The sequence below is a fragment of the Phaethon aethereus genome (assembly GCF_964289735.1).
Source record: "Phaethon aethereus genome assembly, chromosome: 17".
NCBI lineage: Eukaryota > Metazoa > Chordata > Aves > Phaethontiformes > Phaethontidae > Phaethon > Phaethon aethereus.
In genome coordinates, this window is record NC_138593.1 from 11732889 (window position 1) to 11875180 (window position 142292).

Genomic DNA, 142292 nt, shown 5'->3' on the forward strand with positions numbered 1-142292 from the left:
TGTTGGTGGGCAGATACTTTGAAGACATTAGTAACTATAGCAGTAAATCTTCAGTATCTTAATCAAAGTTTGCATTTGGCTGTGGTTTTTTTGTGTGTTTTTTATATGACTCTACTTCAGATGAGTCCCTTGGAAATACAGCAAGCTGCATTAGAGGGACTAGCATTACCACATGAATTAGCCATACAGGCAGCAAACTTCTATCAGCATGGCTTTGGTAAACCACAAATGGACAAAAGCAGAGATGGCTACAGAAACAGGTAAGTATCTGACTGCAAAATTTAAAGGGTACCACTGTAAACTGATTTTTAGCATGAGTATTGTCTTCTGCTAGATATTAGTACTAGTCACTCAAGCTTGTATTGGTTCTTGGCAGTCCTGCCTTTCTTTCTGTGCTGAGAGTAGAGCTGCTTCTTCCTAACTGCCTCTCTGTTAACAGGCAGCAGCGAGTGACTAAATCACCTGCGCCAGGACACAGAGGGAATGCATCTTCTCCAGCCCCTACAGCATCCATTACTAGCATGGTCAGTACCTAACATATAATGATTGTAGGAAAATCTGTAAAAGTGTCTGCAGTAACTAGATTATAGCAGTTGTAATCGATGGGCAGAAGGGAGGCCATAGGAGTTGATCACATTCACGTTGTATTGGTGATCATGTGATACAAGAATGAATTACACTTCATACTTAGCTGAATGTCTTCACTTTGGAAAACAGCCTTTTCTGACCACTATCTTATCTAAAACTGAAGAAGCACTGTTAATACTACCTTGACCTGGTCTTCTGAAACCAAAGGAAGAGAACTATGAAAACTCGGGCCCTCATATTTTGGTACATAAGTTTTCAGAAGACAAGTGCTGAAAGCCATTAGCTGCTTCAGAGAATGCTGGTCTTTGGGTATGAAGTGACTGACCTAAGAGTCTGTAGGTTGAATACTACCTAGGAGCTTCAGGGTCACTTTGAAATAAAATCTTAAAGCCAAGCTGTTGCCTCACTGCCTTGAGTACTGTGTAGAATATTGCTTTGATCTAAATTTTCCAATTAATCAGTCAAGTACTTGCAGCTCAGGACTAGACTATCAGCTGATAAATCAAACAAGGACTTTTGTTTGTGTACCAAATGAGCGGCTTCCACAGGTGCTATGTAACTTTGGGGGAAAAAATATGAATGAGGTAATAGTCTTTTGCAGATCCGTCAGCCCTGAGTTAATAGAGATAAGGTAGCTCTGTAGGAACTCCTGCTGAGCTGTTCTTCCGAACCAGTAGCAAAGAGGAAAGAGCTATAATTTAAAATACAGCTCAGGTATTTTGTTTCAAGCTAATTAAGGTACACTTAACTTTGAGAATGTCTGCTGGTTTTAATAAAGGTACCAGACTTTCACAAAAGCTAAAGAGAAGTGCTTAAACTATAGAATAAAGCTATGAAATGAGAAAGTAAACCCATAGGCACACAGTGGCTGACTGAAAAGAGCTTTAAATGGAAAGGATGTGCTAGAATTGGTGTCCACCCACAACTAAAGATGGTTTGGCCTAGATAATCAGCACTGAGTAAGGCTCTGCTGCTTACTATGTTCTCTGCAGCTGTCTCCTTCCTTTACGCCTACCTCGGTGATTCGCAAGATGTATGAGAGCAAGGAAAAAAGCAAAGAGGAGCCAGTTCCTGGGAAAGTGAAAGTCCATGATGGTAAAGATGAAAATCAGAGGCCAAATGAAGGTACTGTAATGGCTTTAAAATAACACACACACAAGAGATTTGGAATAGAATCAAAGTTCTTCAGCACATAATAAGCCTAGGCTAACTTTAGACATTCCTGATTTGCAGAAACAAGGAGGGTGTAGAAATAAATGAGCCTGTAATAAAAGGAAGGATTAGAACTATGGAGGGGATATGCTTTCAAGTGTGGTCTTCCAGCAGTGCTGGGTTTAGATCTGTTTTTTTCCTTACCTGTCAGTTTGTGAGCAATAGTGATGCTAAGAGGCCTGGACCAAAACTGTTTCTTCACAAGTGGTCTTGATGAACAAGCATATTAACAATAATGCTTCTGTATCTCTCTATACCAGTAATTGAATACAAGCAACTTACAGCCCTCTCGAGACACCTTAACTGAACTATCAAAGCTGAGACCAGTTAAGCTCTTTTTAAATGTAGCAGATCAAGGAAGCATTTTGTCACTCGAACTGATTTAAGTGGCTATTAAAAGGAAATGCTTGCTACCAACTGCCTGACCCAATAAGACTAACATGCTGAATTGCCATGACACTGTACCTTGGTACTGGTAACTACAGAGGTAGCTTGTGGTTCCTATTACACAGTTGACTCTCTTCCTTTTAGCACTCCAACTATTACTGCTACCTCAGCTGCAAAGATATTTTAGGCCTTGTCTAAGTGATCTAGATGGTCTGTGGAAGTAGCTTCTTGAGGTGCTTTGGTGTTCCAAATCTTGCTAAGCGGATGTCAGACATAGAAGGCTGCTGCTAACCCCCAGACACATCTAAACTGAAAAACCACTTCAGGCTAGATTTCTGGCACAACTCCAAATCATGATCTTGTCTAGGGAGGATCCCTGGTACCTCCTGTCTCCTTTGGGACTGATTCATCCATGCTGCCAGTTGAAAATTTCTAAGAAAAAATAAGAATTAAAGGTGGAGTTACTGCTGATTGTGACCTAATTTGAGCTTGCTGTGAAGGGATTTCTGTGGAATATATTTCTTCTTACTGCTGTTTCAAAGTAATTTGGCCAAAAGCATACAGGAAAGACAGAGGCTTACTATGAAATATGTATGACTAAAGTTCAGCTAGTCCTGGAACCTGGCTATCAAATCCAGTTACTAGCTTTAATTTTCATTAGTGTAATCTCTAGCTGTGGTCGATAATAGTTGTATTCAATTCTAGCTACAGATAACCTACTGTCTAGTTCTGTGGAGAATGCAGATCAAGAAACTTTGCCCACCTTAGGTACCAAACTACCTGCACTGCAACGCTCTGCATGTTCCACACCTCTTGCCCAAGCAAATCGTTGCACCAAAGAGCAAGACTACAGGCCTAAATCAACTGGTAGAAAGACTCCTACAATGGCCTCCCCAGTACCAGGAGGCCCTTTTCTTCGTCCTGTTCATCAAGTACCCCTTGTTCCCCATGTACCAATTGTACGACCTGCTCATCAACTGCATCCAGGATTGGTCCAGAGAATGCTGGCACAGGGGGTTCATCCACAACATCTTCCTCTACTGCAAGCAGGTAATCCATACTGTTTTCCCTTAAGTTAATGCATGTTCTCTGTAAGACTGACTTTGTTAAGACCAGCATGAACTGATACTCATTACTGGTAATGTTTATTGCATCAAAACTTACCTTTTAAAACCAAGCAATAAATTCCAAACCATCTAAATACATAAACGTTTGTTTTGCTTTAAGTTCCTTTATGCTTATTAGGTAAGAAGTTTCCTCACTCTTGTTCAACAGGTATGCTTCCTCCTGGAGTGGACCTGTCTCACTTGCAGGGAATATCTGCTCCCATCCTTGGCCAACCTTTTTATCCACTCCCAACAGCCAGCCATCACATCTTAAACCCACGGTCTGGAACACCTTTGCAGCTAGCAATGATGCAACAGCAACTACAGCGATCAGGTAGGCTAAAAATTAAAACAGGAGCGTGAGTTTTGGGACATTGACTAGCCTGTTCCAGGTACCGTACTTGTTGGCCTGTTTCGCAGGTAGCTACTTTGCTGAATATCTAAATTACCATTGCTAATCTTGTGTGGACATCGGGGCAGTTTTGGCCCCTGCAGGCTCTTATGCCAGAAGGAAGTCCAAGTGAAGCGTTCAGTTTCAGGATATATGTTGCTACTGAAGGATCCTGTCCCTTGCAGCATGTGTGCAGTCTTTGCTTCCTTGCTGGGTCAGAGAGGCCACCCACCTGTCTGACATAAAATTCTATTTGATGCTGGCCTGCCAGATAAAACCTACATGCTGTTGTGTCCAGAGCTGGCAGAGTCAGGCAGTTTATGGGAGTGCTAACAAGAGAATAAACATGTGGGGTCTGATTTCCCAGGGCTAGTAAAATGGGTGGGCTCGTAAAATGGGTAAAAGCCACATTCAGCTCATGTACCTTATCAGGTGATTGCTCTAGGGCGCATCTCTGTGTTGGGTGAATGTATTACTCCACCTCTAATAGCTTTACATTTCACAGGCACTGGAGCACAGGGATCACCTGCTGGTGCACAAACAACCCCTCAAAATGTGCTGTCTCGGACTGGATTATCGCACGGGCACACACAGCTTGACCATCGCCCCAGCCAGAGAAGTGGCTCTCCCATTGGCCTTGCAAAATGGTTTGGTTCAGATGTCTTGCAGCAGCCTCTCCCTTCCATGCCATCCAAAGTCATCAGTGTAGATGAACTGGAATACCGGCAGTGAACAGTGACCACTGGGTGGGACACTTGTGATTCTTTAGACTGGATAAAAATGTCCATAGTCAGGACTTCACCTCTGTTTGTTTTTTGGGGCTTTTATTTTTAGCACTCTGTGCAAAATTTCTTTTTGAGAGACTAAAGCACATGGCACCTGTCCTGGTCTCATGTCTGCATCAAGATTAAAGGATCCATTATGGCTTGAATAGTGAAGCCTGAAGAAATTTAGATGCAAGACAAAGCCAGTTTAATCCTGGAAGTGTCTATTTTTTGTTTTTGTAAGATATGTGAATGAAGTGCTGATATACTCTAGTGTAGAGGTAGCAGCTATGGATTCCTCCTGCAGAAAACTAAATGTATAGACCCTTGTGTACAGACTTTTGTGTATAAACAATCTTTTGTATATATACACATAGAATAGCCTTTTTGAATCTATACAGCTGTACATAAGAGTAGCTGGTAACAGTTGAGCTTTAGTTGTGCCTATGGTTTGGATCTTTCTCCATTGTACATGTGGGACTTTCTTTAAGATTAAAGTTGCATATCCTAAGTGTGAGTGAACAGGATAAAGTTGCTTTGCCTTTTCTTGCTGCTCATCTCCTAGGTCTCCCCCTCATTCTTCTGTCACGTACTGTGTACTCAGTGTAGCTAAAGTGTCGAAGTGGAAAGCCCACATCTTGCTACCTGTATAAGAAAGGTCCGATTCCCTGTGTGTATGACTCTTGCCATCAAATGAGAATTGCTTAGTCTTCAGCCTTGAGGATGAGACCTGGTACAGCAATGATAAAGCCAGATCTTCACTCTGCGATAAGCAAAGAGACTGTAGGTACCTACTGGTCATAGTTCTTTCAAGAGGGCTGGTGCTGGTCCTTGTTTAGCAGCAGTATTTTCCTTGTTTTAATCTTTCAAACCAGTTACTAAAGGTCATCAAAATGGAGCCTTTAAATCCTCACCCTTCAACTCCTCAGTCATAGCTGTGGTATGTTCTATACTGCCTTTAGTTCTATTTATAGAAGGGAGTCCCAAGAACTGTCCTAAATCTAGTGTATGTCTACCGATGCTATTACTGTGAAACTTGCCTTTGGTCTTGTTCTGTGGCTTGAAAGGGGGAGGATGGGGGAGTTTTGTGATCTTACTATGTATATTTGGTTTTAAAATACTATGTTCCTTTTAAGCCTGTTTCACTTTCCTGAACAGTGTTCTCTTCCATCCTTCTACTGCATGGCTCCTCACTTCACTTTCTCACTTGTGTTGAGACTTGTACTGCTGTCATGTCCTCTAGCTAGCTTAGGCCATTGTGCTCTTTTAAAAAAGGTGAAAGCAAAACCAGAATTCTCTTGGACTTGCTCTTTCTTAGGTCTCACTGGATGCAAAACCAGCAGCAGAAAAAAAAAAAAAATCACTTGACTGTATTATAACAATTGCCAGCATGCTGTGGTGGGTTTGTTTCAGTCCAGCAGAGACGTTGTTGTACAGAAATAGCAAGCTGAAATCTCCAGTGTGGAATCTGGGGGGTCACGCATACTTCCAGTGGTTGTTCCTAAAACAATCTGTGTAAAACATGCAATCACCAGCTTGTCCTTGTAAGATTGTTTTCATACTTTTTTAACTTGACACTTTCCCAGTAACATTCTGTAAATAAAGTTGATTCTACCAGCTCTCTGTATCAACTGCTCTTGACCTAAACTATAATGTCAGTATACTGGTTAATTTTTAGTATTGTTCTTGTGTGTAAGCTAGAACCTCACTTTGAGCTGAATCTGCAGAAAATTTAAACTATCTTCCATCTAGGAGAGAAGAACGGTTGGTTTTGATGAAGGTAACTGGCCTCAGCAAAGATGTGCAGTGGAATAGCTGCATTTAAATGATACCCGTCTTGGCTGATAATGTAACAGCAGTAGCCTTTTTAAAGTTGGGTTTGAGCAGCCATGGTTAAGTGCAAGGAATGAGATTCCAGTGTACTAAAAGCACTCATAAAACTAACCAGCTCTCAGGAAAGGGTGAACGAGGTTCACTGCTTGTAGCTTTGCCTCTGCCCCCTTCCAGTCAAGGCTGATAACCCCAGCACAGCTGGAGTCATTAGTTCACTTATACAGGAATCTACTTAGAAGCTTAGGAAAAATATTAGGGAAAGTGCTGAAGAATAGAATTGAGGCTTGAATGCTTTCTTACCAAGCAGAGTAGTAACTACTGGTGTGAGGATTTAGTGCTTGAACAGGTGTCTGAAATCACTGTACTTCTCTTTTTATATGCATAATGACACAAGAAGGTACAGTTCTGACACTTCAGGAAACACCTCTACTGCTTTGCTGCAGAAAAGCAAGTGCTAGAGGCTAACATTTGATAAGCTTTTTGCTCATCTTAGGCCTCTTAACTTTATTCATATATACTAAAAAGCAACAGAACCACTGCTTTTAGAGCAACCTACTTCTCTTGTGGCTTACTTGACTTTTCTAAACTAAGCAGGAACTTCTTTTATTAAAACTTAAAGGCTTCCAGTCACACAGTAGAACACAAGCATCTAGTTTACTTTCACCAGTATAAACAACTGAAAAAGTGACTGCTCATGAGCAGAACCTACCATGTTCAACTGCAGGACTATTAATAGCCTTGAAGCATTCACATTTTAGATAAAGGCAACCAGAGCTAGAACTCTGTATCCTCTAGCACAGATTCATAAGATGCTGTTCTCCAGCCTCTGGTTTTCATGTTTTGTTCTAATCCAGCATAAAATAATTCCTGATGCATGAACTTTTTTTACAATTTGGAAAGACAAAGTATGTGTAGGAGAAAATCATCCCAGGCATCAAAGCTTCCTTGTAAGACTTTGCCCTTGTGAAAGTCACTTAACAGGAGTTTCTCATCTGCAAGCTCTGCCAGAATGGGATGTAGCAGTACAAGTTGGCCAGAAACTGGTTTTACCATGCAGTTAGTTACTACCATAAAAAAAACAATACCCATTTGCTATAGATTTGATAGAAAAGGCCTGTCCTTTGTCACTTACAACTAATGACAAATTTTAGGCACAGTGGCAAACCATGTGAGAACAACTTTATTTCTTCACAATCTGAATAACATCTTCATCTTCAAGAGTATGGTCTTTACCAACTTTTTGAGGGTTGTGTTTAACAGATGAACCCCAGACCAATGCACTGAAGGGAGAAGAAAAATCAAATTTAAAATGCTGAGAAGTATAATGTGCAAACAGTATAACAGCAGCTATTTCTGTCACAAAGCTAATACACACAGCAATGCTTAAGAGCTATTTTTATGCTCCTGCAAGTACCTGGATGAGTGGTCTGTGTGAACCAGAGTACAAGCAGATCAAAACAAAGTATGAAGTCATCCAAAATACTTGTGCATACAGGACAATGGCCCATAATGCTGCATCAAGTGCTACTTTCAAATATAAAGAAAAACATTTTCCCCAGAGAGGAAATTTATCCAGGAAAGAGCATAGGAACATCAAATACAGTAATTTAAGTATTAGGCTTAATTGTCATAGGGAGATCTATTCTATTCAACATCCCCCCCCCAAAAAAAAAATCCTGTTTTCCCTTCTAGTTTACAAGAGAATGGAAGAGTATGCCAGGAGGCAGGTTATTTTCTATTCTCTATATTCTTTTACAATCATACTTACTATTTAAAGTCTTTAATGAGATTTTTGTGAATCTTCATGCAAAAATCCTCCACTGTGGTCTTGCAGTAAGGTAGTACCACAGGAGAGGTGTAGTCTGGGAGCTGCCCTTTAGGTTTGGTGTAGCTGCAACACAGATGGAACAGCTGGTCAGTACCAAAACTTCCCCATCTCTTTTAACCCATCGTGAAAATTCATAGGGTATTCGCACTGCCATCCTACCCGCTTGTGCCCAGTTCCACTATTTCAGTGGCAACAATAGATACTCTGCAAATAGTCTGGTGTTCCTAAGCTGAAAATGCATCTGGGTAGCCAATGGCTGCAGCAGGTTCTCCCTTGTAACTGCCACCATTTATCACTAGTGAACTTTCTGTAGTTGCTTAAAAGAAGATGGAACAGGAATAGTTGATGGAAAAGAACATCTGCAGTATTACGGTTCTGATCTGTGATTTTTTTCCTGGGAAAAACTCAATGTATATTAGGAAAAAAACTGACAAAGTCTATAGCCCACATACCTAGGCATACTAAATCCCTTTTTACAATAGACTGTATATTGTCACAAAAAGATACACTTTTAAAAGACGACATTTACTGCATTATGAGTATTAATAATTCATTTATAAATTAATCCAAAGAAATGCATTAGTAGTATGAGGTGAACCTGTAATAATTTATAGTAAAAATATCTGGAAGGCTAGATGAAGGACTAAATTCTGTTCTGTTAAGGGAGCTGAATGCATGTCACTCATGACAGACTGAAAAGAGGTACCTCTGAAATTCATAACTTTGCACTATATTTGACCAGAAGTCCATTTTCAGGAATTTTTAAAACCTTTTTGTGAACTTGATCTCACACGGTTCCCATTTAATTCCCCTACAAGAAGTTCAAAACACAGCACTTGTGACTATTAGGAAACTGTCCATCACACACCAGACAAGAGAAGAACAATCTCTGATTTACAGCGTAAACTTATTTCAGTGACAAGAGACATCATCATTTGAAAGCTAGGGTTCTATGCTAGTAGAAAACCATTATAAAATAATCATCATTCATCCACTCTTGAGACATTCTTCAGTCTCAGCCTTACACTTAACTCCACAGAAGGCAGCAATTGTGACTCACATTCGTACTAGCTTCAAGTAGTCCCAAATTTTCTCCAGCAGATCATCAAAGTTCCAGCGGTGATGAGCAGATATTGGAACACAGTGGGGTACTTTGTAAATAATATCTAGTTCCTCAATGGAAATCTGGTCAATTTTATTTAGGACATAAATGCATGGGATGTAAACCCTGCAAAGAGAAGGAAATACCATTACAGCAGCCTAGCAGCAATACACTGCTACCTTCAAAAAAGCTTCATTTTTTAAAAGGACACCAAGGTGCTAAACAGCACTTGCTGATACCACACCGCTAGCTTCTGTGGGAAGAAAACCTCAGAGACAATTCTTTTATTTTGAATATAAATATAAATCGCAAGTATGCCAAAGCCAGGGTCCCAACAGTACCTGTTCCCTTCAACAACGTCAATTAGGTCATCAGCAGTGGCATCGCTGCGCAGTGTGACATCAGCATTGTGAATTTTATACTCTGCTAAGATGCTCTTCACTGTTTCGGTATCCAGCTCGCTCTGGGGACACTGAATGTAGACACAGTATTAAGGAATGGAAGAGTTTACAGTCAAATCAAGTATTACAATTAATATTGCTATCACCTAGCAATCGCTGCATACAGGTTACTAAAAATAATAGCTGCATTGGTAAGTTATTGGCTATGATTTTACCATAGTTAGCCCCAGGAGAGGAAAAAAAAAGATCTAAATCATGACAGCTTTATTTATACTAATGCCACTGATAGCTGCAATCAGACATTTCAAAAGTAATGTTTCCTGTCCATCTAGGCCCAGTTTCACCACAAACCTGCATATCTACTGGTTCAGTGCCTAGACAGCAGAAAGCTACATGTTAGGTCCCTAGATCCCAGAGCACAGTTCTAATTTGGTATCTCTGGCTATTTCTATGTTTTTAAAGATTCAGTGGTAAATGGAAAATGAGTAGTAGTCCAGGATGCAAGGCCTAGAACTCTGAACTTTCTTCTCCAGAAGAATGCTGTAGTCACCAAGCAGGGGGCAGTTTTTGCAAACTCTCCTTTGGGCATCAGAACCTGTAATAGTTGGAAAGCAACCAAGCCTCTGATTTGGGGGTGGGGAGGTGGTCAGGCTCCTAGAGCAGGCACGGATGGCCTCCAAGAAAACTGACTACGACACAGTAGAGCAGTTCAGCTTCTAAAGAACTCATAGCACAGGAATGGTCCCAGGCATACCATTAATTGCAAATGCCTCTTTCTTCAAGCAATTTTTTTTTTAATTTTAAGAAAACTTCCAACTTACTGTGGCTGTAAGGTTAATGCCTCCTTTATCCTTTTTTTTAAAGCCAATATTGGGGGGCTTACTATTCAGACGAATTCCAAATCCTTCCAGTTCATTCTCAATGATTTTCTTGTGACCAAGGGGTTTCAGCACATCCAGAACAATCAGAATGAGATTACAGGTTCGAGCAACTAACGATTGGAAAAAGAAAATCATCCCTCAAAAAAGTATGCTTACACATCTGAGACAAAACAACACAAAACATGGCTCAGTGGACCGATGACAATATTAAACCCCTGAAGGCCAGTACATCGTTTGTTTTTAAATTCCAATAGAAGACTGAAGTTTGTAGTGCTGGCCAAGCATCACTGATAGACGGATCCTTACATGTTATAAGAATCACAGAGGCTGGAAAAATCTTCCTTCCTGTGTACTTTCAGACCCCAGAATGACAATAAGCTACGTAAAGAAAACAGCAGCCTTGTTTAATATGGGATCACATATTAAATCTGGAGGCTGGAAAAATCTTCCTTCCTGTGTACCTTCAGACCCCAGAATGACAATAAGCTAGGTAAAGAAAACAGCAGCCTTGTTTAATATGGGATCACATCTGCCTTCGAAATCAGTAATATACTTTTGCTGCAGTATCAATGCAGAGCCCAAACTCAGCAAAAGCATAAAGCCAGAACTGAAAACACAACGAAATTAAAATGGCTACTGCTTCACATCAGGCAGCTCAATTCCAGCATACAATTCAGCTTTTTAAAGACATCAGAAACAGTGATTCAACCCTACACTCTCGTAAGTGGTACAAACTGAACCAGTGATAGGACGCTGCCTCCAGCTCTAATATACTTACCTGCAATGACCTGCCGTCCTCTGCCTTTACCGTCCTTAGCACCTTCAATAATTCCTGGGAGATCAAGGAGCTATTTGTTCAAAGGAAGGAAAGTAACTCATGAGAAAAATACTTTTCTTCATGGAGAAAATAAATCCTACTTTTACCTTTCTCCTAAACCAGCTGACTCTACTGCAAATCTGAATAGAATATGGCAAAATTGTTTCCCCTTTGATTCTTACATATTGTATTATCTCTGTTGCTCTACTGGTACAATGGAACCGATCGTCTCATACAGAATATGAGAATTACCCCAGGAACCTCAGAGCAAAGTGAAAAGCATGGTAAAATCAGTACTTCACTGTAACATTTCCTATGTATTCTCAAGCACTTCTACATGTCACTTCTAACCTGCTAATGTCAGGCTAGACCATTCAGCCGTAACATCATTGCATCTATATATATCATCTTGTCCTCACAGACAGAAAAAGATCTCACCTGTATCTTTGCCCCTTTGTATCTAATGACTCCAGGCACAGTAGTTAGTGTAGTGAACTCATATGCTGCCACTTCAGAGTATACACCAGCAAGATTACTTAGAAGAGTAGATTTCCCCACTGATGGAAAACCCACAAACCCAATTCGGGCATCACCCGTCTTTGCAACGTCAAAGCCTGCAAATAAGGAGCAAAAATATTCATTTAAACGTGGACATTTTTTATCTTCAAAGGTTCTGGACAGCAGTCACACTTTTACTTTTAATATTGCCTGAGTAAAAGCTAGGTAAGCTTCCCTACAAAGAGGATGAGAGTATGAAACAGAGTTCACAATGCGTATTGCCTTGTATCACTTTGTCTGTATAACACTCCATGGCATGTACCTGTCAATAAAGTGTAGGCTGCAAGGCTTCCCAATGAGCTATACTTGGCTTGGGTGTAGGTGGAGCATTCCCTCTAAGCACTACAGCTCACAAAATTCACACCTTTATATATAAAAATAGGGGTCTGCTGTAAGATGCTTCTTCACTTAAAAGCCCTAAGACTTCTGCAAAGATAAGATTATGTTAGCCAAAACACAGAAGTCCCTTCACTTGCGATTCAGCAAAGGCTCCACGCCAAAGCCCTAGAAAATGCCACAAACCACGGCTAAGGGCCTGTACTGGGAAGGACAAAAGGGAGAGGAAAAGGTTGCTCCGATTTATTCAGCAGACAGTCTGACACGATTTAAGCGGACAAGAGCCACCTCCGCTAGACCGATTTCCGTCACACACCCCGCACTTCAGCAGGGAGGAGCGGCCACTTCTGCAGAAGCCGCCGAGGCGGCCGGAGCCTTCCCGCAGAACAACGCACCTTCCCCGGGGCCGCCGCCGCCGCCTCCCTTGGGGGTGATGAGCTCCCGGCGTAGCTTGGCCAAGCGGGCCTTCAGCAGCCCCAGGTGGTGAGCCGTGGCCTTGTTCTTCTGCGTCCGGGCCATCTGCAAGAGCACGGAACCGAGGACTCACCACCGGGAAAGGCTGTGCCGGGCCCCACCACTCCTCGGCTCCCGCGCGACGCCTCACGACCCCAACAGCGCCGGCAGGGCCCCAGCACCCCCTCACGGAGCGACCCCGCGGCCGTCCGGTCTAGTACTTCGTGCCTAGCCCAGCCCCGACAGGGGAGAGGCCGACGCGTTACCTCCGCCTCGATCTCCGCGATCTTCGCCAGCGTGCCGCTCATCTTGACGGCAGGTCTCGGCCCCGGCCAGCAGCCACCACAGCAAGCGCCCCTCCTCAGGCTCGGCCCAGCAGCGCGCAGGCGCAAGGCGGAGCTCTCGCGGGAGCGAGGCCAGCGCTCGCGAGAAGCCAGCGGGCGCGCGCCTGAGCGGCAGGCGGGAAAGAGTCTGCGGCGCGCGCCGTCCCCTCCGCGCGCCTGCAGTCCGCGCGCTGACCTGGCCGGAGGCGCCGCAGCGCCCCCCTGCGCGGTCGCCGCTTACAGCCGCCCTCGCGCCGCCTCACAGCAGCGGGCATCGGTGTGAGGGGAAGGGCGCGGCGGGCTGCGGCGCCAGGAAAAGCGCGAGAGAGTGATGGGCGGTGTGTGTATGTATGAGAGAGCGAGGCTGAGGCAGCCGTGGGGGTGTATGAATCGGCATGAGCCTCCGATGCTGGGTGTGTGAGAGCTGATGAGAGACCTCGAGGGGAGGGGGGAGGAGGAAAACGGCCGTTGTGAGGCTGAAGTGCTCATTTGTGAGGGGGGCACTGGCGTTGTGGTGCTGGGAGTGAGTGTGGCAGCAGGTGTGACGCTGAGGGCTTTCTTCTGTGAGAGACCTGCGCGAGGTGTGGTGAGAGCCTGTGGCGATGAGAGGGAAAACGGCTGTGTGTTGAGGCAGGGCGGCTCGCAGGTGTGTGCGGAGGCCTGCTGCCTGTGGAGCCGGGCGCACTCGCTGCCTGTGAGAAGAGGTGGCGTGTGCCTTTCCATGTGGTTAAACTGGACCTGGTGCTTCGACGTACGCGGAGATCTGCCTCTGCCTGGTCTGCCTTGTAGTCCACTTGCAGTACTGCTCATCACCAGGTGTGTAGATGTGCATATGTATTCCACAGCCCTGCTGATCGGGTAGAGCTGCTACACTGCTCGTAAGACAGCCTTCTTTAGCTGATGCTTATCAAAACAGGACTTCATACTGAAGCTTTCTCACGGCTCCTTTCAGCTGAGCCGAGGCCGTAGCACTTTGCCCCAGGGACATCTGTAACTGTCCATAGAATGCTGGTTAATTAAATAGAGAAAGGATTTTTTTCAGTGGCCCCTTCAAGCCGACTATCTCCAGCTTTTGACAGTATCATAAGAAGCCAATCAGTTGGATTTGGAATAAAAAGTATTTTTATGATATAAGGAAATAAATTTTTGTGAGTTTTCAGGATTTTGGAGTGTCCAAGTTTGTTCCCGTCACATGTCTGAATTGGAATCATGTATAGAAACCTTTTTCTCCATATTGAGTAGCCTTTCCAGAAAGGCTCTTCTGTCTCAATTTATTAAAAAGTCTGTTTTTATATGATGTATCTAAATGTAAAATGAACATGTTTTTTTAAACAAAAATATACTCTTCTGGGCCCATACTGTAGAAGTGTTTATAATTACACTCTTGCAGAACGACCTGCCCCATCTTCAGATAGGATTCTGAGTATTGCAGGATTGACAAAATTTAACTAATCCTATAACAGTTTTGGTAATAGAATTGTTAGGGATCATTAAGTTGTCTTTAACTTACAATAAAAAGAAAAAAAAAAGCGCTAGCTCAATGTAAACCACACTGCTATTTGCTATCCCTTTCTGACATTGCATATCCCCTGCTCGTCTCATCTTAATCAAAAAAAAGCCTTTAATGTCATAAACTCTTTATAGTAGAAACTCTCATTCATATAAGCTTATACAGAGCTTACTAAAATAGAATCTCAAATAAAAAGGGACTACTAGACTGGAGCTCCTGTTATTGTGGAGGGACATCTGGGAACATAACCGTCTCTGCTCTGAAAAGTAAAGGGCTGGAAAAGTAGGAGATGGACATTTTGCATTTCCTATGCACTGTCCATGGTTGGACTTGATGATCTTAAAGGTCTCTTATAACCTAATGATTCTGTGATACTATTTCTGGTAATGTTAACTCAGCTAAGCTAGGGTAAATACAAATGCACCTTCTACTGTATACTTGTTCATGGTTTTCTAATTATTCCTTGTGAACAATATCTGTTTTCAGCATAGGACATAGTAGATTCGGTCCTGGTATAAATTTTATCCTACGTCTTCAGGTGGATTGGACTTGTTTATGCTTCAGCTGAATTCAGCCATACGATCAGTCCATGTTTGTAGTCCTTTTTAGTAACAGGAAAAACACTGAGAAAAATGCAAATTCTGAAGGCTTAATCAGAGTTTAAGACCACCTCTATTTTTGCAGTAGGTGCTAGCTCACTTCAGAACTTGATGCTAGCAACAGTAGTAGTTGTTCTTACAAACTCACTCCAAATCCCATATATTGAGTCTAACTAAAAATTACATTTCTAAGTGTGGGCTGAATGAACAAAGATGTCAATAACATAGATGGTTTGAAAATTTAGTTACTGTGTGGGTTTTGTTTTCCTGGTTTAGGTATTCATAGAGTTCTTAATGCACAACTGCTCAGTATATGCTCTTAAATCCATTTTTTTCCAGAGGGTTACTCAAGCAAAGATCCTATAAGGAATTCAGGCACCTAAAAAATTCTTTCGGTGTTGAGTATTGTCCTTAACGACCTGAAGGGAATAAGAGTTTACTTAATAAAGATAATTGGTCTGATTTTTTCTTTCTAGCCAAATTAACACTTTCTAATTGTTTAGAGTATATAAAGTAATTCATAGTAGTTTATAACAGCACCCTCTTTTAAGCTTCAGAAAAAGGCTTGTTCAATAGAGATTGGTTCCAGATTGTGGATAAGGTGTAATTATATTTATTTACTGTGATTATTGTGAATTTTTTAATATAAAGGTGTTTTGTTTTATGTGGTGCATAGGGAGAACAGGGTGCTTATGACCGTGAGAAGTTAGGTGTGACAACTGAGAAAGTGACTGAAAGGTTGGTAATTGGGAATGGATAAATTACGTCCTCTAAGAACAGCAGTCAAAACTAGAAAATGGGGTGCAAATGATAAAAGTTTATTACAAACAACAAAACAAAAAAAGATTAGTAAAGGAATGTCAGATGAGGAAGAAGCCCCCAGTGGAACCTGAGGGAAAATGAAAGGAGATGCAAGAGACAGATCTAAGTGAAAGGTTAATGGACCTTTATAGTGGGCACTGATGGAAGATGGAGTACGTGAATTGCCATTCTTTTTTCTTAAAATGTCTATGTATGGTTTTTAAATTGAGAGAATTCCATTTAGGAAATGTAGATGAAGTGAAAAAGGGGGTATATTTCCAAAGGTTGTAAGTTGCACAACAGTTGCAGAGCCAACCTCTCAGGTGGCTAACTTCTCACTACAGACAACACAGAATAAAGATTCAAGTATGGAGTAAAGAAAACCAAATGATCAAGTAGTTATATGAATTACTAACTGATAGACTGAAAGTATATAACATAAGCACTTTTGTAATAAAAATTTTACTAAGGTAAGGAAAGCAATGTATTACAGGGTGTTAGAAAATGCAGGAAGACTGCATCTGAAGTAAAGGCTGTCTCATCAAACAATTAAGAAACGTGACACAGTATGGAATCGGTGATCGGGATAAAACACGAGTTTGTGTTTCATCAAGCTATGATGACAGGAATGTGACTGAAATGGTGCATACTTCATTAGCAAGATCTGTATGATGGAGGGCTATAGCAAAACTGGGTTTCAGATATTCATGTTATACGCACTCCAGTCCTGCTGGCTCATTGATTTTGAGCGAGTCATTTCCTTTACTTGTGCTTCAGTTTTATTTTTGCACAACAGGAATGTGCAGTTGCTGCAGAATGATTGAAACTTTCATGTTTCCATAGCGCTGCCCTGCGAGTATGATAACTGTAGATCACTTCAATAGGAGAGCTAAGTAGCTAATGCATTTAGTGCATTTTCTGTCAAACTACTAATTTTCAATAAGCTCCTTCATTATTGACCAAATTCTGAAACAGCAATTTATTTTAGCTTGAGTAAGAGTTTTACCTACATGAGGTGCAAACTAAGTATGTTGAGAAGAGGCTTGCAAGTCTGTTGGATAACCATGTAAAATTTACCATTCTAAAATAAATGGTAAAAACTGTGAGTGTGAAATTAATCATGATAACTTGTGTAGTGTATGCTTCATTAAAATCACATAAAGACCCTTCTTAAAAATAAGCAGTGCATACTCAGTGAGTTGTTTTTATATTACTATTTTCTTCTTTTCCTCCTTTTTATTCTAATAACTTCAATGGCAAAATACTTGTGGATATCACATCTATTCACAGTGCACTGAGAAAGTCATTTTAGCTTAAGAGCCACTCTGATACTACAGCACTTGTGATTTTGGTAATTCACCTTATGACAGAAGCTGTAGAATATACTGGCAAACAACTGTGCTAATGCTACCTCTGTGTTTGTAGACTTGCTAGGGACTACATTTCTAGCTTAGTGGTGGGGATTTCTGCAGGATTTAAAAAAGTGTGAGGGAAGTGGCAGGGCAGAAATCAAATCATGATTGCAGGTGAAACAAGGCTCTTGAAATTTCATATCCTCTCAGAAAGTATCACCAGCCCAGTGAAAATTAATCCATATCAAATGATAACCTCAACCTCAGTACTTAACGATTTTAGGAGCTATGGGTATAGGACTATAACCAACCTGCCATAGTTTCCTCATGAAAAAAGAGTAGCTGCAAGTTGAGGCATATAGAGAGTCTGTTAATTTTAAGGTGATTTTTCTGGGTTTTTTTCTTTTGCAGTTTTATGTTTTCTTTCCCATGAATTGCACTTTGATTTGAGAACTGGCTGCTAATTACTCCTATTATTTGTACTTCAGGAAAGAACTGCTCATGCTGAAGAGGAGACAAACCTTTTCAAGGTGGTTATAATGAGCTGACTACGGGCCAGCCTCATACCTGTTTGGAGAAAAGAGATTTTGACACCCGCTATCAAAAGGTAAGATTTATAGATCCTTACTACTGAGTCTTCAGTGGAACCATAATACTGATTGCCTGAGGTGAAGTGACGCTGGAAGTTGATGCAGTTCACATCTTAATTGATTTTTGAGGCAATAGACAGAAAGTTGTGTGTCTTTTGAATGTTGTAAGAAATACAGATGTATCCATTCTTAATTGTCTTCCTGGATTAACTTTGTTATGCCAGTTTACTTGGTATTTATGGAGAAGTTGTCCTTCTCAGGCCAGCACAGTAGTGCAGCTATTAATCTGTGAATACCAAACATTCACTGCTTGCATTGCTTATTTAGGATTGTATTGTAATGTATGCTTTACATGAGAAAGTTGTCTGTCAGGTTTACTTAGCTTGGCATGGATGCCTAATTCATGGGGAGCCGATTAGGTGGAATCCTAGATTGTATTCCCATTTTGACCAGATCCTTAATGTGGCAATCTTGTTTTGAATAGCTCAGGTTGCTTTGGTTCCAGGCAGTCTAGAAGAAGTTAAACTGGGCAGAGTGAGGAAATGAGGGGAACAAAAGGGAGATGAAGTATCAAAGGTTGGCTTCCAAGACTGTGTTAGATTGGTTGAACAACAAAAAGTTCTGTAAATTTGGCCTGAGCTCCCCAGACTTTGTTGTGGACTGCCATGCAACGGATGGACTACACAGCACATGAGTGCACTGAGGAGAGTGATCGAAAAGAAGAAAAGCACAGTGCAGTTTTCCATTTTTAAAGTAACTCTTTTTGCATACTTTTCATAGCATCATATACCTCCCTATTAGCAGTTGCTGTTGTTTTTGTGAGAATGCTAGGTATTTTTAAACAAGAGAGTTGTTCGTCTGCTTCTAAAGGAGAAAGCTGACAAATCACTAACCCACGTCTGGATTACAGAGGAAACTGTGCAATCTCCAAGTCTAAGAATCCTTGCTGCTAGGGTCAGCATTCTCGTGGGATGATTCCCAATAAAAAATTGAGCAAGCTTTAAAAAATAAATTTAAGTAATAATCAACCTGACAAGTAATGAATGCTGAATTAATTGCTTGTTAGATCGGTCACAGTTAATTAAAATTCCAGTGAAAGCTCAGAAAAACTGACAGCTACTCACTGAAATTGCAAGTGTGCTATGAAACACGCAGTGTGATATGTTTCTGTGGAACACACATAAAAAGGAGATGGTTCATATGACTGAAGTAGCTGGCACAAGTGTTTTGCAGAAATGTCTCTGCTAGTGTTACACGTACAACAGCAACTAACCAACCTTCTTAAAGAGAATGAGACTATTCTGAAAAATTTCAGTAGCCTCAAGACATACACAGATTGATGAGTTCAAAATGTTCAACAAATAGGTATGACTCAAGTCTAATTAACATATACTCAAATACATTCGAATAGATTTGACTTTAACAGTCTTTTGTTACCTCCTATATTTGCAGACCAATTTAAGGTCTGCACTTCTGAGTAAGGTCAGTAGCAATTGGTCTGCAGTGAAGTGAGCGATGCACAGTGTACAGTCCCAAATGGTACGCATATGTTCAGAGCAAAAGAGGATTTTTAATACTATTGAAATACCAATCAAAGTGCTTCGGCAGGGACGAGACAGCTGCAAAACATTTAGGGACAGCCCAGGAATTCCCATGAGCAGAAGTGAAACAGGAAATAGTGAGAAGCTGAATAAAGTAGCTGAGGAAAATGCCTTTATTTAAAAGAGATTAATTCAAAAGAAGTTCAGCAGATCACAGTGCAGAAGGTGTCAGGGAAAATAGATTAGGAATCATCTGAAAAGAGGAGGAAATTCTGTCTACTGAACATGTAAACTTTTAAGTTTAAATTTAAAGCTCGCTTTCACATCACTTGGAACTTTGTCTTCAAGACAGTAACTTGCTAGTTGTGATGATAAATGAGTTCAAAAGTAATCATATCTGTATGCTTACATAGTTAAGCATGGGGAAATGACACTTAGTCATCGCATTAAATTTAGGGAACTTCATCTTCCAAGGCTGTTCATGCTGATGAGCCAAATTTTGTCTCAGTATGGCACAAACTGCTTATTTGAAAATAGAAGAAATTTGGCTACACGGTAACAAATGCTAGTGGAGTGACGACTTTAATAGTCTCATATTCTGAGACAGGGTAGGTTTGGGACCAGAAAATGTTATAAGAAGTGGTCCTTTAAGTGAGTTGGTGAAGCCGTAAGGTGGGGGAGGCCAGTGTAGCAAGAGTGGAGTACTAACAGGAGAGATCCAGCCTTTACCATGTCAGAGTGCTGAGGAGCTATGGCGAACGGCTGTGTTGGTCTCCTTGTGATTTCCTTGGGAGTGCAACATGCTGGTGGTCATCTTTAACAAGCATCCAGCAACGTACTCAGAATATGAGCTCCCAGCATGCTGATCTGGTGTCCTTGTGGCAAGTGTGAACGTGTCACTTGCCAAGAAACAGCCATGCTTTGGGGTGAATACTTAGGTTTTACCTAAAGCAGCAGCCAGGGTGTGTTGCATGGTGCCTTTTAAACAGGAGGGCTGGAAGCTGAAACCAGAACATTCCATGGCAACTGGAGAAAGTTCTGAGGAAAGTGCAGTGAGAGCAGCAGGACCCCCCCCTCCCCCTGCCTAGAGGAGAGACAAAGAGCAGGCAAGGAGGGAACTGAAATAGGAAGCAGGAACAACCATGTCAGGAGGCTGGGGACTAAGAGAAAGCAAATTAGTAACCACTGTGGGGAAAAGGCGCACAACTGACCAAAGCCACTAGGAAAGATAAGCAAATTCCAGATTCTTTAACTGCTCTGTGTGTGTATATATGAGTGTGCATGCAGCCTGCTTAGTATGTTTAAATACAGTCATTTTCCTCGCTGTAGCAAGTACAACTCTGGTGTCTGTGGCACACACACAGACTTACAGAATGCAAGCACTGTATTATCTGTATAATATGATGTATTTGAGCTGGGTTTGTCAGCATTGCTACTGCTCAAACAACCTCAGATTTCTAAAAATACCTGTTCGTATCAGGGTGTGTGTATACATAATGCAGCAATAAAAAGCTACTGGCAACATTCTGCCTGCAGTGTAGACAAATAGTTCCTGTCAAAAGCAGGAGAAATCCGGTATACAGGCTGTGGGCACTGTCTGGCCTTAAAGTGTTAATGTAATATTGCATTTTGGAAGTTGGAAGCTTGGTGCGCTCATTTGCACATGAGTACCCAGAATGCTTTTTCAGTTCCACCACTATGTAATTCAAGTGCTGGGTTCGAGCTCTTGGAAGGCTCTGTAGTTGGTGATGCCCTCACACGCGCTAAGTTCAGTATTTTCCACAGAATAGTTTAAGCCACGATATTGGATCGTGACTAGGTCACCCAAGGATTCTTAATTAGGCTTGATGTTACAAATGCACAAAAGTGCCCTTGCACACTTTAAGAAGTATTGTCTTTAACAAAACAAAGAAGTCTCTTTTGAGAGTGCATGTGTGTGTTGGAGGGGGGCAACTCATTCAAAAGTAGCAAAAAATTCTTCTCAGAGACAGAAAGCAAGTTTCAGCTGAAAATGAGTAATGAAGTAGAAGCTCTTCATCGAGAGACCTCGAGCACACAGGGAAGATTCAGCACTAGGACAGTCCAGGCACCCCCCGCCGGTGCATTCAGCAGCGCGTTCGGCGGTGTTTAAGCTAGGGCCGGGGGAAGGGTGACCTCGGGGGAGTGGGGGCCTGGGTGTGCTGGGTCCTGGGGTGTGCCGGGTGCCGCGGGAAACCCCGGGCAGCACGCGGCTCCGCGGGGCAGCAGAGTTTCCCCAACATGGAGGCAGGCACTCGGGGCTGTGCAGTTGCCCGTGCCTCCCGCAACCCCCCGCCCGCGGGTACCGTTTCTCCCCACGGCTCCCGAGAGGGCGTTTTTGCACGGCAAGAATTCCCGCTGTACCCCTTCCCTCCCCCACAACGCCGGCGCGTCGCATTTTTAGTCAGGCTAAGAGTTGATCCTAGCGCGGGGGGTGGGGGTGAGAAAGGCAATGAAGGAGTGGGGGGAGGCTGGTCCGCCTTGCAGCCCCTGGCCCCGCTGGGATCGGCGCTCCTCAGGCGAGGCGAGGAGGTGGGGGCCGCTCTGCGCCTCTGCAGCTCTGGGAGGGTTTGCATTGGACGGTTTGCTCCCGGGGAGGGGGGGGGGGAGGTTGCCTGCAGCCCCCCCCCCGGCCCCTCCTCCTCTCTCCAGCGGGAGGGGGGCCTGGGGGGCGAGCGGCAGCCCGGATATTTGGGGGAGGGGGGCGAGCGCAGCTCCGCCACCCCCGTGTGCCGCGGGCGGGGGCCCCGCTGCCGGCTCGGCATTGGCGGATCGGTGCTGGGGAAGGGGGAGACCGCAGCCCCCAGCCCCCGCGGGCGGGCGGGGTGGGGGCCGGCCTGCTGGCTCTGGCTGCTCTTGCATTGGCGGATGCGGGGAGGGAGGGGGGCAGGAAGCGGGGGGGCAGGGGGGAGCCCGAGTGGTTGAAGGGGGGGGTCTCTATGAATAGGGTGGGGGTCTTCTCGGCCGAAGAAGAGAGGAAAGTTTGCGGCGCTGGTGGTGCGGGTGCAGCGAGGCGGGCGGGGCCCGGAGCAGAGCCGGCGGCGGCGGCGCTTGGTCGGGGAGCAGCAGCCGGGGGGCCCCCGCTGGATTTTTGTAGGGGGGGTGGTATCGCCCCCTCCTTCTCCTCCCCCCAGGGGTGAAAGTGCAAGAGGAAGTGCAGCCGCTGCCATCTTTCCTCCGCTCCAAACACACAGGGACGGACGGAGCCGGCAGCCCGGAGCCGCAGCCGCCGGAGCCCCCTCCCTCCCGGCTCGCTGCAGCCGCGCCGCGCACGCCCCTTCCCGCGGCGGCCTCCGCGGCCGCAGCGCCTCGTGGCGGCCGGGCCCGGGCGGAGCTCGCGCGCCGGCGGCCGCGGCGGCCCCGCGCGGCGCGCGCCCCTCCGCCGCCCGAGCCTTTTGTCTCGCCCCCCCCTTCAATCCCCTCGCGCTGTGCAGGGAGCGCAGCGCGCGCCGCCGCCGTCGGCCCGGACAGGGGCGGGGAGGAGGAGGCGGCGCGCGCCGCCGGGCGGCCTGAGAGCGCGCGCCCCCTGCGGGCGCCAGCGGGGCGGCGCAGCCCCATGGAGCGGGTGAGCGAGGCCGCCGCCTGCGGCCCCTCGTCGGGCTGCTACACGTACCAGGTGAGCCGGCACAGCGCCGACATGCTGCACAGCCTCAACCAGCAGCGCAAGAACGGCGGCCGCTTCTGCGACGTGCTCCTGCGCGTGGGCGACGAGAGCTTCCCGGCGCACCGGGCGGTGCTGGCCGCTTGCAGCGAGTACTTCGAGTCGGTGTTCAGCGCGCAGCTGGGTGACGGGGCAGGTGGCGGCGGCGGCAGCGCGGAGGGGGGCGCGACGGAGGCGGCGGCCAGCGGGGCGACAGCGGCGGCCGGCGGGGCCCCCGGGGGCGGGCGGGAGCTGGAGATGCACACCATCAGCTCCAAGGTGTTCGGAGACATCCTGGACTTCGCCTATACGTCGCGCATCGTGGTGCGGCTGGAGAGCTTCCCAGAGCTCATGACGGCCGCCAAGTTTCTGCTGATGCGCTCCGTGATTGACATCTGCCAGGAGGTCATCAAGCAGTCCAATGTGCAGATCCTCGTGCCCCCTGCGCGCCCCGACATTATGCTGTTCCGTCCAGGGGCTGCTGACCTTGGCTTTCCTCTTGACATGACCAACGGTGCCACTTTGGCACCCAATGGCAACGGCATTGCTGGTATGCCTGAAGATGAGGCCACGCGGGCTGCGCTCACTGCTGCGCAGTCCTCCCTGCCTGTTCTGCAGGGTGTGGACCGCCTGCCCATGGTGGCAGGACCTCTGTCCCCACCATTGCTGGCCTCACCCTTCCAGAATGTTGCTGCTAGTGCCCCCACTTTAAGCACCAAGAGGGGCAGAGGGCGACCTCGTAAAGCTAACCTCTTGGACTCCATGATGTTTGGTACCCCAGGGGGCCTGCGAGAGGCTGGTATCCTGCCTTGTGGTCTCTGTGGGAAAGTATTTACGGATGCTAATCGTCTTCGTCAGCATGAGGCTCAACATGGGGTGACAAGCTTACAGCTGGGCTACATAGACATCCCACCCCCAAGACTGGGTGAAAATGGTGTCCCTGGTCAGGATGACCCTGATGCACCCCGAAAAAGAAGCAGGACGAGGAAACAGGTGGCCTGTGAGATCTGTGGCAAGATTTTTCGGGACGTGTACCACCTGAATCGGCACAAGCTGTCACACTCTGGCGAGAAGCCTTACTCTTGTCCAGTGTGTGGCTTACGGTTCAAGCGGAAAGACAGGATGTCCTATCATGTTCGATCTCACGATGGCTCTGTGGGAAAGCCCTACATCTGCCAGAGCTGTGGAAAAGGCTTTTCCAGGTAAGAGCGTACTTTTAAGGACCATAGGCACAAACGGAGACCTAAAAAGTTGTCTTTCCTATCCCTTGGGAAATGAGCACAATTTGTACTTAGGATAGTTTGACTGTTCCATTTTAAAAAGTCTCGAGAAACGAGACTTCCATCATTTCCACTGGGATGCTATTCTACAGTGTCTTGAAAGGGTTTAAAAATAATTAAGACCTAAAACTGGGAGTCAGCTGGCTTCTGGGTAACATTCCCAGCTTTGTCCCAGGCTTGGTGTGTGCGTGTCCTTGGGCAAATCGGTTAGTCTCTCCCTCAAATGACTCTTCTGTGAAATGGGTATTGAAATAATTACCTACCTCACATAAGTGTCTTGAGACTACTGATTTGTAGGTAGTTTGAAGGTGCTGTTGAAGTGCAAAATATTAATACATCTCAAGATTATTTTTCTCGTATCCATTTTAAATTTTCTTTTTCTTAACTTCCCTTCATTTCTCTTAGTTCGTAATGTTTTTTATCACCCAAATGTGAAGGAAGAGGTGAGATTTCAAAGGCTGCAGCATCAAGTATCTTTTAATACATGATCTTTGTGTCCTTTGGGTTTACATCCTTCTGAAGGGGATCCTGTTTCTGCCCTGCAACATACGTAAGATCTGTGCATTTAATGTTGCTGATTTTTTGTTGTCGCTGTTTGTGGGAGTTAATTTAATAAGTAGTTTGATACACGTAGTCGTGTTAGTGGTATCTTATAGTCTGAGTTAATGAATTTAAAACGCTTTTGGAAGTTTGATGCTCGCTTTGAGACTAGAAGTAGTGGGGGGAGGGGGATGCGTACACTCCGTGTTAGTTTTGTAGCAGCAGTCGGTTTCCTACAGCAGTTGATTTGCTCTAACAGGAGGGAACGAGTCGAGATCGAAAACAAATCAAAAGGCTACTAGGACTAGAGTTGTCCCAGCTATATAAATGTAGGACTTGTGTCCCTGCTAGCTCTCTTTTTCATAGAGGGACTTTTTGTTACTGAAATAAATTAAGAAAATGTAGACACTGTTTTTTTTAAATTTGGCAATAATTAGGGATGGATCTTCATAAGGACTGCAAATTTAGCAATGGAAAATCATAAAATGAAAATTTAATCTGTAGCTAGAAGTGAAAGTTTTTTTTGTTATTACAGTGCTACCCGGGATCATCTGCCAGTTTTTATTATTTTTATTCACACTTAAAGATTTCTGCTGTTGCTGTGTGAAACGTTCTTGTGAACAAGGGAAAGTGAAAGACACATGTTGACTTCTCATTTTTCCCAGTCAGTTAATGTGAACAGGCAGGAATGCTGTTACAAAAGTAAACAACAAAAATGTCTACACATCTTTGTAAAACCAAAGTATGAATGCAAAGCAGAGACTCTTTCTTTAACTTTCGGTAATCAGTCGTAGGAGCAGCCAAAGGAAGTTGGAACCACGATGTCTAATTTTGGTGTCCTTCATTCAGCAGCACAGCACCTGAGGCTGCTAGGCTTGAGGCACCTAGGAGGACCCCCAACCAGTCTGTCTGGTTCCACTGCTCCAGCCCACTTGCTGGAGCATCAGGTTTAACAGCCTGACTGCAAAGTTCAGTCTATTTTCTGTCTGCAGTGCGTGAATTCCATCCCTCGCCCTCTCATTGGCGCAGCTGGAAAGTTGGGGGAGGAGAGGGTGGAGAACTTGTTTCCAAGCAGTTTTGGCCTCATACAATGAAAAGCTTTCTTCCCACTAGGAGAAACTCCCACTAGGAAAATCTGCAGCTATTTAGTCCTCTCTTCTTCAAAGTAGGCTTTACTGATTGTGAAGAATGGTCTAACTTTTTTCCAGTAATAATTTGCTCTTCCATTGCACCTTCTAGTTGGGACCTTCAGAGCACTTTATTTGTATTAATGCAGTCTTTCCACCAAGTTGTGAGTTAGGACAGCATTTTTTCGTCTTGCTGGTGGACAGTGTGTCACAGTAACAGAGTTTAGAGTCGGTCTTTTGCACAGAGGTGCTTAAAGTTGGCTTCTTACGTCCATGTTTGGGACATAAACCAAAAAGGTCTGATTTTGAAATACTCAGCAACTGTAAGTGCCCTGATTGTCAAGGTCTAAATAGGATTTTGGAAGGGGACATGCAGGCTTGAAAATTGTAGCTTGTGTTTCCTGTTTTCTCTGATCATTCAGTCATAATTTCTTCCTGAGAAAATGCTAAGTTGGAGAGGGTACTTACCAAGGTAGAGTTCCAGTTGTTGGTGATCTGGTTCTTGGAAAGTTAAATATCGCTACATTTGTAATAGATCCACCACTGGGATCTTTTTTTTTTTTTTGGTTAAAATTGTAAGTTTATTTTTAGTATTTGTTTTAAGTGTGCTTATGTGTATTTTCTTTTAAGGCCAGACCACTTGAATGGACACATCAAACAGGTGCATACCTCAGAGAGACCTCACAAGTGTCAGGTAGGAGCTGGAGGGGTTTAGACGGATGTGTGGGTAATCTCTGGCATTGCATTTATGTGTGCAGACAGTTATGAAGTAAAAATACCATGTATGTGTGAATTGGGATAACTGTTTGTAAATAACAGTGTTCAACAGTAACAGCTGTTTTACACCCCTTCTTTGTCCCAGCCCCTCGTGTCATTTACAGCTTGGTCCTCCTGCCTCCTTCCCCTTCTACCAGCTGTTCTTCCCTACTGCCCTACCCGAGTCTTGTCCTGGATCTCCTACCCAGCCACCTTCTCCCTGGGCTAAGAGTTTGTGTCACAGATGATTCGCTCCACCACTCCCCCCCCCCCCTTTTTTTTTTTATTGCCGTTGTTGCCAACAGGAGGCTCCAATGCTGACTTCATTTTTTTTAGAAGAATTTCAAATAAAATTGGTAAATTATCACAACTTGCCAGGATACTCTTTTTTGTCACATAGCCTTCAGAACATTGCACTGAGCAAAATTGGAAGCTTTTTTCCATCCCAGGGAGAATGTAGATAACAGCATCACAGTATCCTTTGCAATACAATGTCATAATGTTGTATATAGTTTTTTTTACAGTTAATAAATGATTCATTAGGGTTTGAAAGATCAAATCAAGAAAGATATTTTGTAATTCACTTGTAGAGAGATTTGAAAGGTGCTTGGAAGTATTAATTAAAACCGAAGTTGAGAATCAGCTTCCACTGTCACCCATTGCCTTCACGTAGTTGTTGGGCAACTTCTAAAATGTTTGTTGGGCTAACAGTCTCCATGCTTGGTCTCTGAAGAAAGATTTATTTAATTACTTATTTAAAGAAAGTTGGAGCAAGATACTTTTAATTTTCTTTGAGGACAGTGAAGGTTAGAGGATTTTTTTTTTCTTCTAAAATTTTTAACTACATTTCATGAACCTAGTCAATCCTGCAAGACTGTTGCCTCCTGATCTGCATTTTTTCCCCCATCTCGTGACACACCTGTCCTACATTTCCTCCAAACTGTGAGAGTTTTGAAACATTTCGCAGCTTTAACCCATTGAACAGTTTTTCAGCCATAGAGAGCCATCTAAAGGTTTCTGTTGATCTCCATGTGATCTGTGGAAGCCCAGCACCTTTGAAAATCAGGCCATAGAGCCTTCACGTTGATTTAACTGCCTATCTTCTATAAAGCCTTAGATTGGTTTAAGCTTCTTAAGATGATTCAGGGGTTATAGATTTATATAAATTTTAAAATTCCACACATAAGAAGACTTTACAATTTTGGGGATAGCAAGGGGTCTGGGTGAATGAACTGAAGATAATTACAACTTTTTTCCATAAGCATTTATTTGTGTGCAAGTACGAAAATGTTTAGGTCCCAATGTAAACAGAAACTCATCAGTCTTTTGCCTGTTGATATCAAGGCTACTGAATGAACAGAGTTTATGAGTAATGTTGATAGACTTGAATTGTCCTTTGCCAGCTGATACCTGATATTTTTGTATAGTTTTCTGATTGATTTAAGAATACTAAATATAAACCCTGTAAGTGTGAATCAGAGGATACACTAAGAGCAAGAAAGTAAAGAAATCCGGAAGCTAAGATTGTACAGCCAAGCTCAGCTCTGTCTCCTTGCACACATGTATTTTGTGATAGCTATTTCTAAGAACAGTCTTTCTCATTGTGTGTTGTTTAAAGTGCCATAATACTGTATGCACTGTTTATTTCAGTTGAAAGCTATAGGCTATAGGTTACAAGTGTCAGGACAGAGTTGAGATTGTCATTTAGGCTTGGTTTGTTCTTGATTTTTGACTGCTTAACCCTGCAAAGTTAATTTTTCATGAATCTTAAGATGTAGAAATTTTCTTGAAGAGCTGTTGTATGTCTTTGCAAAAAATACTTCATAATATCCTGTCAGATTTAGAAAGTCTTCTTAAATATGCACAGATCTGATACACATGGTACAAACCACTGAAGGGATGCTATCACATTGAAAAGTTGTTTCAAATCTAAAAGCTGATGTCTAAATTGATAAAGTTCTCCTTGTGGTTATCTCATAACCAGTAACACTTCGGTTTCATGATGTGTATCTAAAGACAGATTCTGGCCACTAAGAAGGAAAATTGCTTAATATTGGCATTTTGTTTCCCAATTTTCCAGTCTCTTTTTTTCCATTGATTTTGTTTGGCAAATTAGCTCCCCATGAGAGTAGCCTGAACAGCATTGAGCATCCTATTTGAATCCAAGTTCCTGTTGAAAATTCCTGTTATTGTCATGCTTTGTTTATGTTTACTGCAAAAGAGAAGCATTCTGTCAGTAAACAGAAAAGCTTTCCAGAATCCTTTACTGTAATGGCATTCTTGGAAGTGGTGCTCTGTTATGATTTAAGCAAAACCCACTGGCCATTTACCTGAGCCCTCATGTACCTTGGCAAACCAGTGGATATCTAATGGTTAGCTGATAGGGCATCATGGTGCAATTTTGGACTACCAAAACAGAAGTGTGAAGATGTCAACCCAACTTCAGAATAAATAAAATTAAACTATGAGAAGCAGGACAATTGTAAGCTGAACATCACTGTGGCAGCTATAGTTTTCAGTGCTCAGCATGTAATCCTGCACTCATCCCCCTAAAGTAACGGTTGTGCTTCACAGATCCTTGAAAAACTATCCTAAGTTCCAGCACCTGTAGCACCTAATGCCAGGCAAAGACCCGATTCCAGCTTTTTCATTACTGTTAAAATATTGGGAATAGGGAAGGCCTCCACAGAGCCAAGGCAGCGGAGAAATCAGATCCAAGAAGTTCCTTTTGTGTCCAGACAAGACACCGAATGGCACTCTGGATCTTTTCCCCTGGATTGTTGTTGCACTAGTGATTTTTTTTTTTTTTTTTTTTTAAATCTGACAGTTGAGTTCTGGATGTAGGAGACGGGGTAAGTCAGTTTTCTGGCCATAATGGTATAGCTCATTTTGCTAACTTGTCATGGGAAGGGGTGAAGTTGGGTTGTTGGCTTTTGAGTGTAAATGGTGTGAAAGTTAGGCTGCAGTTTGGGAGCTGAAAATCTGTGGACGTGAAAGAACAAGGGGAGAAAACAGATGTTTGCTCCTTCTCAGAGACAAGGGACAGTTGGTTCTTCTGGCAACTTGTTAATTAAAAAAGAGAAAAATGCAGGTTAAATTAAAGCACAACTTTTGACAAAGAGAAAGATCTATTTATTTAACTAAACCTAAAATTGGCATCCCAAGTCCAGTGCTTTTCCCATTGATTTCAATGCAGAATGAGTTTCTTCCTGTCCTAATTTCTCTTACTTCCTGCCTATTAGCAGGAAAATGGCAGCCACCATGGAATAAGCTCAGAGACATCCACATCCATAGAAAAGTTGAAACTTCAAGAGGTATTTCTTAAACAATGTTTTTTTTAAACTTTATATATATTCTTTTTGATCTATTTATATACCTGTGCAATGTTTGATAGGAAAGCACTGGAGAGTTTTCTTCTATGATTAACAATTAATGATAAATACTTAGCACTCATTTAGCACTTCACATCTTTTGTAAAATAAAACTTTTTTTTTGCTCTATACCTTTTATAAATATTAACTATTTGAATATTAACTTTGGGGTTTTCTTTAAACCTAGTCCTGTCTCCCATTGTTATGATTCAGCTAAACTGGTTCTTGCTTTCTCCACTGGACTTAATTTTTTTTTTTTTAAGCTTCTTCGCCGATATATTTACTATATAGCTTATCTAAAGGTGAACTTTGCACAACTCAGCAGCAAGAGTGAGAAATCAAACACAGCAGTGATTATATTGCCTTTCCTTAAGCTTTCAACTTGATATGATCAATATGGGACAGATACAGTTTTACTTTTGGCATCCCTCTATTTATGTGGTTTGTCTCTGGTCTGCTTTATCAGCTAATGCACTCCCAATGCCTTTGTATGGACGCTTACTGTAGCTCAATATTTTAGACTTATTGATGATGATGGATCTCTTGACTGTCATCTTTGATTGTCTAATTATGTATCTTTAGTTGATATCCAACAGATTGATTAGTATCAGTGCTGGAATCCTGTCTTAAATGAGTATTTACCTCTAAGAACATTTTAGTAAGTGAAAGCTGCACCTGTTTTGCTCAGCGCTGTGTACTGAGATTTCAAATTAAGAGAAGTCTTTCATATTCAAGGATTTGCCTCTTAATCTTTACTACTTGTAATTTATGAATATTTGGTGAGCTTAGTTAAACTGTGTGTATCGCAGAAATCCAGGTAATTTTACTGTTGTCTTTTTAAGTTTATTAAGTCCTGATCCTCTGAGATGCTAAGTCTTGTGCTTGCTACAGAGTAGTCTCAGCTCTGGGGGAGTTTACCATACTTAAGCATCTCATAGGATTGAAATTGATAGGTATTTTTCAGCTGCCTTTGATGTTTTTTGGGTTAAGCTCTTGATGAACTAAATTATATAAAATTATATGGGTTATCCTCTTCTGTATTATCAATTTCACTTACTTGAAGTTACCATTTTATAATTTTACTAGGATTGTTACTTTAACAAGTCTATCTCTGTTGAAATGTTTAATTACACACTGATACTTGAAAAGACAGAATATATCCAGTTCCCAAGTGACTTAATAGCCTCATATTATCTCTCAGGGGGTTCTGGTTATACATCTTAAAACTGTGTTATTTTATATGAAGGTGGTATAAACGAAACACTGTACACTCTTGAATGTCACTGTTGCCCGCTTGGTCTGGTCACTCTAGCATATGTTTGCATTTGTTTTTCCTCTTGCACTTGTGAGCGATGGTTTCAGACTATATCTTTAATAACTTGTACAGTGTGTTGCTGGTGATTTATTTTCCTTCACATGTTAAGAGATAGAGCAAGCCTTTCAGAACTGGCAGACCATTGTAGCAGGCTATATGCATGCATGCTATATACAATTGCTGTGATTCTAAAAATGGGAGGGAGCCTTCACTCATCATATGGATTATGTCGGGGAGGTGGGCAAGTAGAATCAATATTATCTTATGCCAAATCAAGCTTGTTTCACGGTAGTAAGTGGAATATGATATCTTGATCAGGGGTAAGTTATAAACAGATTACAGTGTCATGCAGTTATTTTGATACCTGCTCAGTTCTGAGGCTTCACTTCTGCAATTTGTCTGCACTGCTACTGTGGATACCAGGATGGCTCTTTTACTGTCTTTCATCATATTCTCATCCCAGCCAGTTCTCTGATGCTTTGTTTGTATGTCTTTATACTCCACAGGGATGCTGTGTACTGAAGTTAGATTGATCAGATTAAAGAGTAAGATTTAGGAAGATAACAGAGAGGACATTTTGAGTGGTCTAAGGTGTAATGACTCGGAGAAATGGCAGAATTTACTGTAAATGGAATGAAGTGGTTTGTGCTGTTCCTTTTTTTAAATACTACTTGAAGTTTTAATATCTTCATCCTCAGAGAGGAGCTAAGGCCTTACAACTCTATCTCGATCTAAGTTTTACTGTGTAGTATGTTAGAACTGTTTTCTGTCTGTCTTAGTTCTTTCAAGTAGTAACATCACGTCTCGTGCAGTATGTTGGTGATCAGAATTTTTTATTTGTGGGAAATGGCTCATGCATCATGTCATTTGTGTGTTTGCACAGGGTTTAAGGTATTTACTCTAAAGAATACTAAATATATTCGACCATATCAGTGCTTTTAGCAGAGTTGATGAGTCACATGGTTCTCATTATACCTGCAGACTTGTAATGCTTCCTTTGCCACTCGTGACCGACTGCGCTCACACCTAGCATGTCATGAAGACAAAGTTCCATGCCAGGTGTGTGGGAAGTACTTGCGAGCAGCATATATGGCAGATCATTTGAAGAAACATAGTGAAGGACCAAGCAATTTCTGCACTATCTGTAACCGAGGTAATGAAGAAACTTTTTTTTTTTTTTTTTTTCCATTTCAGTGGGATGGGACAACACTTGAGGGAAGCTGTAAGGCTATGTGACTCTGCAACAGGAGGAGGTTGTACCATATATGTATACATATTCTTTGTTTTTCTTACTGAATGCTTAACCTTGAAACTGATGGAGCTACAGGTTTGGCCTTTTAACATGGCTAATAGTTCTTGAAGAAACTCAGTTTAAATCTGAAGCAAATTGTTTCTAGACAGTTATAAGAATATAAAATAACTACGATATGTAGCCTTGTCACTATTCACCATACACCTTTTTTTGTAAACCTGGTTAGACTTGAGTCCTTGCGTTCAGTTTGGAAGAATAATCTTTGAAATATGTACCACGTTGAAAATCGTACACTGTACATTAAAAAAATCTACATAATACTATCAGTCTTGTTTAACCTCCTGGTGCAGCAGTACAGTCAAGCTGCTTCTCCCTCTTAGCCCAAGAAATTGCTTTGTCTTAATATACATTTCTAAAAGAAATTTTGTAGAGAGCACTAGAAATGTGCTTTATCTTTATTTGTACAAGTACGGTTTTTCATAGAATCACAGAATATCTGGAGTTGGAAGGGACACATAAAGATCATCAAGTCCGACTCCCTGCTCCTTGCAGCACTATGCAAAACTGAACTGTATAACTAAGAGCTTTTGATGCTTTTCCATCTGTTTGTGGCACTGTTCAATTGGAGAGAATTGTAAATTTAGGCTTTGTGGGTTGTCAGGCAAGCTGGAAAAATAATTTTGATTTAGTTGTCTTTTTTTTGAATGATTAATACACAACTTCAAAATACAATGTTGGCTTACACAGGCGTACATACCTAGTAAGTGTAGGAAGATGTTGCTGCTGTGTTTCGGGGTCTTGTTTTTTCTGATGAGTCATTTTTTTATGATGTGCGTTCCCTTTTCTAATTTGAGGGGTGAAATCTTTTGAGAGAATAAAGCTGTTCTGTATTTCGTGTGAGGACTGTACAGGGAGCTTTTGGATGACGAGGAGTTTATGAGTAATGAGAGACATTAAATTGCAAGGGAAGTGTTTCCAGTAGTTGACCTGTCTGTTAGGTCCTGAAAGTGATGTTAACAAGTTTGAGTGGAAGAGGCTTCTGAGTTGAAAATCTTCAGACTCTGAAGCTCCAGGTCGATGGTATGAAATGAAGCTTGGCCTTCTTTTCAGCTGAAGGCCTATCTTCTGAAAAACTGCTTATAGCTTATCCCGATTCTTTTTGTGTTAGCAATGTGGAAGATGCTATCCAAGATCCAGGTGCTGTCCTGCTCTCCTTCAGTTGAACATGGTGCTAAACAGAAACTCATATGGGTTGGGAGGAATTGTCTTGTTTCCAAGATTTGTAAGCTTGAGTTTCAACTTAACTACCACTGGATGTCACTGCAGCTCTTTCGAAATTCAGCCAGCATGACAAAGATCTGGCATTCAAACAATGAAATGACTAAATGGTTTGTTCACATTTCACAGGTTTAAATGTACAGTGAAGATTTAAATATACGTTTCTCTGTAGAAGGATAGGGAACCTGTTGTACAGCAAATGTTAAGCAACTACTTTCTTCTTTCAGTTTGTGTATTTCATATGTGTTGTCAGAATTTAGTCTGCTGTGAATTTCAGTTTACATCAGCACTTAAAAAACATAATTAATCTGGTGGATTATTGTTAAACATTTACCCAGTGTGGAAATTCATAGGAAAGGGAAGTTAAAGACTGGATTTGTCAAACAACTGTGTTATGAACTCACTGTTACATGCTGTGAATTTTGATTATGAATTTATGATCCATGACAGAGAATTTTTAATCCAGTGTTCTAGAATCAAATTATAATGTTCGTTGTTTTAAATAGGTATCTTTTAAGTTGTAGAATCTGACAAGATGAAGTATAGTGGAAAATTTCTGGATTAGAAACATCTGCTTGATAGGCATTGGTGCAGTCGGAAGCTACACGCCGTCCCCCTGACTGCAGTTGTGCTGTGGTTATGGTGCTTGTGCAATGGGATTTTGTTTTATTCTTCCCTCAGCTAACGTGCTGGTGTATTTTTGAATTGGAACTTAGCTAGTTCTGGATATAGTAATTGTCAAGCAAGAATGCTCAAGCTGCTTATAGAGAGAATTTTGGAAGTTGGCCCACCCAAAAAAAAAAAAGTGGATGAAAAGGTGACTTACACAGCTGAACATATCTTAGTGTTAAAAACAGATCTTAGAATCCCTCAATTTATTGCATCAGACTGAGGGCTTTGCTGTGGAACTTAATCAAGGGTCTCATGTTCTTTTAAAGGTTTAGTGGACTTAGGAGGTGGGGAGCTCAGTACCTGACTGAAAGCAGTAGCCACTGGTTAGCCATGTCATGCATGTACCCATTTGCTGATTTTATTTATTTATTTGTTTTACAAAATGGTGGTGTAATGTTCAAAAATTACAATCTGTGGTTTGATGTTTTTTTCAGGTTATTTTCTTAGGGTCTTTTTGCTGAGAATAATTATGGAAGCAATTAGATCTTGTTAAATCAGGGAAGCTGTGTGGGTTTTTTTCTGTGATCTTCTGTTTGTTGTTGGGGGGGTTTAAGAATTCATCTAAAATGTGTGTACAAAAACTAATCCTCAATCCTCACTTTTTAAGACAAATTCTCTTTAATTACTTTAAACAAAAAAGAACTTCTCCAGCCTTGTTGTTACATGATCTTCTATTACCATCCTTAGGAAGTTCATTTTCTTGTGTGGGCTTTTTTGAAGAATTCTAGAGGTGAATGACTGGCAAGTTTAGAACTGATACTTTGTAATAGCATGTACACCTGGGAAGATGAATTTTCTGTTTCAGACACGCATTGTTCTTTTCATAGAAATCAAATGAGTTAAGAGAAGGGTAAATATTCCAATCATAAGTTAGATGGCATTTTTTTTTACAATAAGATGAATTCTTGTATATTTCATGGTGGGTACAGAGTTGATTAAGGCAAGACACATTCTCTAGATGTTCCAGATAAATACAAATTAGAATTTTTTTAAAAGGAACATCCTGCCATTATTTCTATAGTCTGTGTCCTTACAGATCTTATCTAAGAGATCAAGGGATAGGTCCCATTTATATAAAGCAGATCATTTCCTCTCTAGGCATGTTTTGAATGTTGGTTCCTCTGGTATAAAGAAATAATCTACTCCGCAAAGCTGAGAGATGTGTATGGGTAAAGCAATAAGTACATTCCTTCTTGAGAAATAGGACCACTTTATCCTCTGCATTAACCTGACTTTGTTTTTAAAGAGATTTTTAAAAGTAACGGATTACTGAGTATGAATTCCCCATCTTCCTAAGAGAGGCATTCATAATTAAGAGCTGTTGGGGGAAAAAAAAAAAGGCCAGTGCTAAGTGCTTCAGAAAAAAATTAGGATTAAAAAAATCTCACTGTAAACTGTTTCCTATGAAGCAGTTGGAATTCTTACTGCTTTGATGGAAATTGATGACTCACGTGTTCATCTGCCAAGTGCATAAAAGGGAGCTAACACACTTTGCAGGCAGTTTTCATTATATAAAACAATGTACTCTACAAATAGAATTGCAGAATTCAGAAAAAAATATTGTATAGCAGAGATTAGAACGTCAGATTTTCCTGTGTCAGTTGTACTATAGAAATACACTGAATACCTGTATGTAGTCCTTTTTTAATGGTTGGCAGTGAGGTTTTAATGCATTGCTACTTAAAGAGGCTCATCTCAGCATGCATGGGGTTATTAGACACATGTATGAAATAGGGGAAGTACCTTGTAGTTGGAAGTATTGCCATTGTATCTGTACATTGTGTCCATTACCAGTCAAATACTGGTTCTTTCCATGTCTACAGTGAATTTTTGGTATTTGGTATTCTGTTGTAGCCCAGTGACATATTTAGTACAGCATTTTGTGTCTGAGGGTAGGTCTTGCGTTATTTTCGAGGATAATATCCTTACATTAATTCCCTAAATGACTTGGCCTAAGTGATTCTGCTCCATTGTATTTTGAGAGTCTTATGTTCTTGGTTTCTTCAGTTGTGATGTATCTGCTTTGCTGTACTTTTATCTTCAACTCGGGAGTCTACAGTAAACATCTCTTGTTCGTTCTCAGCAACCCACTCTTTTTCCCCTTCAGCAGGTTGCTGTGGAGTTGTCTTGCTCTGCAGGTCCTGTATATATAATTCTTAATAACCCCTGAATACTCTTTGATCCGGGCTTCTAAGAAAATTCTGGATAGAAGGATATTCTGTTGGGTAGGCACAGGAATTCTAGTGTAAACCCATATTAATTATTAAACTCAGCACCTGAAACTAACAGCTGCTGTCAGAAAATCTACCCCAGAGAGGTATACCAGTATTGGTTTTGCATCCTTCCTAATACATGATTATATATCCTCAAATGTAAATGCAGTTATATCATTATAAAAATGGCTTTACAGTAGTATATCTATTTATATTTAAAGTGAAGCATTGATATGAAAGTTCTCTCGCAAGGGCCTGTGCTGTACTGCTGTATTGGTTTAAAAAAAATCTAGGTCTTGGGTTTTCTCTATCCAGAAGGGGAACCTGGAACTCTGTCTGTGATGGTGAAACTTCTGTGTTGTTCTCAGTTGTTAAAGGAAGATGTTTCTAACATAAAAGTGCCATAATATTCTGTTCAAAATATAATAGAAAATTCAGATGGCTGTTGATAGGCTTACCTGTGTAGGAAGTCTTTAAAACTCTGTCTTCCTTGTGCCTCGTATATGGTCCAAATGTACTTGTACTCATTGCAAATCTTACTAAAATTGAGTTTAAAAACATTCCAAAGTATATCTGAGATAATTTATTGCATTAAAGGAAAAGGGCATATTTGTAAGACTTCAGAAACAATTTAAGAAAGTACATGCACAAATGTAAAAAAATGTTTTGTTCAGAAATCAGTTGTTTGAAATATATGTTTTAATTTCAGTGGTTTGGGCTTACAGATCAGAGCTAATAGAAATACTGAAATTTCATTTTAACTTTTGTTTGTTAACTGCAGACAAAATAGGAGTTTTAGTATGTTTTTTAAAACTCAGGATGAGCTGAATGGAGGAAATGTTTTTCAAAAATTACTATAGAACAGAATTGTATACCTTAAACTCAGTAGTTTTCACGTTCTGCGTTCTAGGAGTCACTATAAATGCTAGAAACCTAAGGGGAAAGCACACTAAATACCAAAGAGGGGTGTTACTAGGTGGCGTTCCTTCAAATCTTAACAGCATAACATAAACTAATTTGAACCATCTTCCAAAGTATTATCAGATGGTTGAAGGTGTTTTTAATTAAAATAAATAAACAGCACAAAAGTGGTGAAGAGACATGGGTGCCTTTTCGTATCATGTCTCTTCTGCCTTTTTTTCGGGAAAGTTTCATGTCATCTGCTAGGTTTGCTTGCATAGGATTTGCTTCTCAAGGAGGCTGTTCTTTCATCATGACTTCCAAAAAGCAAATGAAGTCTAATGAAAGGTATGCATGACATTCATTGCCTGATGATGTCTAGGAATCCTACTTGAGCATGTTGTAGGTAATCAGAAATCAAGTTAGTATAATGGCAACTTTGTAATAGGGAGTAGGGGCAAGAGAAGGATTAAAAGAACAGGGAAGGCAGATGTGTGTCTTTGCTGGTGGCAGGATCTCATCTCCTTTTATCTTGTTTAGGTTTCTCCTCTGCCTCCTACTTAAAGGTCCATGTTAAAACCCACCACGGTGTTCCCCTTCCCCAGGTCTCCAGGCACCAGGAGTCCATCCCGAATGGGGGAGCAGCGTTCCACTGCGTCAGGACCTATGGCATCAAAGGCAAGAGACTCGCTGCTCTGCACCTTGCTGCTCTGTGCAGAACTTTGTGTTGTGGGATGCTGGGCTGGGCATAAGAAAGGGGCGGGAGGAAGGACAGGGAAAATACTGGAGAGAAGCTTAGAGAGATGCAGAGAAATTACATAGCATCACATAGCATGTAATATCTGTCCTTGGATACTGATTTAACAAGTCTGGGGGAAGGAGATGGACATGTAAGGGTACATGAATTTTTTGGCAGCTTCCTTGATTTTAAGAGATTGAAAAAGCCATGTTAGTTCATCTTGGCCATCTGCCTAGGAGCAGTCAGTATCGGAATTTTGCTTGAGGGGTGCAGACCCTTGATGGTTCCTTAGTCCCACTATACTTGAATCTTGCGTCAGTCAAACCATGTTTCTGATTTCCAGCAAAGGAAGGGGGAGCTGCAGAATGCAGTTCATAGAGATTCTTGAGTGGTGAAAGCAATATTCATCCTCAGGTTGATGAGACATGCAACTACCTGTAGCTGAACTTACACTTTTTAATGCTGTTGTTGGGGAGGAGACGTAGGAGGTGATGATAGTACTGTTACTTTTTTCTTTGTTTTTTAACCTGCATTTAACTTCGGGGGGGGGGGGGGCGCGGGAAGGAAAAAGATATTATTGTAAGAATAGCTAAAGAGTATTTAACTTCTGAACATGTAACGTTTTGTGTTTATGTAGAATAGCTTGCTTTTTGCTTCTTGGTTTGAGTTGTCAGTTCCTGGTGAAGCTGAAACATCAGAAAATTCTTCAAAACCATAGTTGTCCCAAAAAGTTATGATTTTCTTGCCCAGGAGAATGTAGCAGGCTGGGTTAAACAAAGTCTGTGCCAGCGGAAAGCTACAGTTGTGTAATTTTTTTCTGTTGGAGTCCTGATAGAGTTATACAGAAGCCCTTTGGTTTTGGGTGGTGTGCTGACTTAACAAGAGATTTACTCCAGCTCAGTGGTGTATTGATTTCATGCATATCCTGTTTGGTTTGTAATGCCGAGTCCAGAGCAAATCTGTCTCTTTGGTTGTGCCAAGTGGTTCTTTGGTCTTTTAGAGTTCATAGTAGATACAGCTTATTTGTATTCAGAGACTTGTTTAGGGAGTACGTCTGAGTTTCCCACGCTCATTCATATTGCGCTGCACAAAAAGTGCGGACAGGCTTTCTTGGCATAATGCCGAAGGAGAATGGGGAACACTCCAAACATACCAATGGCTCTGCCAGGATATGTGTCCAAATGACTTAAAACAGTGTCCCTAACCTCTCTCCTGTTTCACGCTACAGTACTTAAAGATGGAACAATTTTAGATTATGAAGTTCACTTCTATCAGCATTGCATTTAACTTGTGAAAAAGAGCTCCTTGAAACTAAATGGAATTGCACTTCTTAAAATGCAGTAGCTCACTGCTGTTTTGCTGAGTGTTTCCAGGTTTCTTCACATCTTGCTGCAGCCTGTTACACTTTATTAGGTTTCTAGGCTCTCCCCCAAAGTATCAACAGTATTTCAGAAGTGTGTGAGTGAATTGTACGGTTAAAAACTTGTCATTGGGTCCATCCTTTTGTAGTGCCCGAGGTATAAATGTTGTGAGACATCTTTGGGATTCAAAAAAATATTATATAGGCCAGAGACCCATTATGCTTGCATTCAGTATCATGACAAATCCATAATAACAACCTGAATGTTGCTCTGATAGCCCGGTGATTTGTAAAGAGAACGTATGGTCAAGGGCTTTAGAATGTGTGGGATTGCAATGTCAAGTGTGTATTATTCTGTCATGACAAGAATTCATAAAATCAGGTGGTAACCAATATAATCTATTTTAATGCATGTTAAATACTTTTTTGGGGAGATGAGATTCTGAAAACTTCTGTTTTCTTTTTCCCGTAGAAGGCCAGAAATGTTCACATTCGGACCCGATTGAGAGTTCTGATTCATATGGAGACCTCTCTGACACCAGTGACCTCAAGACTCCTGAGAAACAGAGCACCAATGGGTCCTTCTCGTGTGACATGGCAGTCAGCAAAAACAAAATGGAGACGGAAGGAGAGAAGAAGTACCCGTGCCCTGAATGTGGCAGCTTTTTCAGATCAAAGTCTTATCTGAACAAACACATACAGAAAGTTCACGTCAGGGCCCTTGGTGGCCCATTGGGGGACCTTGGTCCTGCTCTGGGATCCCCCTTTTCACCCCAACAGAACATGTCTCTCCTGGAGTCATTTGGGTTTCAGATCGTCCAGTCAGCATTTGCATCATCCTTAGTGGATCCAGAGGTCGACCAGCAACCAATGGGGCCAGAGGGAAAATGAGATCAGTTTGATCTTAACAAAGCAAAGCAGCAGTCTGGCTATAATGATAAGATGCTGTGAATGAAAGAGGAAATAATGAAATTTGGTTCTATAGCTGAGAATTTTCTATTCATTTTAGCTTCCCTCTTTGTCTCATGCCCTACCCCACCTTTAAACCTTCACTGGGGAGAGGGAGAAAATGCTTCTTAGCTGATAAATTACAGAGGATGGTGACCTTGAATAGGAGACATGACCTAAAACACCAAATGGAGCTTTAGAGGCTGCTGCTGGTGTTTTGTCGTGATCTTCTAGAGAAAACAAAAGTTGCCAGCACTGATCTGAGAATTAGACAGTCCTAGTGACTGAGGCACCTGGGGAGCTACAGCTACAGGGAGCTATGCTTTTGTTCTCTCTCTATTCCCCACCTTCCCTAACCTACCCCAGAAAAACAGTAAATTTTAAAAACAGACCCATTATTGAATATAACATTAAGTAAAATGCCCCATGGTACCTAGCAGGTTACAATGCAGTTGTCCTTTTAAAAACAGAAAAATTTCAAGAGGTGAGAGAATTTGAACCCCTTCTGCCATTTGTGAGGCTGTGAGTGCTGCAGCAGGACTGAACTGCTGCGAAAAATCACCATTCAGAACAGGTTGTTTTTGTTACTTTTAACCATTAAACTTGCAGTCAGATTTTTAATTCTTTATTATTTTAGGACCTGTTGTAATGAATTGCTACTGAAAAGCCAGTCTAAGGCGATACACAGAGCACTCTTAAAGCAGCAGTCACATTAGGGTTAGTATTAATTTTTTTTTAGGTGTACCATAATTAATAACTTGGCTAGTTGATTGTTTTAAGTCTATGAAAGAAATAGTTTTATGGGAAAAAAAAAAAGAAAAAAAAAAGGAAGGAAAAATACTATTGCAGTCTGGTTGACTGGTGCTCATTTTTCATGTGGGGACCTAGGGTATAAACACAATCAGCTATCGGGTTAACACAATGTACCACTGACTTGTTTAGCGTGAATAAACCCAGGGGTTCACAGAGTGATTTTGATTTAATTGGATTGGACTCTATTAAAGAAGTTAGTATGTTACTTTGCATCCCCTCGTTTTGTCTGGTTTTTGCGCAGTTTAGCCACCTATCCAAAAGGTGTGCAAATGAGAACCAGTAAATAAGACATTAATCCCGCTCTACGCTGTACTGTATTCTCAGTGAGCTGGGCTTTTTGGCTACAGTCATGGTCTCCTGATCTGCCTCTAGTCAGGTTTGCAAAAGCCAGTCTTACTCCTTTATTTTCCAAAGAAGAAGGGTTTCTACTGTAAGAGGTGGGAATTGCAAACAATTGTATCTCTGAAAAAGAATTGATTGCAAAATACAAAGAAGCTGGGCTCTAGGCTGTTGGAGGTTCCATTTAATCTGAAAATACAACTTGTGTGGAAATAAGGTCCTTTCTTGACCCTCCCTTTCCTCCTATGTAACTTGTCAAGGTCTTATGTACCAAATCCAGGTATAAATGTTGTTTAACACAGGGTTAGGAGTTAGGAATACTCTGAGTTATAATTATGGTTCTGCTGTTGATGTTCAAGGACACATAGGACAGCTCCCTGAATGTATTCCTTAATTTCCCATCTGTGAAGTGTTTTCTCAACATCACAATTGTTGTGAGGGTTAACAAGCAAAGGTTTAAGCAGTGATGTGGTAAACTAAGTTGCTGTGTGTACTGAATGTTTATAGAAAAGGCCACTCTGAAGAGCCCAAGTCCCACACCAGACTTGCATTCTGTGAAACAATAGCTGTCTCCGTCATTAATACAGTGCTGGAGCAGGGTAGACCACCTCAGACCAGGACCTTCATTCTCTACAGGAGATATGTCTGTATTAAATGGGAATGTAGCCACAAACTGCTGTTGTGCCACAACTTGTGTTGCCCAGGTGCTCCTAATCCAAACTCTGCAGCTAATGCATAACTGAAATAAGACACATTCCTGTTTTGTTTTTATGTTGGACTCATAGAGCCCTTTGTAAGTATATGGGGTTTGGAATGATGTTCTAAATTCTACAGACTTAGAAGCCACAGTTTCTCTCTTGTAAGAAGCTACTTTTTTGTACTTGCTCTCAAGTATTATAAACCAAGGATGAATAATCAATGGCTTTCTCTTTATAGCACCAGCACTTTCTAAATTGAGAGCATGCTGCAGTGGACTTGATGTTTTGCTATTACTCTGTGTTGGGAGACTGAAGGACATGTTCTTCTCCACCTTCTCCCAGAATCTCTGGAATAGGTATGAGTCTCATTTAAAAGGGGGAAAAAACCCCAAAACCAAACCCCAGACCAATGCACCTTCAAACTAAAGCTTCATGGAATTGCTATTGCTGTACTGGTAAGCTTAGTTGACAAGTAGAAACAGGACTTTTCGGAAAGGTAACAAAACATTTTAAAATACCTTACAAATCTAGACCATGCTGAGACAACCTCCGTAAGCTGCCAAGCAAATCAAGATAAAGCAGGCTTTCCAGTCAGCATAACAATTCATTTGGATTAGCAAATCCAGCTGCAGTCAGTCTGATTTACCAATAGCTTGTATTTAAGCCACCAGGAAAATTTCTCTGGAATTGAGGCTGTATTCTGAAAGATACAAGAAGTTTATGTCCCCAGTGTTCCTATATGCACTCAAAGTGGGTGCACTAGTGATAAAATTCAATTACAAAAGCCAAATCCAGAATATAGGATATTTTATCCTACATTTAGCTCCAGTGACTTTAGTGTTACTAGTGGTTTGAATTTTGGCCTTGTGTATTGGAATTTAGTTTTGAACACTACAGAATTTGACCTGATGAAACAAATGAAAAGCCTTTTAAAACACAGTGCATTTTGCTTGTCAAAGAAAATGCTTACTAAGTTGTCATGAATACATTGAATGAAAGCTACTTACTTCTCAGTCTAGTGGACAGGGAAACAATTAGGCAGGAAGTTAACAATCCTGAAATGACCGTTCTAGATCATCCTAGTGTAAATGGGAGAGATTTGCACCAACACAAGAGACTGTTGCGGACTAGTGCCAGCAGCCAGTTGGGCAGATCTTTAGCAGTGGTGTGTTTTCAGACCTTTTTGTTTCTTTGGGGGCATATTGTTCCATTCTGGGTAGTAATTTAATGTATATGCAGATTCTTTATATTCTGTACTTTGGGAAATGTCTGCTTCTCATAGAACAGAAGACAGATCCAAACAGAAAACTCAGCCTCCTAAGTTCAGAGTTCAAAGGGAAGTACTAGCCCTGAGCTGCAACCTCACTTGTTTCTATTACATTTTTAATTGGCCTATCAGTGTATAGATTATAGTTCTCATTTTGGGCCAACCCTCCTTTCCGTATCATCATCTTTGGTGGGACTGCAATCCAGTGTTTGAGTCCGTGCACTTTTCTGCCAAGAAGGGAACTTGAGTTCATACAAATCTAGGTAATCAGAGTTGTAGTATTTTTTTGTATTATAGGAGTCCCCTCAATTGAGGCTCAGGCCCTTGTATATTAGGTATGATGAAAACATCTTCAACCATTTAGAATGTAGACATTAAAGATAGACAAGAAAGGAATAGATGCTTATAGGTGAATGAGTGAAATAAAGACAATGGACTAAAAACCGCTTGCATGCATGCTTAAGTGTTGTATTGAATGTAGGGGCACAGACTTACCATCAGGCTTCTTTTGTTGCCTGAATTTATGTAGTGTTAGTCCACAACAAATGCAAGGTAAAGCAATTTAATGTGAATTTATTCTGTGATAAATTAAGTGACATTACCTTGCATTTGTCATGTGTTAGATGTGTGCAAACAGACTTACTAGTGTGGCTCACCTGATGCATGGTAATGTGGTGCATGTGAGCTCTCAATCTTAAGTGATTTGCCCATGATGACATGGGAAATTGATAGCAGAACCAGAAATTGAACACAGATTTTTCCTTCTCTCAATCCAGTGCCTTAACTATAGTAGGGCAAAGTATTATATGTTGGGGGGGGGGATGACTTGTTTGGTTTTTAAAGCCTAGAGCTATAAGACGGTGTGGAGTTGGTCTTCCTACCAATCTTTTGAATAATTGCAAATGCCCAGTCACAATTTTAGACCTGTTTGAGTGCCAGTGACTTAGGGAATATTTGTTATTTCCCAGGTATTCCCTGAAATTATTGTTCCTCCCTCAACTGCTGTCAGCAGTAAGGAATGACTTGAATAGAAGAGCTGTGTAACTGAATGTCTATCTAACTCAACTAATTGAATTGATAGTATGAAAGCTAACCTAGATTTTGTAGGCTCTGTTGTAACTTTAGTGTCTTGTTTTTTCACTAAATCTTTGTTCCTAGAAATCAATATCTGAATTTATGTCTTGAGTCTGGAGTGGGGTACCACTTTCAGCTTTAATTTTTTTTAAGGTGCTTGCTTGAGGAAGTAGATGCCAAAGTAAATTTCAAAGGAACTCCAGACTTCAGTGTTGGAAGAATGAATGGAGAGCAAGAGCTCTCTTTGGGTTTCATGAGAGATAAATGGACAAAGTAAAAAAAAAAAAAATAAAACAGCTACCAAAATTTTAAGTAATTAAACAGGAAAGGCTTTTCTTTACCACCGACAAAAAAAACCAGATATTTTCAGTTGTTCGGCGTGGCAGAAACTCTGAGAGCAAGTGCCAAAGGATTGTGTTGGCTTTTTCAGCATTATGAATATACATTAACAGCATTATTAATATTTTAATGTAAATTAGGCCAGCTTTGTACCATTCACCTTTTGCCTGAGCACAGTACCTGAGTTTTAATTGAGTAGAACATAAGCTCACAGTGAATCTCTGAGCTTATGCTCTCAGTTTCACCCCAAGGGACAAAACATATGAGCAAAGAGGGGAAAAAACCCAACAGGAAAACTTAAAAGGGAAAACGGATTCTGGAAGATTCCCATGTCTCTTGAGAGAGTCCCGTTATTTATCCGTGAACATCCTTTTCCAAACAAGATCCTTCAGCTGTTGTGAATGAGCCTTTGGGAACAGATTTGGCTTTCAGCCCGATCTGCTGCTCCTTGTCCCTGTAAGAAGGCAGTGTGTTCTGGAGAGCTGAGCCTGGGACCCGGTGGGAGGCAGTGCTCCTGGGCTGCAGCCTGAGGCCACATGTACTGTTGCAGAGTCAGCAGCGGCAACATTGGCATGTCTTCCTGCCTGCTCCCTTCACACCTTCACCCTCCACACATTCCTGTGCCAGTGTGATACCTACTCAGATGTGTACAGCTCTGCAAATAACTCTGTTAGCTATAAAACAAATCAGAGCACTATTTATCTAAAAAGAAAAAAAACAAAACAAAACAAACAGTTATGTGACATAACTGCAAAGTGATGCAGAACAGGAGCAGGAACCCTGGCTGTAAGGGGCTGTGGTGATGGCTGGAATGGTTAAAGCATGTTAGTGAAAAACCACGGTTGGTTGCTCTGTGGTAGCAGATAATGACTGTTTGTTCGTAAAAAAAATTAACACCTTGTGTCATCTGTAGCCTCTTCCTGTCTTTTGTTCCCGTCTATAAAATGAGATGATGATAACCTTTGGGTAATAATGTTTCAAGATTTGATTGACTTGCCAAATTGTGCTGCACAATTGTGCTGCTGAACTCTGCTACAAATGTTTGGCCTCACTGACTTCAGGCCTAATGCAAAGTTAAACGCTTGGCCACATTTTTCCAGAAAGGTAAAATATTTAAATTAATTTAAAAACTGCCTGGCACTATTGATCTGCTCTCAGGGTTTATGTCAATGAAGCTTTTCCTGTGTAGCTTCTCTACTTGTACTGCAATTTTGGAGACCCAGAAGTGGTCTGAGCTGAGATGTGCTGAAGGAGGGAGGTAACTGGTGTCTCACTGATATTCCGGTGACTCCCTCCCAGCTCCTGGGTTCCATGTGGACCTTGGGGTCACTTCATACAGCCACTGACAGCCATAAATGCTCTTGAGCTTCCAGCAGCCACGCAGTGAGCTTGGGTAAGTGCTTTTATAATAAATCAGTCTCATGCTTGCTAATAGTTTTTTGGCTGCTGTGTCTACAAACTGGTGCCTTCTCCAGGCAATTTTTACATGCCCTCTGCAAAGTTGTCAGACTGACTGCTGGCTCTTAAAGAATCAACCAAGCCTTGCTCATGGGCTCAGAATTTTTCTTCAAGTACTGTTGTAATCTAAAAGTTTACTGCAATTAGTGCAAATACACAGTGTAAGAGAGAAAATAAAAAGCTGTTCTCAGATGTCCTATAGAGTGAACGACTGAAATATGAGCGTGGGATGAGCCAGGAAAACTGGCATTTTTCCTTGGCTGCATGCCATATGGAGGAGACAGTGCCTTGGAAGGGAAGGAGCAGAAAAGTTTGCCGTTGGCTCTGATGAATCCCAATCCTGCTTCTACTGAAGTTGTTGGGAATCCTCCCATGGTCTTCAGTGTGAGCAAAAAAGGATCTTGGGTGAGGATGGATGACTCTTTCCCTACTTGAATGAAGTCTCTTGCCTATTTATGGGCCTGCTTCTATTGAAACCGAGCCTGTTTTAGCCTTTTTGGGTTCTTAGGGACCTGTTTGTATAAAGCAACTTACCTACCTATCTTTTTTTTTTTCTATTGTGTGTATTTTTTGTATGTTCTGTTGAAAGGTGAAGCCTCTGTAGAAGGGGATACAAAACCTGATTTTTAAATAGTAATAAACCAAAAGAGAATTAAACTCTGCAGGCTGCATGCATTCATTTCCTGGAGACGGAGAATAGAGACGATGAGTGCACAGAGAGCCTGTATTTCTCGTATCTCAAAATCCTCCTCTTTTCAGAGACAGTTCCTGCCTTTGCCCATCTCCACAGCTCTACATGAAAACCCATAGTGGGGAGGGCAGGTTGCAACACTGTATCAGGTTGGCCTTATTTTGACTAGAAAATCCTTTCTCTGGAGCCCTGCGATAAGATTTCTTACATTCTTTTAGCAGAAGTGGATGAAGTAAGAAGTATCTACGTGAAATTCAGTATTGTCCTCATTGAATACCTGGAAGGCAGTGAAAATAAAACTGTGACAGGATATATAAATGTGTTTTTGTAATGCTTCTGGCCTGCCTACCTCAGGTGCTAGGTCATTAGTCAAACGCACCGTGTTCTACCTCAACACCACTATATTCTAAAGAAATAAGTGAAGTATGAGGTGAAACTTTACTAAGCCTTTGTTCCTTCCTGTTTTTTTAGCCTCCTTGTGGTGTTACCAGTTTGAACCCTAACTTTCTAAAAGAATAGCAAGCTCAAGACCAAAATAACAACAGAGGCTTGCCCTGTTCTGTAAATATACTTAAGGAACAGAGTCTTTGCTTTTGTAAATAGATGTAAAAAAGTCCACATGCATATATGAGAGTCATGAAAAAGGCTATCTCTGTATGCCTATGGCATTTGTGCAACCCAAAGAGAAAATACAGAGGTTTACCTTTCTACACAGGAAAGAAAGGGCATCCTCCCAAAATAAACAACTCTTCCCACAGCCTTCAGGCAAACACCTGTGAAGAGAGAGGTCTTTCACAGTACCTATGTGCCAATGGTTTTATCTGCTTTCAGGTCAGCTAAGAAAATAAAACCCAGAGGTGAGAGCTCTGCATTGTAAATGTCCGTGAATCCTGCGCTTTTATGAGGAAACACTAGTAGCTCTACTGAAAGGTTTGGTCTCTGCTGCTCCGCTCACATTTTGAATTACAAAGATACCCATTACATAATGGGTCTTTGCTCAGCTCTTATGTTGATGACTCCAATCCTAGTCCCCAAACCCTAGATAGACAAGAAAATATATGTTTGGGGTTTTTTTTTATGTGTACAAGTTTATAACATTACTGCCTTTCTGTTGGCATGGGATATGGGTTGCTTGCTTATAATGAGTGGTTGTGCTATTTAGATGTCGTGTATTTTCTGCAGGAGCTGGACGTTTTGCATATTTAAGTGCAACTCATGCTTTCCACAATGGAATCTAGCTCTTTCTTTGATAATATTCCATGATTATTGAAGTTTAAACAGCAGAGTTTTGGGCTATCACTTCTGTTTGACTGTGAAATCAGCTTCCATGGTGAGTGAAAGATTGGTAGGATATTTAATAATGCAGTCCAATTCACTGGAAGTTAATTTGAATAGATACCAGACACAAATCTTTATTCCCTTTGACTTAAATCTCCAGATGTTTTGGTGCTGCCTTTTTCATGTTTCTCGTGTGCAGATAAACTATTATTTTTACATTGGCATTTTCTAACAAGAGTGAACCTTGGTTTATCTGACTGCTTAGGTTTGCTGGTTACCGCTGTGCACAACAGTGAATTAAGAAACAAGAAAGCTACAAAGGTGCTTTTGTACCTTGAAAAACCAAACAAACAACACAACACATTCACCTATTTTTCTTCCTGCATTAATGCTTATTTGTACTGTTCATCTAAGTCAGCACTATACATGTAGAACTTGGGAATATCTTAAGATCTGCTGTGCATATCCCTCTTCATGATCCCTTCTTCTTGAATACCATTTCATAAGGTATGTATTGCCTGTCTGAAGCTTTCAAAGCACTTTACAGACGTTTAATCCTTTCTGCCTCTGTGACACAAAGTAGTATTAACATGGGAAACCGAGGCAAAGCAACAACAGTAGAGTAAGGCTCCTGTTCTTGACTGAAGGACCTATGTGTTCTCTGAGTAGATTGCAGTATCTTTCAAAATAGCTTCCCTTCCTCCACCCTTAAAAATGCATGCTCTGGTTTTTGTCAACAGCAGCCTGCAACTGTAGCAAAAAAAACCAACCCAGTGCAACTGAGGGCTGAAACATCTTTAGGCAGCTGTACCTTATTCCTAACAACATTGCTGCAGTTTTATGGTATCTTGCTAGGAGACGCACCCACTGGGTAGCAGGTAAAAGTAGTGTCTGTGATCCAGATACGGTTTTGGGAATGCTCCAGCTGGTGGAAGAGCGAAGGGCCGTGATCCGTGCCAGGTCCTTTACAACAGCCACAATGGGCCAGTGGGAACACAAATGTCTGTGGGCAGCTGGGCCCACCAAAACCACCGAGGGAATTGTGGAAAGGCACTGGGCAGTTTGTGACAAAAGGGACAAAGAAGTGTTGCTGGTAGAGAGGACTCAGTGTGTGAAATTTCTGAAGTCTGTGATTGCCGAGAGTATTTAGTGTTAATCTCTTAATGATAGAAAAGTGGAGCTGCAGTGCTTCTCCCCCAGTAAACAATAGGACCCAGATTGCCCTCCTGAGGCCTCTATCCTTTTATTACAGCCCACACAGAAAGCTCATTGGAGAAGGCTCTTTGAGTTAGTAGAGCAAGCTCTTTGAACCAGTCTGAACCAGTTCAAATATCACATATGGTTGTTTTGCTTCTGCAGACTTCCTTGTTAGTCCTTGGAGGCTGTGGCTGGCATTTACTTAGCATAGCTCATGCTGTCAGATTGAAGGGGGAGGGGAAGCCTTTCCTTCAACATGTCGGCGGGGGGATGCAACAGTGCAAGCAGATATTCCTCTCTATCGCTGCACGCTGACTCCTTTGTAGTGACTATCTCTGTCTTGACTGTTGGTTATACTCAGCTCAGTTTCATAAACTCATCATTTGAACCTTTTATTGCAGCCCTGATGGTTTTTTCTTCTATTCAGATTGTTTCTAGGTTAGGAATAAAATGCGTTTGTTTCTGACTCCTACGTCATTGCTTACAGAAGGCTTTTTACAGGTGAGACCCACAGTTATTTTCATGATCCAGACAGAGGCAACAAAGGAGTAAAAAAACTCTGCTTTTCTTGGAGTTGCAAGTACTTAATAGTGTTTAGTAACGTTCAATGCTTACAGTTTTTTAAGCTTTAAAGCACAAATTGCTCTAATATTCTGCTCATGCTGATGAGGCCTCAGAGTGTACTATCTTCATTCTCGGGCATCGCAATTTATGAATGAAGCAGAACATGGTTTAGAAAAACTAGTTTGGAGGAAAATTTGGAAGAATTGTTTTTGTTTGCCTAGAAAGAAGAAAGGGGAAGTTATGGGAACATGACATATGCTGCCCTATTACAAGAAGGGAAATGGTCAGCTTTTTCCATTTTAAGCAATCCATGTAAATTTGGCTAGGAAAGAATACTTAGATTAGAAAATTGATTTTGCTTAGTCCCCCCAGTATCTTATTTAGTAAGATTAATTAACAACGCGTGTTAGTTCTTTCGTAGGAGGTTGGATGAACTTTTTGCCTGGGAAGATCTGGCTGTGGCCAGAGAAGGAGGGTGGATTTGATGGCTTCTTGCAGAGTCCTTCCAGACATATATATCTGTGGTTGCCTCCCTTTGCATAGCATGCTGTGCTGTGTGTTAGCTTCCTTTTATTTTTCTTCTTTAAGAACACTCTCCATACACTTTGAATTTTTCCACAGGTGAAAAAGTAGAACAGACAAACAAGAAAGAGCAGTTGACAGGAGAGAAAAAAGCAGATGTTCATTCTGGAACCTGCATAAAGTAAACAGCAGAAAGGTACAAGCTCACAGCTGAAACTGGTTCACACTGAGTTTAGGAAGGATGCTTAATGTCCCTTGTTTCTAAAAATAGCGTATATATTCTCCTGTGAAGTGTTTGTGGATGTGTGGATATGTTGTGATACATGTATGTGTATACATGTACAGACTTTTACGTGTAAACTATGTGAGGATGTTGTTGCAGAGCTATTAGTTTACTTGTAGTTTGGGTATTTACTTTAAAATCAAGTCCTAGGAAGTAATGTCAGGTTTAATGTCTAAAAGCATAGCAAGAAGAGCAAACCCATTCCCAAACAGCAGAAAGAGCAATTTAGTCAGCCTTTGACAGCTGCCACCTGGCATCCTATTAAATGTAACTCTGTGAAACTGCCAGGCATAAGTCTTCCCTCATCCTGGAGAAAGCCAGAGATGAAAGAGAAAAAATTATGCTTAGAAGTAGTTGTGGAAAAGACTTTGATCTTTACCGTTAATATGAAAGTTCTTGCATTTCTCCCAGATTCCCCAGATTGTCCTTCTGTGGACTGGAAACTCAAATTGTTTGCTGGAGCTTGGCTGGGTGTAATGAGAAGTGCCGATTTATCTTGTTATGTAACAGGAGACAGAGAGCTGGGTAGGTCTTAGATTTGTTTCCACAGAGATTACTGCCCAGCCTGCAGTTCTTGGATCAGTATGTGCAGGAGGAGGTGCTTTCTGTGCGTGGAAGCATTAGTTAGCCTTATGAAATGAGCTAAAAGAAATTAATTGTACAGGTTGGCAGCCCTCTATAAACTGTTTTGGACAGATTGTGCCTCTGGATGCATGAGTGGCCCTGCAGTTTCTGACTGAATGGAATTTGTCCCATAAAATTTCTTATGAAGAGCTATTACAAACAGAAGGCCTGATTCAATAGCCCTTATTAAAAATTCTTGCTTACTCCAGTTAGCCTTGCCTTCATAGAGAGTAACTGGAGACCATACGGAATGCAGTATCTGGGTATCTCTGCAGACAGTGAGCATAAGGCCATAAAGCAGACGTCTTATCTGGTGATGTTGGTCAGGACTGACACACACAAAGTTTTGTTGGTTTGTTTTGTTGTTTTTTTGTTTGTTTTTTTTTTTTACAACCTGGCTGCAGTTTTTTTAATCTGACATTATTAAACTAAATTTACTGTAGTGTTAAATCATATTGTTAAAGCATGAATCACACACAAATGCTAAGGCTTATGGTTTCATGTTCAGCAGTAGTGCTGCTTAATTGACTTGTTTTCCTCATTCCTCCTCTGTCATGCTGGTACACCTGGCTTTCTGTGGCTGCATTGTGAACTGGATGCAGCAGGTGACCTGGTTAAAGTGTGTGTGACCTGGTAAGAAAAGAGCAAAAGTTGGGCTGGATCAGCACCTTGAGCCTGCTTGTCACACAAATACCTGTAGCAGCCTGACAGAGAGCACTGCCAGGATGGAAACATCTGGGAATGGAAGGGAAGGACCACTGCTCCAGCCAGCACTGACCTGAAAAGTGATTCATCAAACACCAAATACAACATGCAGCTTCCTGGCATAGAAATACTTTTTATGTGTTCAGTGGTTTCCATGTGATTTCAAAGCACTTTAAAAGAAGAGAACTTCCCTGTCCTCTTCTGAGAAAGAAGGTTTGATTGTACCTCATGTAACGCAAAGGAAGGGCAAGCGCAAAGAAGAAGCAGGCATGTTGGCGAAGGTCAGAGGGAAATCTGTGGGAAAGCCAGAAATAGCACCTTGTGCTGCAGGCCTGTGCCTTAGCTACAAACCCATCAGTTGGCCCAGGCCACCTTTGAGAGCCTGTTGTTGAACAGGATTAAGTATTCAGCTGCTTGTTCTTCGCCGGTGTGAAACAGGAACGTTGCTGATGATTCCAGATGCTCGTGGACAGTTGCTGGCACTGCAGTATCTGAGTACCTCGGCCTGTTTGGGAACAGAAGTATACTGTAACCCGTTTGAAATGTCTGCAGAGAGGCTTTATAAAGGTGGCTGGATGCCGGCAATGTAATTACTCTAAAGCATTTTTGGTCTGTTTACCTTGTTTTTCTGCAAGCAGGCACAGCCCTTAGAGTATGCGGAGTCAAAGGAAAGCAATCGATTAGCAGAGGCGAGAATGTGAACCTTCAATGTGGAGTGCACAGCTTCCCTGCCACTGTGTGCCCCCTCACGCGCGGTCTCTCTCCATAGACCTAAGGGAACCCAAACGGCGAATCGGGGCAGGAGCGTTCAGCCCATCGTGCTAGTTCTCTAGGGGAGATGGCAAGTTTAGGTCCCTGAAGACAAACGCAACTGCAGGCAGCAGTTCAAGCCTAGTTCCTTGTCGGCACTCTCCTCTTCTGGCCCACGAATTTCCCGCGGCCGCAGGGAACAGGCTGGGGGACGCGGAGCTGCGCTTTGGCAACGCTTCCCCGTGTTCCTCCCGGGCCGAACGGCCCCCGCGGTATCGAGCACCTACCGCTGCGCCCGATCCCGGGTCTCCGGGGGACCCTCTGCGGCGGCGGCAGAGCAGCGGCAGGTTCCCGGCTGCCCGCAGCCCAGCCCCGCGGAGGCCGCCCCTTCCCCTCCCGGGGCTCCTCGAAGGGACCAGGAGCCGCCCGGGGGCGGGCGACGGCAGCGTTAGGACCCGGCGGCGGCTGCGGGGCGTGGGGGGTGGGGAGCGCAGCCCGGCGGTTGTTTACCGGGGAGGGGAGCGCCGGGGCAGGTCTCGTCGCGGAGCCGAGCGGCGCGGCCGGGCTGGCGGCGGCTCCTCGCCCTCCGCGCCGAGGATGCTGCGCGGGGGCCCGCGGCGGACGGCAGCGCTGGGCGCCGTGCTGCTGGGCTCGCTGCTGCTGGCGGCCGCCCGGGGCGCCGAGGGTGAGTGCCGGGGGCCCGGCCCGGCTTTGTTCTGGGGGGACAAAGGCCGGTCTCGGATGGGGGGGGACACCCTGGGGAAGGCGGGGGGCTGCCCGGCCCGCCCGCATGGCCTGGCTTCCTCTCTTCGCAGAGTGTCTCCGCGGCAACGGCGCGTCCTACCGCGGCAGCCGGCGAGTGGCCTCCGGCGGCGCCCCGTGCCTCAACTGGCTGGCGGTGCGGAGCGGCCCCGGCGCCGCGCTCCCGGCAGGTGAGTCCGGGAACCGGGCGGGAGCGGGGGAGCCGGCGGCGGGGGGCATGGGGGCGCTGGGGCCGCGGCGGTCCCCGCGCTGACGGCCCGCTGCCCTTCAGCAATCGCCGAGGACCACAACAGCTGCCGGAACCCGGACGGCGAGACCGGGCCCTGGTGCTACATCCGAGGCGCTGCGGGGGTCCCTGAGCGGAGGCCGTGCGACATCGCCCGGTGCTCAGGTACGAGCGGCCCCAGCAGCACCCTTTACTGCCCTTGCCCTCCCCAGCGCATTGCCTTCCCCGCCTGCCTCCTGCCGCTGGCTTGTCACCAGCCTGGGGTCCCCCTTTGCGCACAAACAACCGCGGGCTATGGCAGCACCCACGGCCCCCCCACCCGGAAGGAGGTGTACCCGGGGCTGCCCTCCAGCCGTCCCCTGTGTGTGCACATCTGCCTCCCAGCTGTGCCTTGCTCCACCCCCAGAGTTTTGCCATCAGTGCCAGAAAAGGCCTATGCAAAGCCTTCCCCCCCCCCATTTCATTAGTCACTAAAGGGCTCTTTAGCTGTGTTGCAAAAGGCTGAGGTCTGGGCATCTAGGAACTGCGGGGATGTCGCTAGACCATGACTGGGGCATGTTACTACTGTCTGAACAAGCGTTCTGCTGCTAAATGAGTGCCAGGGTGAATTTGGGTACAGGTGGAAGGAAAGAACTTGGAGAAGATGAGGATTGAAGGGAGGACAGTAAGAAACAGAAAACCCCAAACACTCAATTCCTCCTGGATAGTCAGGGTGGGAAACAGTTTGTCAAGAGAAGAACTGTAGCTGAAGCCTGTTTCAGAGAGAGGAGATTGTCAGTATTGACTGAGGCCAAAGTAACCACTTGTTTTTTTTGAACTGTTTACTTATTTCTGAGCTCCTCAAGATTTTTGCACTCCATTGTCTCTCAGGATTGCTATCCTTGCATGTGAACACTTTCCCCCACACATACACCCTCCCCGTTTCTCCACTTAGCTGTTTTTTTGCCTGCTTTTCCCTAAAGATGAAGCAAACCAAATGTTCTGCTGCCAAGACCCTTACTCAAAACAGTCGTGCAGCTTTGGGATCAAGAGAGTTACCTGACCTTTCAGCCAATAAACCATTTGCACGTTTAAGGGCTTTGGCTATTTTTGTGTCCGAGTGAGCACCTTTTTATTGTAGTCGTGTCCTGCAGCTCCCAGTAGTTCAGCTTCTCTGGCTGACCCTATGTAAAGTCACTGGGCAGTGCAGGAGACCCCAATTTCCTGTCTCTTAACTCCCCTTCTGTACTTCCATTTCACATTCCACTGAGGACTCAAAATGGCTGCAGATAGAAAATCCACATGGACTTATTGCCAGCTGTGGGGTGAGATCCAGGTGGAGAGAGTTTTCAGGTGTGGATGCATACTGAGCAGAGCATTTCCAAAAAGTAGGGTGGGGTTTTTTTTGTTTAGGATAGGTAATAGATACCTATGTTGCATTGTCATAGCTTTTACTGTGCTACAGCTTCCATTTTAACTGTGTCAAGAAAGAAGGTGCTGCCTTGGAAATCTTTCAATGCTGTTGATAAAAAATCCATAGGGCTGGGAAGGAGTCTGTGCTATGAGTGTCCATCCTTACATGCCTTTGTTTGGGCTCCGGCTGAGGAGGAGCTTGCTGTACTTACACTAGTCAGTGGCTGGGCTGCCTGAAGTGTTGCTCTCACTTAGCTTCTCCATCATGCTAAAGGAGTTTGCTGCACGGCTGCAAAGAGGGGCTGGGTGAGAAGAATGTCCCCAGGTTGTTTTCACACCAGCTAGAGTCTCCTTCTGTCAAATCTTCCTGCATCAGGAAGATTGAGGCAGAAGAGAGATAAATAGTCTCCTGGGAGATTTGGGATGGAGATTCTCATAATCTCGTTCATGTCTGTTCAGCAGGATTGAAGCTGCACCCTGTATATCGATCTATACACTAAATGAAGTCATTGTGCATCCCCTGGACTCATGCCCTGAACCTGGGTTTTGTTCTACTATCTGACTTCTGTCTCGGCTGTGGTGGTGCCTTGCACTCTTAGTTAAATAGTTTGATGTCAAAGGAAAGCGGTGGGAGGAGTATGTTTCTTGTCTGCCTTGGCAGGATTTCTGGCAACAATCTGAGAGGGAGCAAATGTTTGTCATTGTACTTTCAAGGTGGTTCAGTGATACCAGTCTAGATCTGTCTCACTCACACAGGGGATGTGTTGTTTTGAAGTACTCATCAGTGCTTGCTATTTTGTATGTCTCTTTTTCCTCTCAACAGATGCTACAGCTGCCATGGCCGCAGTCCCTACAGCAGAAGTTGGTACTTCTCAGGAGGTTGACCAAGTGTTTGAACCAGCTGATACCTTGCCCTCCCGGAGCGAGGCAGCCGCTGTGCAGCCCGTTGTTGGGATCAGTCAGAGAGTGCAGATGAACTCCAAAGAAAAGAAGGACTTGGGGACACTAGGTACAAACTGAGGGTGATGTGATGGATCCATTCCTGTAATTCTGGCAGGATGGAATTGTTTTGAGGATCTGAAAGCAGTGCTGTAGCTGGATTTACTGCCTCTAATTTTGCCTCTTTCCTTTCTTTCTTCACAGGGTATGTGCTGGGGCTGATCATGATGGTGATAATCATTGCCATCGGAGCTGGCATTGTCCTGGGATACATCTATAAGAGGTCAGTGGCTATTCTCCTTTGTCCAAAAGCCAGTGTAGGCATGAAGCAATGTATATAGAGCAGGACTGTCTGAGCACCTGCAGACCTAACCAGATCCCAATGGCAGATAGAAGCTTATGTTTTGATATGGCATGTTGTGCAAGAGCGCTTGTTGCACTAAGGAAAGAACTATTTAAGAGTTAATCCCATTCTTCTCTGTTGCACCCATCAATGTGGTATTCTGTCCCATTTAAAGTTTCAAACTGTGCTCTTTATTTTTTGTTTGTGTGTGTGCACGTGCACCTTGATGTGGCTTTCTCAGATGCATCCAGGGGAGCTGAATTTTGTGTAAGGGCTGGAGAGAGCAGATCCCAGGTGCCCTCACAGGAAGTTTCTTTTGTGATCAGAAAAAGAACAGTCCTTCTAGCAGGCCACCTGTTCCCCTGGTTTCTCTAGTCTAGCTAGCTTTAGAAGAAAAACAATTGGCAAATTCTCTGCCACTCATTTATTGTATCCTATGAAGCTGAATATTGAGTAGCACTTTTTTTTGTCAAAAGTTAATTTTACCGAAGCTCCTGTATACTTTAAGGTCAGTTTTGATTTACACTTAAGTTATGATTTGTTTAGCCACTTCACTATGTTGGACAGAAATGTTGCAGTAGCTTAGCAGTGTTTGAGGTTAGTGGTAATAGTAAGCAGCTCGGTTGTAAGAGACAGGGCAGGATTAACAAATAGTGAAGTTGCTGCAGCAAGTGAAGGCCCAGGCTCACTCCTCTGGGAGGGTTTGTTCTGTATTTTGGCTGTTTGACAGCAGTCTGACACAACCAAGCAGAAGGAGCCCTTTCCCAAGCTGGGACATGTCCTTATGTAAGTGTTTATAATAAATGCCAACACAAAAAAACCTAACAGAGGGAGGAGTGTTACATAAGGGGCAAAACAGAGTGCTGCTTGTCGAGGAATCTGATTTGAGGTGTCACTTCAGAGAATGCTGTCTCATGTGCTGGCAGGAATGGCAGCCACTGCTGCACGCTGGTAGGCAGCTTTGAAAAGCAGCCAAAATGCTTATGTGCTGACAGGAAACCCCAGCAGCTCTGCCTGCTTGGGATCACAAGCCCCAGGAGGAATGGGTGGGTGGTGCCTGTCCCACCTCACTCCTGTCTTTGGTGGGAAGAAGCAACAGACCAATGTTCAGCTTTGCTTCTTCAATCCCAGAGAGCTCACAGCAGGGCTGTTGTGCAGGTTTAATGTCTCTCTCCATTCTTGCCTTGCTCTCAAAATGGCATGTGCAAGCTGGCAGGTTTGGGTAGGTGTGGTGAGAAACCTTTCATTGGTTCAGTAGCTTTTGGTATACGTAGCTTTTCTGGAGACAACATTCTATTAATGCCATCCATTTTTAAAGAGAGGCAGTTCTTTCTCAGTACAAATTACAGAGGTGTCGCCTCCCTTAGCAACAGGCTGAAGAGTGAGGTAGGTTTGAGGAGCTAGTTGTGGTATGAAGCTGTTAGATGCAAACACATAAGGCAGGGCCAGCACTGAAGTAAGCTTCAATACTGTCAGTAATGGCTTAATATGCTACACAGGTTGGTTTGCTGCAAAAAAAGGCAGAATCCGTCACCACCTCTGGTACTTGTTTCTATCAATCAGATGAAGCAGGTTACAGAAGCTCTTTTGCACAGCAGTGGGCTCTGTGCTGTCTTGTTGCTCCCCTGGGCCTGCACCAGGCAGTTCTGTGGGACTGCAAGATGTGAAGAAACATTTGTTAGCTCCATGGTTTGAAGGAGAAGCCTGGCTTTGTAGTCATCATTTAGCTGTAGCAATGTTAGTGAATAAGCCAGTTTATGAGGGAGGGACAGACTTCACTTGGCTGTTCGTTTTTTAAATGTGCTCACATGGGGTCCTCTGCTTACAGTAGGGAATGTTTTGGGCCCTTTGTACAGCTGAAACATCAGTTTCTTGAAGAGCAGAGTCCCTTCTTTTCTACTCTATCACCTTTACTGAGACTGCCTCCAAGCAGTGGCACTCATTCCAAATACATGTATGTTTGTTGTTTTTTTTTTTTAATCTAGGGGGAAAGACCTGAAGGAAAAGCATGAACAGAAAGTTTATGAGCGTGAAATGCAGCGCATCACACTGCCGCTCTCAGCATTCACCAATCCTGCCTGTGAGCTTGTAGATGAGAACACAATTGTGGTGCACACCAACCAGACGCCTGTGGAAGACACGTGTGATGGCAGTGGCCCGCTTATGGGTCAGGCGGGTACTCCTGGTGCCTGAGCAGCTTGGGCAGGAGCGGTACAGGCTGAGCAAAGCCTCCAGCTTCCCACTGTGAGTGCGAGGGTTGCGTGTGTTCATTTCTATTTTGTTTTCTTTTTGATGAAAGCCAGATGAAGGTGATGCAGAGGGACAGAGCAATGGGCTATTCATGATGATCTGTTTGAGGGACACCATTCAGTGCATGACCAGCTGGGGACTGGTGTGGTAGACCCTGCTGCTTCCTCCTGCCTATCTCCATGGCATACCAGGGAGCTGGGGGGGATGATGGGCTGGACTCACAATTGGCCACAGATCCTGTAGTTCGCAGTGTGGTCTTCCTCTTTTTCTGTTCCTTTCCTATTTAATGGTGTGCACTGTTACTTAAGGTTCAGCCTGGAATGCCAGGAGGGAGCAGTACTGCAGGGACCGAGGGGAGTTTTGCATCAGACTTAGCTAGATAATTACACTCTGATTATAGTTCCTGCCTTTTTGCTATAGTGGCTGAAAGCTGGAGACAGTGTCCAGAATCCTGCTACCGGATCGGTTTGTTTTTGTTTTTGTTTTTTTCCAAGGAAGAGTTTATTTGAGGGATGGCTTTGACCAGGAGCAGTATGTTTAGCCCCAGTGTCAATTTGGAAAAGCTCTTCTCAAGCTCTTGACAAATCCAGGTCTTCCAGGGCTGAGGCCACATCTCCATTCCCCTGTGGTGCTACATGCACAGCCACAGTTGTAGGTGTCCAGGTGGTCTGTACCTCCTGCTCACTTACTTACACAGATCAGGAGACCAAAGGCCGGCAGTAGATGGTTGTGAAGAAAACAGACTGCCCTTCAGTTACCTACAGCAGGTTGAGCACTGAGGATCAGTAACATCCTCTTCCAAATTCCCTTGGCCTTCTACAGAGCCAGCTCTGGACAGAGTGGCCAGGCCAGCTATGGAGACCACCCCAGCCATGGATGCAGCAGCTCTTGCTCCAAGGGCAGGACAGGGCAGCTGCTCTTGCAAGATCCCTAAGTTATGGCATGGCTCCTGGCCCAGCCTCCTTCCCACACACTCAGCTTGTGCAGCAAGACTACTTGCTTACAGAGCCTGGCCCTATTAGAGGTTTTGTAACAACTTTTGTTAGCATTTCAGGGAGTTTGGAAGGGATGGTTGCTGCAGTGTCTCCCAAACGGCACCGAGGCAAGGCCAGTTCAGGGAAACATCCATTCGCAGCTTTGGGGATTCAAGCCATTCAAGTAAGTTTTCTAGCCACGTGCTTTATAGCTGTGGGCCTAACAGGGAGCAGCACTTGGCAGCAGGGGTTTTAGTGTTAATGTTTGATTCAGAAAAGGGAAATGTTTTATTTTTAAATGCCTTTGAATACCATTTCTTTGTAAAATGTTTTAAATACCTCATTATGAGAAGGTGCAGATTGTGCTACCTTGTATTAAAGCTTAAAAAAAAAAAAAATGCTCTGTAGACCTGTGTGGACTGTGGCTCATCTGTACATTCCTCCTGCCAGAGGAGCATCCTTTTGCTTGTTGCAGACTTCAAATTAAGGAGAAAATGCCACTTCAGTTTGCCAGACCCAAAGGTAAATCCCTACACGCCCCAGTACTGACAAGGGGCATGGAGTGTGTCTCCTTGCTGCCAGCAGCTAGTCTTGGACTGGGATGCTGTTCCTGAAAAGCAGCTGTGGGTGTGTGAGCTCTGCTGACTAAGCAGCCTGGCCCATGGGAAGACACTCTCAGTTACAGCCCCTTCCTGCACTGACACAGGTCAGTTCTGCTTTGGAGCCGCTCAGCAGCAGCTCCATCCCTCGGGGCCTTGCATTGATGGAGACAGAGCACAGCAGGTTACAGGAGGCACTGACATAGCATTTTCATTCAGTTGTTGCCTTAACAAATGCCCCTTGAGCTACGTATTTCAGAATAAGAGGTTTCCAAGAACAGGCTGTATTTTTATCCCTGGACCAGAAAAAGAAAATGAGGAAAGGTTCCATGTTCCGTTGACTCCTGTCCACCCTTAGAGGGAAAAAAAAACACCACCAAAACTTGACAATTTCTTCCCTTTCCATCACTCCAGGTAAACAGTACTATAGAGCACTTGCACTGCATCCCTATAGTTTTGTAAATGTGTTAGAGCCCTTTAGCTCAAGAAAGGGAGTTGTAGATTACGATACTTGATCTGTGCAGTTTTGGTGTTGCCATTTTGTGACAACAGTAGAAACCCAAGAAAGTTACAGTTTCCTGCTTTATGTAACACAGACAACACAATCTTGTTTTCATAGCATACATTTACTGCTTTTTAATTTAGTTAGAACATTGAGCTGTGCAAATCACAGTTCATAAATCCCACCCACACATCACCCAGAACTCTCCCCTTCAGGGGTCCTCTCACAAACCAGCCTGGGAGGGTGAAAGAGGGCAAATCCTATTAACAGTCCCGAATCCACTGGACCCAGTTTAGAGAGGCTCCTCCACTGACTCAGCACAGGGAGTCCCCAGTGTTTCTAAAACACTACTACACTGACTAAACTCCCCTGCACACCTTTTGTCAGGTGATGACTGGTCCCATGTTATCTTACGTAATACTTTAAACTCATGGGTAGGGAGAGGAAATCAAAGTAACAGCAAAGACTAACACCCATTCCCCACCATTCAATACCAAAGGGAAGGGGGGAGAAAGGAGCACACTAGAAATCCAGTTAAACCAAGATGTTTGTGAAACTGAAGAGTAGGACTTGAGCCAGGTTTTTGTTCAGTTCTGCCAACCCCGTGAGCTACTGCAGCAGTTAGTTATCTTTCTTCCTTCTCCCACTGAGGGAGGAAGAAGAGAAGTGCTGGAAGCAAATACACCCCCACCCACCTCCCAATGACTCCAAGCCATTTTTTCTCCCCAAAAGCAGGGAATGACCCTGAGGAAAGTTTCTGTTTGGAGAATCATCTCAGGTGCTGCAGCAACAGCTGCAAGAAGGACCTTCAAAGGGAGCAACTTGCACAGCCTGCAGGAAAGGATGAGGTAATGGCAACTGAATTATTAGTTCTCCAGCTGCCGCTCCTGGGAGGATGGGAAGTTCTCCAGCATTTTTCTGTTCATGACAAGTCCATCCTTTAAGTAACGTTGGGCATGTCCCCCTTTGCCATTGTCCATGCACAAAATCTGAGCCACTTCAGACCTTGGGCTTTCTGAAGAGCACCTTCTGCCACCTCACATCCACAAGCTCAAGCAGGTTCAGCACTCCAGGGACGTCCACAGCCAGCGCCTAGTGCAGTTCTACACGTTTGTGTTCTAAATACTTTCACCTAGGTTAAGGTTCTTGGGCAAGCAAACTCACTGTGCAGGCTCAGGGTCTGAAGATGCTCAAGTGGCTCATTTGCTGCCTGCCTTGTTCACCATCAGGAGGGGCAAGCAGAGCTCAGTCTTAGTGTTTCTAGGCAGGCTTTTGGAGGTATTCGGAGACAGAGGAGGAAAAAAACCACAAAACCAAACCAAAACAAAAATTCATACATGCTTCCCCACAGACAAGGTGTTTCAGGAGAGCTGCCCAATTCCTGGGGCTTTTCACTCCCTCCCCTGATGCACACTGGAGGCCAAAATCTTGGTGGGTTTTTCTGGAAAACACATGCACAAACATACACACACACACACGCTGTCTGGTGGGGCCTTTTGTTGGATGTCCAATTTCCCCGTCTTTCTGAGCAGGGCAGTCAGTGGAAGAAGCAGTTCCAGAAGTGCTGGTCCTTGCCCAGGAGAGTCTCCTACAGCAATTCCCTCCCTGGCAGACAGGCCAGGGTGGCTTCACAGCTTGCAGCCAAGTTCTAAGGCACCACAGTAGAGAAGCCTGAAAAGGCCAGAGAATGATTTCTCAAGCCACAAAAATAGTGTTGAGCAGCTTTCCTAGGTGCAGTTGGCAGGAAACAGCCCTTTTCGCTTCTGAAACATGCCAGAAATCCACAGTGAATCAGGATGTCCAAGAGGAGAGGTGTTGGGTGGGGAGAGAGAGGCAATGCAGCAAACACACAGCGTGGTGCCCCGTTAATGCCCTGGAAGTCGCTGAAGTGCATCTCCCTCCCTGTCACTTATCTCAACTCCAGCAGGCAGCAGGACAAGCTGACTAGGTTGTGTTTTCAGGTAGCTTGTCACGGTTTAGTCCGTACTGCACACTCACGTTGTGGTCTAGCTCTTCCAGCTCAGATGGGAGGGGGATGGCAAGTTCTCCCAGGTAGAGAGAGAGAGCTTCAAAGGAATCTTCCAACTTGGAAAAAGGGGGCCTAGATGGAGCAGTGAGGAAATGTGAGCCAGAAAGAGTAAAGCAGAACAGCATCTGGAAAGGCTGAGCCAGTTGTCCATCCAGGCTACTGTCCCGTGCACAGAGGTGTGAGCAGGGACATGATCTCTCCCCATTCAGCTTCCGAGATTGCCAAGATCCCATCTGTCTGGGTTACCCTTATCTACAACCGATGACCAGGAAGGTCCGGCTCTTTTGGAACCTACTTGGCATCAACACTGTTCTGAAGCTACAGGTTTCATAACTGAAATCAAATGAAATATTCACATTTCAGAGCTGCTGCCAAGGTCTCCCCCTACTTTTTGTACATTGGAAACCCTGAACAATAACTCCTTTACCCTGTCTGTCTTGGAAATTGTTTCAGAGACTTCTACCATATACAGCAGTCTCTCTCCCAAGTTGATGAGTCTTTAGCCTCGCCTCATGGAAGCCTTTGAGCATTCCCACAGAAGGCTGGAATACAGCCCTTCTCCACCCTGTGTGCAGAGCAATCTTTCCACCAAGGGGATACAGACACATGCTTCAGGCTTACAAAGAGGAGTCCTCCAGACACCAGACCTACCTGCTCTCTGGTTCCAGTCTGCAGCAAATGGCAGCCAGAGGGAAAAAGGCTGGAGGACAGTCAGCAGGAACAAACTTCTCCCAGAACAGCTTGACATTAAGGCCGAAATCCAGTGTGCGTGGCAGACAGTCTGGGTCAGCATAAACCTGGCCTATAATCTAGGGAAAAATGAGAGAAGCGCTTAAATACAGTAACAGTTCCAGAGTGTTAATAAACAGGGAACTTCAGCATTGGGCAGAGGCTCCTTCAAAGTATTAGGGTGCAAGGGAAAGAGCAGAAATACTGTTCCTCCTTTCCAATTAGGCTAGTTGCACAGGGGAATGAGCAAGGCAGTGCATACAAACTTCGCATGAAACTTTTTCAAGACCTGGTGATGTGGCCACAGTTGTGAAGGCCCAGACACCCTTCTATTTCTCCCCAGGGTTTCTCTGCTAGAAGATACAGGATGACATGCACTGCCCAGAGAGCTCAACAGCGTCTCGCTGCTGGATCAGCTACTGTACTGTATGCTGCTGAGGATGATGTGGCCCCTCCTGATCACAGGTAATCAACACAACCTGCATCACCACCACATCCCTCCCCTCTCACTACACCACCAGCAAACCTCCTTGGTCTACAAACCCTGTCCTAAACAATGGTGTGAAGTCAACAGCACTGCAAATTCTGAGTTGCTCTGCTACTGGCAGGTTGAACCCCACCCACAGACAGAGTGTAGGGGCGGAGAGAAGAACAACCATAACCAACACCCAGGAGGTTGAAGGCGAGAGGCAGTACAGGAAAGGGCTGGGTGGAACAGAAGTCCTGCCCCAGCACTCGGAAGTCCCAGTGCTCACCACCTAGCCCACTGAGCTGCACTTGCCACCTCCAGCCCTAGGGGACTCAAAGTGCAATAAGAGGGAAGGAGCCCACAGTGGAGAGCTGTGAGGTGATCTGGACTCAGCCAAGGTCAATGTCAATACAAACTCTCACCTGGGGAAGAATATTAGCTTTAAAGCCTCATCGGGTATCACGAAAAGGGTGTTATATATAACCACCCAGGCTTTTCTATGCCAATAACTCGGGAGGACAACCACATCCTGTAACTAGGCAGTGGAACGCCCATTATGTATTTTGGCACCGTTACCTCCTTATCTGAGTGTGCAACTTCTTTTTTTAGTATTTTTATTTTGGTGACAAGGAAAATGTTAATATGCTACTACCCCTTTATTTGTCTTTTTCCTAGATGAAACAATTGTTTTAATCCCACATAGAGATTTTTCAAGTTCCTAAATCTATCACTCACAACCACAACATTCTCTGAGAGGAGGACCCAGTGTAAATACAGCTCCAGATGAGGCCACAAAGATTTATGCACAGATATTTTGCTTGTTCCCTTCTTCTAAACACTGAAGATGAAACTGCTGGTCTCCCCTGGTGTTCCTGTAACTGCTCTTATCCGCACACATAACATCCTACCTTCCATCTGTATTTCCATGGTCTTACACACCTTTTAAACTGAAAATACCTTGTAGCTTTTGAGTGCTGCTCTTTGCTTTGCAGACAGTAAGACTGTGTATTGGCTCAGAGATAAACTAAAGCCAACAGACTTCAGGGTGCAAGCTTCATTAATCAACCTGCAAACAGATTTCAGTTTCCCCTTCTTTGAAGGGTGTGCCATCCACAGTGGAGGCCCTGAATTTGCTGAGATTATATAGCTGATTGTTCTTTTAATGAGGCAGTAGAAATAAAAAAAAGTATCATAGTTTTAGGGAACATGTCTACATTCAAATGGATACCAGGGCCCAGTCAGAACTTGATGGACATTTTTATAGCTTCTCTCAGTCCAGGAGGAACCTCTGTATTTCTTTCAGTCCAGGAAGAAACACTCTCTGAGACCAAAACATTACAAGACAGTTATCCTCCTTGAGGGAACAGGGGCAGGGTAAACTCGTACTCCCAGCCTAATTCACTGTGTTGTTAGGTCACAGGCTGCACACTGACCCAGAGAACTGGCTGATACAACATGTGCAAGGCAACTGCAATGAGGAAGGTGAAGTCCATTAAAGATGCCATGTAATGTCCTGGTCTTACCTCACAGAGAACAATCCCAAATGAAAAGATGTCCACTGTCTCATCGTAGCTCTGTCCTGCAGGAAACATAAGACATTCAGCTCTATGAGAGACAGTTCCCCATCCAGCTATTCCAGGAGCTGCCAGTCCAAAGATGAACTAAGCCTATTCCCTGGAGGGCCCTAAAACAGGAGACAAAGCAAGGCTTAAATCCCCAAGATATGTATAACAACTGCATCTTTCTATACACTGCCATCACATATTTTAACCCTGCTTCTTGCTTCTGACTGGGAATTACAGGACAGCACAGGGAAGGCTTGTGTATCAGAGGTCTGAGCAAATGCTAAGGATGACTGTGGAAAGCTTCTGCCCATTTCCATTGATTGCTGTTCTAGTGCATCTCTACAGTGCACTGAGCCAGCGTTCAGCTTTCCCAACAGCCAGCGACTGCCCAGTCCCTGCTGCAGTGACTGCTGAGCTAATAAATTACACACTAGCAGCACTTTGAATCTGGGAAAGCAGACTGGCTCCAGCATGCCATTCTCTGCTTACAGACACTCCCCTCCTAAGCCAATATCTGGTAAACAGCCTTGCTTTGAGAGGTGATGTCAGACTCCGCTCTTGCTATTCTCTTGACAAATGCCAGGTCTGAGAGAGGCTCTGAGAAGCAGCCTCAGGCTCCAGTAGCCTTGAGAGAAGGAAAGCAAAACAGCACACAAGAATGCAATATGGAGAAGAGCTGAGCTGGGGGAAAGGAGCCCAGTCCTCCATTCCCTGGTGGACTATGTTGGACAATATTGCTATCAATCACAGCCAGCCTGGTCAGACCGACCTGCTCATTAGGAGGAAACTGTATCCATTGTATTTCACCCTTATTTCAACTCCTGCAGGGGCAGTTTTTCCCCTAAGGGATATAGTTAATCCTTAATGCAATTGAGGGCTGCATGCCAAAACCCAGATCTCCCTGCACTTGGACAACTCCCACCCCAATCCCGAGACTTCAGCAAATGTAGCAGCATGACTTCTTCCTGGATCTACGTAACAGCACACATAAGCCTCACCCTGGAGTTTAATGATTCCCTGTCTCAAGGGGCAGTTTCAAAGCATGAGGCTGCAACAGAAATTGATCTCAGGTTCAAACTTATTTCAGGCCTCTTTTGTCTTCCCTGTTATCTGGACCATAACAAGTTTAGGTCTGTTGCCCTCCTGAAGAATCCTGCTGTCAAGCCAGAAACATTACCTTGCCTGGTACAAAGGCTTATCAGGTCAGGAACCACAAGAAAAGTGCAGCTAGGGTACCTGTGTGTATAAATAAGCTTGCACACTAGCAGGTCTAAAACCATAGGCTTTAATAGGTTTGATTGTTACTAGGGGCCAGAAGCTTTTGGTAATCCTATCATCCCTATACCTCGTCACAGGCTGTCTCCTCACCTGCACCCTGGTATCAGTATCTTACCATTTAGCATCTCTGGGGCCATCCAGTATGGGTTGCCAACCACTGTGTAGCGCTTTTTCCTGTCACTTTTGCGTAGGGTTCGTTTCTTGGCAGATGGCTTCTCCAAGGTGGGCTTTTTTCTTTCCTCCACAATCAGCCGAGACAGACCAAAGTCCGCCACCACCACCGTCTTATCCTACACAAGGGATTTAGTACAAGCCATGGATTCCTCTCAGGAGCAAAGAGGCTGCAATTCCTGTTCACTATCAACTACACTGTAAGGGCAACTAGCAAGGTTCCTGCAGCCAGATGAGTGTAGCAAGCTGTCAGACAAGCTTCCTTTCAGACCCTCCTATTCTACCTGGCCGGAATTAACTTAGACTTTCATCCTGGGTGGTTTGAAGCCTACATGCTAATCTCATATTGCAGCCAAGTGAAAAAGGCAAGACTTGAGAGAATGAAGCTACATAAAAATCTGTGACCTAGCATTTCAAAAAGAAAGAGTACACATATGAGCACACACCTGCACACTTGTCTAAATCCTGAGTGCCAATAAAGTCATCAAGTGGTTAAAAGAACAGAGGCAGCTGTAGAGAACTTTTCATAGTTGAGATAAGGAACAGAGCTGTACTAACTCTCATAACACGACTGTTAATCGGAGATGCTACCACAGGAAAGGACTTAAGAGAACAGAATGAAGAAACAGTGAAAGCTACATCAGTCTGGAAAATCCTATGAGAAGATGAAGCTCCTTTGTTTAGGGCACTAAAAGCCTCTCTGAAATCCATTCCACCCTGACAGAAGAGGGAACAACATCATGTGGAGAAAACCAAGGGAGGAAGATGACAAGGAGGGGAACAGCATGCTGTGAGGAAGAGAGGTGTAGCTCACCAACTTGATTAGGCAATTGTGTGAATTCAGGTCTCTGTGAATGATGCACATGGAGTGCAAGTAAGCCTGGAACAGAGGGAGAACATTTGGTGTTAAGAGGTTCCCAGGAGAGTATGTCCCGTCACATTTACAGACCTCAACAACCAGTTGCTAGTAGTCAGGCAGCACCCACGACTCCTCATGCACCACGCTGCTGCAGCAGCTAACCCTGACCCTGGAGGTTTGCTCTGTGATGAAGGGACAGTCCAACTCACCATTCCAGAGGCAATTCCTTTGGCAAAGCTGACCTTCTGCTGCCAGGGAAACGGGTCCTGAAAGACAAGTCCTCAAAGGTCAGGGACTATCTTACCAGCCAGCTGGTGACAGCAATTCCTCCACAACACGGACTCTTGCAGCAGTCAGAGAAAGATGATACAGCCCCAGGAAGAGAGCGCTTCCTGCCTCAAGTCGCCCGCAGCTAAGCAGCAGCTTTTAGACAACTAACAACAAGCACCATAAGGCTGGTACAACCAACACCAGTCAACCTCACTGAGTAGAGGTCTACCAGGCTTCCATACTCACCGCATTGCGGAGGAAGTCCTTCAGGGTGCCCCCCTCAATATACTCAGTGAGGAGATTCAGCTTCTTGTCCTTGTACAGTACACCGATGAACTTCAGCACATTGGGGTGATCCAGGCTGCGCATCACTTTCACCTGGGAAGCAGAGACAGCCCACCCCAAAGAAGAGAACAGAACAAGTCCTGACAGATCTGCTCTGTGGTGACAAGCACTCCAGTGCTGGAGGTCCCCTCCAGAGATCACAGAGTACACTCAAACCCCAACTTTAAGGCAGTCAATTAACTGTTGCCTCTTCATTTTCACACTGTGCAATTAACCTGATCTTAGTCTTTAAGGACAGCACCCTTGAGTTTGGCTAACTTTTAAGAGACAGGAGCTCTCCAGGGCAGCTATCTGGTCTGTATTGAGCATGTGTCAGGGCCAGAATAGCAGCATCAGGTGTTTAGGGAGCTGCCTTTAAGCTAAATCTGACTTTGAAAAACATGGTAGGCAACCACCAAGAAAATAGTTTTGCTCAAATAAAGCAGGAGTCTTAAATATCTTACAGATATTTGCCCTCATCATTTGTATTTATGCACAAGGCTCAAGGGATAAATCCTTTATCTATTGCACAGCTCAATTTGCCTCAGACTCAGGCTGCTTTTTATCATTGAAAAATTAATGAACTGGGAGCTGAAGCCATGTCTGTTGCTCAGTGTAAGTGATTCACACTTCACTGCAGCAAACATTCAGCTCATGTCAGGTTTTCCCCGTGTGATGTCCCCCTCCTCAGCACCTTGATTCCTGCTGGTTGCTGACATGATCGCTCTTTCTCTGGAGAAGATGGAAAAGAGTTCCACCATACTACTGGCTCAGAAGCATTTTGAAATATTGCTCCTACCTCTGTCAAGAAAGTCTTCTGTGTTTCCTCATCACAGCGAATCAGCTCCTTCATCACCATCACCTTTCCTGTTGCTTTGTGAGTCACCTGGTGGAAACATAAACCACAACTACAGGCAAGGTTTGAGAATACATAGCTCCAATGCTCTTGCAGCTCTTCTGAAAGAGAGAGTAACATTCCCCTCCACCCTGAGAGGAATATAGATGGGAGAAAATTCAGAGCCCAAGGATCTGCAGAAAACTGCATAAAATTTCTCCTTTCAGAATTCAGCAAAGATTCTGTACGTGAAACAGAAACTACCTAAAGCTGACAAAGGATCATACCAAGAGATCAACAGCATCCCAAGAACTAGAGAGCTAAAGTCTCCATTTTAGGTAGCATAGGGCTGAGCATGCATAGAGGCTGCCAAAGCCTTTGAAGGCATCAGTTCCATACTTGTGCATGCCTCACATTCCCTTTACAGAAAGTACTTGCCCAGCGTGATGCTCACATTTTGTACACAGACCCTAAAAACTACATTCTGTATCAGCAAAGGAATCAACGTTCACTTGCATCAGAAACCAAACCACCTAAAACTAGATTACTACATGCTTTGGTTTCATGGGGACTCTGAAGCCTGATGATTTCTGATGAGCTTATCAAACCTACTCATGTGCAAGCGGAACTGGGATGTACAGGCTGTTCAGGTAAGGCAGGAAGCAGTTATTTCACCATGCTCCTTGGGAGCAGTGTATTGTTACCTGCAAGGAATATCCCAGAATGGTGGCAAACACACAGAAATCCAGCATAAGCATCAGGTAATAAATTTCCTGGCTCCCAACATGGAAAGCATTTCCAGTTCTTCAACAGCTGTTTGCCTGTAGCCAACTAGTTCCTCGCATTTTGCTGTGTTCAAGAGGTTTCTTTTAATCAGCTCTGCCTTGCTTGCACATGGTGCATGAATGAATAGAAAGGGTCCAAGTGCTGATGAGCAGGTTTTCCTGGAAATCCTCTCCTCTTCATTTGCTTAACTGGGACAGCTCGGTCTCCCTAAGATCTCCATGTAACTAAACCACCACCGCCTCTCTAGGAACAGAAAGGAACTATTCTGACCAGATACAGTACTTTTTGCATTAAAAACTGTCAATCTGAAGCTCAAGAAAGGGGTCACTTTTTTGCCTCATGCCCTTTAAAACAAAAAGCTTTTCAGAAAACCTCCAGAACACAAGACCCAGTTGTAGTATTTAGGAAGCGTATGAGCTGTTGCAAACACTGTGGCACGCTAGTTCTGTTTAGAACCACGGGACACAGCAAGGCTGACAGAGGTGGAATACGAATGCATGGAGTAACACAACAGAAGCAAGAGTACAATATTCTTCTGCTCGCACCTGAAATCAAGCATCCATATAGAAGTAGCGAGCCAGGGAACACCACACATTTCAGCCAGGGACATGAAAGCCAGGGACATCTAATACCCCAAGATTTTAAAGGGAAGTGAAAAGACAAAGACAAGACAAGGCTAAGTGGAATTCTTAAGCTGACATACCAGCAAATTTGAAACAAGTGTCATCATGAAAATCCAAGAGGGCAATTTTAACTCCCAGAGCATGCACCAGAATAGGATGGCTATTGGGTAATTTGAGCAGAAAATAAATGCATTTGTGCCATTAACTGTGGGGACGCAGATGACAAAAGCATGCGACAGAGGAAAGGTTCCGCTTACCTGGACCTGTTATTTCTCTATGAGCAGAGGAGGAGAGAAATATGCTTATTAGTATGGATCAAAAGCATTGGGTCTGTAGTACTGGCTCACCACTTCCCATGGAACCATGAGATGAATATGGTGGCTGGACACCTGAAGTTTATACAGGTGTAAGGAGAGAAGTCCCATAACAAGGTGAACAGCAATCTGAGTACCGAGGAGCTCACAGCACCTTGGTAAGGCAGAGGAAACTGCCCCCTATTGCTGTCAGGGGTGCCAGGATGGGAGCTGCTGAAACACCCCGAATCAAGACTGGAAAGCTTAAATATAACAGAACTGCTATTAATGGAGATTTTAATTGTGAGAGTCATGCAAGACCTGACGACTACCACCAAACTGACAAGCCATTTAGGCTCTGCTGGGGGTTCAGAGATGATCACTACATCAGCATGGCAAACCCCCAAGCATGCCACAGTAAGGGTGGGCGAGAAATGCTGTGCTGGGGAGTTGAATACACCTCTTCATAAGAAAGATGCTTGTAAGAGAACGTGTAGCTTGGTCCCCTTTCTCACCATGTCACCCATGTGGTTGTTGTGACACAGGCACTCTGAAGCTTTAAGTCTAACTCAGGAGATGAGTATGTATGGCCAAGGTTGACATTCAAAGGAGACAAAGTCAAAACTGCCTGCAGCCAGAGACACGCATGGTGAGGAAATGAAACAGAGAAATGGATCTCACTGAGCAAACCAGGTGAGTTCCAAGACTGATCACTATCAGCAGGGCCAAGGCCACTGAGAGACAGTGGCAAAGGATCCCAAGACAGGCAGACATTGCTGTAATCAAAGTAAATGATGAATGTTTGGGACCTCCCTCACCTTGATTGCTTGTCCAAAAAATCCTTTTCCTAGTACTTCGCCATGAATCAGGTCACAGGGCCGGAAGATTTGCTGGGAGCAGCTAGAAGAGGAACGTAGGGATTCAGAACGACTGATGTCACGGCTCAGAAGGAGCGGCTCCTTTGGAGAACTGGGGCCAGGAGACTTAGAAATGCTGTTACTTCGCCTAGAAAACAAAGGAGACAGGAAGATCAGGGAAGCTGCTGGGAAACTTTTGGTACAAGATATCCCATCATTAGCTCCTAAGGGACCAGTTTCTAGATGTGCTTCAGTGCTCTTCATATCTCAAAAGCCAGATGCTTTCCCAGCACCATAGAAGCTCTGTACAAACCTAGAGCAGCTTCCAAGTCAGAGCTGCCTAACAACAACACATCTGTGAACAGAAGGAGGTAGCTGTGAAGGTGCAGCTCTTGCTATCTCTAGATGAAGCTTAAAATACTGGTAAATGACTAAATGAGTAAGTGAGTGCCCCAGCCTAAGATGACAATTTTTTTTCCCCAAATCCCAGGTCTCAGCTGTATTCCCTTTAAGGACACATTCTTCTGCAGCCATTTAAGGCTAGTAAAAATCTGACCTTTACCTTTTCTAACTGTGAAACTTAGTAGCTTTCCTATGTTAAAAGTAGAGCTCCTTATTTTTATTACGGAAAGTTTGCCACCCTGAAAGGGAACGGAGAGAGTGAATGTCAACAGCAGAATCTAAAGCTCTCCACTGCTTCGCCTGAGGTTTCTACCAAGGCTCATATCACAGATGAGTCATGTCTCTGCAGTCATTTGCAATTGCAGGTCTTAGGCACAGAGCAGCCCAGCCAGGCAGCACAGGGCAAAGGCAAGCTAGGTCAGAGGCAGCACTGCCAAGTCTTTACCTGAGGGAGCGACGACGGAGCGTTCCTTCCAGATTCTCCTTGATGTCCAATGGAGAGAGGGAGCGTGGGGAAATGGGCGGCTTTATGTGGGTGGGAAGACGGGAGTCCAAACGAAGCCTGTCTAAGCGCTGCGAGACAGGGTCGTGCTCTATCAGCAGCTGAAGCGTCTGGCTTGTCTTGCGAATCAAGTCCTCCACCTGCGATCAGACCAAAAGGACAGGATGATAGCAGACAGGAGGAACACAAATGACAGGAGATAGAGGAGACACAAAAGAATGCCCCTCAGGAATCAGAGTAGAGAGTTCAGTGAGATCACTCCATAGTTGTGGTTTAGTTGCGCACACCACAGCTGTCTACCAGACAAATCAAGCTAGCAACACAGAAGTTCCTTATGCTATCCAAATCCTCTTCGTTCTGGTCAGCTACAAGTGACCAAACACTTTTTTTTTTTTCCTTTTTCTGAGAAATGTTCAAAAACTACCTACATGGAGATTTATCTGAGAGATGTCTATTGCACTCCTAATATTCCCTTCAGCAACAACCATAAATAAAACCCTTGCATAGTGAAGGTAATACTGGTCTCACTACATTCTTGCAGCATTACCTGATATCTGTATAAAGCATTTACTTGCAAATACTTACTTTTCCCTAGGATCAGCTGAGCCTTTGTCTATTAGCAGTTGCCTCTAAAAGGATCAGAAAGTGGACTTCACTAGCATTACATGAAGAGCCTTTATGTAATGCTCGAGAGGTAATGTTCGAGATGTTTTAATGATTCCCTGTCTCAAGGGGCAGTTTCAAAGCATGAGGCTGCAACAGAAATTGATCTCAGGTTCAATCTTATTTCAGGCCTCTCTGTCCTCCGAGATGTCAAAGCCCTACGCTTTTCTTATTACGTCCCTTCATGTTTGAATGCCACAAAATAAGAACTGCATCCTAATTGCATTTCCATCTGTTACATTTTCCTCTCCAGCTGGAAGGAGTAGCAAAGCTTGTCTTCATGTTTATTCCTAATGTCAGCATGAGTACTATGAGTGTACAGGCACTGTATGTAGGGTGGGAGAACAGTGCCGAGAAACAGAAAAGCTATAGGCAGGCAGATGAGAAGGAGGCTTCAGAACAGAACTCTACCCACCTCCTCCACCTGTAATGTACGAATAGGAGCTCCATTAATCTCCAGGATACGATCTGCAGGGTGGATGGCGTTTCGGACATCTGGACTGATGTGCATCCTGTTAACTCTAAACATGGGAATTACAGTGTGTGTGGGAAGTCAGTTTAGCCAAAATTACACAAAATATTTGATATCTGATGCTTCCCTTCATATTGGTATTCTGAAATAAACCAATGCTAATCTACCAACACAGGGAACTACCATTAGACCAAATGCTTAGGTCTGAGCTGTTTGGGGAGAGCTCTTCATTTGCCCAGTGGCAAAAACTGTTAGTCCATTACAATTCGCCAAATGTTTTGTGTTCAGTGAAGGAGACGGCACTGAGAAATAAAGTTATCAATTAAGGTCATCACAAGAGTAAAATGGAGACCACACACGAATGGCTATTAGCCAGCACAGGTCCCTGTTGTACTGAGACAGATCCCCTCAGCAGCTGAAGCAGCTGGCAGGACAACAGCACTGCAGAATTTTCACCAGCTCCCTCTGCACAGCCATGTACCTTGCACACAACCTTGTCATACTCACTCTTTCACCTGGACACCAGTGGCATAGCTGGAGCAGCCACCTTCAACAGACACAGAGAACCCCCTCTTGCCATCAGTAGCTGCCGGCATGGAGATGAGGGTCAGCGTATAAGGCAGCTGCTCACGCAGAGACTCAGTGGAGTGTTTTTCTATCATTGGTGTCAGCACAATCTGGTTATGGCATTTTCCACTAAAAGAAGTGAAGAAAGTCAATATGGCAGTGTCCTACCCCTCCCTACCAAACTCACACTTCTAAGTTCTCTCATTGACCATAAGCTGTAGTTTTTAGTGCTTGCTCCATTCCTTCCTTCCTCCCTCCCTCCCTCAAAAGGCAGCTTCCTCACATTCCTTAGCATAGCATTCGGCTCAACAGCACTGAGCCAGCTAAACATGGCTTACACATACAGCAGGGAGCAACTCTGTGGCAAAGCATGCAGCTTCGTCTTACCAGTAGAGAGTGGAATGTTGCACGAGTGCATAAGTGTCCCCGTCTTCAATGATCACTTTGCAGCTCATGCAAGCAAAGCACTCGGGGTGATACTTGTATTCTCCAGCCACCTACAGACAGAAAAGGGAGTAGCTTAGTAGGGCCAAAATCCATCAGCAGATGCAGCTACTGCCTTCCTCTCTAATTAACGTGTTCATTTAGATCTCAAAGTCAAGCGGCAGTTTTTTACTGGAGGGTTATATGAGCCCATTCTACCTCTCCCGAACCCCCTTCCTTGGCACCTTGTTTGCAAAAACTCTCTGAAACAAACACGTCAACATGCGAAGCAAAACTTCTGTCCCAGGAACCTCTGCTATATTTGGCAGCTGCTCAACTATCAAAAATAGCTGATAGTCTGCTGCAGACTAGTAAACAAGATATTAAACCTTCCTGTTCAGTTGCTCTTGGCAAGATAACTAATGTTACGCCTGAATTAATAAAGCTGAAAGGGCTTTTTTTTTTGGCAGACAGGCAATGCACAAATTCAGATACTTTACCAGCCAGCTGACAGGAAAAAAAAGTGAGCTGAGACTGAGACAACAAAATACCTTTAAAGAATATTTTTATTCATTGATCTGTTTTTCTGTTTTCCTTATGAGAACTTCCCTTATTGACAGTATTTTGCAAAGACTTCTGCGGGCAACGAGAAATTGTCTGCACTTTTCTCAGCACTTCCCTTTGAAGTAGCCATCATATTACTGGGTACCATGCTGCTTTTATTTAGGCCCTAGAAAAATAATGGTTACGTTTCATTCTTGACAGTTTTAAAGGTTAAATATTTGCAAGGTAGTGGCAAGGAGGGGAACATTTAGGGAGCCCCATATTGTGCAGGCAGATTCAACGTTTCAAAGCAATTGGGGCTAACGCTACTTTGAGCCAGAAAAGCACTCTGGCCACAGTCCAGGTGGGACTTGGATGGCAACCTTCCCCAAAGCCAGAACCTGCTGCTTGTCCTGAGATGAGTGGTTTGACTCTGCAGTGCAGTGGAAAATCACCCCATGGAGACACTGAGGCACTGTGCTACAGAAACTGAACAGATGTCCCGCTAACCACCTTTCTACTTCTGACGCCTGTGCATTTCAGCACCTTACTTTCTTCGTTCATATGCTTCAGATCCTCACAATTCCCTCCTTTAAGAGTTACCCCCGTTCAAAATTAATCTCTATCTAGAAGATGCACAGACAAGCCTCATTTCTAATATCTGATTAGAGTAGCAAAGAGACTATTACTTTCCGTTTATTTGGTCATCTGAATAGGTAGGGCAACTCCCAACCAACTTTGAGCAGTTGGAGACAGGCATGTCCTGCCTCCGGGCAGCCCTTTAGAGCCCTTACCATCACAGGTCCAGTCATCAGCAGAGAGCAGCCATGGCAGGATTCCCCAAACTTCCCCCAGTAGTCTTTGTGACAGTACAGCTTCCCATCTTTCTCATAGTACCAGTTAGTGAGGGGATCCTGACATTCAGAGCACCTTGAAGGAAACAAAAGAACAAGGTTCTGGTTAGCAACAAGTCACAAACCAATGGAGAAGTTCCTCTCCTGCATGGGGAAAAGAGACATTCAGCAGCTGCCCACCACTAGCTCTTCTAGCTACAGATGTACTAACCCCTTCCATTTCCCAATGCTTTTTCAACTGAAAATTAGCACCAAAACTAGGGTTTGTAAGGAGAGGTGGTGTCAGCCAATACAAAGGAAAAGACAAACTTCCAAAGTTTGAAACAAATCCCATCCATTTATTAAAACACATCAGTGGGTTTATAAATTCTGCCTTATAAACTTTGCTCCTCTGCTTTCTCTCTCTTGCAGGATGCAGACTTCCAGCTGCAGAGTTGTCCAGCACACAGACAGCTCTCCTACGTTTCTACTTAGTGTTTCTATAGCATCACACCATCTTGTGCCAGAGGACCTGTCTCCTCAGACAGTTTAGGAAAGGGGACAGAGAGGCAGGATTCACTTTCCTATGCAACACAAAGCCAGGTTTTGCACCAACCTTTGTGTAAGTCTTTCTACTCTTCTGTAAGTAGACCTCTCCCAAAAGGTCAACTGCAACATTATCCATTTGAGGTCAAGCTTTCAAAGCAGTTCATCTTTTGAGCTCCACATACTTACTGCATCCACCAATTAACTGTGATGAAAATCTTCCACCTCTCCCCACCAATTGCTTTCCCTTTCCTTCTGCTGATGACAACACTTGAGAAAAAAAAAAACATAACCAACCAAAAAAGCCACAGACAAAACCATTTTTCTAATTTCATGAAGGGAGTCTCAAAATTCTTCAGATATCAGTGTCAGCTCCCATTTCAACAAGGAACCATTATTAATCCTCTATCTACACGCCCCCAAAGAAACAAGCAAACACACCCCCCCAGCCCCAAGGAAAAAGATGCAGCAGTTCTATCGCAGGTATCATTTTAGCAAATCACAAGGAGAACACAGATCTTCAGGCTTCCTGAACACAAAATAGTCCTGCCTCAGCAGGATGCACTGGGCAAGGGAGTTTAACTTCTGCAGCACAGAGGTGTGACTTAATGGAGAGATAAGACACAGACAGCAGTTGCATCACTAAAGATTTTTCCATTAGCCCTGGGCAGCACGTTCTCAGACTTTAAAAAGGAAAATTAGTCTGGTGTTGGCCATTTCTGAGTGCAGACTCCAAGCCGGATTGGCCACCAATAACTGGTTCAAAGAAACACCTCAAGGATCAGTGCCGTAGTCAGGAAAATGCTTTCCCAATGGTGGAAGGAGGAGTTTCTTCTTTCCCTTACCCCAACAATTGACTCAGTTGCTACACCGGAGAGGAACCCATTGCACTGGGTGGGGGGTTTAGGTAGGCGCGTGCCCTCCTGGACAGCAGAGCTCTCCACAGCACCAAGTGCACTGAAGTCAGCTAGTGGCAGCAGAGGTGCACTTCTTACATGCTCCCAGGTCTAAGATGAGAGCTACGGTTGACTTCACCTTTCACAAGCTTCCTGAAAGCTTATTTGTGCCAAAGACATTCCTTGTAAACTCCACCAGCTTGTAATGAGCGTGATGATATGTGAAGCTGGTCGTGTTCCAACATGGAGAGAGTTATTTGCTCCATCTCAAGAGACTGGAAAGCAACAAGGTGAAGCTGCTTGTAAGCAGCCTATGGTTTTAGGGGAAAACACACCTCATGAGGTATTTAGTGCCGAACCCTACCCTCAGGAAAGTTGCTCCTTCTAATGTATTTGGCTTTGATAGTGTTTGTTCTCCCAGCTGAGGAGCTCCAAGTCACGCCCCCCCTCACCCCGTGACAGGTAAGAACTCCAGCACGTGCAAGAGGCCCTGCCAATTTTGTCTGAGGCAGGGGGAGCAGTAGCTTAACGTTGCTATACATGGTACATGCACCATTCCAACCTCAGCCGTGGGGCACTATCACGGTTACACCCTGCTCATGGTATGCAAGAAACCTAGAGGACATTGCAATGCATTTTGCCTTCAACCACTAGCCTTTGGCTTTCATTTGCAGTAAATACCCCATGCTGAATGATCAAGTAGGTGAGTGGGAGGGAGAAAAGAGCAAGTGGAGACTAACAGCAAAGATTTCTATCACCTTGTGGCAGGAACATCTGGCTCAGCATGGGCAAATCAGATCCCTCAGACTTATCCGACTTCTGCGTGCATGCCTGTACCAGTGTGTGCTCCAAGCATGATTACATCTTCAAACAGGGAGCTGTGACCAGACCTGCGCTTGGGATGCAGACAGCACTACTGGAGACTGCTCCACCAGGAATTCAAGACCTGGCTTTCTAAGTTCTCTCCAAGCAGGTGGGCCGTTTATTTATTTGTTTTTAAGCACAACGCCCTCCCCTCCTCACCACTCTTCAATTTCACCTTCAACCACTCCTTTTTCTCCCTAAGAAAATGTAAAATTTCTGCAAAAGGAACACAATGGCAATTGTGTTTAGGCAGGCTCCAGAGGATCAGGTACGCTTGTCTTCCTTTTACCTTTCCCCTACTTCTTCATGGTTCAATTCCAACCTTACAGCACTTTGATTAGTTTGCTTCCATCTGGAAATAAGCACTGGTATATAATTTGCAACACACCCATAGCAAAATGAAGGTGATGGGGTGGAGCCAGCAAGCAGTCAGTTCTTTGCTATGCAATTAAACAAACCTGGGCAGGACAAGTTTGCAGCTTAAGGCTCAGAACCGCACCCAGGGCAATGAGGCAACAGGAACAAAGCAACCAGCCCCAGCAAGGCTAGGTGCTGGTAATGGGTCTAACTGGCTGCCACGTTAATCACTGCCAGCAAGAGGACATGGCTATGGCCTGTATTGCCAAGCAGCACCTTCTGTTATTTACCATCCATTCTGTAATGTAGCAAAGGCTTTAGATCTGTCAGGTGTGGAGAACTGACTGACAGCACACAGGTATAGCTTTAAGACTGTTTCAACTGTTTCAGTGCCTTTGCCCAAATGATAAAGGTATCACATGATTGTTCCACATGACTCTCATTGAAGAGCTATGTCACAATTTTATCACAGAAGACACAAGAGTTACCACTTCTTCCTTCCTCTCCTAACTAGAGTGCGTGGCATTCCAGCGCTGCCACTGCCAGGGCTCACATCAGTGGAGACAGGAATACAATGACTCTAGAGGTATTAAGCAAGCTAATCTTTGCCAGTCACCACAACCAAAAGAAAGGAAGATTTCTTGCTCCTCTGTCTTTTATAGATTAGAAAGCGCAAATTTTCTGCTAGATGATTTGCTATTCTTATTATAGAGTAACAAAGCATGGTAATCAAGTTTCTTGGAGGCCTGGTAACAGCCACACTTGATGTGTTTCCTCTTGCTGCCCAGCCACCATTTTCAGAGCTGCAGAGCCCTGCTTTGATTATACAGTCCCACACATTATGATTCTTCACTTCCCAGCCTTGGTTATAAAGAATAAATTAATCTGCCTCCCATAGCCGTCCTCCAGGAATGCATCCATCCCCAGGCAGCATCTGGGTACAGTCTTCAGCCCGGATGCTCTGTAGCACAGCAGGTGCAGAAAGAGTTCACAGATCACTGCTTGAAGGCTACTTGGTTTTGGGGGGGGTGGCAGGAGGATCAGGTCACAACAGGTAACCAGCCTGGTTTTCAGCGAGATGGAGATTCAATTGATGTGGCATCTCTTTTACATCTAAATGAAAGCCAATACCCTCATGGAAGCAAAGACTGCCCTGGCACTGAGGAGACAGATCCCTTTGAGAAGGGCTCATTAACAAAATCCACCCCCACACACACTCTGTCAGGCTAGATCAGTTAACGCTAGACAGGCTCGAAAAAGCTGTGGTTCCAATTCTGCAGGCAGAGCTGGGGAGAGGACAGTCACACAGACAGAAAGGAGCAGAGTAAAACATAACCCACGCCCATAGCTAACCCAAAGGCTTCTCACCCGGACTTTAGCAGAAGTGTGAGCACTGGCTATATAAGAGACACTAGACAAGGAAGAACAGATGCTACAAAACAGACTAAGTACTAGAAGACAGAGTGTTTAAGCTCTGACTATGCAAATCATTTCCACACACTTAGGAGAAGGTGTATCTATGGCTTAGCACGATGCCCTACACATATTACAAATAGTGAAGGCCTGCTCCCTTTCCTTCTGAAAGCGGATGCTGTTTCAGAAAGTTGCCTGAAGAAGCTTTGCAATTGCGCAGCAGTATTCACTCCTATCCTAGACTGTTTTAACAACAGGCTCCTTACTCCCAAATCAGTACAACAGTGTGTTTGCAGAAACAGGATCAATAATGAGAAAATCCGAGTGGAGGGGAATAGGAGGGAGACAATGAAACTGCAAGCTTTGCCGTTCCCCATCCATTCACCATATCAGCACATCAGTGTCAGCCACCATCCTGGTTGTGTTCAGCCCCACTAAGAGTTTTCACTATGGAGAGGTAATGCAATCAAAGCCTTATTCTGTAGCTATCACCCTTCTCAAGCCTCATTTGTCCAATTGGACCAAGAACAATTGTTAATACAAAAAAAAAAATCACAGGAAAAAAATCCTTTCCGTGTAAGGGAACTGTGCTGCTTGTCCCCAGTTACCTGTAGAGTACCTGATTTCTTTTCTCAAACAAGACTATGCACTGCCTCAACTGCAGATTACAGCACCTTCTTGAACCCGCAACAGCACACCTCACCTCACCCTGTGCTATGCCCAAGCACAAGTAGTTTTGGAAGAGACATAAGCAGCAGCAGCCTTAGTAATCTCATTCCTCTGGCAGCGGAGCAAAGCACAGGGGCATGGGGTAGCGGCATAGGTAGCGCTGGTCTGAAAGGGAGTCTGCTTGCCTGGGCTACGCAGACGCTGCCTCACAGCACAGGCGCAGCTCCCTCGTACCAGAGAGCTGCGAAGAGGCTGTTAGTAAGAATCTTCCCCATCTCCTCCTCAGAGCAAGACGGGATCCCGGTTTGAGGCCAGCTGTTCCCTGCATACAAGCACCGGACCTCATTCTTCACGCCCCACACACTGACTGCTGAGGACAGCATTACAGGGGGGAATGACACTTTGAAGATCCACTGCTGATCCTGTACAACACTTACCGAAAGGGATCCTTGGGAGTGAAGTAAGCTGGGGCAGACAAGTAACTTCCCATCTTCAAGACTGGATAAACCGGCTCAGCCACAAACTTGTCCAACTGCTTCTGAACAGCTCTGTTCTGCCAACATGGCAGCAGCCAGTGCTCATTTAATCTTGCGCTGATTCAGATGCTTCACCTCTCTTTGAAGCTGCCCAAGGAATGCCAGGTCTCTCGGCTGCTCATTCCTTTCCAGATTTTTCCTGGCTCCCATGGCTATAACCATCCTCTCCTGCGCTCGGCAGCGGCGGCGGCACCCTTGGGAAGGACAGAATCACTGCTAACCGGGCTAGTTGGACATGCTTCTGCAAATGCTCCTGCGAGCTCTGCTGCCTGCTAACTATTGTCAAGTTTTCCCTTCTCTGGTTCCACCCAAGGGTGGGAGGGGAGGAGGAGCCATGGCAGGAGGACAGCGTGTAGCTGCAGAGGCTGAGTAAGCTCTACTTCTTCACAAGGGGTGGAGCTTTGATCCAAAGAGGGGCTGCCTTAGTAAGTGCTGAAAGATAGCAGCTTTTGCCAAAGTAAGAGCCAAGTGCATAAACCTGAAACTACTCTTTGCAGCAGCGGCACGTTCTGATGGAGAAGTCAAGGAATGCTTTGTCTGACAAAGACAGCTGGCCACATCTCCAAACACATCAAATTAATGTTTGCTACATACCTTCCTAAATCCTAGTAGTGTGCGGGGCTATACTACCTTCACAGTACCTACAATCTGTTCATCCTTTTGCAGGAGGTAACTCACAGTCTGCTGCAAGGAAAAATAACTTTCTTTGCAACACTCTTTTAACAGAGATCATTGGAATCATTTAATCTAATCTTCATCTCCTGAATGGAAACTGAGAGGTATAAATCAGCACAGCAGAGTACTCTCTCCTGCTTGCAGCACGTGTAGTTGTATCATTTTGCTTGCTCTGAAGCCAAGCATGATCTCTAGTGGCCTAATCAGCTAAAGCTGTTTGCAAGACACTCAGAAATGCAACAAACACATGTTGCTGCACCGAGTCCTCCCATTTTTGTACAGTCAGCAAAGCCTGGCATGCCTGAACACAGCCTGAAAATCATGCTGTGTTCCCGAGGCAAGAGTACTCAAATGTGCTTCTGTTGGAGGTGCTCATCTCAGCTGGCATATTGTTCAAGGGACGCTTGGGGCTGGGACAAGGCAGTCTTGGCTGCAGATTTGACAGCTGCTGCTCGCTGTTGAAGTAAGCAGAAAGCCAGGCAGCCTTTTGGGTTGTTTTTTCTTGCCTCCCCTCTTTTTTTGTTGACTTTTAATAAACTGCCACCTTTCTGGAAAAAAAAAGAATAAAATCACCATTTTCACCCATTCAGTGCAGCTTCTAAGCTGTGAAAGTGCAGTGAAGCCTAGTGCTGCAGAGACCAATGTGGTTGTCAATTGCAGCACGGGTCTAATTCCTTCTGACATTTCACACAGCTCTACTGGAAGCAGCAACACGGTGAGTCTGTGTCTAGGAATGCACTCTGGTCTCCCACATTCTCTATATGTTGCGTGCTGAAAATGGGCCAGCGCTCACAATCCAACGCTTCCCTGGCTATCAGCACAACCCCACAACACACACATACCTCCCGTGCATCGCAGAGCCCCTCCCCTGCCCAGTATCACCTACAGACAAAAGCTTTTCCCCACAATTCTGCTGCCGTGGGCTGAACTCCCTCCAAGGGGGATTCCACGTGACCTCATAAATCCCAACTCTTCAGACAGAACCTTTGAAGATTTGATCCACAGATGTGATAAGCAGCCAGCTAGTCTGTGAACCAAGCCAGCAGATAAAGCCTAACTTCAAAGTAATAAAAACCACCCAGACAGCTAAGCAACTGGGAAGGGATTTTGTTTGAGACTTCCTTAAAGCCAAAGGACACATAGTCAAATGTCTATTTAAACAGGAAACATCTTATCAAAACGATTTTACTTTTGCAGCAAGCCCCAGCAGCAGCCAGTAAGTTACTTTTTCCTACACAGAATTCTCTTGCTATTTCTTGCCTTTTTCATTGTCTTTATGACCTATTTCAGAAAACAATAGCTCTGATAAAAGTGCTCTGGAAAAGGTGTTAATACATTCTAGATCTGAATTCCTGCCAGAATGACTGTACTTCAAAAATGCTGATAAACAGGGGTGTGTGTGGGGACACCTTTTCTATGTAATTTTACTGATGCCATCTCTGAGGGCCAAAATGCACCGAAGCAAAATTTCTTTTTTCACCAACTGAAGTCAGATATCAGCATCTTCCCTCTTGCAAATGCTGACAGCGTTTCCACTACAAACATTTAGCCACCACAGGGGGTGGCTTTCCTTACTATGGCTTAAAATTGTACAGTAATTTTTGCCAGAAAGAAACCTGAAAAATATAACTAGCAAATAAAAAGGAACAAATTAAAAACCTTGACAATTACTTAACATGAAATTTATTGCAAATTGAGTTACAGTTTCATCCCCACAGAAAGGCAACACATAGCTATTGTGGTATTCCAGTGATTAATATCTTAAAGCAGCTGGGGTTAGGCTGCACATCTAGACACCCTCTTCACCACATAGTTCATGCTGTCCAGTGGCACGTCTACAGACGGATGTATTGCTCAGCATACCCACTAGCCCCAAGATACACAAGTTTACCCTGGCACAGACAGGCACTTCGGTATGTGTGGGACTGGTATAAGCTGGGGAAGAAGCATCTGCTTGATGCCTGAAGAGTCTGCCGCAAGTCTTTGTTTCGGCATGGACGCAGTTTGGAGGCATTCCAAATACTTCAGTACAACCCCAGCACCTCATTGTATTTGCAAGGCACTTACACATATCATGTGCTTTGCTGCTGTTGATAGAGTCAGCTCCTGACATCAGCTACTGAAATCCATACCGTTTTGATATGCACGTACCTCTGAGTGAAAGCTCTTGCACACAGCTCTTGAGTAAACTAAAACGAACAGTGAAGTGAAGCTCATCTCCATTACTGCATCTCACTTCTAAGCAGCAGCAGAACTTCAGATCAACACAGTCATGCCTTCTCGGTACCTAACATCGCTAAGCACAAAATTAGGATGGAGATAGAATTCTTATCTCCAGCATACTCGTCTAATGGCTGCAGCCCGCCTGAATACATGTAGGCTGAGAAGCAAACAAAAAAAATTAAACCTATCGAAACATCATAGATTATGTATGGTTTTAGAAGTAGTGATTTCTGATCTGTAAATACAGCACAGATGGCAATAAGACTGGCACTTACACCTCTGCATCTTCACTTGCTTCCTAACTCATTGCTTTTGCCTGTGCAGATCGCTAAACTCCTGAGGGAAGGATCCTGTCTCGCTCATGTGGAAAACCTACCACATTCTGGGCTGTGTGAGTAATTCTAATTACCTTGATATAATAACGCTCTGATAACAATGCTCTAAAGGACAAGCTGTGCAAGCCGCAAGTCAACTAAAAAAAGCTTGGACTGGAATGCCCAACTCTTTAAATTCATCATCGATGTCCTGTAGCTGATAGATTCTCCCAATGAATGTGGCCACTTCCACCTGCAAAGTGCTTCATTGTTCCTTTGGATTTTTAAACTCCTGAACATTCAGGGTGACCTGTGTACAAACAGGCACTTCGCAACTCTTTCTCCCTAAATCTGATAGTGAGCTGGTGAATTTCGGTGCTGAGGGTGACGCCATCAAAGCGACATTGCCAGGAGTCTGCAGGATTAGTGGAAAAGAGCTCTCACCTCTGAGGCCCTACCATCAGCTTTCTGTAACTGCCAAGAATCTGGAGAAGACAGGGAAGAAGAGGAGATTCTTGTCTCCCTGCTTCTACTATCGTTCAGCTACCTTGTGTTACTACTGATCTTTCCCCTGCTCTCAAATTCAGCTGCCATGTGTAACAACCTGGCTGTGTTCACAGCTGAAAAGCTAGAGGAAGATTCAAAGCAGCAAACATCCCCACATTTCAAAGTCATCTTAATACACACCTTTGCTCACATCTTTATTTGTTAACGTTTGTACATATGAGCTTCATATCCTGTCACTGTAGATCTGTTTGTCCTGTTGTCTGCGGGGAGGAAGCCGCTTTTGGAAAATGAAGGCCTGTGCCAAGCAGTTTGAACCAACAGAAGTGATACAAAGTCTAGAAAACACGGTCTATGAGAACAAGCCAGATCCAGGGCTTCTTCAGCCTAGGAGAGACTGATGGGTGACGATTGCTGCTTTCAAACAGGAAAAAAATAACTTGAATTACAGAAGGGGAAAAAAGCTTGTTTTCCGGGTCCATTGTGAACATGACTAGAAGAAATTGATTTAAATTGCAACAAAGGGGATTTCTGAAGATAGCAGACAGAAGCTTCTAACGCTAAGGATAATTAAGTGCTAGCAGATATAGTCCGGGAGACTGAAAACCTGCAGTGATGGGAGACTGTTAGGTGACCGGTTTCTTGATCATTCCTAAACCATAGAAATTACTTGCTTCAAACGTACATTGAAGTTTAGCAGATATCCTAAGAACCACAGAAAACAGATTTAGAAAATACCCTCAGAAGTCATCTAGTTTATCCTGCAACCCCCAAAATGGGTTTAACTATATACATTCTTAATACAAGTTTGCCTGGCTTGCCTTCCCCTGCCCCCAAATCGGGGTGGGTGTGTGTCTGTGTGTGTGTGTCAAAAGTGATTCACTAAGTTTTGCTGAGCAAAAAATATTTCTATAGCACACAAAATATGCCATTCAGTATAGAAAAATCACATCCTTGTAAGACAATCAACTCACTACAGTTGGCAAATTAATAGGGTTTCTCTTTCTGTTCAGTAGCCTGGAGCTTAGGGCGTCCCCTCGATGCATGGACAGCTAATCCAGTTCTGTTTTCCGACCACGGACAACTGTCACGCTGCAGAGAGTGCACAAGAGGTGGGCGACAAGGGATTCTGAGGAGAATCTGCTTTTAGCCTTGTTCCACTACTGAGAAACAGTCAGGAGAATTTGTTTCAAATTCACTTTAGAATCCCAGGAGGAGACGGAGCCAGGAGTTCCTCTGCACTCTGCCAAAACTGTTCCATTTTTTCAAAGTATTCATTTAGAGAAAACAGCCTTGTGGTGGTTACAACACTCCTTGTGTCTTAGTTTCTAGCTCCAGTAAAGGTTAACAGAAATTGAAATGGAATAACACATTCAAAAAGAGTGCAAGCACCTGAACCCTAAACAATCTGTCAGGTGAATGGATTTAAGTCTAGGCAATTTTTATTTGGCAATTTTCATTGTGATTTAAACAAATATTTTATTGTGATTTAAACAAATAAACTTTGGTTTTTTACTTTAGTTTGTTTTTTTTTTTTTTAACTAGTGTAAATTAACTATTTCAAGACTGTATTTAATTTTAGCCAGTATCTTTTACTGGAAAGTCAACTGACTGCTTACAGTTCCTTAAATATAATCATGTAATCCCTGATCAGTATAAAAAGATTTAATATATATTCAGTCAGATATCAAAAGCTTACATTTTTTAGTCATACAGTTTATATCATTAAGTTAGCACCAAATTATTTCATAACATAATAAAAAAAATACACAGAAAGCCATGATAATTTTTCCTGAGGTCAAGATGCATTGCATATGCATAAAAATCTGGTGTATTAAGCAAAAAGGAGATATTTGCCCAAACTGGATGAACAGTTTCTAGTCACCATCATCTCCAGGGCTTTAAGCCTACTAATGAAAAATTTTGGATTCATACAAATTTTTCTGCTTTCCTTTTCTCTTCCAGAAAAAGGAAGACAAGCTTTTCTGCTCTTCAAACTCCTGGTAATTTTTCAGCTTTTAATTAACTGGTTTTGGTATAAACTAAATAGTATATTTTTAAATCTGTAACTGTAAAATCATCAGTAATCCATCACCTTCAGTAACTTTTGTTGAAGATATACTGTGAACAGTTTTTCTCTGATGTGGTGGGTTTGGCTTTTTTTTGAGATTTCTGCAGTAAGCCTGTGTTGCTTGGCTACTTAAATTAGATTTATTTTATAGACCATAGTAATAGACATCCTCTGTTATTTCATGGTTAGGAAGGAACTGAACCTCAGCTGTCTTCCTTCCTTAAAAGTTCTTAAGCACCCCGCTACAGTAGGAATTCTTAACATTTCCAATAATTTTCTTCATATGGATCCAAAAGCATTTTCCACCTGGATGTATTCAACAGGCTTGATCTGAATTCATCATCAAATAATCAAAACTGTATTTTTAATAAATACTGTGTCCTTCAGATTAAACTATGCAGCTATATCTGGGTCTTCTCATTCCATCCTACTCCAATTCAAATCTGTGCTATCTCTACAGGAAGACAGAATTGTCTTTAATTTGTCTGTATCTGTGAAAGGAAAAAACCAAACTACAACACAAAACAGCAATAACAGACATCAAAATACCGGGTATCACTACTTTATTCAAAGGTGTAATTCAAGGCAGTATCTTCTATTTTGTAATACGGACAAAAGTTGGGATGAAAGCAATAGGAACAGCATGCAAAAGTGATGGCAAAAGTGGCAAAAGTGATCCAGGCCTAGGAAAAAGACACCTTGGCACTTCTCTTTCCCTTTCTTGCTGTAGTGTTTGAAGTTCTGTGCAATGTAAGTTCCAAAGCCAGTGGAACCGTGTGTCGGTGAAAAGCAACGACCTTTGAAAGCGTATGCTATCTCAACAGTAATCAGAGGTAGAAAAGTGAATTCAGAGGTACAAAAGTACATTCAGAGTTAATTCACAACAGACATTGTGACAGAAACATCCAAAAAACTTCCTCAGCCAGATCCAACCCATTGGATTTAAGCCTAAGGACCAGCTGTCCAAAGAACAGTTTAAAATATCCAAGATACACGAATAGGGATTTGCTTGTCCCTCCAGCCACAGCAGAGAAAATACAGGTTTCAGAGACAAAGCTCCTGTACATGCAGTTTGAGGAAGGAGGGAAGTGACAAAAAACTTAAATCCTCAGAGACATGCATGTACGTCAGCTACTGCCAGTGCCAAGCATGATCAGCAGCCTAGCCTGACCAAGAATAAACAGAGCTAACGAGCCTGGAGCAGTGCCAATCAGCATTAGAGAAATTATGTGCCAGGCCAGGGAGTCAGCTAATCCACAGGAAGACTGTAAAAAACACTCCACAAGAGTTGCCGGAACTCACAGCTACCAGCTGCCAAAGGCTCCTTCCCTTAGAGGCTTTTTAAAGTTTGGCTTTGGGATATCAAGCACAAGACTGCTGCTCAGCATGGGTTCGGGACAGCAGAAGAAAAGGGGGAACAGAGTGCAAACTGCAAATTTGTTTTCATGTACAGTCCTACCCTGGAACTAGGAAAAAGGGAAGGGCAGCTTCCTTTACTGCAGGTGCCAATTGTTCATTCAGCACGGCAGCTTAGCTGGGTGCTAGAGCGAGCCAAAAGCACAGAGTGTAAGAGAAGCGCATCAGCAAATGCAAAAAGCTATTACGCATCTCAGGAGAAAAGTTGGCATCTTCACTCATATAAAACAAAAAAAACCCCAAAACCACCAAACTTCCATTATACAACATAAACGCTGATATCAAATTCTCTGCAAAGTGTCATAAGGGCAGAATTTGCCTCCAGCTCAGCTGTTCTCCATCTCAACAGCCCCAATAGCAAGAAGCACCAAGACATTTACAAACCAAGACCCACAGCAGAAATACTAAGGCAAGAAAGACAGACTTACTAGCACAAACAGCTTTGGGTTTGGCTACTGGCAGAATCTAGGGAAGCTCAACAACAGGGCACTAGTTCTTTAGAGAGAAGAGAAAACCAGGATTAAGACAAGCTGACTCAATATAGCTAAACATGAATAGTCAAACCAATAGAAATGCAAAAGACTGGGATTTGTAGTGCTATAAAGCTGTAATTATGATTATCAACATGTCATTGTAACTAACAGTATTTTCCAAGCCAACAGAGCTAGCACTGCTTTGGCAGCACGATATGCTTTTTTTTTTTTTTTTTTAAATACACCAATAACCACAATCCTCTCTTCAACAAAGTTGGGGTATTATGTTTGGGGTTTTTTTTTTTGTTCTTTAAACTAGGACAGTAGATGCCTGTCTTGGCACAGCAAACATTCCTCCAAAGCCACACTTTGGCTTCCTTTTCCCCCATTTGCTTTGACGGTATCCAAAACATTAGCCTCTCCAGATTCAAGCCAACACAGAAGCTAGTAGAAACTGCAGGTACTCAACCCCTCTCAAAAATACAGGCCCCGTCAGAATGTGATTCTGGAGCATGAAAACTGGACCGACTATTCATGAAACACTGACAAGAGGTGTTACTCCTACCACCAGGAAGGAAAGCATGTCAGAGATCCCATTTTGTCCTTGCCGATAGCAACATTATCCAACAGGTTTCTTAAGTTTGCATTGTCTTAATTGTCTGAAAAGGAGAGAAAGCAAAAGGCAAAAATCTCCCTCCCCCATATCAGCAGTTTTCCCCAACACCCTCTTATCTCCCTTGTACCAACCACATACGGAAAAAGCAACAGGCTATGCAAATTGCCTGGGCACTGCTTTGGAATGCAGATGAAGACAAGTATGCAACCCATGGCTTCTGCCACCACCATTAAATCAGAGCTTTCATTTGTACTTTATCTGTATTCCCGTATGCGTTTGTGTCAGCATGGCAACACTTTGCCAGGCAGTGTCAGACTGCTGTTGGGACTGAAAGTCAGTCTTGTAGCTTGCGAGCTACTGCAAGCACTGAAGTATGGCCGCAAACAAGAGCACGCAGTTGCTCTGCAAGAGCCTCCAGAACAGGTCAGGCACAGAGAGGACAGCCAGAACTCCCTGTGAATATTGGTACTTATCCACCGGGTTCCAAGTTAGTTGAACAACACACGGAGAACTTAACAGGCTAAAACTTTACCTACCGGAAACAGGAAATATGCCAAGCTTCATTAACAGTCTTGTAGAGGCGCTGACCAGCGGCAATGCTGTCCCCACATCCTAGACATCTCCAGACTTCTTCACCTGCATGCAGGAAATAAAGTGACATACAGCAACCATTTTACATCAGAGAAAACAAGGATTGCTCCATCCCTGATGAAGAACAACCTTAAATTATGTAACTGACAGGAAAGCCTTCACGCATAGAAAGTTAAGCCAATACCAGCTAGTCTGTAACCCCAGAGAGTGGAATTCCCATATTGAACTCTGACATCTTATATATAATTTTTTTTTTCTCCAGACATAACATCACCATCTGCTCCTTCACGTTCTGCAGAAGAAAGCAGTATGACTTTTCACAGAAAACAGCTCAGTTACAGCTATGCTAGTGTTTGGAGCGGAGATTTCAGGGAGGCAGATTGGTCTAGTGTAACAATTCCCACAGAGAACCCTGCTCGGCCAGGAAGCCATGCTACTATTTCCCCTGTGCCACTGACTCAGCACATAACGTTTGCACTCATTTGTATAATTAACTGGATTTCCCAGAACTGAAAGAAAGGAGAGGCAAACTTTATTCAGTTGAGAACAACTTGACTACCAGGAAGGAATTACACACTTGAATGAATGTTCCTGTAGAGACTGTACAGCCAACACCAGACTACCATCAGACTTGGGAAGATGGGTTGATACTACTGGCCTATTGCCCTTTCAGAAAATACTTATTATAGTTATAACATAGTTATACTAGTTTCTGCTAGAACTGCCATATAAAGCCCCAGAGAGCGAGCTAGTTATTTAGATGCATGCAAGCTAGGAAAAATGGTACGAAGACTTGTGCACAAAGAACATTTGGTACACAGGAAAATAAATGCTATCCAAAATCCAAACAGCTGTGCAGTCATATGAAAGAAAGAGTCACGGATCTGGATGAGCACAGGATAGCACAGGGAACATGTCACATAGCTGGGCAGATCTCAAACCTGCTTCTTCCTGTTACCAAAAGTTTACTTGCAGTAAGGTTGCCTAAGGAAAGAAGTGCATTTAGAGAAGGAAAACCACTAACCACAGACTTCCATCTTCCAAAGAACATTCAAACTCAGTAGTTGTCAGGCAAGCTGATACCAACATTAAGTTCCTTGAAGTTACACAAAACAGAAGCCGTCAGCCTTCTATGCACTTTTACCCCACTGTGTAGGTCAATGACAACATTTAAAAATAACCAAGGTGAAGATCTCCTTGTATATTTTGCACAAATAGCTATTTCAGAAAACAAACCTGTTGCTCAACCACAAGCAAGCACCACACTCACCAGCAGATGCGCAGTCTCCATGCAGACTACAGATAGGATTCATTCAAATGTGACATTTGGTGTAAGTTGCTACTTCAGTTCCCAACTAAGCATCAGCTCCATACCTGGGAGTGCATCTGCGCCCTCCTGCTACCTGGAACACCAAGAACTGCACCTGCCTCCAGAGCTGCACAACAGAGGAAGGGGTAGGAAAAACTTGGGAAAAGTTGGAACTACCCATGTTCTTCTATAAAGCAAATTCAGCACAGCAACCAAGCTTGGAAATAAAAGGCAAAGCCACGTGTGCCCGTGCCTCAATGCACAGGCAGCCAACAATCTCCTCCCCAAGCAGTGCAAGCCCTAGAAGTCAGCGGAACTTCTGGAACTGCTGCCGCTCCAGAGGCCAAAAAAGCCTGCAAACCTGACATCCTGCGGCTCCATCGCCTCCTGTTTAGTGCCACAAGCACGAGCTGCAAGTGGGAATAGACAGAGGATCATACTGAAAGGAATTTAAAGACTAATGACTACACCACAGCTGACTAAAAGCATTCGTCCACGACGATGATACAGAGCTTCACCCGTTAGCTTCTGAACTCCACGTAGTAGTCACCTTACTTTCAGCTGCGGTGCTCGATCTCTTTAACGGTACCCAGAAAGGCCGAGTAGCTCACAAACGGAAACGAATAGTCCTATATTCAACCGAAATTGCTCAAGTACCCAGGAGAAGTGACGGAAATGAAAAAAACAGAGCAGGAAACAGTGTGAAGGAAAAGCAAACGGACATAATCAATGTAACAGGTCTGTCAAGTCCCCCAGGACAGGAGGAATGTTACAGAGGGGGCCAGCAAGGAAAAGCAGCAGCCCCTCCAGCAGCAGCAGCAGCAGCCGCGGCCCCGGCGGGCACCAGCCAGCCCCCGCGGCCGGGAGGGCGACAGACCCTCGGCGGGGAAGGCAGGACCTTGTGCAGAGCGGGACGGCAACAGGGACCGAGTGCAAGCAGCCGGCCCCGGCAGGCGACCGCGTCCGCGGATCCCGCGGCCGGCCGGCCTCAGGGCGGGAAGGCGCAGCCCTGGGAAGCCACCCCCGCCTCCCCACCTTCCCGCGGAGCTCGCTGCACCGCAGCCCGAGCCGTCCCGCAGGCGAGGCCCCCCGCCTCGAGCTCCGCACCTGCCGCCCCGCGACACCGCCCACGGACGGGCTCCCGCATAACGGCCGCGCGGCCGAAGGAGAGCCGCGGCCTCGCGTACACGTCCACGGCGGCGCGGCGCGGCCCGGCAGCCTCACCTGGCGGCCCCTCCATCCCGCGCCGGCCTCACCACCGCCCCAGGGCTCGCCCGCGCCTGACGTCAGCCTCTACGGAATGCGCGGTAGGTCACTCGGCACCTGGTCCGGGAGCGCGCTCGCTCGCGCGCGCGCGCGCCCCCCGCCCCTCTTCCCTTCGCCGCTATCTCAGTGCTGTGCCCCGCCCCGAGGGCAGCTTATGGCCCCGCCCTTTTCCTCGCCGCGGGCCAATCGGCACTCCACCCCCCTCACGGCCACAATCCAATCCCCGCGCTACTTCGCGGTGAACGTCCCGCCCCTTCATCGGCAAAGACCAGTGATAGTGCGGCCACGCCCCCAGCCCCTCCCGCCACGTGCCGTGGCGGGCGGCGGACGCGGCAGCTCCCGTCGTTGGGCCTCCCTCTGCGCCAGGCCTGGCCTGGTCCCACCGGTACCGCAGCCGCTCGCGGAACGCCCCCGCTGTCTCGTTGAGGGAGAAGTGAGCCCCCGGCCCTCCCGCTTCCCGAGGCGCGGACCAGCAACAAGCGCCTCCGCTCCTCGTCCTCGAGGTAGGGCTTGGGCAAGCGCCTCAACCTCAGTCTGCGAAGCACAAAGGAATGGTGGTACAGTGTAGTCAATGTAAAACCATTTTTTAATTCTAAGTCACTTTCACAACAGTGAAAATTAGTGAACAGTAATGGTAATGCACTGAACAAGCCATTATGGGCTGTGTGCAGTCTGAGTACAAGAGGGGGAAGTGGTACAATACAAAAAGCACACCAAGAAAAAGGTAGGAACAAAAGCATTAACACTTTTAGACTATTTCATTCTTGGATTGCCCGAAAATAAGGACTCCCAGTCATGTTTCTGCAGCCACCTTCATCTAAATCCATTATTTCTCTCACCACGATGGAAAAAAATCCCAAGCCATTAAAATAATGTATTTTAAAACATAAGTGTTAGGTTCGAGAGGTAATGAAACCGATTTAACTATTACAGTCACTTTTCTGTCCTCTTTATCAGAAAAAGGCTCTAAAGGAATAGCCTACTCCTCCCTGGATAACCTCCGCTCTTAGCATCGAGTTTCTCAATACAAAAAGGAGAACGAAAATCATCCTTTACTATCACATGAACGTTCCCTTTTCATCAGCAGGTGGTGCTGCCTGCTCATGAAAGGAAGTCAAAGCTCCGACACTGTGCTACAGCCAGTTGCTTGCAAGAATGCAATAGCCTTTCTCCTAGAAAGGGTCCTAGTTACCAAGTTATGCACTTGAGAAGAACCATATGCAGAAGTTGCTGAACTTCTCAAAAGTGCCACAAAACAGAAGTTGAAGCACCACTTCAACTATTTGTAGTTGAGCAATATATTCTGCCAGACTATCATCGAGTCAGATATAAATTTGACTAAATGTGGCAAAAGACTGCAGCAGTTTTGCAACATTCTACTTGCCAGATGGAATTTTGGAGGTAGGCAAGTTAAACTTCAGTCATCCTCTGTCTTGATACTAAAAGTGAACACTTTATAATTACATAAATAAGCTTCTACAACAATTAAGGTGTCCTGCCCAGGAACCTCATCCATACACTAGAAAAACCCCAACTATTGAAACAAAGTTTCTATGAGCTGATTTGTTTTGTCAGTTGTCTGCCTATTGCCAGGAAAGTCACAATATTAATCTGCATGAAATCATTATGACTATCAGCAATCTGAATCAAAATAATCTAAAAACAGTAAGAGAAAAAAAATTTAATTGCCTAGTCAGAGAAATATGAAAACTGTTCATCTTGCTAGGGAATCTCTCGTATCTGCCGTTCTGAAGGAATCTACGCAAATGCATCAGGAGTACTCTTTAAAGTTGTATACCCAACAGGATTCCAAAGCAGCTAGAGTGCTCACCTTCTGAAATACTCTCCCCTCAGCATGTAAATGGTTGTAGTCTCCTCCAGCACTTCAAACTAGTCTCTTTGGCAGATACTGCAGAGACTCTTGCACTACAGCCATTCTGCTGTGGCATGGAGTAGCTGTAGGGAGCTGTAGAGAGAAGCTCTTCCAAATGTTCCCTACTGTGACATGTGCTAGCAAAGGCAGGATCTCATTTTTTCTCCTGTATAATTTTACAGTATGACAAGTTTAACCTCAAAACTTATGTAAAGATGTCTTTTGTTCCTCTCCCCAAACAACCTGATCTCAGATCTGTAATAGGATTTTATTTGGAGTACATGACCTTGCGTAGAAAGTCTGAAAGCCTCGTGAAGAATAAATGTAGCTACAGTGAGAAGGTTGCAAGGGGATTATCCATGAGTGCAGCCACAGGCTGCTGCGCAGAACCAAGGAAGACAACACTGTTTTGTCAGTGAGGAACTGGGCTGGGCGAGGCAGACAGGTCCATTGTACTGTTCAGCAACCCCACCCAGCTCCACAAGGAGAGAATCTTCCAATGTCTGGCTCCAGCAAATTCAGGCTTTAAAAAAATTGCAGCATAAATTTGTATCCCTTCTTCTAACAGCCATTAGAACCGCTGCAGGAGGGGTCTTCCATCACGCCGGGAAATAACAGCCAGAAAAAAAAACCAGTCTCCAAACCTGGTTCTATTTGCATCACGTGCTGTGCCCAAAGAGTCTCAGCAGTGCTGCAGATGATTTCCTGAAGAAGTTTGAGTGTTGATGTGAAGACATTAAATAACAATCACAGCTTTGGCAGATCCATATTGTGGTTGCCAAGCATGAGACACTGATCATACTGCAGAAGTTTCCTTACCTGCCCAGTCTACCCTGGGGCAACTGTCTTTCACATAAACCTGGTGTTACTGATTGGCACAGGATTTCAAAGCAGCACTCCTTTTAGGAGCAGAGCTCAAAGCTAGGCCATGGTTTGTGGCAGGAACCTGTTGTACAAGATAGCTGAGCTGAAATACACTTTTTAACCAATGTTTAATTTTCAACTCTGGTGCAAAACGCAAGGTTCCTCATTGTGCTGTGGTACCACCAATTCCTGAAGCCCACAGTTAGCTACGGAACCAGACACCAAGAGGTTTAAAATGGGATGGGAATGCAGTTAATAACTGTTTCGGTGGCCTTGTTGGCCATGAATGTACAGAAGAATGGAAAAGATTTATGCGATCAACAGCCAGAACATTATCACCAGAGCCACAAACAGGAAGAGGCGGGATAGGAACTGCTCATCCACATATTGAGGAGTCCCAGGAACAGCTGCAAAACAGGAAGTTAAAAAACCAGTTCAGCTCCTTCCTCTTCTCCAGAATCGTGTATATTCTGAACATAGTACATTCATAAATTGAAAGATATGCAAGGAATCTACTTGGTGAGGAACTGGTGCTATTTCCGACTCTCAGACTGGCCAGCCATACTGGAAGATCAGAAGGAAGACAAGCAGCAGCTCCCTGAAGCAGGACTCATGGTAAACCTGCTCATCACTAATAGCAGCAGGCAGCTATAAGTGCTGTAGTACACACAGGTCTGCTCGGAGTACTTCTGGGGGCAGTGCTGAGCCAAGTTCACTGCTTAGCTCATGGTTTCCATCCTAAGGAGCTTTAGCACCTCTACCTTAGTGCTCCTCGCTATCAGGGTGAAACATGTCTGAGTAAGGAAATGGTAAAATGGTCAAAGCTGCATATGCAGCCTTGGCCAAGAGAACTAATGAAAAGCACACAACCTCTAAAGCTCAAGCTGTGCCCTTCTGGAACTGCTGTATTGAATCCACAGATCAAAAGTAGATAAAGGAGTTGGTTAAATTATAGCTGTTATAACAACATATATTTACATACTCCTTAGCTCAGTCACACCTCCACACAAATTTTCAGGGGACACTGAAGTATAGTTAATAGGCAAGTTAATTTGACCCAAGGACAGCACAGGTCCTTGGCAGCACAGGCGTGACATGAAGAATGTGTTTCTGTTTTTCATAATTCCTATGCCATATGACATGGTGAAGATTTGCCAGGCACAATCTTTCACAGAGGAATTCCAGAAAATCCTGGGCAGTAGGTTTTCTTGTTCAAAACAGGTAGACTCCGTTTGTTTACAGTGCAGATGGGGAGGAGGTTTTCTGGTGATTACTTTATTTTTAGAGAGTAAGGCTACCACTTGGAGCAATCTAGCTGTTTTTTCTTAATTAAAAACAGTGAAATAATTTCACCAGAAAGTTACTTCTTGTGGAATACAGATGACTGTCTTGGAGAGATGTTTCTGAAAAAGGAACAATCTTTGCTGTCATTATTTTGTGGTATAGAGCACCAGTTTAAATTTTTCCTTCTCATCTTTCAGAAAATGGTCCTTGCCTGCTGTTTTCCAAAATGTGTGTCTCCTTCATACACCCCTACTGACTCTTTATTATTATTATTAGAAACTCTAGCCCCATTTTTCAGAGGGAGTATGCTGGAGTACCAGCGGAGACATTTGAATTAAAGGGGAGAAGTCTCCAGTGCCATTGTCCCTCTCCAGTTCTACTCAGGAGGGCCTTCAGCAGATTCTATGGGAGTGACAAAACTTGCTTCTTATATAAGCACTATATAAGTACAAAACATGCAAGCTGTAGACTATATTATCTACTGGGTGTTTTCCTTCATTTTGTGTTTCTGCTTACAAACACTGATTTACTTTACTGTTCAGAAAGTTTTGTCATGTAGCAGGCTATTTGTTTAAAAGTTACAAGAGAGTTTGTAAAACATCTGCTTGTGACAGGGCTCTCAGAGAAGATCAGATGCATGGTACCTGGAGGAGGTCGCCCGTCGTTTATGTTGAATGCTGTTGCAAATATACCAAAGGGAAACGCCCCAATTCCGAATGACATTTGGAAGCCACCATCGCCAAACCCAAAGCCCTGGAACCCCTGCAGAGAACAAAGCAACAGAAGAGAAAAAAGGTACCAATCATTTTAAAGCCTATTCAGAATATTTTGTAAAAGTTCAGACATTCCCTCTTACTGGCTTTCCCATGGCTGAAGGAATATCTGCTGTCTGGCAACTTTCAGTCTGCCACATTATTGTTAAATACATAATACATCCTTAGTTCTCCTGGTTTTAAAGTGTTCCACACAGTAGCAAACCTGCCAGAGCAACCCAAAAGTTTGAGAAAATGAAAGCTAGGAACCACAGTTCCTGCTTGAAGGCCACAAATTAACAAAAGCGTTTCTATAACATTTCTCAACTTAAAATAGCATATATCTGACAATATATCAAAATCAACACTACCAATTCTATTTAGAATGTCTTAACAATGTATTAATAATTCTGTACTAATAGCTATTAGCCATATAAGAAAGGCATTGTAAAAAAATGGATTTTGCATTAATTTTCACGATGCATGTGTATCATTTAAACCTTCAGTAGAGTGAAAAATTGCCAGAGGGCTGCAAAGAGCATTATACAGAACGAAAGTATCAAAAAAAAAAAAAAAAGACTAGAGGGACTCTTAATTAAGCTGGCAGATAAAGTCATTTGGGGCAGGAATGCAAGACATAAGGAAAGGAGGGAAAAAGGAAGAGTTACAATGCAACAACATTGATCCCTATGGGATCCAGACTAAAATATCACATCAAGTCAAAAGGTAAGTCTTCTGAATCAAGATGAATCCTACTGTATAAAAGCAGTGTACTATTTGAGAACCAACTGTATATGAATCTAACTAGTTGCATCATGTTTAAAAACTGTGGTGATCTCAAGGTCGCCATGTTCTGTAATCCAGCAAACTGCCCTCTCGTCTCAGATTTAAAACAGCGATACCAATGCTGAAAAACCCTCTGGTCTATCACCTCCAAACAGTGGGAGGACAAAGATGATTTCACTCATATAATAGAAGCCACACATTTCTGGGTTGATCCTTGATTTGAGGAGTTAGTCTTTTGACTATGACTCTTCTCAAGTGTTTTGCCATTTAACTATCAGGGACAGCAAAGCACTCTGCATGGCAGGTCCTGCACCAGTAGGAAACAGGAGGGCAGCATCACTACTGCTGTGTCTTCATACCAGATTCCTCTGACTTACGGCAGCACCAGCTAAAAGGTTCAAACAAAGTATTGCAGCTGATTTAATAAGAAGGCATCTCCCTAGCGAGAGAGAACAACTGAGCTCCCAGTACATTCAATACAGAAATGTTCCTTAATCACACCCAACAGAGTTGTTTGCTTGAAGCATGAGGTATACAAACGCTCTCCAAGGACACTAGGCTGAGTTACACGGAAACATGCAATCGTTTCATCAGGTCATGCTCACTGCCATCGTGCTAAAGAACACTGTGGTCTGTCCTACTGGTTACCACATGCCTGTTCAACCTATGCCAGCTGCTGTTTACATTCACTATATGTAATCTGCTCAACAAAACCACAGATCCCTCTTCAAATTAACATGTGTCCAACAGATATCTACATTCTTTTACTTGTAATTCCGTGGTACAGTAACATCCCACAGAAATGCCAGAAGCAGGTGTCAGTGCCAAAAAAGTTCACACATGGATTAAATATTTCCATGACAGGTATAGTTGGACAGAAATGTACTTCCACAAAGAATTCTCAATGCAAAGTGTTCCTTGTATTTATATATGGAGAACGATCAAGTATGAAGAGCATTTCCAGTGATGCCACACAGGGCTGTTTTAATGAAGCACAGTTCACATTAGCCCATTCTTTGGGATGATAAAGAGTACTATAGGAATGGAGTTTTCTGCCACATCACAGCTATCAGTTATTCAGGAGCAACCTACTGGGGATGAGCAAGAAATGTAAGCTATGGGATCCTCACACAGGATCTCATGCTGTGTGGAGGACATGTTATGTCCTCCAGGATGAATAAATACCACCATCAATAAAAACAACTTAGCCACTCGAGCTTACTTTTTTTCACTTACCCCTCTGTTCTCTGGTTCAGGTCTCTGTCCTTGGGGTCGTGGTGGAGTTTTCTCTCTGCAGGAAGTTGTGAAATTAGCTCAAGTGCTAATTGATACTGGCAATAGTATCTGCAGTAGCCTGGCTAATAGAACACAGAGCACGCTCTCAGAGCCATGCTGCAGCAGAGCTGGAGGTAGTGTGTGAGCAGGTAGACCACCCAGCTTCTGAACCTTCAGCATTGCATCACCGAATTAAGATACTGTACTTTTGAATAACAAAGTTCCATTGCAAAGGCTAGAAACTGAGGACATGAAGATTTTACATAAGCTTCTCCAGTCAGATAACATTCATTGCAACTCGCCACTTGCAACTGCTAATTAACACCCTATTAAAATTAAAATAAATTTCCAGTTGAACGGGAAGTAAGGTGTGCAAACCCAGCCCCTCAAAAAGCTGGAAATATTTGGCAGAAATGTCAGTTGTATATGTCTTTTGACAAAGTATTCAAATTGTGAATCCAGCACTTCAATAGTTTCATCTTAAGACTGTAAACTAAAGTTTCATCTTTAGTTTTCACACAAAAATAGTTGTATTTATGTTCCTTACCTGGGGTCCTGTTGCCCAGTGCTACCTCTTCCATACAGAGGAATAACTTTATCTCGACTGATTCCTGCTTTGCATACAGGACACACCTGTCTGTTTGGCCTGGTCTCTAGCCACTAAAAGAAAGGAAATTATAAGAAAACTAGTAGAAGACCATGAAAACAACAACATGCAAACCTCATCTGCAGCCAGGTAGAGAGACTTTAGCAATTTCTCAGAAAGGCATGGAGCAAAACATTTCAATACGCGCCAAGTACTCTCCAAAGTGGAGTTGGCATTTTGGCTATTGTTCTGGTATGATCCACTTGCTGACATGTACACATTCAGAACTGCACTGGAGTAAAATATGAAGAAATAAATAGTACGAACATCCTGCATAGGCCAAGGGGTAGTGTAGATACCCTCCTTTCATCTATCTTTTCTATAATGGTACCACAATGTAAAACGCATTTGCATATGCAAAGATAAGTACACGCAGCATTTAAGCCTGCAAACTAAACACCTGTGAGCTGCCTACAGTAATTCTCCTAGCAAAACTGGGACTACTCAGTGTTTAAGAAACAAAAGTGGGAGGCAAGTGGAACACAATCTAAAGTTTTCTTTTTGCTGAAAGAGCAGATTGCAAGGTGTGGCGCATGCAGTTGCACTAGCAGGTTGTGATTGCCCTGGAGAGAAAGAAGTACGTTTGAAAAAAGGGGGGTACTCCAGAGAACCAAGGGCTTTATTGAGTAACAGGAGCTGATGAAAGACAAAGTAAAAGGAAACCTGTCTTACCTGGTGTAAACAAGGCCAACTGTGAGCATTCCCAGGACAATTTGTTCACAAAGCAGAAAAAGAGGGGAAAATAGAATTAGTTACTGACAACTCGATCCGGCAAATGTATTAAGTGTACCACGGATAGCACAGCTTGGAGACAACAGCATCCTGGAATCCAGCTGGGCCAGTTCCATAACCTCCTATTAAAATAATTTCTGAAAGCACAGCCCAAGACTGATCTTCACTGGTCTTTTCAGGTTATGCAATCTAACTAAGTTGCTAACGTGACTCTCTGCATATCACCTTTGATTCCTGGGTCCTCATCCACACCAAAGGCCCATACAGAGGCTTAATTAATCTTAGTGTTTACTGTACAGATTTTCTCTTCTGATACCATGAAAAGATATCCCCAAGCTAAGATGCAAATGAGGAAGATGTCAGTAATGATACTTCAGGATGTTAAAAGAAGTCACACAAGGGACATTGGACACATTCACAGAATCATGGAATAATTCAAGCTGGACAGTACCTCAGGTGGCCTCTAGTCCAACCTGATGCTCAGAGCAGGGTCACCTATTGGGATCATACCCAGTTGTTCAGGGCAGAGAAGTTTCCATTATAAAGAACTACTCTTAAGAGTAAATTAATACGGCAACTTAAAAAAGGCCAAAGACAAACAAGCAGGCTATGAAATAAAACTGCTAAGCAGCCATCTGCTTTCAAAGTGATCTTAACACTATTCAGATAAGATACGTGCTTTTTTTTTTTTTAAGGTTCCATTCCTCCAAATCCTTTTGTGCAATAATTTAATCTAATTTTATCCTAACATGCCATCAGCAAGTCATTTTCCATCTCCTAGAATAAAAATCTGGATTTTCAGATGTTACATACATTTACACAGAAGAGAAATGCTCTTTTAGGCCTCTTTTTATTAAAGAGCATAATTTAGCCTACTGTGTAAAATAAACCTACCCCCCCCCCCGCAACAACCATTTGCCTATGTCAATCTGTACTAACTTCTTAACATTCAAGAACGAGTATATTCTAAACCAAGTTACCCAAATAAGAAATGCGGCATGCTTATTTGTGTGATACTAACTTTTCCACTTTTCGATCTGATTTGGGAATGTATTACAACTGCAATACCACAGGAAAAGAGAAATAGCCCACATGTAAAAGCTTGTTACCTTAATTTTTTGTTTGTTTCAAAGGAAAAAAGTGCAAGCTTGTGGGAAGTATGAAAACTACAATTTGGCCTCCAGAACCTAGTTTCAGATGCAGGCTTAGGTATGCACAGGTTAGAAAGGAATTTAGGTCTGAACAAGGTATCTATGCTAGACCAGACAGCACAAATGAAATAACACACATAACCAAGCAGTATCAACGAACACTGAACTGTCTATGTGGGGCTGCTTGTTTGTTTGCTTTCACAAAATAATCCAGAAGTATAGGAAGTTTAAGACACAAGAAACCCACTCCCTGGAACATGAGCAAAGAAAAAACAGTTGAGGAACAAATCCAAACTGCTCCTAAACCAAAGTCCTTCCTCATTTTATACACGACATATTTATCTAGAATTATAAAAATCATAGGCTTTTATGTGATCAGAGAGATCACATACAGCAATGTGTTTTATCTGTTGCAGGCTTGAGTACTTACCAGAAGAGATGTCCACACAAGCTGATAACTGCATCCTTGGCAGTGTCTAAACAGATGTTACATTCAAAAGTGTTGTCCTGATTAGTATTGTCCCCAGCACCATTACTGCTACTGCTCCCACTGGTCCCTCCAGTACTGGAGTTCTTTGTTGCTGTAGAAGTCGTGGGTCCTTTGCTTGCCATCCTCAAGAGCTACCCAGACACAAGGTCAAGAAAATTTTCCTGTTGGAATCCTAGCAGTGAGAAAGGGAAAACAAACAACTTCTTGGCATTATAACACCGCATTCTTGTCCTGTTCCAAACTGGTAGCGACCTAAGAAGCACTTGAATCCTATTGTTGATGGTTTTAGTTTAACATAGCCAAGAGGGATCTTTTTTTAGAAACTAAGCTACTTTAAAGTCCTGTAGTATGACCTGACTGACATGTGACCTGTATTTTCAAGTTATCGATAAGCAACTGAGATCCACAGCCAAAACAAAACCATTGTATTTTCTCATAAAAGCCATCTGCTGTGAGAAGCATGAGCTCACCTAGTCATACAAGCTCTTCCAAAAATTCAATGCAAGTTATAACTGAGTGCAGTCTGAAATAGGATTTAATCATGAAGCAATTCACCATTTGGACAGACTGGCTTAATGCATAGTTTTAAGTTCAATGTTCATTAGTTTGGCATATTAATGATAATAATGGCAAGCAAAGATGGCTTACTACTTGATTTGTCTCATCAGCAGTACATTGCTGCTATCGCAGCAGTGTCGTGATATGACTATCAAACATTTCTAGTACTTTCAAACTAGCAAACATTTCTAGTCTAGTAATAATGCAGAAGTAAAAAAAAATTAATGTGCTTTAATTTTACTCACATGCTTTCACCTCTCATTAACATCATCATATTTATCAAAGAACACCATTTATTTTATTTCAGTAGCAACAACCTCTACAGTTTAATTCCTTGATATGCAAATTCCACAGTATCTAAAACTGAGACTCAGCACAGGGAATTTACATTTCCAGAAACAATCACATTTACCAGTACAAGATTTTTAATCCAAGAACTGAAAGGGTTTCAGCAGTTACAGAAATTAATTCACCAGAACAAAAACGTTTGAAATACTCCATTGTGCTTTTCATGAAACTCTGACATCATGTTGCTGCTGTAGGGATATGAATACTTAGATAAGGTTGTGAGAAAGAAACAGGTGGTCATCTGAACTTTTTGCAACTGTACCAACAGTTAAGCATTTTAAAAGGGCAGCCTGAATTTTTCAGAAGCTAATTTCTTTGCAAACTTACCCACAATAAAGACTTTCCTTAGTGTTCCCTCTTTGTAGCAGTGCTGAAGCACAGGTGCAGGGCAACAAAATAAAACCGCAGTATCTCTGGCTGCTATTGTCAAGAGCTTTTTTCATACAATAAAATCCCACTGCACAGTCAAGAAAGCATCATAGCCAAGCCTCATGAAGGTATTGCAGTGAAGACACTCAATGACAGCAAGTGAAATATACTTTTGCAGAGCTTTTTCACTCGGTTACATCATTTTGCACAGTGTCCCAGAAGGGCAGCTTTGTATTCACAGATGCTGCACTTTAACATACATTGCTTTCAGCACTGCTGACTCTTGGCATTTCACACCATGACTTCATTTACACTCAGCAGCAACACAGTTCATTGTACAAAATTAAAATTCACGTTAGTTCAAAGCAGATGGATATGCTGCCAGCCCACAAACTATACACTAAAGATGCTTGGATTTTTCACACATCCTTACTACCAGAATCTTCAGCCTATCTTGCTCAGTGGTTTAATGCTTGAAAACTTACCAACTCGGAGCTATATATATTTGCTGGGAATTAATATCAACATCAAGAAAACCTCCTTAAAACTAAGGAGTTTAACACATTGTAAAAAAACACTAGCATCGTTTTATGGAACGGGCACAAGAAATGTCTGCCTCTCTTATCTCGGCATATAACACAAGGAAAACATGTAGAAGAGGCAAATAAATGAATTTCTGTGTCCCTGAAACCAATGTGGGAAAAAAGGTCCTTTTTTCCCAAATTACATTCCAGATATTTAACACCAGAAATCTGGAGACTCATCAAAAAGGTAAAATTTGTATCCTCACAAACACCTACTTAAAAAATCCTTAGTTTTTAGTAACTATGAAAAATAAATAATTCATTAAGTTATGAAGAAGGATGGTAGAGAAATCCATAGGAATATCAGCAATATAATGGAATAAAGATGGCTGAGGCAGAAGAAAGATCAAAATGATATAATGCAACAGGCACTGTAAGACACTCTCCTAAAGAAGGTCATTCCTTAGTATGTACTGGGATCCTCTCCTAATTATTTCTCCATAAGCTGATTGGGCCTGATGACCTATTAGGATAGGTCCTATTGACCTATTAGCCAATTTAAAATATAAAAAATATATCAAAACACAACAATAAAAATCAATCTTATTCTGAAAAGCCTTCTCACACATTTGCTCTTGTCCGTGGAATACTGTTTAACGCAGCTAGGTCTATAACAAGTCCTGTTGGGGTCTGTTCATCTGCAAATCACACTGCACACATACAAAGAAGCAGGCATGAAACGGCATCCAATGACTAAACTTCCATTTGCTAATCATATAGTGTCACTTGTGAGCATAGTCTGTGAATCCTAAAGTAGAAGTTCAACTGCAAATTCAACTCGTTCTGAGTGTAGAAAAAGTTCAAAATTGCTGAAATGTCACTTGAACTATTTAAACTCTGAGACAAAACTTTTTAAGGGGAAAAAAAAATGCCAAACCACAAGCAAACCACAAACTAAAAAAAAACCAAAGAACCAACACAACAGGCCAAACCAGCCCCATTTTCATTTTGATTTAGAGTTCAGAAGGAAGACTGGGAGTACACTGGGATATAACAAGACTTTTGGGGCTAAGTAAACAGACTTTAGAGATGCCAGTCCAGGTTTGCTAAACCGCTGTCCTTTAGATCAGGTCTCCAAATCAACCTTAGACACATGATGGGCAGCAAACAAAACAAGTAAAAGGATATAAAAATCAGCTGTGGTCTAACTGCAAGCATTCAAAGATTTTCTCTTTTTTCTTTCTTGCTTCTTTGCTCTCTAGATATTTACAGGAAAACAGTACCTTTGTTACTTAAAACCCATCTATATTAGCTCTTCGTTTCCTTTAATCATGACCCCTATGATATCCCAACAGGTTGTTCTGAAAGTGACCGAATCACTGACATTTACTACATCCAAGAATCAAGAGTGGCAACAGATGAATGGCTAAGAAACAAAGAACACGTTTTCAAGTAGTCTTCCTAAGTAACAGAAGTCTGGCAGAGCGTGAAGAAGAGATGGAAGTGAAGATACATGCTTTGGGATCCAGCACAAATCCCACTGAGTTGCGTAAAAAATAAGCATGGCTGAAAACAGCTGGTGAAACTGCACCTCCAAGAAGCAGATGGCACACTGGGACCTGAAAGTTTCATGACAAGTGAGAGCACAGGAGATCCATGAAAGAAGCAAGTACAAGAAACTGGTAAGGTCTATTTACTGTGTATAAATACTGTGTATAAATCTCACTAACAGGCAATAAGTAAAAAAATTTACTCAATTACTTTAAAAACTAAATCTATAAATCTAGTGGGAGAAACTGCACACCAGGAAAATGCGAGCCAAATGGCTACTGTAAAAGACCACATTTCTGAACTCAGCAAATGAAAAATGACTGCATTTACCAAAGCACACTGACCTGACTCTAAAAATACAAGAGAAACACTTCAAGATAGACTGGGAGAGTTTCCACCATAAGTTAAAGCATCCAAAAAATCCATTGGAAACACAACAGGTGAACAATAATTCAACCTGAGAGGGAATATAAATTAGATGCTAATGTCATCTGTATGAAACAGTTGTAGAATACACGTTCACAGCACTACAACATTAGCATGTCTGAAGTATGCACTTTTTAATCTTCCTTCATGAGCAACGAGAAAAATTTCTGGTGACAACATAGGACTCTGGCTAGATTAATAAAACACAAAGTTTATTCTTCTTTGTAATATCTAATACATAACAAATAAAAAGAGCATTGTTAGATGTAAAATTCTACTAGCAAGACACTTTTTCCATATATCTTTCTTAACGAATCTTACTTTATCTAGGATTACTGAAATTGAAACAATTCAAATCTAGTTTGTTTCTGAAACAAGTTGTTCTTCTGAACTCTTGCTCTTTAAATCAAAAGGAAAACTTGTCAGGTTATTTTTCTTATCACCACAGTGACAATGTAATTTTCAGACAACTATGACAAATTTTATCAACATTAGAAATTCTATCTAAATCTAAAAATACTACTCAGAATTCATATAAATATGCCCACTCAGAAGTTTAACAAAAATCTGATTCTTAACCTATTACAATTTCCTGCACTTCAAGTAAAACTAACAGGTAACCTTAGTTGATAATTGTTGACAGTGCCTAGAAGACAGTATGTTTACTTCTTGACAGATATCCTCAGCAAACACGACTGAAGTCCTCCGGTTAATCATTAAATACACATTTACCTCTCACTACCTTTTTACTCTATTTTGTCCCCCAAACATGTTACCTTTTAACACCTCAGAAACATTTTCTGAGTTCATATTTTCACTTCCTGTAACCTGTACAGCATCATGTACCTACTTTTTAGTATTACCATAAAATGGTCCCAACATACAAGTTTGCGTGACCACTTGTTCTTGCAAAATCAGCCATTTGCCTTACAGACCAACGTGCCCTCGCTTGGCCTCATTTCATTAACTGGAATTCTGCAACGTACGTCTGTGTTACAGTTGCTGATTCCAGGATAAGAGCCCTACTGAAAGGCTGTTTTGGCAACTCTAAGGACTCAATATACCTCACAAATGCAAGACATTGTTACAAACCGCCAAAAAAAAGCAAGTGATTAAAGTAATTCTTTTTTTTAACCATTCCATAAAAGGATAATATAGACTCCAAGAAAATGCTGCACAAATCTTTAGACAAAGATTTTATCCTCTTACCTCATAAAGTCCAAAGGAAAAAAAAAAAAAGAAAACTGATATAACCAGTTGGGTAATACTGCCTGAGCATTTTCCTGGTTTGGAGTGTTATGTAAAACATTAAATGGCCTTTAAGAGGGCAAGAAAATTTAAAAATAAAATCAAATAAAATAGTTATGATGTGGTTTAAGAAGTAATAACCAATTCCCAAGAGAAAACAAAATATTAATAATAGCATATACCAGAAGCTAACGCTTTGTGACCATACCTAGAGCCAGACACTTATCTAACGCCGAACAGGCGCTTCTCCTCGTAGGGTTCCAGCCTCGCCGCGGGGCGAGAGGGGCCGGGCACCAGCACCCCACTAGAAGCGGCGACTGCGGAGGAAAACCCTCGCAGGCAGCGCCGGGCCCTACGCGCCGCGGCGGCAAACCCCGGGCCGGGGCTCCGGCAGCGAGGGCGGCACACGCCGGGCCTGCGGAACCACGACCGCAGCCGGTCTGGCTGAGGCCAGGGCTCCCGCGGCGCGCCCGCCCCGCTCCGACCACCCCCGCCTCGCTCGGCTCAAACGGGCGCAGGCGGCTCCGGCCTCCCAGTGGTCGCCGGGCACGGCTCGGCCCCGGCCCCGACCAGCTTCTTTCGCGCCTCAAAGCCGCCGCCCGGCCTCGGCTCCCCCCACCCTCCGCCACTAGCCGGGATCCGCTCGGCTCGGCTCACCGGCGGGTCTCGCTGCTCCCCCGCAGCAGCCGAGCCGCGGAGCCGCTCCCCTGCCAGCGGCCGCCGTCACCTGATCGCCCGGAAGCCCGGCCCTGACGGAAGGGACCGGCCTCCCCGCCGCCGCGCCAGGCCGAGGAGCCTCGTTCCGCCTGCCCGGGGCTCCTGCAAGCCCCGGGCTGCCCCGCGGGGCGGCTCCTTGGAAACGGGGCGGCGGGGTCCCCGGGCAGGGGCGCTTAGCGCTGTTGGGCTGCCCGCCTTTCCTTCGCCCAAGCCCCCGAACCAGCCCCCCCAGCCGGTTGTTACCTCAGCGAGGGAACCGGTTCGGTACGAACCACTCGGGCTGACGGGGCATTCAGGCCGTGCTCGGTCACCACCACCGTAACCCCTGCCTGTGCGCTCCCTGTGCTTTTTATCTCCGTTTGTGTTGCAGTTATGGTGCCTGCTAATCATGAGGTGTTGCGGGGGCTATGTCTAAACGCCTGCCTCTAAAAAGAGCAAAAAGTACGTATCATCAATGCCAGCAAGTGTTTGGTCCAAGCAGGGAAGGAAGGAAGGTGGCAGCTTTGAGGGAAAGGAATTGTTCAAATGTGTGTGCAGAGTGCTAGGATCTGAGCAGAGGAACATGTCCAGGATGGGAACAGAGAGCTTTATAAAGGTATTTACACAGCTGTGAGAAACCACAGCAATTGAGAGAGGCACAAAAGGGAGGGAAGAGGTCAGAGCTGAGAAAGGTGACTGGGGAGGCACCTCTGAAGGGTTTTGTCCCTGCTGTGAGGATACTAAGGCAGAAGATGGTGCAGAAGTCTGTGTTGTTTTACACAGTGGAGAATGGGTGAGTCCTAAACCAAGGTCTCCCACTAAAGGCAAGCCTGAGGGGGGAGTAGTTAAGGTAAGAAGTGGGGGGGAGGTTAGTGGCAAGGGAGCCCATCAGAAAGAGACCAAGGATATTGTCTGAGGCCTGTCTACTGGCTCAGGTGGCCTGAGACTACGCAGCTCTAATGTGAAGGGTCAAATGTGCAAGCCGGGAAGTGTTCAGCAATATAAAAACACAGCCATACTGAGCCTTCATGCTGCTTTCAGTAGCACGTAGGCTTGGCGAAACCCACGTCAAAGCGGTCGTCCAGCAGCTCAGCTGGAATTACGATATGGGTTGATGTGTCATACAGGAAAATTTGTAGTTGGTGAAGATGAAGATAATATCTGAAAATGATAGGGCTTATGGCATTAGGGCACATATTGTAAAGCTGGCCTACCCACACTAGCAGTGTATTTACTGTCTCTGAAAATTTCTCTAACAAAGCAGGCTATCTAATTTTCAACAAGACAGTAAAGCAGCACGGTTTGGCACAGCTTCATCATTCCAGCAAAAATTTTACATCTCAGTGTAGTATCAGATTAATAAGAAGTTGACAAGGCCCCAAAGGTATAAAATGGTATCTTCCAGATGCTGATTAAAACAAGGGTGAGCTGCTGAAATTTGGACCAGCTTAGACTAATCACCATGTATGTCTAGAGCATAAAATTAAATTAATTTTTTTTTAATAAAAAGTATAAAAAAAAGCATAAAAAGTAAAAAAAAAAGTTGTTTTCTGGTATTATAATCTTGTGAATAAGTAATGCTCAGAACAGTCTTTATTGTTTGGGTATGATATGATCACTAAAGCAATCTGAAAAGAAATACAGCTACTGTGGTAGACAACATAGCCAGGGAATATTTTCACTGCCCAGTGATAATTTTAACATTTTATTTATGTTTAAGTGTCAGAAGAATGGAATGATATTATTATGCATTTCTGAAATGACTTGTTTACAGTACCCTTGTTCCACTTACAGCATGTGTTTTCTTTTTAAAATGGAAAAGATCCAGAGACAGGCAATGAGTAAGACTGGATGAATGGAAAGGGTGGTGTACAAGAAGAGAGTGAAAATTTTAATGTTGTTTACAGCTAAGGTTAATAGGAAGGGAGCAGACTTATTTAAAACAGTAGGTCAGCTAGAGAATATATGTGGGACATTTAGATTTACTCCCATTGGCAAAGAATAATTACACTGAATGGCAACAATAAGTGATGCAAGGGAATACTTTCCTTACTGAAACTAAGAAATCAGCTTTCGAAGAGCTGTATGTCATGTGCATAATGGGGATAGAAATATAATTTATATCTATGTATATTCTAATGGTGATACATGTACCATTTTTCAGTGTAGCTGGTAGCCACTAATTGCTTAGAGTTAGAAAAACTTTGTGCTGTGGTTGCCAGTTCATTCTCATGGTGTGCATGAGAATAAATCAAAGTGATTTATTATGATTAAATCACTTTATTTATTATTAAATAACTTTGATTTATTCACTTTTTCATCATCTAAGTCACAAGATTGTCAAACATAATGTTGGTATTTACGGTACACACAACCCCCCTCCTACAATTCTTAATTATAAGTCATACAGATATCAGGAATCCAAGTCCTTGAGCCTCTTATCAGTATGGTTCTCGTCAATTCTCCCTGTTTTATTTGTATTTTCAACCCAATGGTATCTTAATTTGGTATTAAATCACATTTGGGAATACTCTTCCTTCCTTGAAATTTCCGTGCGAATAAGTTCCTATCTGTCTGTGGCTTTTGCCTTTGTTCAGCAAGAGCCATTTCACTTTTCTGTTTTCAATACCACACCAGAAAGGTGGGAGACCATACAGCTATTTCTGGTATGTGACATGCATTCATCTTTTTTTTTTCTGGATGATATCTCTGTAAACTGCCATATTTGAAAGTGTAGGCCCATAAGCCCACTGAACTTTGTCTGATCTTCTTGAATGCTCTGAAGGAGCTGGTGCTTGACATCCCTAAAGGCAAATAATCGAGCTGAGACACGGTCACAATCTGTTATAGAAATCCCCATGCCTCTAACAGCCAGTTAGAAGGAAATGGCCAGAAGAGTATCATTAAGCCAAGATGAAAGACCCACCAAGGTAAATTGGTTAAGAGTGCTAAACAGAACATCTCCCACGCAATCTTCAGTTTTTTTGAATTAAAGATTTAATGCCTTTTTGGAGGTCAGTTTGTTATCCTTGGAACTTGTCATTCCACGTTTATGGATAAAGCAGTTGCAAAAGGCAGAGGCAGAGGAGATGCATGTTTTCTTGCCCCTTCCAGAGGTGGGGGAATTAGATGCTTTTTGCCTCATACATATTACATATCTTAATGAACCTTATGTGTCCAGTATCTTTTCTCAGCTGCTTTTGAAGGTAGCTTCTACAGGAGATCGATCCCATCCTATCTCATGCTTTCATGGCAGAACATTTTTGTGCTGCCTACAACATCAGAATGTCTGACTCTCCACCAAAAACTTTGCCTGAGTGCTGTCAGTCAGTATTTCCATGAAGTATTTATATGAAGCAGTGAAATTACCATTTCACAAAATGTGGTAAAGTGCTGAGAATTTTATTACAGTCACTCTTTCCACATCCTTATTCTTTAATGCCAAGTATTGTCTCTTTCTCTACAAACTTAAAAAAGCAATATGTTTTTTCTGGTATCATCAGTGTGTTTTTCACTCTTGCTTTGTGTGAGCTGTTACATCTGAGAAACATTTAAGATATTTGCCTTTACTGCACACGTGAAAGGAGGCTTGTTCAGTAACAGATGGATGCGAAAACAAGCTGTGTTTACTTTCAGCAATTTCCCTTCTGTGGGCACCGCTCTTCCCAGTAGCACAAACCGAAAGAATAGGCAGTGGCCAACAGCAGTTGGGCCACCCGAGTCCCCTCGGAGGTACCGCAGCACCGGCCGTGGCCCCGACAGCACTGTCTGCCCTGCTGTCCTCTGGAGGATGGTACAATATTCAGTGTAAATATTGCTTTTTCACGGGATCTCACAATTCTGTGTATGACACCCAGTTCTCAAGGTCCCTTCCATTCACATTCTTATTCACAGGCTTTCTTGCTTTTTTTAGAAGACCTGGTCCGCAGCGCACAACCGCCCCCCGCTTCTCCGGTGAGCACAGCCTTCATCCGGCCTCTTTCACGGAGAAATCGGAAAGACCTCCAAGTGCCCATCGCGGCCCTTGGGGGTTGCTGCTCGCCCGGGGGCGGCTCCGCCCCGGACATCTTGTCGGAGGCCGTCCTGGAGGACTACAGCCGCCAGCATGCCTTGCGGCCGACCTGCCGGCCGGACTCCAGAACCCAGCGTGCCCCGCGGCTGTCGCGGCCTCAAGATGGCGGCGCCCAGGTGTGGCTTGGGCCTGGTCACGGACACGGACTCAGATTCGGACAGCAGCGCCGAGGCGGCAGTGCGGTTCCGGGAGGCTGCTTGGGACTGTGCTGTGCAGGCGGCGGCGGTGCGGGTGGAGCCGCGCCGCGGTGAGGCTCTGCGGCCAGTTAGGCTCTGCTCTCCCGCCGCAGCGGCGGCCTGTCCTGCCCTACCCTCCCCGCCGGTCTCGGCCGGGCCCTTCCGCAGCATCTCCTGCCCGAGGCTCTGTCGGGGGGGCGGTGGTCAGGCGGGGGGCACCCCTGCCGCGGTGCCGGTGTCAGAGCCGGACGTCTTCGGGAGCCGCTAGCGCCCAGGGGAGCCGAGGTGGGACTGTGGGAGCGGGGCTCGGCCCGGCCCGGCGCTGCCGGCGGCCGGCTGTGCCGTGGCGATGCGCGGCCTCTAGCCGGGGCCAGAGCCCTTTGCCGGGCAGGTTGTCTGCTACAGCCTGGCCGGTGGGAAGTTTCCCTTTGTCTTCATAACTGTTTTCCCCCGAAGGCAGGCGTGGGTTGTCCTTCAGGCATGATTCTTTATGCTATAAAATCACATTGCTAGAAGAGGGAATTAAAGAGGTCCTGATCACAGGTCTTTTAAACTTGCCTTTACTTCTTCCTTTGTCAGGTGGCCAGAAAAAGGATCGGTTACAGCCTGTTCAGCCTAGCTTAAGGTATTTTGCTTCTGTTTTCAGACTTATGATTCACTGAAGAAAAATTCAATATATGTTGTATTTGTGCTACTTATAGTTAATGCCTTGTGATGCTTCCTACTGGAAAGGGGTATTCTGTTTTAGGAATTGGTCCAATCGTAATCTGAAATGATGCTTAACTCTGAAAAAGCAAATATTTTTTAAAAATATTTTTATTTCTCATCCCTCTAGCCAAGGGGAATATAGTTGTTGCAAATGTTTTTCTGCTGTCAGTTACAGCATTAGTTTCGAATTAATGTCAGAGATCTCCCAACTCCGCAAGAGTCCCATGAAGGAATTAGTACAGTTACATATAAGATAATTTCACTTTCTGCAAAAAATGTTGCAGTTGAAAAGCCAAGCTCTTGTTGGCTGGAAGGCAACACCTGAATTAGGAGCCTTGCAATGGAGGTGATGCTGGCCTATCTAAGTTTGCACCATTTCTGTAGGCTCAGTTTTGAAGGCTGTCAGCCAGGCAACTTTATAAAATCTTCTCTCCTAGGACAGGTTTTGCATGAATTGTGTCAGCACACAGAGGGACTACATGCAAGAGAAGGGATGTCCTGTTGTCACTTACTAGCTTTTGTAAGCTATTTCAATGAGAAAAATCATCCAATTATTAACTATGATGGAGGTGGCTAAATAATGTCTCTCTTGGGACCTTAACTGTTACTACTGAGGTGTTTTCCATCTTTCTTAGCAGACTTCCCTATCAAGTATGAATTGATTACTAGAGGGTGGGAGATTTTACAGTCCCTTATCTCTTGTTTGAGTGAGAGCACCAGATGTTATTGGCCTTGAAAGGCCAATCATTATTCTTATTTTAAACAGGCGTGAGGTGAACTGTCATGATGAGGATGGAAACGAGCTACAGACGACACCAGAGTTCAGAGCACATGTTGCAAAGAAATTGGGAGCAATGCTAGACGGGTATTGGCATGCAATACTAAAAAAGTTTGTTCTACGGGTAAAGTACACCAATGCTTTTGTGTGCTAAAAGCGGGAAGTTAAAGATCTGAGTGCAACTTAGATATGGAGGAGAAGTTGTTTGTCCCTTTGTCTTCCTCATTCCTGTATTTAACGCAAACTTTCAATATTCTGTGAACTAACTTGGCCCATGTGCTGTGCCCTTCTGGTAAAGACTCCCTGTGCAGCACTGCATGACTCCATTTGCCTCTTTGGTGAAAGTGTTGTGGGGAGGAAAAAGTAGAATTTGTGTGCCTGAGCACTTTCATAATTTAAAAGCTGGCATGAGACTCTTTCATTTATTCTTACAATCAAGCCAATATCTAATTTAAGGCTGTGTTGGCAGTATGCCTCTGAATGGGCTGCCACTGTCTTTATTGTGTAAATATGGCCCTGTGTATACATGATATTGTGTAAATATGGTGTTTAGCGTTGGCTTTAGAAATGCTGCTTTTAAGTCATTGTGACATGGATTGCTAAGGAGAGAAGGCATAGTCTGATCTGAAAGCAGGGAGGTGAGACGGTTTCACTAAGAAAAAAAGTAAGCAGCTATGTAACATCTCCCTATAGTCTTGTGTTCTAGAAATACCCAACTTAGACAGGTTTGTGCAAACTGAGCTAAAGATCTGACTGGGGTTTTCTGTTTAGTTTCATCACTGTCTTGAAGGAGTCATCAGGACCTTTGCAGACTTCTGTGCAACAGTCTGACTCTGGAGATGATGGTGAGTTCCAGTCACAGCTGTTGTGGCTATTTTGTGACATTGTTAGCTAAATGATAACAAGTGAGATGGAACCTGCTCAGTGCCAGTTGTACATCCAACCGAGTAATACGGATTTGTAGTAGAATTTCTGTTAGTGTCAGTGAAGGCTATTACTTTGCTGTTACAATTTCTGTGCCCTAACTCAGATTGTGGACTAAAGTCCCAAATAATTGCCGTCAAGCACTATAACAATGCATTAACAGCTGTGAGGCTTCACAGGGAAGTTGCTGTTGATCGCTTTCACCTCTGTTTTGTATTGTGGCTAAAATTCCCTTTTACATATTTTTAGGTTTTCGCCTTTTCTCTTCCTCTGTCCTGGGAGACTATGGGAAATCAGAGCCTTGCCCTGCAGCAAGGAGGAGACAGCCATCTAGCTCCAGGTGAGGTGGTGTCAGCTGTTTTGCTCCTGAAGTACTACTGCATCCCACATTTCAGAGGCAGCTGAGATTCTTGCAAGGGAATAAGAAGCTGAAGAGCTTGAGAAGTGTGTATTTGTGACTCCTATGTTCGAGTAGAACAGATTTTTTTTGGTGCGCTTTGTTGTTTTGTGTGTGGTGGTTTTTTTAAGTGCTGGGGAACTAGAAATCTTTGTGAGAGATTTCTTTCCCCTCCTAGTATGTGTAAAGAACACCTCAGCCTTCAAACTGGTTAAATGCTAACTGTAGGTATTGGGAGTCTCGGAGCCGCTGGGTGTTTATCAGGTGTTCTCATGTTAGATTACTCTGCTGTTTGTGCTTTGGGTGAATTCAAGGCAAAAGTGTAACATAACTTCCTTCTCTTTTGTTACCTTTCCAGTGACACAGACAGTGACCAAGAGTGGCAAAGGTACCAGGAGGCTGCTGTGTCAGCTGCAGACATTCTGAAGCAAAGGGCTTTCCCTGCACTGACCCAGGATTCCAGCCAGGATCAGAGTCAGGGTTATGAAGAGCACAGCCAGAAAAAAAAGAAGAAAAAGAAAATTAGGGGAGAGAACAATATTCAAGAGAAAATAATAGGCCCATCAGAGTGTGACCAGATCAGCAAAGATTTGCCACAGTTGGTGTCTGCAAATGGACAGCATGGGAGACAGGACAGCAATCGTACAGAAAACTCAGTGTTGTCAGGAGTCAAGAAGAAGAAAAAGAAGAAGAAAAGAAGAGAATGAAGATTTTGCTCTGCAAACAGCAGGTGATTATGATGGATGAAGGATGCTGAAAAAATAAATTAACAAAAAGGAATTGCTGCAGATGAGGGAAAATTAATTGGCAAAGCTTCTGTTCTAAAAGCTCAGTGGCCTGAGAGTAATTAAGTGACTTCCTATGTTGTTGGCGTCCCCTGGGGAAGGGAACAATGTTCTCCTAGCACAGCAGTTATCTATACTGCTGCTTACGCAGACCTAGCGTAAAAGGATTAAATACTGTGCACAGGCTTGCGTGACAGAGGGATATAATCATAGCTGCATCCCCTCTGGTCTGTTCCTTCACATCATGAAACCAAATCTTGTGTCCTGGAGAAAGTGTATGATGAATTGAATTTGCTTTACATGGCAACAGGTGATCAACTCCTTTTTCTCTTTGCCTCTTCCTAGATGCCCATTAAGAATAGCTCCAGCCTGTGGGAGACTCATTTATCAAAAACATCCTGTCAGATATTGGGGCCCCCTTATTTTTTTTCCTGTGATCATCATAACAATCTGTTGTTGAAACCTGCCATGTTACTAATCACCCTGTAATGTGCACCTCTGCAGGGTCCCTGCATATAAATATGGTGTGCAGTGAGCTTATTTCAGAGTTGTTATAAATATGTAGTTCTGTTCAAGTTATGTCCTTTGGAATTTCTTTTCATGTAGAGTTTTTATGGCTATTAGTCTTATTTAATTTGGCAGGTTTTGTACAACAGTGGCTTTCTTGCTGTATTCAGATGTCTCCCCCAACAGAGATAAAGACGGGTGAAATTAGTTCATAAAGAGCTAAAAGGAGAGCATAAAGATGTCTCTCTAGTTGCTTGGTGATCAATGCTTTAAGTTGCTACAGGAAAGGCTCAAGTCTAACTTGAAAGTCACTGTGTTTCAGTCCTTATTTTGGTTGATGATGACTTTTGTGTCTCTGAAATACAGTAGGTTTTGGTAGTTTTCAGTATGGCTCTTAGTCCCTGTATACTTCAGCTCCAGTATTTCAGGAAATGACCTGTTATTGGATAAATACTCCTCTCCTGTTTTTAAGATTGTTGCATTTCCGTAGCTCAAACTCATTTGCCCTGTTCAGGAGCCCAGAAAGTCAGAGTAGGGAAACTGAAATGGTGAACTGTTGCTCTTTGAGCATGGGAAAACCCAAGATGGTTTTCTTCCCTACTGTAAGATCCTTGCTGTTTTTTAATCAAGCAAACACAGTTGGCATCCAAAAATTGAAAGGGTAAGTAGAAAATTGGCTTGTAATCTAACTGAACGTACCAGCAGAAATTACTTCTCTTATGGCCAGTTAAAACTTCAGCATACTGAAGCTAGCACCTGTGGTGCATAATGGTCTAAAAATTACCTTTTGAATTGGTTTATGATAATTCTTTTTATGCTAACTGTAAGTTATATTTATTTGCAAATGATGCACATGGGAGATTAGGAAACAGTACTAGGATAAAATTCCTCAGAGGATCTAGTTACTGATACTAATCTCTGATGGTTGATAGTATCTAGAGGAAGGTCATACCAATACAAACTGTAATGGACACCTGCAATTTTGGAATTTCCAGATGCGATAACTGAAGAGTTTGCTGTAGGACTTTTTCTTTTTTAATTCTCCCTTATATCTTAACCTTTTAAGAGTTTTGAGCACTTTCTAATCTCAAGGATTTTCTTCCATTTCACAGTTGAAAGAATTACGCTGTTTCGGTCATGATGACAAAAACATGTTAATTAGGGCTTTTTTCGTGTCTGGCTAGTGACATATCAGTGATGTGAAGGTTGAGAGTAAATAGAGAAGAGAGGAATAATTAGAAGATGAATTATGTAAGTAGATCCTTAGGGCTAAAAACCTTCACTTAGTGCAAGTAAGACTCTTAGCCCCCAGGGTAATTATTTGCATATCAGGAACTACAGAATCTAGCCTACAGGGAAGCTAAGAACGAACCATGTTCTGTAAAACAAATTCAAGCTGACATCTTTATAGAGAACAACTGAAAGAACCACTGCTCTTTGTGGGAACCTCCCAGGTGTTGTGCAGTGTCAGAGACCTGTGGAGAATGCCGTCTCCCAGCTCATTCAGCAAGACACATGAGATGAAAATGCATATGGTTAATGCAGGGAAATAGAATCTCCTTGTTGCTGTTAAACTTTAATTTCTGCATTTAAAACAAAGCAGAGCTATATCAAAAATAACCAAGCCATTTCCACTAGGGTAGCGTGATTTTAGAGCAGGTCATCTTTAACTGAGAATGTTTGGTATTTTGGTAGTTAATTAAAGGATTTGTAGCTTGTAGTCAGTGATCCCATACTGACGGGTTTGTGCCAAGCCATTCCTGAATCTGTTTCTTGGTGATTTTTCATTGCAGTCAGGAATTAAGTGTTCTCCCTCTTGCCTCCAAGATACTATTATTTCTCATAGTTCCCATTGGTGCTTCTTTACAGTGAAGGTGAGTGTTTTAAAGATGGTGTCCTTTCTTTGGCAGCTCAGCTTTGCTCTTTTCTGCATGGCTTAGTCTGGTGTTGGTAGGTTTGTACAGGCCCAGCTTGACAAAGGCTGAACTGAATGAAAGTCCCATCCACGCCCTGGCATTTTTGCCACATTGCATTCACATCTCTCTCTATGGGATTCCTTCTTGGACAGCCACAAAAGGACGTCTGGTCATTCTAGGCTGGCTCATGGGGTTTGAGTTTGCTTGTTTTTTGTGGGAGCAGTGGATTTTTAGCAGTACCAGCATCATTCTTCCATGGCCTCTTTCTTGAGCCTGAGACGTCTTCTCTCATGGAGGCAGCTGAGTAAGGCATTTGTATGAGGCGGTAGGAGCTGGAGGTCGACTGAGCGCAGCAGCCTTTCCTTCCTGTGGAAGGCAGTGGTGACAGTGATGGCAAACACAGTTGAAGTCGCACCTGACAGGTTGGTCATGGCAGTCACCCTTGAGCTAGTTGTCTTGATTACTGAGTGGAGGATGCCATCTGCGTGGAGATGAAGGTCTCGATGACATTGTGAGTGGATGGCAGCAGCTGACTGTGGCTGTTGGCGGAGTCAGAGCTTTGGTACAGCACCAGGCTGCTGGAGGACACTGTCAAAGGCACAGGCAGAAGTTAAGTACAGATTCTCATTGCAGTCCCCTTACATGTGCACACACATTTCCAGCATGACTAAAACCTCCTGGCATAGCTCCTTTTTCTATTTTGTGTGCCATTATATACCTAATTCAAGTACAAAGCTAGCCTGAAAGCATTGACAGTGTCAGGGAGTTCAGATTTGAAGGTTGTAGTTGATTGTTAATGTCCCAGTTCTTCTCTTAGAACTGGGGAGATCCAGCTGGAGTCTCTTCATGAGGGAGTCTTGGGCTTTTCAGCCTGAAAACTGCCTGCAGGATTGGCTATGCATGGACACTGATTTTTGTCAATGTTTTTAAGGTTATTTTCGCCTTTAGCTTCTGAAGGGTCCCATTTCCAACAGTCAGGCCTTACACAGCCTGTGGTCTGAATCTTTTCCTTGTACCAGCTTTTCAAACCCCTCAGGACACTGGTAGAGCTCTCTTAGAGAATGGTGAGCCCTAGTTACCATTTTCTGTCTGGGTTTTACAGTGTTGGCAAAGAAACAGCAATATGTGGTTTAAGATAATAGTGGCGGCTGCTCTTACCAGCAGGGCTTGAGGTGAGGCGAGGGCCTGGCTGAAGGTGCTGGATGGTTGTGTCTTGGTTCTGTAAATGTATCGTTGGCGCCTGTGACACTGGCGTATGCATCCCAGACTCTGTGTGAGTCTCCGAGTCAGATGTGAATGCCTAGAGGAAAGAAAGTTATCAGTGCCTGGTTTCTACATCCCTTCTAACAGGCATGAGAGATGAGTGAGCAGGTGCTCTTTCCAAGGAGATTAAATCCTCCTTGATGATGCAGTGAAGAGCTTGCTCTAATGCCTCCAGTATTGCAGTTGGTACCAGCAAGGTGAGGAGATAAGAAAGATCGTCCTGCTGGGATGGCATAGACCACACACCCAAAAACTCTTTGATGAGCAAGGAGCTACCTGCAGACTGGTGCAGTTCTAAGGTGGGGGAACAAAGGCATGTGCTAAAGGCTGTTACCTGTTTAGTTGGTGTCAGGTTAGTCAGGGCGCTGAGATTGGCTGTATCTGTTATCACCATGGTTTGTGGTAAGAGGCCTGTATGTGTGTATTGGGCCACTTCAGACTTGGGGCCGTAGAGAGCTGTGCATGAAAGAAAACAAGATCATGTGGATGCTGGAGCTTTGCATGAGAATAGTTTGGCTGAGTAGTTCTCCTCATGCACGTGGACCTACTATCTGTCTCTGGAACAGTGGGAGTGGAGGGACAGGGAGATGAATGCAAGAGAAAAATAAGTTCATAATTAAAGCAACAATAATAGAATAGGAAAATAGAGTGCTGCAAGCCCAAGGATCCAGCAAATGCTCCAGAACAGAGCCTTTATTTTTTTTGGTTTGCTTGAGCAAATGAGTTCACGTTCTTACCGTGAGGGTTCTGTAACTGGGCCATGGTAGCCATGAAGGGGCTCTGGTTGATGTGGCTCTGGACCTGCTGCATGAGGGGCTGCTGGTAGGATGGGTGCAGTTGCTGGGAGAACTGGACGGGCTGCAGGGTAGTGAGGCTGCTCCATGCTGTTTATTACAGGTACACTCTGGGGCTGGGTTGAGGCCAGGCCTGAAAAACAAGGACTGATGACAGTAGTGTCACACACTATGGCAGGAGTGTGGCTGCTCTGCAATAGGGGCGTCTGAAAGAGTCATTGTGGCAGGCCTGTTGTCACAGGGTGACTTTGGATCCTGCTTTTCAGGTGTTCATTTGTTGTCTGTGATTATGAATATATTTCATGCCTGTGAAAATGAAGTGGGAGTGTGCAAAATGTACAATGCAGACAAGTACCATAAAACCACCTCTGACTTCCAGTGTGTGTTCCTGTGTACATCCTTGTGTACCAGTATACGTCGCTTTCCAGTTTAGTGATAACCTAACATAGAGTTCCACTGGGGAAGCCTTGCTCAGAAGTAAACTCAGAGCATCATCTCATGTCCAGTTCATTATTATTATTATCATTATTATTTTTTCTGAAGCTGTTGGCAACAGAGAGAACTAGGCTGTAGTTGTCCAGCGACATGGAGTGGAGTTTAAGCTTGGGCTTAAACCCTAGGACCAGTGAGAAAGAGGTGGAAGGTTTCACACATGACTACCCATTTCCCACGACTGTACAAACCCTGTTGCTGTAAATCAGCAAGTCTCTCCAGCACTGAGAGATTTCCACTCTGTGGAAAATCTCAAATTTTTTTTTTGTTTGTTTGCATAAAATTAGAATCCATATCATAATCTTGGGTATAAATGAGGAAATGGAAATTAGTTCACAGCGGTCACCATGGAACAAAATAAGGCCTCTTTCTTCCTGAGAAGAAAATGTAAGAGGAGAGTATACATTTTATTTTCCTTTATCTAATGAGATGCACTTTGGCAGTAGACTAGTCTTGGAATGAAAAGAAATCTCATACAATTCCAGAAAAGCTGTTAAAGTGAAAAATGTAACAAAAATAGTAATTACTGCTGTGGGTTCCAAAGGCATATGCTGCTCTTTGCAGGAAGCAGAACAGGATGTTTTGTCTTTCAAGCACTATGAACATGCTTCAGTTTTCATAGTATTAAGGAAGTATTACATTTATATTTGGGAAGATGTAGAGCAGCAAAACAAAACATTGGCATAGGAATAGATTGCAAAAGTCCCTTGCTTTTAGGATGTGGGTTTGTGTGTAACTTAATTCTAATATGAATAAGGAACATCTGTCCCTTAATTCCATTGGTACTTGTAAGTAGTGCTGCTGAAGATCCTTATTGTTTGTGACAGTTTCCCCAGGTTCGTATCACTACCAACTTAGTACTTTTGTCTCTGAAAATGAGGCAGGTAATTCTAACAATTACAGGTAGCTCTTTATCTGAATTCTGACAGAGTCATTACAGAATGCTACTCACCTATCACCAGGGTGGAGGCACCTGTGTTGGTGAATGCTGGTGCTAGGGATGAGGTCTCACCAGCTCCAATTGCCATTACACCCGGCAGTGATGCCATGATAAGGTTCTGAGTTTGCTGGCTCAGTGCATGTGGATTTTGCTCTAGGCTGTGCAAGGCAGTCAGGGTGCTGACAGGAGGGAGAGTTCCTCCAGGAGCTGAGACCTGTGTGAAAGGAGGACTGTGAAAATGCCATCTGCAGAAAGTTGAGTATGGCGAGTCTTGAAATTGCGATAAACATCCTTCTCCCTCTTCCTACCTTCTCTGACCACTTGCTAACTAGAAAGATTTCACGTTTGCCTGTCTGCAGTTTCTCTGTGCTCGCCAATTAACTAGCAAAGGTTGTTGAAATACTGAGTAAATCCTTGCTGTTTTAGTTCTTTCAAGTTTAAGAAATCATAAGGGTTTTACAAACAAGAATGAGATTAGTCCCGCTGCATTCTCTACAGGGAAGGTTTCTCTTCTGTTTTACAGCTGAGGGTAGAAGACAATGCTCAGAGGAATTAAAAGGCCTAGGTAATTTTACATAGTAATTTTAGCTGCAGAGTTCAGCACAGAATTCAGGAGTTCCTCTTTGGTTTTTCCTCTGAGAAATGCCTGTAATTTGCCTTTCTCCCAGAAAGTGTCTTTTAGTGGCCAGTGAATTTTTGGATTGAGATTTTTAAGAGTTGCTGAAAAGTTTACCTAGACCTTTTTCTCATATGATATGTTCTTCAGGCCGCATTACCTGGCTGTTCCCTGCTGTTAGAGAGGAAACGTACCTGTTAGAACAGGACTGTTCTGTGCTTGGGTGTCTTGCTGATTCAGTCTGTCCTTGAGTCATTGAGAAATTTAATAACTTGACTGTTTTCTCAGCTTCTAAAATGAACCATGTAACCTGTGTCTGTGCTCTAATGGGGTTTTGAGTTTGCAAGGCCTTTTGGAGACCCGTAGTTGAAGTACGGTGGAAGAGCAAAATAGCATTCTAATAATTTGGCTGATAGAAAAAATTCAGTGCTTTATATTACACTTTTTTTTTCCTCCCCTCAGACAAAAAACTGTAAGGAATCTTTAGTAAGAGTAAGCACCAACAGGTTAAACAGTGGGACAAATCACCTTGATATCAATGTTAGAAGACAGCTGTAGAAGATTTTCAGCACCTCATGAAAGACTTTTTTTCTTCAGGAAGAGACCAGAAAGCCAGCAAAGTGAGTGACTGACAAGATTTAAATCATACTCATTTTTTCGGGTACTTAACTTTTCCCTCAGGACGGTATGCACTAAGGCAAACTTCTACCAACTGTTTCCCTGTAAGCAAGGGAACATGTGCAAACTGAAAATGATCAGTCATGTAGTTCTAGTGCCTCATTGCTAATTATGTGGGAAAATTTATAGTAAAAGCTTGAAAGAAAATTTGCTTTGAGAAGGCAGATTGCAGCAATCTAGATATCCAGTAAATGTCTCAATGGTATGTGCTGCATACAGGCTGTTGGGCTTAATTTTTACAGCTGAGATGGGTGTAAGTACAGGTCTCTCTTCTGTTAATCCCATTGGTGTCTGATCAACTATCTTGAGACGTGTAGGGCTCAAATGAGAGTTGGAGATCAGATGATGAGAATCTCACTGGGGAAAGGAGGAGAGAACAGAATTTCCTGGGAAGAAGGAAATTGTGTCATACCTTGAGCTCTGTTTTTTCAGAGTAGACTGTTTTAATTGATTGTAAGGAAATGGCTATACTTCTTGCTTTTGTGCTCTAATACGTGCCCTCACCAGCAGTCTAGAGGGCGCATGTATCTTGGGACTGCTCATGTTACATGGTCAGTGCAAAGTGGCTATGTAATATCTCTATAAGAAGGTGGTTTTAAGAGTATTCTAGGAAAACTTGCTTCTTAATAGTCTGTATTGTGACCACAGGCAGAGGACCTGATGTCCTCCAGTCTCCACAACTTAAGTATACATCACTTACCAGCTTAGTGTCTGTGGTCAGGAGGTTCTGGCTGGGCTCCAGTCCAGGGGGAGAAACCTGATGCAGGATGGTTTGGGTGGTCACCATGGAGCTGTTCCCATGGTGGTTGCTGCTGGAGGACTCTGCCTCGCTGGCTGGCTGCTGGTTGTACCTCACTCCTGCATCACAACAGGAGAGAAACTGGTTGTCGAAAATGAGAAACTGAGAAACTTTGGCAAGTGCTAAGTTCAGTTTGCTTTGCAGGTGCTTGCCTTTAGATGTTCAAGCCAGAGACAAGGTGGGTAGTAGGGGAACCAGGAGAATAGGCATTCTTGCCACCCTGCCCTGGCTTTCCTCTGTAACTTGGTACAACCGCTTCCTTAAATACTGACTTCAAGGTATGGCTGTGTGTGCTGCAGGGAGCAAGCATGGTTCACTAGAAACCACCCCTCTGGATGTGGCTGTAGAGAGAAGAGAGTCTCGGTGATATCATCTCTTCCCAGAGTGAGAGCAATTACCAGCTCTGACCCATGAAGCCGAAAAAGCTCTGCTCTTTTTGGATGGAGAATGACCTTTCCTAATGCCTGAAAACTCAGTCACAGAGCCTGATGGTGCTGATATGTATTGGAAAGAAAAGGATACAGAACTGACTTGTGATGGTAGCCAGTGGATGTCACCTTGAAAGGGGATTACTGCCTGCCAGCTATGAGGGAGTACAGGATGTCAAAGAGTAAGTGAGGAGATTTGGCTGAAAATTTTGTTACTGAACTTTGTCACTCTTGCTATTCTAGCCATGTCTCCAAGTGAGGAGAGTGGTCTTTGTCACTGATGCTCTTTCCTTGTAGCAAGTCTGCTTTTTCTATCTGTAGATTCACCTCCTAAAGGGCTGGACTTGAGATAGTTTTGGTGACTGAGTTTGGGTAGGTTCACTGGTGTCTCTTCCAGATCTCCCTCTAGTTGTTTCTTACCGTGAACTTTGCTGGGTGAGAGAGCAGATGGTGGCTGGAGGGAGGAAGAGTTGTGAGGAGTTAGAGGAGGAGCAGAGGTAGGCTGTGGTCCGCTGAAGGTGTCCATGGCCAGCTTGTGCCGGAAAGCCTCCTCCTTCCTGCGATTGGCAAACCAGTTGTAAACTCTGACCTCTGTCACCAGGTTCGAGCCCAGTCCCTGGGCCTGAGATGGGGAAACACCTCTCTGAATACACTCTGCTCTGTTGAGGGAAAGCACAAGAAGAGCCTTGCTGAGCTGGGCTTAGTCAAAGAGACAGAGGAAGCATGCAGCCCCAAAGCCACTGTGGTCTGGCACACTGTGTGGGAGGATCCTGACAGGTACAGCAAGACGTGAGGGGTTACTGATCCTTTGTGGACAGTGAATGCTCAGTTGTGCCATCTCATTCAAATGTGGCTGGTGTCAGTGGTGACATCCACTGCTGTACCGTTAGCCTGCCTCTCATAGGCGCTAGCAAACACCAAGAACACAGAGAGGCCCTGCTGTGCTCCTCTTCCTCAAAGCCAGACACCCATCTTTACCTGTTGCACTCTTCCACCAGTGCCTCTCTCTCTTCTTTGCTGGGGTTTTTTTGTCTCTCATAGGCTTGGAACAGGATCTGTTGTGAGGCAGGACCCCACTTAAAGCGGTTTCTTCTTCCCTTCTTGGTGGGCAGGTCATCTCCCATGGGCTCCTCTGTCAGGATACCCTGGCCAGCGTGTGTGAATTCTGCAGGCACAAAAAGGCAAGGAAATTTGCTTTCTGGAAGCATTTCCAATAGTTCTGCCTAGCAGGCCCGATGCAGCTTACCCTTGGAGAATCTCTCATACAAGATGGAGGACTGAATCTAAATGGGGTGGAAATAAAGTTCCGTAATCCGCTGAAATTGATAAGATGTTCCTAGCAGGACCATATTTACCTGTCCTTTTTTTTTTTTTTGCATGCATTGAGCCTCTGCTCCCACCTTGGAGTCGTGAAAGCAAATGCAAGTGAGTTTAGAGCAAGCATGACTGGAGTCCTGCTTTCCAAAACCATCCAAAGGCCAAATGTCTCATTTGACTTGCAACGCACCAATACAAAATTAAGACAAGATTCCAGCCAGGCTCATGAATGTAGAAGTGCGTGCTGCAGGGATGGGTTCCCACTGGGTGCCTGTAATGAGGGGGCTTAGAGGGCATGAGGTGATAGCCCACAGTGTTGTTTTGCAGTGAGTACAGCAGCCTGCTGTTTTTGCAGCTAGAGGAACTGTTGCTTTAGCTGAAATTGCAAAAGCATAGCTCTCGGGCAGAAATTCTGTCTCTGTCATCTGTCCACTGTGCTGCTTTAGTCTGAGGATGGGTGTAGAACTCGTAATTGCAAATGGACGGTATTAGTTTGCTTCTCTTTAGCCAAATGGAGGGTGGGGTGGGTGACTGCAGGCTGCTTCACGAGGGAATGTTTTTCTGTGTGCTGTTTGGTTCACCTTACCGCTAAATACTGACCTGCACTTCTCTAAGCTTCCTGCCAAAAGTGGCTTTTCCTTCCCCTTTTCCTTGATAAAGATAGGGAATAAGGATTAGCAAGGGAGAGCAGAGACCTTTATGAAATTGAGATAGAACAGTTGTTGCCATACTTACGCTGGGCCACCTCTCGCTGCTTGCGGACATACCAGGTGTAGAGGGCTGCCCTTTTTTGAGTCTTCATGGGAGTGCCCTTGTTGAGGTGTTGTGAGAGGTGAGACTGGTTCAGACCAGTAGTGTCCACCACCTCACGCTGAGGGATGTTGTGCTGCTGGAGGTAGGATTTCACCATCTTTGCTACTCGCCAGGGATCCTCTCTGGAAGGAGCAGAAAACACTTCTCAGAGATCTAACACCTGCACTCGGCAGACCTGCATTCCAAGGAAGTGCACTAGTACCTCCTGAGGTGCACTTTTTGTGTCAGTCATCACCTTTGTGTCTGGCGAGGCCAGAGTGTTAACTGGCTGCATAAGGCAAAGCTGTTCCTCAGCGTGCTACTTTGTTCAATTTTGACTCTGCATTCAGGGTAAAAACTGCATGGTATTAGAAATGAAGTGCAAAAGATGTAGCGCTAGCTTCCTTTAAATGGTTCGCAGTAGGCACTTTTATCTCCCCTTAGAAGGGCACTCTTTGGTTATCAAGGGAATTTCCCAATACATGGCCATAGACTTTGCTGTCTGTGCTCATTTGGAGACAAGTTTTGGCCTGTTCTGTCTAGGCAATTGTCACCTGTAAATGATAGAAAGTGCTGACTGCTGATGTGAGCAAGGAATGGACCCTTCTGCTGGAAAGTAATGTGAATGTAAAGCATTTTTTCTGCTAGTGAGAAATAGTGTAAGGAGGGAAGTGATATTGCATTTCAGTATTCAGTTAGATGTTTTATGACTACAGAACTCTTTTCTCAGAGTTGGCATCTCTCTTCCCTTTCCCTACACAGCTTTTCTTCTTTATCCCCCTTTCTTTAAGAAGGCATAGGTGCTTGGGATAGATGTACTTAATTTTTCAAGACAGATTCATTGTGATATTAGGCTGAACCTAGCTCATGCCCTGATTCTGGTCCAGGTTGGGTTGCCTTGCAGTGATTCAAGAAAGGAAAACAGGCTTTCATCATACTGTCATGTGACAGTTATGTATGCATATGTATACACCAAGCCATCCAGGATTATGTTCTTGCACATCTGCTACGTGTTATTCAAACACACTGATTCACAACTAGATCCACTCAAGTTTCTAAATGCAATAAAGAACAACAGGCAAACCACTAACTCCTCCTATTGTCACCCTCCTTTAGGGTAACAGCTGAGGGAATAGACCTATTTGAGACCTACTCACAAAACTTGAGACGCTAATCTGATTCAGGATTTGATAAGGAATGTGAATCTATAATTTTTAGGATCTCCGATTAGAATATCCATGAAGGTTCCTAAGGAAAATAGAGAAAACATGAGACTGACTTCTTTGTGTGTATTGGTTTCACCAAAGCTGAAAAATCACAGTAGAAATAGAAAGATGTGAAATGAGGCAGTTGAGATCCAAGCAGTGCAGGAGCCTCTCTACAGAAAAACCTTTGGTTCATTTTTAACAAAGAGCATCCTTCTGTGTGGAATGTCTGGTGGAAGTGGTTTGTATGCTGTAGAAATACACTGGTGTCACATGCAACACCAGCATCAAAGGAGAAATGGGGGGAAAAGGTACCAAGGATTGTGCAGAAACTGTAACAAGAACACACAGGTCTGAGCAGCAGGGAACAACTGTGCTGTTCGTAGCTTTGTTGACTCAGGAGGTTGCCAGAGGCTGCAAAGTGATAAGGAGGACAAAGTCCACACCTGTTCTCTCAGTATAAACACCCTTATCTCTGTTCCCCTGCAGCCTCTCTCCCAGTGACTGGATAGTCCAAGGAGCAAGCTCTGCTGCAGTTAAAGTGTGACAGAAGCAATGTCAGCTACAGCTTTCTGAAGAACCTGCTTTCTTAAAACAGGAACATTTGTTTCTCTTTTACAGTGGCACGCTTGCTATAGAGACTTCCAGCTTCTTCCCTTAACCATCTTTGTCTTTCAAAAGCCTCAAATTAGGATGAACTTATGAAAGCTTTTCTTTCCTCTGTTGTTTTTTTTTTAATTCATCTCTCCCAACCAAGGACCAGTCTCCTCCCTCTGTATTTGTGACAGTCTAGCCAGAACCTGCACCCTTAATTGGTTACACAAGTCCCTATACAAAGGAGAAAAGGCTCTGACTTGGAACCTCTGGTTTCTTAGATTTCCACTAGAAGAGGAAAGACTGTGTTACCACTAATGGAAATCTCTGTTACGTGTTGATTTCCTTCCTGCACCCCAATCATGAGGCACTTTCGTCTCCCCTGTCAGATCCTCACTTCTTTGTGCTAGGAATAAAGCAGAAAGTATCTGTGAGTATCTTCTCACAGTGGTTAAAGCCCAGTGGTTCTTCTGTCTTCTTTTGAGACAAAGCAGGGAGCTTTAGGAGGCAAAACAGTACAGGGTAATCTTAGTACAGTATGATTTCATAATACAGTTGTATGAAATCCTAGCTACTCTGTACATTGTCAAAGCACAGGCTGTAATATCAATGCAGCAATTCCTTTAGGCCCAAAGCTACATCACAGAACAAGTGATGGCAGTTGGTCAGCTGAACCCTGGCATGAACCATTGCCCAAATACATAGTTTCACCTGGAGAGCCTTCACCACTGACTAAGACATAAGTTGAAACCTTTGCTCTTTCACTGGTGGCAAGACTGTCATTGACTGTCAGAGGGTAGGATTTCACCCTAAACCTAGTTCTCCTGTTTGTAGTTCCACTAAAATCTCAGTTGTCTCAGTGAGTCAGAACTACAGAAATGGGTGTGCCTTGCTCAAGCTCTCCTTCTCTATCTCCAAGTCTGTCTCCTGCTTTTTAGCTTCCCTTTCTCCCCAGATGCAAACTGTGTCTCCATTCCTCTCTTGTTTTCCAAGGTCTAATCTCTGTCTCCAAAGTCTTACACAGTTATGTTTTTACGTCCTTCCTCCTAAGTCTTGCTCTCCTGCTCTCAGTTGCTTATTGCCATCTGAGCATAGCCCCTCTCCCTGGCTCATCTCAACCACAGGAGCCTGGGTCCTCTCTCCATGGCAGCTTCCCATTTTCTTAGTTCTGAGGTCACTTTTTAAGGGCGTTTTCACCTCCCTTTTGTTACCTGAACAATAAGTAACCCAGGTAGTTAGTTATAAACTCAAAGGGAACAAGAGGCTGGTTGATAATTTATAGCAACATCTCAAATTTAAATGGAAAGTAAATATCAAGTTGTTAGCATTAAAGAAAACCCATTCCAGAGAGCTGGAGATGTAACATTCAGGGGACCTTCTCCCTCCTTCACTCTTTCTGACTTTTCTCTTTCCTTTGTTCCTTTCTTTCCCTTCCTCTTCCTCATTCTCTCTGTCTCTCCTTTCCTTCTTTCCTGTTCTCAGACTCTCAGGCAAGAGAAGCCTTCATTTCCCTGAGGTGGGTTCTGAATTGCTGCTTTGGACCAGAGCTTGCTTAAACAGAGGTTCAGAGCCGTGAAGTACTCAGGACCATCCTCTGGCCCTTTCCTCTGGAGCCTGCTAGACAACCCTCACTGATGTCAGTGCACAGCCTGGAGCCGGGCTAGGCAGAGAGCAGGGAAGGTAAGACTATCCCGGCAGGGTTCCTTTCTATTGAACTTGGCCTGGTTTGCCTCATCTTGGTTTATAAGTGGAAATGAAAGGGGTGTGGCAGCTTCATCTCCAGATTCCCCAGCTAGAGCCATTCTAAGACACTGCTTACACAGGGGAAAGACTGAACCTTTATCATTCTATCTTTGTTTTCTTTTTTTCCTCATGGAAAACACGCTTTTATCCCTGCCTCCAGGGGAAAATCTGTTGCTTATCTCAATTTCTCTCTTTCCTAATGGAATTTCACCCCTTGCCCTACAGGTGAATTGTTGCTATACCTCTCCCCATTTGCTGTACCTGTGGTAGTATGATCTGTCCCTTCCCCCAAGGTAGCCTCTCTTGCTTTCTACTCTGGAGAATATCTGGGAATTACTCCACACAGCTCCATCTCCCTACTGAGTTCTTCATTCTAGATGCAATTTGCTTTCTGTGTGGAGTGATATGGAAATAATGTTTTTATTCAAACTGTAAATCTGTGGAACATCAGTGGGACAGATTAAGGGGCAAAATGAAATGATGTTAATTCCTCACTAGAGAAACCTTTGAACTGCCTTTAGCATTTTTTTTCTGTAGGGACAAAATCTAATCAATACCCACAGCTGCATTCAGTCATGTTGGTGTATCTTCTCCACATCCTATTTTACTCAGCTTTAACTAGGGCTTTCCAAACTGTGGTTTCCACTTCAGTGGTCCTGTGAGGACATACTTGGTCTCTTGGTGCTGTCATTTTTTTCCTTTACAGCTCCTAGCTCGTAGAGCCTAGCAACGGACACTTTCCTGGTTCCACTTTATAAGCAATGGCTGCAGTTACCACAAAGACTTCGTTGTATCATTAGTAGCTGCCCACAAGTCAATCTCTCTGTTAAAACGTGGTCTACAGTATTAGGCCAGGAATTGTTAATAATGCCCAAAGAGGCTTCTGCCTAAAGGCAGAAGTGCCTCCATCTGGCTTTTGGATTTGAAATCCCTGTGTAGATGCTGAAATAGCTTTGCAAGTGTTGAAGTTTTATTGGGAATCCCTAGGCATGGATATTCTTCCCTGCCTTCCTTTTATCTGTTGCTGGGAGTAATTTCTATTATAGACTGTTCTGCCCTGTCTGACAATACTTATAATACTACTTTAAGGACATTACCTTCAGGCATCTATTAATGGAAAGGTTTGTTCTTAAAAACAAAAAAGTTTATTAGTAGGTGACAACTGCTTACATATAATCAAACCCTGATACTGGTTCACATGCTTCAAATAGATTCTCAGACATACAGCTGCTTTTTTTTTTTTTTTTTCAATCTTTGACCAGAAATTTGAAACATGTTAATACAGACTTCCTACTATTTTCATTTTACCTTGACTAATTTTGATCTATTATATTTCTCCATAACTATACTTGTAATTTTTTGCTGAAACCGAGGCTTCTGGTCCCCTTCTACCGTCCTCAACAGCAGAAGTGAATTGCTGTGTCCTGTGACGTGGGGGACTAGCGAAAGAAAACTCTGACGTTTCAGAATAAAGTTTTACAATTAAGACCCCAGATGAGGCTTAAGAGATACTTGTTCTTGCCCAATCCTTTCTGTGCTATTTTAGGGTTTTAGGTGGGTCATAGAATCTCCCTGTACCTTGGTTCCCACTTCTTACATGGGAATGCTGCCCAGCTGACTGCCTAGAGAGAGAGATGTGAGACTGTTCATCAGAAAGCATTAATATGACAGGTTTGCAAGAGAGGCAAGACTGTTGTGCTGAGGCTGGTAGTAAGCACAGAAAAGACTGTCAGCAAGTTCCTAGAAAGGCAGGGAGGATCAGAAATGAGAATTCATGTTGAAGTGAGGGTGGCAGGAAGGAATTCCCTCCATCCGTGTGTCTGTTCTTAGATCACAGCGAATGGCACTTCAGTCCTACTTCACCCATTCATTGCAGAAAATGGGACAAAGTCAGGTGCTCTTCTTCAACTTCCATGGATTCCTTTGTGGAGAGATGCCTGATAAACCATCAGAAGTTAATGATCAAAAAGCTTATCAGGGTCTTTTCATCTATAAATTTATAAGACAAAAGAGAAATAATAAAGCCATTGGATAATTAGTAACTAGCCAGGGCCCGCCCGGTGCCACTGGGCTCAAACTACCCCAAGGCCTGTACGCAGACTCAGGAAGATGAGAAGGAGACAAGGATGAGGGGAAGAAAAAGAGTGGAAGGGAGGGAGAGAATTAGCCAAGACAACAACAAAATGGGAGGAATAGAAGCAAAGACGAAAGTGAGGAGAGAACGGAAATATGTAAAAACAATGAGAGAGAGGTAAAGGGAGCAGAGGAAACTAAAACGTGTGACAGAGCTGGAAATGGGGAAGAGGTGAAAGACGTACTGGGCCAGAAAGACTGAATTATTGGGAATGTTTTCCCTGCCCAGGTAAGAGCTGATCCAGTGAATTTTCCTCTGTTGGGTGCTGCAGAGTCATCAATTCCCAGTCTGCTAGGGAGCTTTCGTCTCCTAAGTATTTACAGTGAATGCTAACTCTTGTCATGCTGTTTTTCTAGCTCTGGCCTTTTGCGGTGGAGTTTGGTGTTTGCTTCTTGTTGTTACAGTTTATGTTAATTTCCTTTGCATGTATAAGGGAGTGATCAGCAGGCCTGAGAAATTGTCTGGATTTTAGTAGAGGTTTAGTTTTAGTAAAGATTTTAAGTGCAGGATGTTGCTGCATCTTTTTGTCTTCTATCAGCTTGTCGTTTCAAATTACCTCCAGAACAGGTGGGCAAGATTCTGCTTCTGTTGTGATAGATAGGTTGGATAGACCTGATCCTTGCTTGGACAGACTTTCCAGGCTGCCCACGGGAATTGTATCCCAGAAAGAATCCCAAATGGGAATCCCGGTGAATGTTTCTTCTGAGTCTGTAATGAGGCTTATTGGTTTGGGGAACTCTTCCTGTCGTTTGATTTCAAAACTGCTTGTATGCAAAGGCAAATTTGTGTGGCAGTAAAACCTGTAATTGTTGCTGTATATGTACTTTGTAGTTGTGACAGGCAGTGGATGCTAGAATAGAGTGTTCTGGCGAGGTTTCAACCTCTGCGTGTATTTGGTGTGTGCTCTTTCTACAAGAAAAATCCCCACTGAAGTCAGGAGAACTTTGCACTCAAAAGAATGACAAGAACAAGTTCTCTTGGTTTGTCTTTGACCAATAATCTATAGCAAAAAACCCAGTAAAATTAACAATATTAATATACTTAAATATAGCAGGGAAACAGTGCAACTTCACTTTACTGTACATCCTCGGGCAAATATAGCACCAGTTAGGAGTGACCAGATTTTTTTCTTTATTTTTTTTTCCTACCCTGATGACTGAAATTGTGAATCCTATTAAAAATTTAAATCCAGCATTCAGTCAGAGAGATACAAGTTATACAGGCCTCAGAGTGTTCTGAAGCTTTATGATATAAGCACTTCAAATATATAATCAGGCTCCATGACTCCATGCGTTTTATGTGAGATGAAAGGAAAGTTTGAGGGCATATAAAGAATTTGGAGAGTGTTTTGGGGCTGCTAGTCCTGGCATGGATGAAGGTTGTCTCTGTGCAGCTGAATCAACTGTGAATACCAGGGACACTGAGCGGGAAGGGAAAGAAAAGAGATTTAGAGGGAAGAGTGCAAGAAAGCAGCAAAGAGGAGCAGCAAATCTGTCCTTACTGTAATAGTCTTTCCACCACAGCCTTCTGGTGAGCAGCCTCCTCAGGGCTCAAGTTTTCCAGCTCCTTCATTATTGGAGGGGTAAATTCCTCCCCGTCATCTGAGGTTTCATCTTCTGATAACCTGGACTCCCCCATTCCGTTGGGGAGGTTGGGGATGTCGGGACAGGGTTCCCCTTTCTCTGTCTGGAGGGCATTGATAGCACGCTGACTTTCACTCTGGAGCACGTAGGGTTCCACTTCGCTCAGCGCCTTGATCAGGGTCTCCTTGGTTAGCCCTGACTCCAGCAGCGCTCCCAGCAGCTCCACTTGAAGATGACTCAGCTTCGAGACCATGGTCTTCAGGCTGGTGTCTCTTGGATTTGAATTTCGGGTTATCCTGCTTCCAGCTTCCCTACACCATGTTCCTGAGGTAACACGCCCGACTGTCAGGAGAGTGGGCACAGCACAGCCTCCTGCCTTTACACCCCCCCAAAAAAAACAAAATACAAAATTGAGCCACTTCAGACCCCCCACGACTGTCCTGAGCCAGTGCTGATAAAGGGACCCTTGGCTATCTGTTTACATTGGAGCAATGTAAATTCTCCAAGGTTCATATTTATCTGTGTGCTTAGCAAGTTACTGAACTTTGGACTTCAGCACTGCAGCAGCAGTTCACAAAGTGCAGAGGGAGAGAAAGCAGGGGGAGGGGGAAAGAGAGGGAAGCAGAAGAGAGAAGGAGGGTAAAAGGAAGGGATAGAAAGTCTACAGCATGGAAAAGTAAGCTATGGAAGGAAAACCAGGAAAATGAGGATAGAGAAATGTGGCTTATTTCTGGCCCTGTTAGTTTTAGAGAAAGGAGGAGGTAGACTACCCAAAAGGAAGAGGTGCGTTTGGCTGTGCGCGGTTCAGGAGAAGGTGCTGCTGTTGGAAGATTGCAGAGCCGGCTTGGAGCTCTGGCCGTGGTGAGCCAAAGGCTTTGGGCTGAGAGAAAGACACGCTGGCAGCATCACTAGCCTTTGTGCAACCCCCTCAAGTAGAGAAGTGTGACCACTGGGTTTGTATGACTGTTCCCAAGACTCACAGGATGTTTTGGAGCTCTAGCTGACTTCTGTGGCAGAGCATCAAGTGTTAAATGACTTTTGCACTTCTGGCTTTGGCTTGCTGGGTATCTTGATATGCAAATACTAGTACCGCCATTATAACTTGCTATGTTTATTGCTTAATTGATGAGTGGGAGCATGGTACTCAAATAATTTGGGGGATTACAGGGCTTGCCCCACTCAGCTTGTGATTCAAGCACATGATAAAGAATAGCCTTGGGTGTTGGTTCATGCTGGAAGTCCCTGCCCTATCATCAGTTGCCCTGCTGCTTCTGAGAAGTGCTCTGGGCAGGCTTGTGGTTACCATTTGCCATCTACCTCCAGCCCCAGTTGATACCAGCCCTGCTCTAAGGTTCTGCTCCCCCCTGTTGGGCGACTTCCTCAAGCATTCTCACTAGCTCGGCTGGAGCCGCTTAGTGCAGTTCTCAGGGCGTCCTTATAACCAAATTGTCTTTTCTGGTCTGAAAATACATGGCTGAATCTATCGACTTTTGAGTGGCTAAATTAGGGAATAACTTGATATGCACATGTGGACATGATGCACGAGCATCTCATGCAAATGATGGCTAAATTATACAGCTTTATACACTCCCATCAAGCCTAAGCTAAGAGAAGCCTAGCAGGACTGTCCCCACACCGAGGGATGTCCCAAGACAATGCTGCAGAGTGACCTTGGCCCCTGTTTTCCCTTAGTGGGCACCATCAGCCATGCTCTCCAGGCTCATGCGGTGACATGCTAAGTCAGCAGCCGAAGGACAGAGCTCCTTTGCAGATTGGACCCCCTCCTCCCTCCGGTGGGGCTGCTGGGCTGACCCATTCAAGCAGGACTGTTGTTAACTCTTAGCTTTTGTTTCAGATGGCGTCTGCACCCAGAGTACCAGGTCCTCTCACAGCAGTGAGTTAAAAAAGCTCAGATGGATACGGAAGATGCTCTTTGTGTGGCTAAAAAGAAGTAATAGTGTAACAATTTGGAATCCTTATAAAAACATTTAATGTAAGAAGTTTTTGTGTGAACATTCATGTAAAAAGACATCTTTAGTTTCAAAAGTTCCCCCCACCCCCCCTACTCTTTATTAAGAGTATTTGAAGAATGATGAGCTTTTTTGGCATTGTTATATCAATGTTTTGATACAATTTCCATGCATTTTATTTTTTATTACATTTTCCTAATTTCCTGCCCCCATTAGGTAGACGTGCCAACAATACTGTCTGATAACAGTAACTGTCAATTGTAATTACAGTATGCAGCCATGACATATAGTTTCTGCATGACACGTCCTTGTAATTCAAGGGCTTTGCAAAGAGAGACAACGGATTGTGGGGCCTTCTGCAATATGGGACAGAAGATTTTTTTCATACTGTGTTACTTATTTCTGTCTTTGGTATTGTGATTTCTTTTACCTAAACTAAGATGGAAAATATTACCATTGTTCTTGTTTACAAAATTATCCAATCTATGTTTTGTAAGTGTATTCTGTTGAATGCTTGAGGGGGAATGGGGACACAGACCATTAGGTTTAGACAAAGAACAGCGGTATTTGTCAAGGGAAACTGTAAAAAGAAGAAAATATAGCAACAAATTATCTGTCTATATTGTGTGGCTTAAAGGATTCCTTATGCACCCAGAAGTCCTGTTGCTGTTGCTTCTGCTTGCCTTGAAGACCTTCAGCTGCAGAGGCTTTTAAAATAGCCTGTCTTGAAACCAGTGAACTTTGAAGTCTATAAAACCAGAAACGAACATCTGTTTCTATGTTGGGACCTCACTGAATGCTACAACTGGATACCATGTGGAGAATCCTTAGCCGATTATGGAAACCTTTCAAATACTGAGGAGGAGGTAAATATTCTCCATCACTTTATCCTGAAGGGTTTTTTCCCTTGGTCTGTTAGAATTGTCCATTTTAAACTGTAGGAGCCTCGACAATTAACAAAACAAGAAGTAAACTTCTACACTGTCAACTTTACATTCACTGTAACCTGCCAGACTGTGCTAGTGAACAGTTCAGCACTCCATTAAGTATTTCAGATTCTTCAATGCAGGAAAACCAGCAAGCTTTTCAGTGTTTCTTAAATGTTATAAATCGCTAGTGGTCAGACTGAACATTGGGGAAGCAGGAAGGAGACTCCTGCTGACAATTAGTCAGTACCCCTATTTTATACCCTGGCACTAAGGATTGCAATATCGTATTTCTCAGATTATTACAAGTGCCACATATATGCAATTGTGAGGTAATAAGAATAGCAGACGACAAGGGTGGAAACTGCAAATATTACCCAGCTAGATTATAGTTCTAGTAGTAGAGCAAGAGCTAAATTGTAGAGTGCCATGCTCCAGACAACATTCCTCTGTAACTCAACTGTACTCGGGGATTTTGCCTTAAGGATGAGTATTTGAAAGAAAAGGTCTTGGTTTTGGTATACCTGTTTTCATCTATTACCAGTGCTTTGGATATGTTGATTTCCTTAATTGCAACAATTTACTGGGCTAAGACTTGATTTTCAAGTTACCCTGACCAATGTGATCTTGGTAATTGTGATCGGAGAAACTCTTGAAGTTTGAAGATGAGTGATAACCTGCTTGTTTTCCTCACGTTTGCAATATCTGGTTTTGTATCTTTTTTCCTGCAGAATTGCTTGTTTTTCCTTAGGTGTAACTAATATGGCGGTTGAGACCCCACAAATTCAGTGCTTCATTGACAAGACATAATCAGCTTTATAACATTAAACTGGTCAGCTTAACAGCAGACTCAGGAACAATGTTACATTAACAAATTGGTTTGGATGCAGATTGGAGAAGTATGTCAATTAGTAACGCAAGAAGTCATTACCATTTTATTTTAATGGAAAATTTAATAAAGATTATTTAAACATGTTCAGCTGCTTCGCATTGTCCTACATACACTTAAATACAACTTTATGCATTTTTTATGATTTTCTTTTCTCCTGAAGTAGCAGTCCGTCTGATAACTAACACTGTGTGACAGCTATCCCATAAAACTGGGTTCCTGTCAGTCTCCAATATCCTTCCAGGCAAGGATGTCTTGGGTTCCTCTAATTGAATGATATTTTATTGGTAAATAAGTCTGTCTTGACTAACTGTTCCAATGTAATCCCTTCTCCCCTACATGTAATAAAGTAGTTGAATTACTAATTAAGTGGATTACTTAACATTGAGACTGACTGCATGAAAGTATAAAAGGGTATACCATAAACGGTTATCTTTATTTTAGACTTACTGATCTGTATTCTGCTTACTACGCTAGGGCAAAACCAAAGTAAAGGATAGCAGAGTCCTGTGAACAGAATGGAAGGCAGAATAGACTCCCAAAGCCTGACTTTTTGTATGTATACCATTTTTAACTTTGATATTTTAATTTCATGAATTATAGCAATTATTAAGCATACATGATGAAAAATACAGTAATTTGCTTGGATAAAGCCAATGTACTGTGGCTTTAAGGAGCATACAGTGAAGGAAAAAAACCCTAAATATATTTATGATAAGTGCTAGCAGAGGAAGCATGTATAGTTCCCTGAATATGGTGGTGAAATTGCCATTGGCAAAAGAAACAGAGACAAATGGTTCTTTTAATAATTCTTTACCATTTTACTGTTCTTCCTGCTGAGACTGTGAAGTGCTTTATTGGCCTGAATGACATTAACATCATCCTCTCCTTGAAATGTGAGAGCTGCTATTACAATGTTCACCCTTATTTCTGTGGTTTGGGATAAGAAAGCTACACAGGTGCAAAAACTGATTATTATTTGCGCATTGGGAGCTTAGTCCCAAATGGCACACAGGAGTGTGAAAAATCAGAGATAATTGTCATTTATATGTTGTTCTTGTAGGGTTGGATTTCAGCTATTTGTGCAAACCCCAAGGATCTCAGTGGGAAAGAACTCACTTTAATGCATGGTTTTAATGTGCCAAATATATATGTTTTAATTTAGTAGTCTCTGTTGTAAATATGTGATGATAATAAAAAAAACTTGATTTTACAGAGGAGGAAGCTGGGTTTTTCATTGGTGCTTCCTTCCATACTGTCAGTAGTACAATCAGAAGCAGAACCATCCAACTTCAGAGCCAAGGAGGGGGCAAGGCTACCTTTTGACTGAGACACTGGACTTAACTCCCCAAGTTTCTCCTTACCACTATTTGCAGGATTCAGTTGCAATTCAGAAGAACAAATGCTTTATTCTTCATCTCCAAAGACAACATTTGTTAAGCTTTAGGAGTCTCAGTTAAACTGATGCTAAGATGTATCAACCATTAAGAACTGGCTTGGATGCAGAGCTAGAAGGCATGGTGTGATAATGGGTTTAAATTACAGTCTGTTTCTCTCTACATTCCTCTTCCTCTATGGCGAAAGAGGACTGCATCCTTCTTCCCAGTAATCTGTCTTTCCCCCTTCACTTACTCACTGTTTCTACCGTCAGGGTGAGGATGAGATTGGTGAGCAGGAGCAGCTCTGGAGTTCAGTTAATGAAGGAGTTTCCCACTAGGTGGTAGTGAAGAGAATCACGTCACATGTACTGGTCAGTGCACATTTTAATGATTTTTATTGAGGGGAGTCCCACAAGGATCTTACAAGCACAATAGCCTAGCACAGCTCTAGAGCTGTAATGTCCAAACTGGATCTCTTTTTTTTTTTTTTTGCCTTCCCTTTCTGCTCATTTCTATGCTATTTGTTCTTTCCAAAACCAAGGAGCATTGACAACCATAGCTGTCATGTACTTTCGTGAAAGGTGAAGCACCTACATGAAGATACTCAGGTTCTTTTTCCACGTCCGTTATAGCAGAATCAAGACATGGTTAGCTAAATGTCATCTAATGACGTTTAAGCAATTTGGAGGTGAGGATTCTATGAGTCTTTGTAGCCAGTACTTTCATCTGATTTTTCTCCACAGCACTTGCCTCTGGGGGCTACCCTTCCAAACATAAAAAGAAAAAACCACCACCTTATTTTTGTTTGCTGCTAGTTTTGAAATACCTTGACAGGTCTACGTAATGCATCAGTCTACATCAAAGGTTCCAAACAGAACAGGTATTTTGGAAGGACTTTGTAACATCAGAGTAAACTGTCACTGAAATTCAGAGTAAAGCTCTCTTGTAGGTCCAGACAAAGACTGTACAAAAGATACGCTGAGAAAATTATCTGGGGAATGCAGTGCTCCAGTTTGCAGTATAAGAGCAGATGCTGGGTCTGCAAGGAGGAATGAATTTCTCCTGTGAATTCATCCCATCGCTATCCTGCAATGATAGAGCAAGCTTGCGAAATCATTTAGTAGTCTAGTCACAAAGCCTGAAATGCTGAAAAAATTATACTTTAATTGCTCATCAACTATAAATCATTTGTGCCAAATTAATGTGCTGGAAATTTTGCAAGACTTGAGAATTTGGAAGCTATTTAAGTAAGGATACAAAGCAGGGATATTGTTTCATAGATACCAATATCAGTTTTACATCCTATTTTCAGGGGGAAAAAATTAAGAAAGGCTGTTTAGTACAAAAACAGGGCTGAAGCACTGATCTATCTTTCCCTGCATTGATTCAAAAGGATGGAGAAGGGTTTTTTTTTCCCCTCTTGCATTTACTCGATCATAATCACTGAAACAAGTAGCCTAAACAGGCATCCCAGAGACACAGCAAATTATTTGTCTATTTTCTAATTGTTACTGTAGATTTTTCTGCTGTGCTGAGGGAAAATAAAGATAAGGAACTTCTCCATTATGCAAGTCCAACCCAAAGTCTGAGCATTTTTTAACAGGGGATGTGCATATGTGGAAACACCAGAATTTCCACCAAAACTGATCAACTAGGCTGTGTACCCCACAGCTCAAGATTTTGAGCATGACTTGCTCCTCTCTCCTTGCATCACATCCACCAAAGCTTTCTATGCCTACTGAGATGGGCACAAGTACTGTGTTCGGGGTGTAAGGTGGAAGGCAAAGAGCTATACGGTCAAATCGCAGAGAAAGTTTTTCAAGGTAGCCCAGCCTGAGCTGGATGAGAGGAAATGTTAGCATTACTTACTATCTAATCCTTCTAGTACACCTAGCTACCATGACTGACCCCAGTCATGGTACTTTGAGTATCTCCACCTCATAGTTGATAAATCTGATTCTCAAGTAGATTTTAGTAAGTGGGTAGAACGCTGATTATGTCAGGAGCTCTAAGGTCACTTCTGCCCACAAGGCCAAAGGGCTGTGAAAAGCACAGAGGATGTGGATGCTGAGGTGTGACAGCCACCCACATGACTCGTTTTCAATGCATAAAGGTACAGGCACACAAGGGGGAGAAGCCTTCAAAGCCCAGCACCGTCTTACTAAAAGCACTGTTTAACTGAAGCATAAGAATCCCAGGCATTCCCTCCACCGAGACAAGTCAGTCTGTGTTGCATATGCAGCATCTTCCTTCTGCAGCACCTCAAAACTTCATTCAGTGGCTGAAACATGTTGCAGTTTCCCCCTTACTG

At 43.5% G+C, this 142292-nt stretch overlaps 8 protein-coding genes across 12 annotated transcripts in view; 4 read left to right on the plus strand and 4 right to left on the minus strand.

Annotated features, from left to right (window-relative positions):
• EIF4ENIF1 (eukaryotic translation initiation factor 4E nuclear import factor 1) overlaps window positions 1–4416 on the plus strand; it is a gene marked incomplete at both ends in the record, with an annotated part of 20454 nt that extends 16038 nt beyond the window's left edge. The window contains 6 exons of the mRNA XM_082007489.1: window positions 121–260; window positions 440–524; window positions 1581–1713; window positions 2899–3237; window positions 3463–3627; window positions 4175–4416. Of these exons, the coding sequence (XP_081863615.1) occupies window positions 121–260; window positions 440–524; window positions 1581–1713; window positions 2899–3237; window positions 3463–3627; window positions 4175–4416 (1104 nt within the window). The remainder of the gene's footprint in view (window positions 1–120; window positions 261–439; window positions 525–1580; window positions 1714–2898; window positions 3238–3462; window positions 3628–4174) is intronic.
• A 3045-nt stretch (window positions 4417–7461) lies between these two features.
• Window positions 7462–12965, minus strand: DRG1 (developmentally regulated GTP binding protein 1; the record flags this gene model as incomplete). The annotated part of the gene is made up of 9 exons (XM_082007564.1): window positions 7462–7561; window positions 8050–8172; window positions 9170–9337; window positions 9553–9683; window positions 10434–10603; window positions 11272–11341; window positions 11749–11924; window positions 12600–12723; window positions 12924–12965. The coding sequence occupies 9 exons, from the start codon at window positions 12963–12965 to the stop codon at window positions 7462–7464; spliced, it is 1104 nt and encodes a 367-aa protein (XP_081863690.1).
• Window positions 12966–22947: 9982 nt separating this feature from the next.
• Window positions 22948–40725, plus strand: PATZ1 (POZ/BTB and AT hook containing zinc finger 1; the record flags this gene model as incomplete). Of its 3 annotated transcripts, XM_082007665.1 has the most annotated exons (6): window positions 22948–24233; window positions 26609–26672; window positions 29977–30048; window positions 32402–32573; window positions 38276–38413; window positions 40307–40725. In XM_082007665.1, 6 exons carry the CDS (start codon window positions 22948–22950, stop codon window positions 40723–40725), a joined length of 2151 nt encoding a protein of 716 aa, XP_081863791.1. The 3 variants fall into 3 exon arrangements, with proteins under 3 accessions (XP_081863791.1, XP_081863792.1, XP_081863793.1); XM_082007666.1 differs by lacking the exon at window positions 29977–30048; XM_082007667.1 differs by lacking the exons at window positions 29977–30048; window positions 38276–38413.
• A 13256-nt stretch (window positions 40726–53981) lies between these two features.
• On the plus strand, window positions 53982–60140 carry PIK3IP1 (phosphoinositide-3-kinase interacting protein 1; the record flags this gene model as incomplete). Its single annotated transcript, XM_082007899.1, has 6 exons — window positions 53982–54069; window positions 54200–54316; window positions 54418–54537; window positions 56588–56773; window positions 56908–56986; window positions 59032–60140. 6 exons carry the CDS (start codon window positions 53982–53984, stop codon window positions 59237–59239), a joined length of 798 nt encoding a protein of 265 aa, XP_081864025.1. The 3' UTR covers window positions 59240–60140.
• Window positions 60141–63315: 3175 nt separating this feature from the next.
• Window positions 63316–93577, minus strand: LIMK2 (LIM domain kinase 2; the record flags this gene model as incomplete). Of its 2 annotated transcripts, XM_082007542.1 has the most annotated exons (16): window positions 63316–63472; window positions 64052–64209; window positions 66122–66177; window positions 67557–67731; window positions 68427–68492; window positions 68681–68737; window positions 68988–69119; window positions 69865–69951; window positions 72421–72607; window positions 73307–73503; window positions 74442–74547; window positions 75006–75194; window positions 75453–75562; window positions 76826–76961; window positions 90974–91073; window positions 93562–93577. In XM_082007542.1, the coding sequence occupies 16 exons, from the start codon at window positions 93575–93577 to the stop codon at window positions 63316–63318; spliced, it is 1929 nt and encodes a 642-aa protein (XP_081863668.1). The 2 variants fall into 2 exon arrangements, with proteins under 2 accessions (XP_081863668.1, XP_081863669.1); XM_082007543.1 differs by lacking the exons at window positions 90974–91073; window positions 93562–93577 and adding an exon at window positions 82047–82099.
• Window positions 93578–96649: 3072 nt separating this feature from the next.
• RNF185 (ring finger protein 185) lies at window positions 96650–103578 on the minus strand (the record flags this gene model as incomplete). Of its 2 annotated transcripts, XM_082007603.1 has the most annotated exons (6): window positions 96650–96747; window positions 98269–98386; window positions 100399–100453; window positions 100985–101097; window positions 101756–101774; window positions 103397–103578. In XM_082007603.1, the coding sequence occupies 6 exons, from the start codon at window positions 103576–103578 to the stop codon at window positions 96650–96652; spliced, it is 585 nt and encodes a 194-aa protein (XP_081863729.1). The 2 variants fall into 2 exon arrangements, with proteins under 2 accessions (XP_081863729.1, XP_081863730.1); XM_082007604.1 differs by lacking the exons at window positions 100399–100453; window positions 100985–101097.
• A 9688-nt stretch (window positions 103579–113266) lies between these two features.
• LOC309411286 (protein CUSTOS) lies at window positions 113267–117288 on the plus strand. The gene is made up of 6 exons (XM_082007873.1): window positions 113267–113495; window positions 114004–114049; window positions 114899–114997; window positions 115682–115755; window positions 116084–116174; window positions 116590–117288. The coding sequence occupies exons 1-6, from the start codon at window positions 113282–113284 to the stop codon at window positions 116936–116938; spliced, it is 873 nt and encodes a 290-aa protein (XP_081863999.1). The 5' UTR covers window positions 113267–113281; the 3' UTR covers window positions 116939–117288.
• Window positions 117289–119899: 2611 nt separating this feature from the next.
• Window positions 119900–135240, minus strand: HNF1A (HNF1 homeobox A; the record flags this gene model as incomplete). The annotated part of the gene is given in 11 exon segments (XM_082007900.1): window positions 119900–120027; window positions 120598–120739; window positions 121037–121158; window positions 121440–121582; window positions 121584–121629; window positions 122941–123142; window positions 124923–125080; window positions 125870–126108; window positions 126428–126614; window positions 127502–127701; window positions 134736–135240. Coding segments are annotated over 11 exon segments (1902 nt in total). The 5' UTR covers window positions 135071–135240.
• Window positions 135241–142292: the final 7052 nt, after the last annotated feature.

Coding starts and splice junctions, on each gene's coding strand:
- LOC309411286 (XM_082007873.1), top strand. CDS start 113,282: ATGCCTTGCGGCCGACCTGCCGGCCGGACTCCAGAACCCAGCGTGCCC. Junction 113,496..114,003: donor GCGGGTGGAGCCGCGCCGCG/GTGAGGCTCTGC, acceptor TTCCTTTGTCAG/GTGGCCAGAAAAAGGATCGG. Junction 114,998..115,681: donor TTGGGAGCAATGCTAGACGG/GTATTGGCATGC, acceptor TTTTCTGTTTAG/TTTCATCACTGTCTTGAAGG.